Genomic DNA, 123,473 nt, shown 5'->3' with positions numbered 1-123,473 from the left:
TCGATAGCGTAGGCGGTTCATAAGTTATTCAAGAAAAACGGAGGGGGGTCGGATCCGACCCCCCCCAGGCGGTCGCGGGTTAACCCTCGTCACCGTTGTCACCGTTGGTCACCGTTGGGTCACCGCTGGATATCAAGTGCGCTGCAAATCAAATCATATACCGATAACGATGCCGTTTTCTGGTGCTAAGCCAGCTAGAACCTCTTTGTCACTCACACTACCCGACCAGATTTTTGCTGCTGAGGTCATTTCAGGTCAAGTTAGGTCAAAGTCAATGATAAGTGTTTGTATGTCTGTGTGTGTCTGTGTGTATACTGATGTGTGCACCGATTGTTTATGTGTCCATATTGCATGAAATCATGATCTGAGAAGCTTTTACAAAAAAAAATGCAGTAAAAAAAAATCACGAAAAGTAAATTCAGCTTGCCTCAAACGCAATTTTTTTAGATGAACTAGGTTGACCTTGACCCTGACCTTGACATCTGTACATCGTCGAACAACATGTTCCATGATAGGTGGGAGGTAAGACTGGCAAAAAAAGCCCGAAAGGAAGGTGACAAAAGCTCACATGGCCTATAGCCAACGCAAGTTGTTGAGAATTGGTCATTAGGGTCATGACATGACCTGAAAAACAAGGTCATATCTCCGAAACCAAAAATCACAGAAACCTCAAATTTTCAGTGGACATGAAGAGAGGATAGAGGAGCAGCTATACGAAAAATCAGGCTTCTAGCTCTAACAATGTGGAGTGCAGAGCAGAAAGACTACCTGGGGGGGGGGGGGGTTGGAGGGGGTTACCACCCCCATGTACGGGCGCGGGTTAATCTATCTCCCCCTCCCCAACCCCTGGCCGGGCGAGGGATGAGATGTAGGTCCAACCCCTCCAACTTGTCGAGATATCCACTGAGATCATAGATCCGCCTCTTCCATCCCTGCACATGTCTGCTGCTCACTATGGTTTATACTGCCGAGCTGCACGGGGTGTCCGGAGGGATTGGGGAGTTCCAGACGGCCGGGGAGGGGTGAGGGGGGGCTGCTGCACCGCCATCCGGCCCGTGTTATCACGAATCCATGGTGGCTTTCCGCTGACGTCATCAGTCTGGAACGCCGCGCCGCCGACTCACTGGACACGCTAGAGTCTCCTCGCTACGGGACAAGGCCCATTGAAACCCGGACATCCAAGTACTTGACGAATGTAGAGAGCTCCCATTTTATTTTGTTGTTGTTGCTGATTAGCCTTTACGAGGCAACTGTGCGCTTACATCAACAGTGTTCCATGGACGCCCCGGCTCCCCATTAGTTACAGTACGACGCCGGTGACCGGTAGGGGCGCTGCAGACTCAGGGGCGGATCTAGGATTTCGATAGGGTGGGGGCAGTCAAGCACAGGGGCGGCACATTTTCCGCCTAAGGGGGCGGCATTTATAGGGTCTGTTCCAGTCCAGTGGAAAAAAAAACGAGCTTGACGGCCGTCACGAGACGCAGCGATTGATATTCAAATTTAGGGTCTCAGGTCAACTGGTGACCTCTGGTCAGGTAAATTACCCTAAAGTCGGGTTTTTGTTTTTGGCAAATAATTTTGCAAACAAATGGCCATAGAGCAAAAGTTTAGGCATAATCGTATTCCTCTCAAGCTGCGTCGAATGTTGTGGGTACTTTTTGTTCGGTAAAGGTCACAATCAAAATTGACACAAAGGTCGTCAGGTCAAGCCCCTCAGGACACTGTTCGGACTAGGTCAGGTTGCATATCAATCGATTTGGAAGCTCATTGCAATCACAATGGTGCCTTTCCCGACTCTAGCTTAATTTGGTCGAAAGTTATTAACGAAAAACGATTATGACCCAAAAGAACGTCCTCTGTGACGTTCTCTGTGGCGTCATACAAGTAGGTACAAAATGCCAAAATAAGGCACGGAATCCTTAGACGAGCGTATGAAAACACATTTATTTGCGTCTTCGGGCGGATTATATAACAACTATATGTTCCAAAAAGAGCAAGTTCAGTAGTTCCCCCATAGGTTTATAATGGGGGAGGTCAGGTGACTGACCTGACCCAAGATGAATTGTACGAACAATCCAAGATATACGAAGTATGAGTACCCGGGAGCTTGTTACTTTCTGAAAGTGTCATCATCCTCGCCGACACTTTGCCTGGCGTTGGCGGCGTTGCGAAGTTGCAACATTTTTTTGACAGTGCAGACTGCAGAGTGCAGAGGTTTACTTATAACCTTTAGAGGTTTATGCATCGGTCAGTGACCTGACCATAGTTGGAGAATTGTACTGAACTGTGGGTGCACGAGCTCTCCCAATTCCACGCCGGCTTGGCTTTGGAGCCGCAACAGACTGTGGAGGTCAAGGTCACCGCTAGGGCGGCGGCGGATTTGCTGCGCCCGAGCACCCACCGTTCGGCACAATTATCCACCTATGGACCTGAACTAACCTGGAAATGAATCAGGTGTCATAAGGTCTGGTTTGGATGGGGGCTCACGTAGGCCAAGTTTCAGCTCTCTATCGAAAACGGCTCCGGAGCAGTCACGAAAAAAATCGTAAGGGGTGCCCCCCCCCCAGACATGTACTCTGATTCCGGGTTACCTCCGTTTTGTCCGGTAGCCCTCGTTCCGCGGTAGCCCTCGTTCCGAGCGCTGGCGTGTGGAGATGCTAGATTTCTAATACGGGAAACCCCCAGTCTTCCATCCCCGTCCGTCGGAAATGTCGCATCTCCAGTGACCCGACCCGCTATAAGGCACGTGGGGCTGCCCGACGAAGCGGAGTAAGGCGGAATCAGAGCACAAGCCTGCCCCCCCCCCCTCCTCCCTCGGCCCGCGAGGGTTAAAGGTAGTGTGCCACCTTTCAAAGATTTCCCATTTTATTTTTCCTAGGATAAGAAGCTTCTGTTTTTACCTAATATCGCAAAAAAAAAAGGGCCTGGAATAGTGCTTTTTTCGCCGAAAAGTTTATCGGTTTTTCGATATGTATAACAACTGTAGTGGGCTGACGTGCAAACAGGCGTCGGCAACAATCGCGAATGCGGCGCACATGTGACAATAAGCAAAGGTCATTATAGAGTTACGACGTACGGGAATGAGTTATCAGCTGTCTAATCGTAGACAACACAATGTCGAATTTAAACTGTAAGCCTGTATTGGTATTGTTTCTTTAATTTGGCTGTCGAACATTAATTTATGGTTTGAAATATTATTTTATGTAAAATAATTGATATGAAACAGCCCTCTCTAAAGTTATGACCCCATCTCACCACATGAAAATGGCAGAAATGACAATGATCAGCTGACGCATTTTTCTTGGCCGAAGTCAGAGCGCGCGGCCCGACGCACCACCACCGCACCACAAAGTATGAGCAGAAGCCATCTGCGGTAGACCGCGCCCAAAGCCAGGGCCCCGGTAACGTGAGGTAGCCGAGTCGAGGCAGCGTGCGCTGACCCAAGCTGGGGCCGCGGCTTTGGGCGCGGTCTACCGCATCCCCGGGCAGCCCCGGGCTATCACATGACACCGGGAGGACGCGCGGCCCCGGCTTGGGTCAGCGCACTCTGCCCCGACTCGGCTACCTCACGTTACCGGGGCCCTGGCTTTGGGCGCGGTCTACCGCACCACCTAACAGGCGTGTTCGAAACCGCAGGAGATGATGATGAACGGGTTTATCGAAACTTGATTGGATGAGCCTATCCGTAATAGCGATTTCAGTGTGTGCATTTATTGTTCATAGTGGTGTGAAATGTGGTTGGGGTACGACCGACAACCCGTCGGGGCGAATTTCGCACTGGGGTACTCAAAATTTGAAGAAGTTAAGACGCTTCCATGAGTTTTGAAGGTATGGATAAGTTCTAAAAATCCGGTTCTCTTTATCTGGGCCATTAACTCCATACGGTCCAGGAAAGCTGGCACACTACCTTTAAGAAGGGGGTAAACTGGCTTCAGGGACGTCGCTACGAGTTCAGAGGGAGCTACTTTCATTTCAGAGGGCGGCACTGTATCTCAGGGTCTTGGCTAATGAATTTCGACTAAGGGGCAAACCAGACCTCAGAAGCCAGAATGACACCACGTAACATACATATACCGTATACACCGCATGTAACATGCACAGGCTAGGATACAAAATTTCTGCCCAAACATAAGTATTCGTACACCTACTTCTACCGAGGGGTTAAGACTTAAGAGGCCAGCGTAAGGCGCTCGAAGGCCCAGGACGAGCCCTCGGAGGCTAGCATGGGGCACTCAGAGGCCGCTTTGGGGACCCTAAAAGGCCAAATGTGAGGGGGGCGTGTGGCGTTAAAAAGCCCGCACGTAGGCCTTGTAAGACCAACTGGGTAGGGCCTTCTGAGGCCATATAGGGCCCTATGATGACAATTTGGGCCCTCTTAGGCCATGGGCCTGGTGCCTTCTTTGGTCGGTGTGGGGGCCCTCTGTGGACAGCGTTGGACGTCCAACGACAGAGGGCCCCACGCTGGCCTCGGAGTGTACACTCTGAGGCCAGCGTGGGGCCCTCTGTCTTCTGAAAACTGAGATTGGTGCTGACTGCTGAGTCCTCAGAAGCCAGCGCGGGGTCTTCATAGACTGGTGCTGGGCCATCAGAGGCCACATTGAAGGCCTCGACAGGCAGAATTCAGCACTTATGCATGATTGGGCCTTAGAGGTCGGACTGAGGCCCTGGAGGGCGACATGGAGCCATCAGAGGAATTCATATCCCGAGTTGGACCCTCCTAAAGCTTAGGGTATCAGCCCTCAACCAGCGCAAGACTCTAGGCAGATCGATATATGCTCTTTGAGGCTGACGTGGGGCTCTCGGGGACCATCTTGAGCCCTAAAGGATCTAAGACCGGAGATAGGATCTACAGGGTCCGATGTGGAGCCTCCAAAGCCTGTGCAGGGTCCTCAGAGGTCGACGACATGGAGCTCTTAGAGACCGACCTATGACCAGCGTGACCTCTCAGTGACCAGCGTGGCCTCTACCGGTCTGTGCAGGAGCCTGTAGAAGTCACAAGAAAGGTCACCAAAGGCACCAAAAAATTCAACAATAACTTTAAAAGAAGACATAGTAGAGTGATGAAAGAGTGTATTATGTAGTGCCTTCAGCCCAACAACACAGATCAGTTCATGTACAGCATGACCTTTTTCGGTTAGAGTATGCAACTGACTATAGGTCATACTATAGATAATTTAACGCCTCTCGATACGAGAGACACAATTACGGTAAAAACTGTGCCTACCATACGTGGAGTGAGTAGATATATGTATAGTACGTAAAGAAATGGAACAAATGCTTCTGCAAGATCCGTCTATTTTGGCAGTTTTTGCTCTCAGTGTGGGCCAAATTGTCGAACTGAGCTCGAATCTAAGGACAACGCAGTGGAAGCTTCCAAGGATCTATCAAATGCATTGTTCCGTGACGCTGTAACATTTACGGTTCACGAGCTATGCGCCCGGATGCGAGGGGAAAAATTGGCAAAGTTGGCTAGGAACCGCACCCGGTCTCGGGTAAAGTAGGTGGTTACCACTGGGGCCCCTAAAGTTAACCCGCGCCGTGCTGGGGGGGGGGGGCGTTTTTACGCCCCCCCCCCTCAGGTTTTTCGCGAATATCTCAAAAACGGCGGCGCGCAGCGCCGCCGTTTTTGGTACACGTGTTCCTACATCATTTCCGCACATGTTGTTAAAATTTCAGACCTGGGCCGTTCAAGGTCAGGTCACCAGGTCACGTCAAGTGACCTTACCTCAGAAAAAGTTCAAAGGCTCGCTATAGCTACACCGACTGAACGATCACTTTGAAACTTTCAGCGATTGATATGAGTAACAGTATCTATAAAATGATTATCTCGGATTTTTTATATCTGTGACCTAAGGTCAGGTCAATTTTGCGACCTCTCCATTATAAGTCAATGGGAGAAAATTGAAATGCGCCTCTTTTGGACGAATGTCGTTCAAAACGCTCTCAAACATCGGTTCATAGGTAAACATGACACACTGAATCGGAAAAATGCACCTGTGACCCCTCTGTATGCCCCTGAGGTCATCTCAGGTCATGGAACGGTCGCCAGCAGTTTTTTGGCTATAACTTTTGATAGAGACGTGCTAGAGCGGTGAAAACACGTCAGATGTGTTCAGCTCGACGATACGGATCGACTGATATGCAACATGACCATTTTCGGTCAGGTCATGACCTTGACCTGAGGTCAAATTTTCAAAATGACCTTTCAAGGTCAACAAATAGTTCATTCGACGCGTCTCGACGAGAGGAACACGATGCTGGCAAAAGTAATGTCGTGGCTCTCTTGAGTTAAAAGTTATTGCCGAAAAACAGTTTTCGTGAAAACGGCTATTTTTACAGTTTTTGCCCTCTGGAGGCTAAACCGTTGACCTGAGGTCAAATCTGAGAACACTCTACATAAATGGCGGTAAAAGGGCTATCGAATGCGCTTTTCCGCGGCGCTGTAGCTCTATTGGTTCCCGAGTTGGCCGTTGGCAGTTTCCAAAATTATCGAAATGGACTAAATTTGACCTTCGATGACCTCTGGTGACCTGACCTTTGACCTGACCTTAAAAATGACCGAAGTGTTTTCTTCCTTATTTTTGACGCTCTTTCGATTGCCGCTTACCGCGTGTCGCTACGTGGCCCAGGAGCCGAGTTAGACGGGGGGCGTGAAAACGCCCCCCCCCCCCCCAGCACTCGGCGGAAAGTTCAGGCCACCAGCACGGCGCGGGTTAAGATAGGACCCCTTCTTAATTCCCATGTTTGGCCTCCTCCCCTTTCCAACATATTAACCCTCGCCCGCACATGGGGGGGGGGGGTGGTTGCCACCCCCCCCCCCCAGGTAGTCTTTCTGCTCTGCACTCAACATTTTTAAAGCTAGAAGGCTGATTTTTCGTATAGCTGCTCCTCTATCCTTTCTTGATGTCCAATGAAAATTTCAAGTTTCTGTGACTTTTGGTTTCGGAGATATGACCTTGTTTTTCAGGTCATGTCATGACCCAAATGGCCAATTCTCAACATCTTGCGCTTGCCATGTGCCTTGTAAGCTTTTGACACCCTGATTTCGGCCTTTTTTGCCAGTCTTACCTCCCACCTATCATGGAACATGTTGTTCGACGATGTACAGGGGTCAAGGTCAGGGTCAAGGTCAACCTAGGTCATCTAAGATAATGGCGTTTTAGGCAAGCTAAATTTACTTTTTGTGAAGTTTTTTGACTGCATTTTTGGTAAACGCTTCTCAGAAAATGATTTCATGTAATATGGACCCAAAAAACAATCGGTGCACGCATCAGTATACACACAGACACACACAGACATACAAACACATATAATTGAGCTTGACCTAACTTGACCTGAAATGACCTCAGAAGCAAAATTCTGGTCGGGTAGTGTGACAAAGAGGTTCTAGCTGGCTTGGCACCAGAAAACAGCATCGTCATCGGTATTTGATAAGCAGCGCACTTGATATCCAACGGTGACCCAAAACAGCAATATTTTTTAGTTTGACCTGACCTGGAAGGTCAATGACTGACCTGAGAAGGTAAAACTGGGTATCATTGGATTCGTCTCTTCCCAAAGAATCTTTTTGAATCTTATACATATTTGCGACGGGTTGATATTTGTTTTAGCACCATAATAATGCGCCGAATCAAAGGATTACAACGGGCTGTTGCTTAGCGCGCTCAAGCAGCTGAGCCTTATTTTCGTGATGGATGCGTGCAAACATGTCAGGAGACTTTGTGATCAGTAAATCATTATGTTGCTAATGTTTTCTCGGAGATCCAATACTCTGTTTCCTGGCTCGCTTCATGAAATAAGGCTCTGAAGCTGACCAGAAACGGGCATGGCGACACCGGTGTTTCGCAAACCGGGAGATCTTGGCGGCAGCGAAGAACGTGATCTCTCGTGCTCAATCTTGTGCGACTCACAACGGGGGCCACCTGACTTAAGTAGTGCTCTAGTCATGAAAATACAAAACTTCAGTTCATTCTCTTTCGTTTGAGGCGTCATTTGCCTTTATCAGTGGCATAGCACGGTCACACGACAAAAATAAAAAAGCTTCAAGACTTCTGGGACACCCTGTAATTTTATGCTGGATAATATTTGAAGCGCCTTATTTACTCCGACTGGGTGGGACATATCGTCACTTCGGGACAACCGGAGGGCGGCACTATAACTTCAGAGGCGGCACTTTGACTTTAGAGGGCGGCACTATGACTTCAGAGGGCGGCGTTATGACTTCAGAGGGCGGCGCAATGACTTCAAGGACCTTCACGAAGACTGGAGGGCGGCGCTATGACTTCAGAGGGCGGCACTATGACTTCAGAGGGCGGCGCTATGACTTCAGAGGGCGTCGCAATGACTTCAAGGAGCTTTACGAAGACTGCGGAGGGCGGCACTATGACTTCAGAGGGCGGCACTATGACTTCAGAGGGCAGCACTATGCTTCAGAGGGCGGCACTATGACTTCAGAGGGCGGCACTATGACTTCAGAGGGCGGCGCTATGACTTCAGAGGGTGGCACTATGACTTCAGAGAGCGGCGCTTTGACTTCAGAGGGCGGCGCAATGACTTCAAGGAGCTTCACGAAGACTGCGGAGGGCGGCACTATGACTTCAGAGGGCGGCACTACGAGTACAGAGGGCGGCACTACCACTTCCGAGGGCGGCATTTCGACTTCCGAGAGCGGCACTACTACTTCAAAGGGTAGCAATATGACTTTAAGTAGCGGTACTTCGAATTAAGGGGCGGCACTCTGACTTCAGGAAGAGAAGCGACATACTCTGAGGGTTAAATATAAATTCAGATAGTTACTACCAGAGAATATTATGAAATGAGATTCAAAGAAATGCGGGTCATTTCCGTAAAATGCACTTCATCACGTATGGAAAAAAGCCGCCCTCCGCCGCCTTCGGCGGCCGAGGGGCGGCATTTTTCGATAGGCTAGGGGCATCGGCCCCCAGATGCCCCCCCCCCTGGATCCGCCCTTGGCTGCAGTCGCCCAGCGGCCCGAGGTCGGCGCTAACCGGTACCATGACTCAGCGGCGCCCCGCCCCGGGGTAATTACATACTGCGCAGTTGCAGCGGTCCAGACCGGGACAAAGGCCGACGGAGGAGCACGAGCTGCACTGTGTCCATCGGCCGGGTCAGTCGACAGAGCGGGTGGTCCAACAGTGTGTGGACGGTATTGAGCTCTGTCCACCGGAGCCGACCACGGCGGAGGCGGCGAATATCAGGTGAGCCGGACCGACCTGTGTGTGAGGGGGGGGGGGTTCTGTGTGTCCCTGTGTCTGTTGTCTGTTGTCGAGTGTGTTTTGTGCGTCTGTGTCTATTGTCAGACTACATATGAAGCAAACTTTGGTGGATAAAATATGAACTAACAGAATCGTTTAATTGGCCGTGTTAGGGTAAATCTGGTTTAGGCTAACGTGCTCCAAAGTGAGTATAAACTCGGATCTGGGCTGTTCCTATCAAAATACACTTGTTTTAACCCACGAGCCGCTGGGGGGGGGCATAAAGTTGCCCCCCCCCCTTTACGTTTTGTGAAATATCTCGGAAACCTGATGAGCTACGAAGGTGAAACTTGGCATAGCTTCAAATGAATACCTAGGCAATGTTTGAGGAAAGGTTGGTGGTTGTAGCACCTAAGATGACGTCACAGTGACGTCATAAAGTTTTGTCGTTTTCCGATATGGACCGTTTCTGATGACGCTGAGCATGAAACTCAACTGTAAATGAACTAGACAGCACCTGATGTCATCCTAAAACATCTAACTACACTTCCATCTAGTTTCTGACCAATAATCGACCCTTTATATTCGGTCCCATATATCTGATGTATCGTGAGGAATATGAGAGTCGCAAATCTATAATTTCACTTATGACGTCACTGTGACGTCATTTCAAATGATATCGACACCACATTTGGACACAACCTCGGATAGGTATTCAGGAAGATGTGTGCAAAGTTTCGCTTCTCTATCTTTTCACGTTGCGACGATATCGTCGCAGAAGTAAAGGGGGGGGCAACTATATGCCCCCCCAGCGGCCGGCGGGTGGCGCGGAGGCCCAGCGGCCGCCGGGTTAATTTATGCTATCCAAAAAGTTAGGGTAAATTAAATTAATTGAAAATCGGGTTTAGGCTAACGAAAAGTTAGCCTAAACCCGTTTCACAAAAGCAATGATATGTGTTTGTATGTCTGTGTGTGTCTGTGTGTATACTGATGTGTGCACCGATTGTTTATGTGTCCATATTACATAAAATCATGATCTGAGTAGCTGTTACCAAAAATGCAGTAAAAAAACTTCACGAAAAGTAAATTCAACTTGCCTAAAACGCAATTACTTTAGATGACCTAGGTTGACCTTGATCCTGACCTTGACATCTGTACATCGTCGAACAACATGTTCCATGATAGGTGGGAGGTAAGACTGGCAAAAAAGGCCGAAAGCAAGGTGTCAAATGCTCACAAGGCCCATAGCCAACGCAAGATGTTGAGAATTGGTCATTTGGATCATGACATGGCCAAAAAAACAAGTTCATATCTCCGAAACCAAAAACCACAGAAACTTTAAATTTATAGTGGGTATCAAGAAAGTATAGAGGAGCAGCTATTCGAAAAAATCAGACTTCTAGCTCTAACAATGTTGAGTGCAGAGCAGAAAGAATACCTGGGGGGTGGGTGGGGGTGGCAACCACCACCACCCCCCCCCCCCCATGTGCGGGCGAGGGTTAATCAATCTCCCCCTCCCCAACCCCTGACCGGGCGAGGTGCGAGATGTAGGTCCAACCCCTCCAACTTGTCGAGATATCCACTGAGATCATAGATCTGCCTCTTCCATCCCCGCACATATCTGCTGCTCACTATGGTTTATACTGCCGAGCTGCACGGGGTGTCCGGAGGGATGGAGGAGTTCCAGACGGCCGGGGAGGGGGGAGGGGGGGGGCTGCTGCACCGCCATCCGGTCCGTGTTATCACGAAACCATGGTGGCTTTCCGCTGACGTCATCAGTCTGGAACGCCGCGCCGCCGGCTCACTGGGCACGCTAGAGTCTCCTCGCTACGGGACAAGGCCCATTGGAACCCGGACATCCAAGTACTTGACGAATGTAGAGAGCTCCCATTTTATTTTGTTGTTGTTGCTGATTAGCCTTTACGAGGCAGCTGTGCACTTACATCTCAAGTGTTCCATGAACGCCATTAGTTACAGTACGACGCCGGTGACCGGTAGGGGCGCTGCAGTCGCCCAGCGGCCCGAGGTCGGCGCTAACCGGTACCATGACTCAGCGGCGCCCCGCCCCGGGGTAATTACGTACTGCGCAGTTGCAGCGGTCCAGACCGGGACAAAGGCCGACGGAGGGGCACGAGCTGCACTGCGTCCACCGGCCGGGTCAGTGGACAGAGCGGGTGGTCCGACAGTGTGTGGACGGTACTGAGCTCTGTCCACCGGAGCCGACCACGGCGGAGGCGGCGAATATCAGGTGAGCCGGGCCGACCTGTGTGTGTGTGGGGGGGGGGGGGGGGGGGTTCTGTGTGTCCCTGTGTCTGTTGTTGAGTGTGTTTTGTGCGTCTGTGTCTATAGTCAGACAATATGTGTTTATGTAACGGTGTGTATGTGATTCTGTGAGTCTTTGTGTGTCTTCTCTGTGTGCTAGGTACCCGTCTGAGTGTTTGGATGTCTGTGCTTAGATGAAGTAACGGGGAAGAGGGCATAGGTGGCGGAACGGGGAGGGGGAGGGGGGGCACCGGGGAACCGTGCCAACTTGATTTCGGCATTTTAACATTAGCCCTATGGGCGTTGCATGGAAAGAATGGGACCAAACGTCGGCAATGCCCCTCCCCCCGCCCCCCACCTTAATTAAAGGTGTAGCCTTAATTAAAGGCGCTACTGGGGGAGGGGGCAAATGTCCCGCAGTGGCTGCCAGTTGCCCCTGCAGTGACGAGATTTTGCCCACCCTGTCGGAGTGAATATAATGCGCTTCAAATAAATATTCCCCAAGCTGTCAAACCCAATGTGAAAGTCAATCAATCCTATTTCCTTTTCATATTTTGTCGCCCGTGTTTACACTGATCTTAGTCTAATATCGTAGAGAACATCCAGCGGCGTATCCACAATCCTGAGGTTACCTTGACTTTAGAGGACCCAGTGGATTTTTTTTAACCCACGCCCTGGTTGGGGGTGTTTTATGCCCCCCGTTCCAGTCGTTTCGCACTATCTCCCAAATTAATGCGCCGATCGCCGCGAAAATTTCAGAACCCTCTTGTAAATCGGTTTTACACCTCGTTACATCTTCTTCCACAGTCTATGATAGGTTGGCCGCAAATGACGTCAGAGTGACGTCACGTTCAGGCATTTCCGACCCAAAAGAGGTTTGATGGGAGGAGCTGTCAAGCCCAAAGTTTTAAAAATAAAGGAAAATGTTGAAAAACAAAAAGATATAAAACGAGCAGCGCTACAAAACTGCTATCTTGTTTGTTATATATTTGCTTTGATTTTGAACCCCAAATTAACCCGCGCCCCGTTGGGCTCTGCCGAGCAACGCACCCCGTTGGGGGGGGGCAATTTGCCCCCCCCAAAAAAGATCTCGAGAACCACGCAACCTAGCGACAAGCGGCAAACGGTGTTGGATAGCCCTATCAGGGAACTACCTTATGACCCAATTTTGTTGACCTAGGTCAAACTGATGATGTCACAGGTCAGGTCAAAGGTCGAATTTTCAGGGTTTGGTGTTTGTATATTTGTTCATGAACAGTTCGTGAACAATGTTTGTTTGTTTGTTTATTTGACAGTTTACGAATTTTGGCATTCAAGGTCACATGTTCACTTACAATTATCTGTTCACGAACAGTTCGTGAACGTTCATGAACGTTCATGAACAAGTCATCATTTCTGATATATTTCGAGTAACTGTTAGCATACGGTGCAGACATGACTGCAGGCAGGTTTTACATGTGAAATATGCACAAGCCACAAGTCATATCTCAAGCACACTAAGGTTGTTTGGTGCAGTAGGAGCTTTCCGCTAATAACTTCCGATCAAATTGAGCTAGCGAGTCGGTTGAGCCATCAACTGACTCAGAAAGAACTGCCACATCGAATGATATGCAGCATGACATCCTCCATGCAGCTTTGTGACCCGAGTGGCTTTGACCTGACCTTGACCTTAGGTCAACATCCTAAAAAGACCTAATCTAAACAAAAAGTATATCATTCGACGCGCCTGGCCACGACGAGCACGATGGTGCCACAACCGTGGCTCTGCCACCATTTGAGGCGAAGTTATTTACCAAAAACCAGCCTCTACTTTATGACACTTGACCTGACCTCAGGGGTCACCGTTTGGTGTAAGACCTTGAAATTGGATACCAATCGCTGTGGTTTGTTAACCCGCGCCCTGGTGGGGTCTGTTTATAACGCGACCTGGTGGGAGGGGCTATTTTTTGCCCCCCCTCGTATCTCCGAAACTACTGGACGGATCCGAAAAATTCAAACGGCGTTCGAAAGACCTGTCAAATTTGTTGAGGGAAACCAAATTTTATTGACTTCGGGGTCACCGATGACGTCACAGGTCAGGTCAAAGATGAAATGTTTCACCGTTCACGGGTCTTCTAGAGAATGCGCTATAACACCGAGGAAAACGCATTTTGTCAGGAATCAGCGATAGGGCGTCAGTTGCCTAGTAGATATGTTGCTGTTAGAGGTCACTGGTCATACCAGGTCAGGTCACAGGTCAGGTCACCAAAGGTCACCAAGGGTCACCACATGAACCCAACTTTACTAAGGTTATGCGATGCATGTTTTATGGCCAGTTTTTCATTTCCAACTCAATGGTGTTGGTTATAAGACCATCAGGCACGGTTTAGGTCACTTTCTGGTGGAGGTCAGGTCAAGGTCAGGTCAAAAAAGGTCAAATTTCAAAGTTGATATTTTTGCATAAAATGGGTATTGATTCGATGCAGCTCGTCACGGGGAGTCTAATGGTGGTCTTTGTTTTGCGCTACGAGGTCTAGAATTGCTGAAAATTGAGTTTGAAAATTTGACGTCATCAATTTTGAACAGTTTTTTCGCTATAACTTGGCCAAAAAAAGAGGTATCGATCTCAAATTTGGTATGTAGATAGAAGGTGGTAAGGACTATCACATATATTCCGGTTTTTTCGAAATTCAAAAATTTTTTTGGATTTTTTGGCTATTATATTCAAAAAATCTATTTTTTGATTTTTGGGGGTCAAAATCCAAAAATTTCAAAAATCCGAGATAGCAGTTTTGTAGCCCTGTCCATTCTACAGCTTTTATGTCTGTATCATTTTTCTGTATTTGCAAAGCTATAGGCCTGACAGCTCTTCCCGCGAAACCCTTTTTTGGGTCGAAAACGGCAGAACATGACGTCACTCTGACGTCATTTCCGGCCAACCTATCATAGCCTTTGGAAAAATTTTTGGTCACAATGTGTAAAATTGATGTCCGGGAGGGTACTGAAAGTTTGGTGACGATCGGCGCAGTGGTTCTGGAGATATATCGAAAAGTCTGGAGGGGGGGCAAAAAATAGCCCCCCCCCCCCACCAGGTGGCGGGTTAACCCGCGCACCGACGGGGGTCTGCGCCAACTTCGCACCGACGGGGGGGGGCGGATGACCGCCCCCCCCTGAGATCTCGAGAACGAAGCAAGATAGCGACAAGCGGTAAACGGCATCGGATACGCACGGCCAAGATCTACAATTTTTACTAAGGTCATTTTCAGGTCAGGTCAAAGATGACGTCACAGGGGTCGAAAAAGTCAAAATGGCGGCGCTAGATATGGAGAGAGTTTTTCTCGAATAACTTTCGAATTAGTCAAGATAGGAACAAACTAAGGGCATCATCGTGATTCTCTCGTCAATCCGCATCGAATGATATATATGTTGACCTCGAAAGGTCAAGGTCAAAGGTTGACCTCAGGTCACGTGACCTCGAGGTCATCATGTATATCATTCGATGCGTCTTGACGAGCTGAACACAATGAGACCATCCACGCGTCTGTATCTTGTTCCTGTACGGAGTTATTGGCCAAAAACCTTTGGTGACCTTTGATGACGTCACATGACCTCACAGCTGCCCAACAGCAAAACAGACCTCAAGGTAGTGAAGGTTGATCGTATATGAAGTCATGTTTGGTATATGGGGCCATTCCGACCCGTTTTAGTGGTAAAAACAGGGAGTTGATTTTTCCCCCATTGACTTATAATGGGGAGGTCGCGAAATTGACCTGACCTTAGGTCACCTATATCAAAATTCCGAGATATACAAATTGTAGCTACTAATGACCTAATAATATCCTGCGACTTTCAAAGGCCTCCGACATCTACTGTAGCTCTGGCACGGTGACAAAGTTGCAAAAAAGTGACTTGAGGTTGGGTCATTCAAAGTGACCTGGTGACCTGACCTTAAAAGGTAGGAGGTTCAAACTTCCACACCATGTGTAAAATTGATGAGGTTATAGTCATACCAAATTTCGCGCCGCTACGCGCCGCGGTTTTTCCGCTATTCGCGAAAAACCTGAGGGGGGGGGGCGGATATCCGCCCCCCCCCGTCGGTGCGCGGGTTAAGACGCACACGCTGGCTTTTCCCGCAAGGTTCTATCTCAATTAGGAGCGAAATGGCTAAAGAGGGGGTCTTATCTACCCCCTCTTTACCGTGTTCGCGAACAGTTCATGAACGTTCGCGAACTGTTCGTTGTTTGTTTACCAAAATTTGACCGATGACGTCACTTGTTCACGAACACATTTGTTGGTGAACAGTTTGTTTATGTTTGTTTATTTGAAAAATTAAACAAACACCAAACCCTGACATACATATATTACATGTACTGCAGGTAATGCTGCCTCATCCTAAGGTAAGACGGAAGCCATAAGCCATGGTGAGCCGTAGGATGACAAGTCGTGTGGTGAATGGTGCTGGTCAATGATTTGGGCCTGTATTGGACATAATATTTACGCTACAAAATTTATAACGATACAAAATTAAAATAATTAGCTACACATAAGAGCTGAACAAAATATTTATGCGAAAAGTTTTCAAAAGCTGTCAGATTGATCAATTGACATCAATAAAATATGCCTAGTTCGGAATATAGGGGAAAGTGGGGTAAGACGGTCAGGCTAGGTAAGACGGGCATCCCTTCTGCAGACCAAACCAATAGCGCTACGAGCGAGAAAAATTAGGACCAGAATTGGCTTTCCCACTACACACCACCATTGAAGTCTGGTGAATTTGTGTCCAATCGACAATGTTTTATTTTGATTTCTTTAAAACACTCATTTCATTGAAAACATCCATGATGTATTGTGGAAGCTTTTGTGTGCAGCACTATATAGTTAAAAACTTGCAATCACTTGTGGTACACTCATATGCCACCGGTGTTCATTTACCGCGGATTTGCTTTGTCTGCATCAAATTGTCCACAGAGCAAAATTGTGCTGAACTTCTGACATTGAGTTTGGGGTAAGACGCGCAACTATGAATCCAATGGGTCTGTAATGGTGAAAATATTTTTGTTGCTGTAGGAAAAAAGAAACATTTCTTATAAGAATATGCTTGTTTCTGATACTCACATACATGCTAGCAATATTCCTTCGGTACAGTTTATTCTCGAATAATGAATGTGAAAAACGGCTCTTATACATGGCTTCTGAACTAGGGTCTATATACGAGCGTACGCCTTCTGCACGAATCTCGTATACTGCCATTTCCGAAGCACTTCAGACCAACGAGCGACTGTGTCAATGCAGCTAATATCGGGTATTTTTTTGCGAGCTGTGCTGGTCGGTGAAAGAAGCTGGCCGTCTTGCCTTACCCATGTGACCGTCTTACCGCATGGGGTGGGGTAAGACGTTTTTTTGCAAGGTTTTGCAAAAATAGCTGCAGTTTATTTTTTGAATCAGGTTTAAATCCCATCTTCTGGCAAATGGAAGTAAAATGTCTAAAAAAGGTTATCACTCAGTTTCCCGTTTCTAAGATGCTGCTAAATGGCCGAAAAATGGCTCCAAAGTTGGTGCCCGTCTTACCCCACTTTCCCCTAATGTACTAAATAATTGTGATTTTTGTTTTATATGTCAAAGATCCATTATCATTTTATTTGTTGAATATTCTGTTACGGAAAGTCGCCGTAATTTATGAAATTTACATCGTTTTGATAAAGTTCGAGTACATATTCACTCAAACAAGGAATTATCACAGCATTGTAGCCACAAACAGTTTTCACTCTGTGTTTTCTACATCTGTAGGTAAGTGTACTATGTTTGACCTAGACAAATGCCTGACATTGGTTCAATCACCTTTCCAGCACAAATGACTACTACTCCAAGTCAACTTCGTGGTGCCATCATCAGGGTGGACCCAATCACTGTGATCCTTCCGGCCGGAGTCGGTGACAGCGAGCTGACGGAGCTGCGGAGCTCACGGGAGACTGTGGAGCGGCTGTCAGTCTCCGCCGCCGACCTCCCGCGACTGAGGGAGCAGCTGCCAGAGGGCCTCAAGCGCCTCAATGTCAGAGGTGAGATACCACGGATCGATACATGTAATGCCGGTATAATGGACAATGCATATGGATAAACAAATGGACAGGGAGACGGCAAATGGACGAACCGATCGAATTCAGCCAACATCTTACAGCCTTGTTTGTGTTATATAGTATTGTTAGAGTGATGCAATGCATGCATTTGCATATAGTGGGAGCATCAAGTGCATGTATGAAATATTATTGTAGCAATTATTGTAATTTGAAATGGTTTCATTGCAACCACTGCGAACCATATATTTATGTAGTTTACCAGCCTGATCCGTTACTATACGATGGCTGGCTGCCCAGTGCCTAAGCCAATGTGCCTTGCAAAAATCGTAATAATTATGTTGCTCATATTTGAATATTTACGTATGTATGCTGTTGGTAAAAATATCGTTGTGCAGCCGCTCGGCTGTGTCAGTGCTGGCTGTGTCAGTGTCTGACACTCTGGTGTCAGTGGTGCACCGGGGAGCTGGCGGCAGCTCTGTCCGACTGCAGTCAGCTGACACAGCTCTGTCCGACAGGGCCGGAGGTGACGGAGCCGAGGTGGCCGGAACGGTCCCCGTGGTGTGGTGGTCTGTCGGTGTCGCTCCAGGGGGTGACTGCCGACACCATCAGTCACCTGGCTGACCTGGGACGGACGGTCAGACTACTGGAGATATACGGTGAGCAGCGGCAGCACGGACAGGCCGCTGATATATACGAGCTCAGCGAATGGCGGACACCGAGTAACGGTGTGCCGTTGTCGCACCTCATTGAGACAGGTGTGATACATAGCCAATGTGCTTTGTGAAATAATGAAGCAAATTGAGCTCAAAAATGGAGGAGGACTGTACAATCAGTGATATATTCGCTCATAGTTAGTTGAACTACATATTGCAATTGTAATGCAATGTTCAATGCACTTCAATGCATTGGCTGAACTGATCGCATATCCATAGATAACATGAACATTCATGTTATCATGTTCATTCATTCATGTTATCACATTCATTAATCATTCATGTTTGATGTTTATAGGGTAGGGTGGGGTAATTTGAACATGTGGGGCAATTTGAACATAGTGCGAATAACAGAAAATTACGGAAAATCCATAAGTGGCATGACAATAAGACCAATGAGAGAAATTATCGTAACTAAAAGGGCTATCATATGAACGGGGATTTAAGTTTCAGGGAATGAAGATGTTGACGCACAGTGTCAAAAATCAATTTCGCAAGGAAAAACGCCTAACAACACGTCATTGCAACTTCATTGCAGCGCAAAATCTTGCATTGCTAGCGCCTAATACGCAACGGCTTTTGTTGTATAATGACCTAATCAGCGCCGTCAATCCAAGAAATTTGCTTTTCAACCCTGTTTTTAAAAATGACAAAATAACTTTTAGCGTGGGGTAATTTGAACATAGTGTGAGAATTTGAATGAAGACAGGGATAGCTCCGAAAAAAACAACGCTCCCAGTTTTTCTTTGCCAATATTTTCGACCCAAGGCAGTAGCAGATAAGTGATGCCAGTTTTAGAAAATTTACGTCTAATATCCGTCTAATGTCCGGCATTTTTGTTGATTTTCCGTCAAAAAATGTTAAAGTCAACTATTTGTCCAAATATGTCCGAAAATTATGCAGCTATCAACACTCAAAACCGTCATTTATATTGCTTATCATGTAATTTTACCAACAGAAAAGTGTTCATTATATTGAGATCTTAAAAGCTGCAAGAGACCCGCAGAAGCCGGCGTGGGGCCCTTATGGAGATCTTTGTGTGGCTATTTATGGGCCCATGAGGTGCTCTAACGAGCCCCATGGAGCCCTTCTGAGTCGAAATATGGCCATCGTTAGCCCTCAGCGGTCAAATGGCACCGCAGGGCCCCTCGGACCCGAGGATCCCCTTGAACCCGGTGGGGGGGGGATACGTGTTACCTTAGAGCCATAGCTAGTAGCTACGCCACTGTTTCATATGCATCATGTCAGGTATTTTAGGCTCGCCCCCCCCCCTCCCCAACTTGAAAATCGTTCCCGGGCCCCTGGGTCCCAAGAACAATCAAAATGCAGCCTCTGAAGATACGCTTTTCCTTATAAGAGTCATATGAATAGATGGCATATCTGTGCATATCAGGGGTGGAGAATTAGGGGTTTTGGGGGAACTCGAGCACGCCCCTGAAATTAAAAGGTTACCACGTAATAATGCTCCAATGGTTGCTTGCATTTCATCTGAGACACAAGCTGTTTTGCGTTAGTCGCGAGGATAGTGATGCTGTCGAAAAGCGTGCTTATATGTATGTGCTTTACTGCGCAATGATTTGACTCTGCCACTCACCAGCTGCTGGAAAAGCACCCCTTGGTATTATGACAATGCTCCACCTAGATGGTGCATATATTTTTATTGGTGCTATGTCAATACTGAACAGCCATATGCATTTCATGAATGCCAATTTATTAGTTACGTATTCTTCTTAGCTCCTCGCAAAGAGCATAGCTATGAGAATATAAATAGAAAATAATACATTCATGGACTTTTCTCCTCGGCTACCTATCATCAGCGAAAATGAATGATGCGAAAATTACTCTTTATTGTTGTAGTAAAAAGTAATTCTTACAAACAAAGAAGTGTGATTTCCTAACAAAAACACGGATTGATGTCTCAAAACTATACGGACAGATGGGACCAGAAGCCGCCACTGGTCCTGCGGCTACGCTCGGCCGGCGCCGCGTCCACTGACCAGGAGGTGGAGCGTCCCGGCCAAGGCGGCAGAAGACGGCGCAGCCCAGGCAGCTGGCCAATCAGCAGACGCCTCTTCGGCACGCGCGCCGCGCACAGACCAATCACCAGACGCCTCTGCGGCACGTGCGCCACGCACAGACCAATCAGCAGACGCCTCTGCGGCACGCGCACCACGCACAGACCAATCAGCAGACGCTTCTGCGGCTCGCGCGTTACGCACGGACCAATCAGCAGCGCCTCCCGCGACTGGCTCCGGCCGGCCGCTGGAAAATGGCCGTAGAAAAGAGGCACACCCGCCGACACCTTAGGGCTGGTCAGTGGCGTTCGGTGGCGTGGTGGCAGCACGGCACGGGGTGGGGCCGTGATGACACGTCGTAGACGAGACGGTCTCCGAAACACCCGGGAAATCTGACGTCCCCAGCCGTCCCCAGCCGGTACGTCCCCAGTCGGTAAGTCCCCAGCCGGTACGTCCCCAGCCGGTACGTCCCCAGCCGGTACGTCCCCAGCCGGTACGTCCCCAGCCGGTACGTCCCCAGCCGTCCACAGCCGTCCCCAACCGGTACGTCCCCAGCCGGTACGTCCCCCATTGATACATCTGTAGTTTGAACAGCTACTTTTTTGCTCCGTTGGTTTTGATATGCAAGATGACATGATTCGGTGTAAAATGTCACGGTCCCTGCAATACACAGTATCACTTCGCTGTAAGTCTGACATAACGCTGTAGGTGTGTCAGATTGCGTTTTTCCTAACACGAGCGGCCAGGAGGCGGGGGTATGACCCCCTGGCGATTGACTTCTATGGCATCTAGAAACACGATATTTAAAGGGTAGGTACACTCGGGGGCAGATTGATGTTCCACCACTCCCTACCCATCGGGCTCCCATGGCTCAGCACTGGCTGCTGCCAGTGGCAGCACTGGCACTGGCAGGCAGTGCTGAGCAGTGCTGAGGGCAGGCAACACTGGCAGCAGCCACTTCAACTTCTGATCCATGGGAGCCCGATGGGTAGGGAGTGGTGGAACATCAATCTGCCCCCGAGTGTACCAGGTGGACCAATAAAATGTCCCTCCTGTACAACATTGGTAAACCTAGGTGTAAGCGAGCAAATACGTTGGTATTTTTAGGTACACTGAAAACATTTTTACACCTGTCCCCGAAAAATAACACCTATCTCAAGTGTGAAGAATCGAATGATCCCTGAATCAGGGATACTCAGCTGATTCTGCTCAACAACACAGGTGTCAAATGAAGTGTTTCGATAATACACCTCGCATCAGCACCTTGGTCCAAGAAAGATACGCGTTGCGGGTGTCATCTTCACACTTCGCACAATCATCAACACCAGTTTCGAGTCCCTCGCATGTTGATCCCCGGGACAGGCATCATTGTGAATGATAGACCCATGGGACGAGTGTTGATTCAGCGGATCATGCACACCCGGAACGCGCATCATTTTCCCGCGCGTCCGCCGGCGGCGGGTTGTTCGTCACTTGGCTCGGGTGTAAAAATTTGCAGCGCTTTTGGTGCGGTCGCCATTTTTGTTTACTTTATACGTTGCGAGACTGGCCTGCGTCGGCGGTCGGCACCAGTCGGCACCGTGTGGGAAAAGGACCGCTGCAAGGGACTGCTGTCTGCAAGGATTCCGTAAAAACGGAGGTGAGATGATTACCATACGTGAAAAATGTGTGAATTTCTATCTCCTCAGGATTTACATGTGCGTAAAGATTAAAGTCAGCAGAGTGTGTTGTAGGCAAATGTGGTGCATTCGTCATGGGATAAATATCTAGTGTTTTCGATGAAACTCAATTCTTTTCTTGCTACTTTAATTGAAATTTTTGCACAGTCGTATTGCAATATTACAATATAATTATCGTTAAGCTCCTCATCATATCAGCTTTGTGTGAGGTTAATGGCATGTAGATAAGTACCTGCCCCTCATTGTAATGAAAGTGAAACACTGCACGGTTAGGTATAGTGTTTGTAGGCAATACCTATTATGTATCACTTCTGAGTGAGTTTTATTTAGTTGACTTTCATGATCAATTCATCAGTGATGAGATGGCAAAGTACCTAGGTACGTGATTCCAGAGGGGTGTTCACGGGCACCGCACACTGCTGCGTGCGGTGTGTGCGGAGCGTCCAGCAGGCGTGGGGGTAGGGGATGGGTAGGCGGCTCTGACGTCACGGCTGCGTGCGGTGGACGGTCCGCTGTGGCCAGTCCCGGCCGGCCACAGCGCACACTGGTCGGAAACGCTCCAGCGAGAGGCCAGCGGCCTTTCCGCAAAAGTTTTTTGCTTGTTATTCCACAACTAGTGAAGCAAACTTCATAAAACTTTGCATAACTTCTCTGTCATATGTAAGCTATCATTTGGATGTCAAGCACTAAATATATGACGTGAATCTGTTAAGTTATGACGTCATAATTGAGTATAATACAGGATCTAGCACTACTTTAAGTCAACAAGGGAAATTGGGAGCTGCTTTTCGGGCACCGGGAATGGTTTCATGCACTCCTTGCAAGGTCCAGTGCTTCACTTTAGCATTGTTGACTTTGCGTGACGTCATTTATGACGTCACTAAGGCCATATAAGTTTTTCGTCAATAACTCCTGATCAGATGGAGCTAGAGAGTCGGGAAAGCCACCACTGGACTCAGGAAGACCTGCCGAATCGAATGCTATGCGATATGACCTCTTTCAACCATTTTCGTGACCTGAGGGGCTCCGACCTGACCTTGACCCGAGGTTAACACCTTAAAGGGACTATCCCACCTTCTAAAATGTTGTTAAAACCAGTTAAATTGTGCCCGACTTTATAGATTGGATGACCAGGAACACGGTTCTGGCATTTATTTTTCATTAAACATCTTAGGCTTCCCATATTCCAAACACAAACTTTCAAATATGTGACGTCACAGCCCAAAATTACCTCCTTCCCCAGGCCACATTACTGTCATAAAGCTGATTCTTTTTACTCTGTAGGCACCACAACAAAGTTCAGACCAAGTTTTAAGCGATTTTTCAACGAACAAACCCATTTACATCAGAATGACTAAACGAGGTGACGTCACACTAACGGTCGCTCCATGTTGAAGATAGGGCCTTGTACAAGGCCCATTTTCAAATGAAGGGAACGAATTTCTTCAACACCAAGAGGCCGCGGGGGTTGCAACCTAGATAGATAGTGGTTTCTGAACCTCGCCGCAAACTTGGCTATCTCAACTCAAACCCCATGTTAAAGGTGGGATAGTCCCTTTAAGTTGACTTCACCCGAACACCAAGTATAGCATTCAACGCGCCTGAGCTAGACAACCACGATGATGTCAAAATCGCGGCAGTGCGAGCATTTTTGGCATTTGGCAAAGTAATTAACCTGAAACCGAGCCCGTGCCTTGTGGCACTTATCTGACCTAAGAGGCCACTGGCTGACCTAAGACCTTAAAATCGGGTAGTACTTAATTGTTGCGTTTTATAACGGCACACAAGCGTTTTTTTTTCCGCGAGGCTCTAGCTCAATTAGAGGCGAAACGGCGAGGGAGTTGTACCAACCCTCCCCGGTCAATATAGAAAACCAATCGGTCCGGCCAGGGTTAAATACCAGAATTGTGATCTAATGTAAAAAGACGTCCCAAGGTAACCCGACGTCAGTGACAGGTGTCCTATATTTGCAGCGTCTTATATTCACGAAGGTTTCAATTTCCACTTTCTTCAGCCGAGTGATGGTTGTCAATAGCAAGGCTCTCTAGATGCAAGCCGTAATCGCCACGCAATATGTGGAAGGCTTTTGATGTCAATACATACATAAATGCATACATAAAACGCGCTTTTCACAAAATTCATAAACTCAAACGCATCTGTTTTTAATGACCAGTCAACTACGCATGGATGCGTGCAGGCCACACAGGTCAGCGTAAGCCGGGCGCGGCGGCCGAGCCGAAACTGGGGCGGGGCGGGCGGTAGTTGGGTAGGAATAGCGGCTCCTGCAAATTTTGCGCAAATATGCGCAGTTAGCTTTTATGTTGCCCTGGTGTAAATTTAAATCCTGCTTCATCTCACAAAAAATCAGAGTGGAACTAGATGGGACTACCTGTTGTTTCCTTACCTAAACTTTGCAGTTATATTCCAGAATCACAGTAGGAGAGCCTTCATAAAAAAGCTACAGCAAATCTTAGTTAGGGAAAAAGTATACAAAAAATTTTGCACTGACCAGTCGGCAACTTCATAAGGAACATTTTGATGCATAATATGTCGGAATTCAATTTGGTGTCTATCAGCAATAAGACTCTGAATATCCGGCTCAAGAAACCTCTTGCTCCGCGTCAGTTTCCGAGTTCTGGGATACCCCATCTTCGGGGGCTGATTACAGTTATTTTTGGTCACCCGGATTAGTTTTTTTGGCCGAAGTATAATAATTTGATCAATTTCAAATCGATCTATATAAAAAATAATCCGAAACTCCGGAATCGCCCGTGGCCTCTCGTGAGGGCGTTTCCGACCAGTGTGCAGCGGTCGCTGTGTGCGGTGACGGAAGGCTGACGTAGGGACGCAGTGGGCGGAGCTTGGAGGCTGTGTGCGGTCCGACCGCACACAGGGCCCGTGAACAGCCCTCAGGACAAATCTTTGTATTTCAAATACCTATTCATTTTTTCAGTTTTGAGGCAAAATAAATAGACAAAACATAACCAAACCTAACCTAACCCTACCTAAAACATTGTAATCAAATCTATCCAAGCCTTGACTTTCCCCAATTAAGCAAATAAAATCAATGGACAAAGATTTGTGCGGGTAGGTACCTACCAAAGTTCGGCGGTACCATAGATATTATTAACTCCCCTTTTTTCGTGTTTCTAGTGATTCCGCACTATTTTTCCATGACCATTTTGATAAAAACAGGCATCAAACATCGTGACACTTGCCAATTTACCAAAATACAACACGGAAAGTGGCGCCCTTACTCCCAACATGAATTCCCGCTCGCTCAGTGCTCACAACTGACCACATGAGGATAATTTTTTCCTACATATTTTCAGTTCATTTTGTACTAAAATGTGTTTGTTCAGTATTATTCTGAACCAGAGTATGAAACATTTCAGACTGATCCACCGGATTATCAGTCTGATCCAGTCCAGACAGATTTGGACTGGAGCGGATTAAATCATGACTTGTCATGTGGATTCTGGATTGGACCGGATTATTTGTTGAAGTCCAAACAAAATTTTCGCAAAACAATAAAAGAATTTGCAAAACAGATTGGCAAGTTTATCATAGCAAGACAACTTGTTTGGGTCATCTGGTCATCTGGAAGCTGAGTGGTTTCCAGAGCTCGCATTGGGAAGATGACCACGTGCGCTGCGCACGTGCACACCGTTTTTTCTTGTTTCTCATGAATGTCTGGCCAAATCATGTTGCAATTTGGTGTATGGCTAGAGACTCATCAATAGAGAGGTTTGCACAACTCAGGTAGCGTTCCGTCGCACGTGAGCACGTGCGAGCCCTTTTCGGTTCATCGCAGGCAGTCTCCGTGCTCCCGTTCGTGAATCGCCCAAAAGGCGTCTTACTGTGTTAACCCTAGAACGCCTAGGGGGGGGGGGGTTGTATCAACCCCCCCCCCCTAAGGTTTTTCGCAAATAACGTTAACCCTATTCCTGGCGGGGGGGGGGGGGGGCCTCAGGAGCCCCCCCCTGAGGTTTTTTGGTTATTTCTCCCAAACGCGTTGAGCTAGGAAGCTCAAATTTTCTGACTTTTCCTATAAGGCTTCTACGCAACATGTCTGAAAATTTTGAGTTGATCTGACCTCAGTTCAGGTCACCAGAGGCGGTTTGGTGACCCTACCTCAGAAAAGTTTGCAATCACGCCAGAGCTAGAGTTTTTGACCGATCAATTTCTTCTCTTCAGGCTTTAGTTAGGGTACCAGTATGTGCAATTTGTTTATCTCGGAATTTTGATATCGGTGACCTAAGGTCAGGTCAATTTCGCGACCTCCCCATTATAAGTCAATGGGGGAAAAATCAACTCCCTGTTTTTACCACTAAAACGGGTCGGAATGGCCCCATATACCATACATGACTTCATATACGATCAACCTTCACTACCTTGAGGTCTGTTTTGCTGTTGGGCAGCTGTGAGGTCATGTGACGTCATCAAAGGTCACCAAAGGTTTTTGGCCAATAACTCCGTACAGGAACAAGATACAGACGCGTGGATGGTCTCATTGTGTTCAGCTCGTCAAGACGCATCGAATGATATACATGATGACCTCGAGGTCACGTGACCTGAGGTCAACCTTTGACCTTGACCTTTCGAGGTCAACATATATATCAATCGATGCGGATTGACGAGAGGATCACGATGATGCCCTTAGTTTGTTCCTATCTTGACTAATTCGAAAGTTATTCGAGAAAAACTCTCTCCATATCTAGCGCCGCCATTTTGACTTTTTCGACCCCTGTGACGTCATCTTTGACCTGACCTGAAAATGACCTTAGTAAAAATTGTAGACCTTGTCCATGCGTATCCGATGCCGTTTACCGCTTGTCGCTATCTTGCTTCGTTCTCGAGATCTCAGGGGGGGGGCCGAATCGGCCCCCCCCCCGCCAGTTTCTTGTCCCGGCGGAGCCCGCCAGGAATAGGGTTAAAACGGCGGCGCGTAGCGCCGCCAAATTTGGTATACCCTCTGGGGCAACCTTTTGGCACCTTCCCTGAAAATTTCAGGTCTCTGCCGTTTCAGGTCAGGTCACCAGGTCAGAAAAACCGGTACAAGGTCATGGTCAAATTTCAATTTTCTTTATGCACCTGTCCAACTCACAGTTTTGGACTGATTTCCTTCAAACTTTCAGGATGTCCTAAGTTCACCGAGTTGTATAACATATATTCCGGTTTTTTTCATGTCACTGACCTGAGGTCAGTTAGAGGTCATTACGTCATAATGTTAAGCCTATGGGAAAATATTCAATTCGGAAAATACTGGCGATATCCGCTTCGTTCTATCACTTTGGTGCTTTCAAACAACAGTACTTAACATTATGTCACTTGGTGCTTCTTTGTTTGGTGTACTTATCCATGGGTCAGGTCAAATGAGGTCAACTGAGGTCAAATGACGTTTGTGCCAATAACTTGTCACACAATAAAGATACAGCTTTCAAAATGGCATCGTTCTGTTGCTCTTGAACAGCCGAGTCGAATGATATGCAACATTAAGCATTTCGACCACTCTTAAGACTTAAGATGTACTTAAGATATGCTTAACTTTTTAAGTACACTTAAGCAAGCAAACATGTATATCATTCGACGCGCCTTGACGTGCTGAGTTCACTGGTGCTTTTCTTTTTGCTCTATCTTAATTAGATCAAAAGTTATAAGCGAAAAACTTTTAGCCTGTTTTTGCAAAAATTTTACATTTATACCCCCCAAAACCCCCCTAAATATTGACCTAGAGCAACCAAATTTGCACAGGGACGAGATCTCCTATAGACTCATCTACCCTGTAAATTTGGTGTTTCTAAGTGCCATAGGAGCCAATCGCCAGGGGGGGGGGGGTCGTACCAACCCCCCCCCTGGCCGTCCGCGTTATGAAAAAGGCCCTGGCCTGGCGAGGGTTAAAACGTATTTTGAAACACCAGCCATTGAAATGCCAAAATACTTATTGTTCTCAGAACGCCACTCGTCAACTTGTTATCAACAAGTTCAAGAATAAAAGGCGCGGCGACTCTTCAAAAGAAGTTACCGACCGAAAGCGTCAGCGCCACGGTGTGTGTAATTATCTGCCGGAGGATAAGGAGGAGGACGGTTGTGGCGATCTGCGCTACAAGATGCGAAATGGCATGCTACACGGAACCGAGGTAAGACTAGTGCATACTATAACGCAACTTTACTCACATTATAAAAATGAATCGGACAGATCCACGTGGAATCATTTGTTGCATTAACTCTCGCAGGCACAGGGGGAGTGATGCAACCTCCCTAAGGATTATAAAAGTAGCCAAATAACGACCTTCTTCACAGGTACTGGTCCATCTTATGTCATACTTTTGATAAAAAAAATGTTGTTGGATCAGGTCAGGTCACCGAGCTATGAGGTCATTCCCTTGGTCATGTATGGTGCCCGGACCGATTGTTTAGCTGTTTTGTGTGTGTATGACTTACATTTTCTTGCCGAACCATTCAAATTGTATCTGCATCATCTTACACCAGCCCACTTGAGATGACCCAGGTGCGAGTTTGTTTCAGTGACCTCCAATTGTGTCATATCAGGTCATATAAAAGTCACATTCGTTTTTGTCTATACATTCTTATATAAAAGAGATTCGAGAGACGACGTAGGTATCACTCATCGAGACGCATCGATTGCTATATTTTAACCGCTTTTGGATAATGTTGACCTCTGAATATTCTTTTCCTACCTGGGGATGAGATTGGTCATCCCGATGAGATAGGCAAGGCCCTCTCTGAACCACATTTGGCCCTCTGAGGCCAAATGATAGCACGGAATGGGTTCACTGATAGCACGGAATGGGTTTTCTCTGACGTTGAATAGATCCCCAAGGACTTCATGAGGATCTCTCAGGCCTTGAATGGGTCACTGTGTTCGTCCTTGGATGTGTCTTCTCAGGCCCTTCGGTGCATTTATTTCAGTGCTGGCTATTTGTCATTATCCGCCATCCGGCCTATCCGGGTTCTGCATTGATAGCAAATTTCACTTTCCGGCCTAATCTATAGGCCCGGGCAGCGCTTGTCGAACAGCTCTGCGGATCCGAAGGTTGGGACTTTAATTGTGAAAAACCGCCCGCCCGCCACCAAACGCAAACACCGCAAAACGCACGCCCAAAACGCAAACGCAAACTTCGCAAAAAACAATCGCCCGCCCGCCGAAAACCGCAGAAAAAAACGCAAAAAACGCCGCAAAAAACGCCCGTCCGCCGCAAAACGCAAACACCGCAAAAAAAACGCTAACACCGCCGACACAAAAAAAACGCCCGCATCGCCCGCCGCCAACGGCGAAACGCCGCAAAAGCGGCCGCCCGCCGCAAACCGCAACAACGCAAATAGCGCCCGGCCGCCGGCAACCGCAAAACGCCGCAAAAAACGGCCGCCCGCCACAAACCACAAAAAAAACGCCGCAAAAACGGCCGCCCGCCGCAAACCACAAAAAAACGCCGCAAAAAACGGCCGCCCGCCGCAAACCGCAAAACGCCGCAAAAAACGGCCGCCCACCGCAAACCGCCGCTAAAACGGTCGCCCGCCGCCAAACGCAAACAGCAAAAACACCCGCATCGCCCGCCCGCCCGCCGCCAAACACAAAAACCGCAAGAAACGCAAACACCGCCGCAAAAAAACGCCCGCAACGCACGCACGCCCGCCGCCAACCGCAAAACGCCGCGGCCGCCAAACGCAAACACCGCCAAAAACGCAAAAACGGCCGCCCGCCGTCAAACGCAAATCCCGAAAAAAACGCAAACACCGCCGCAAAAAACGCCCGCCGTAGGCAAAACGCAAACACTGACGCATTAAGACAAATATGGCGCCCTGCGGCAAATGTGGTGCATTCATATCTGCCGTTTAAGCAGCCATCCCTTAATTACAGAGCATCCTAATCGTCCAATGTTCGACAAAGTTACGCACATTCTGCGCTTTGCGGCAAAAATGGCGTTTTGAGACAAACGTGGCGCACTGCAACAAACATGGCGCATTCGCTCATGTCGCTTAACAATTCATCCACCCACCAAATTCTAGTTCAATCGGACTTAAACTTACAAAGTTATGTACCTTTGAATATTCCACTATAAAATATCTCCGCAACGGAGGTGCCCAGATTTGCACGTGTGCCACGTGACCACCGGTGGTGCAAGCAGGACTTGTCCCCTCACTGATTGCACCATTTCAGTGTTCCTGGCTTGTGCTGTTTTCGTGCTATAAGGCCACAAGTCGGCAAACACACGATAATCTGGGAGGTACGCGACTCAAACACGTGGCCACGTGGCACGTGCCGGACCTTTGATAGCTTCACCGTTCACGCCACGTGATGACCCATCGACGTGGCCATCAGCATATAAAAGATGACCCCGGCCGGTGTCACCGTCCCTGAACAGTGGACGGCTAAAGTCGAAGAACGGGAAAATTTAGGGAAATTTCACCTTTCGAATATATAATTTCCCCAGAATTTTGAATTTTTCATTTTACAAAAAATCCGAGATAGCAGTTTTTTAGCCCCCTTCATTCTGTGCCTACACCCGTTTTCAGATCGACCCTATCATAAAAACTGACGGCCTGACGGCCAATTCCCCCATTCCTTGGATTTCACAATGCTAGTATATTTAAGCACCAAAATTGACACCGTGCCACGGCACGTGCAATAGCACGTGCGCCACGTGACCACTAGTGCGACAAGCTGGACTCATCTGCTCAACGGCTGCGTTGATTTGGTGTCGCTAGGTGGAGTGGTTTCCACGCCATAGGACCCCCAGTTGGCCAATGTCGGATTTTTCCGGAGGTTACCCCATCAAACACGTTTGCACGTGGCACGTGCTTTTCAATCGCCCCATATCTGACCCATACCTTGTGGTAGCCGACACCCCGGGGCATAACATATTGGAACATTTTCAAAATCTAACGTGGAAGTTTTTGGCAAAATCGATTTTAAAATAATTTTTCGAATTCGCCATAGGCTCAACATGGGGTAACTGTTTGTGACGATTACCCGAAATTTTGTCAATTATATTTTAAATAATTACCACCATGAGATGGGGTCCCGGCCCGAGATTCGACCCTAAAAATATAATTCATTTCTAACGTGGAGTTTTTGCGCAAATCGCATTTTAAATTCTTCCCCATGTTAACCCTATGGGAAAATGCACGTGCCGATTACCCCAAAACGGGTTAATTATATTTCAAGCGACCGATGCCAGCCGGTAGCTCCCCGATACGGGACCAAACGCTGAAAATGGCAAAAAATTCTACCGTGCCGTTTTCGAGGGTATCAAGATGACCAAAATCGCGGCAGAAACGCTAAACACCCCCCTAGAGAGGTAGCTCAGGTTGGGATTTTCAATAGAAAATCACAATTCTAAAGAATAGTGATTGTTCTTAATTGAAAAGTCCCAACCTTCGGATACATGGGATCCCAAGATCCATTTCTGGGATCTACGGACAAATGTCATACCACCATATGTTTCTACAAAACCACTCGCATTCTTGCAAAGGGCACTTCTCTTTACTACACTAAAGGCAACTTATAGCAATCACTGGTTTAGATTAGTAAAGCGAATCTTTGGCTTCCTCAGCTTGATGAAGCGATGTCAAAGACTTTCGCGGACAGGAGGGTCCAGGTGGTGTCCAAGAAAATCGCCATCCCCAAGTTGAAGAAGCTGTACCCTGCCCTCTTTCAGGAAATGGAGGTATGTCTTTAAGGAAATAGAGGTCTCTCTCTCTCTCTCTCTCTCTCTCTCTCTCTCTCTCTCTCTCTCTCTCTCTCTCTCTCTCTCTCTCTCTTTCTCTTTCTCTTTCTCTCTCCTCTCCTCTCCTCTCCTCTCCACATTCCCTCCCCTCCCCTCCCCCCTCCCATGCTCTCCCCTCCCCTCCCCCCTCCCATGCTCTCCCCTCCCCTTCCCTCCCATGCTCTCCCCTCCCCTCCCCTCAATCGATGTAATTACGATGTAATTAAGATGGATAGTTTTGCAGTGTTCATGAAATGATGTATTGTTTGAAAAGGCCAAATATATGTGTGCAACCGCGAGACCGATTGACAAGCGGTCTTCTTTGATGGATAGCCTTATCCTTCTACCAAGTATGCGACCAATACCAAACCATCCAAGTGACCACTGCAGCACGTGGCACTTGCAAAGTGAGGGTGTGTCAAAAACATTCCCCTTGCTATATCTCGAGAACGACTTGGCCGATCGTCCTCAAAATTGGTATGCACATTGACACTCTCCAGCTTATGTTTTTGCATGAGTCAACAGTGGTGTGAATTTGCACGTGCGCACGTGTCACGTACACCCCAAAAATGTGAAAATTGCCTTTGCTTTATCTCGGCAACGACTTGCCGATCGTGCCCATCTTTGGTATGCGCGGAGACACCCACTTGCGAGCCCTTTTCGATTCATCGCAGGCAGTCTCCGTGCTCCCGTTCGTGAATCGCCCAAAAGGCGTTTTGATTGTTTGTATCGCATGTAATGATATATTTCTGTACCGCAGATCTGGGCCGAGCTGGCACGTGTCAGGGGCGGCGGCTCGACCGCAGCCAGTGAGCTCGCCAAGGCGAGAGGGAACTTGACCAGGCTCCTCACCAAGTTTGACATCTGTGAAACCACCGGTGAGTAATTATGAATTTAGGCTTAGTAATTAAATGGATGTCGATTGCCAAGTGCATTTCAGGATAATTGACTTTAACGCCAACAACAAGTTTGTTAACACCATCGGAATCGCCTAACCACTATCGGCTGGGAGACGCTTGCTCTCTCACGGGCTGTCATAATACATGGCTGTGTTCAAGTGTCTACGGTCGCCGCGGCCAAAAGAGCGGGGCTTAACGGATGGCCAATCACGCGTGGGTTGCCATGGTGATGTGATGTCACACTTTTGCGGTCCTAGCGGTCGATCGGGAGCAACCGCAGAGAAACTTCGACACAAATGGCGCACCTCTGACAAATGTTGCGCTCGATGCTTTCGCTTAGACCAGTTGTAGTTCTACTTGTGGTGGGGAAATAGTTAGTGCTAATTCAGGAATAGATATGGTGTACTATTTTTTTTTAATACGATACAGTAGCAGTAGCAGTGGCAGTCTGCGACTGACCGCCGCCAGGTCAGGTCACGCGAGCGAGCGCTCCGCTGTACAGTGACCGGTCGCGAGTCGGCTGTGGCGTGTGGTCGGTTTGAGCCGCCAAAGAGTGAAGGTGATAGGTGTCTGAGTGATCACCGGCGGCAGCGAGTGACCAAACTCTTGATCAGCGATGGATGCTAGCACGCTGAAGAAAACAGTGCTGGAGTGTTTGAAGGACGGGGAACTGCGCGGAGAGTTCCAGTCGCTTATCCAGGAAATGGTGACCGGAGCTGTGGCTGAGGCGATGGCCGCTCGAGACACGGAGATCGCCGAGCTCAAGGACCAGCTGAAGCGCACCACGGACCAACTAAACGACCTGGAGCAGTACTCCCGACGCCTCTGCGTAAACATAACAGGAGTACCAGAGACGAACGGGGAATCGACGGATCAAATTGTCACGGACCTAGCCAAGATGGCCGGTGTTGCCGTCACTCCGAGCGACATTGATCGTTCACATCGCATCGGTAAGCTCAGTGATGGGAAGAGTAGACCAATCATTGTCCGGTTTACGAACTTCACCAAGCGACAGGAATTCTACAACGCCCGGAGAGAGCTGCGGAAGCCGCGACCTGTCCGCGGATCCACAGTGTCTGCAGAAACGGCCGGCAAAACCTTTGTCTCAGACAACCTCACGAAGCTAAACCAGCACACGATGTACGTTGCCCGTAACATGAAAAAGGAGGGCAAGATACACTCCGCCTGGACCGACGTGGGCAAGATGAAGGTTCGGGTGAAGGAGGGAGGCCAAACGAAGATAATCAGGTCGCTTGAGGATCTTTACGCAGTTGCCGACCCAGCTCGCCAGCCTGGGGCCGCCCCTGCCGAGTCCAGCAGCGGCGCCCGAGAGAGCTCCCGTGGCGCATCGGGTCGGGGCAGGAGCGTGCGCGGTGGTAGAGCCGCCCAGTAGCGCCCTCCGATAGCGCGGCCCGCCCCACGCCGAGACGCTTGGCGCCGCCCCTGCGCTGCGGTGCAGCTGTCCTGGTCAATTCCGCGGCGTCTCGGACATGGTCTCTGCTCGACCTGGCCACGCGTTATCTGTCTGCGGATCTTCCCACCCACTCGCCTCCGGCGGTGTGACTCAGTGAACTCTGTTGACCTGAGCTCTCCAGCTCGCCGTTTGGTCCAACCGGGACTGGGCTCAGTGCTGTCAGAGTGACTGTAATCAGCCATAGACATACTACAGCGATCGGCGCAGCAAATCAGTAGCACTGTCAGTGCTGTGCCGAGCTCGGCGTTCACTGCTGTCGCCCCCACTGACAGGAGCTACCTGTGCCCGGCGAGCCACCGTAGTCGCGCCCACAGACAGTAGCCCGACCGCGACTGCGCCGTCTCGGGAGGGAAAGAGGACTCGGGGATCGCGGCGGGTACCTGGGAGAGAGGGCCAAAACGAGGGCGGGTAGGGGGAGGGAGGGTGTGGAAGGGTGTTGTGGGCTGGGAACTGGGAGTGGGTGTGGGACGGTGGGCCGCTACTGGTGTTCTATACAGTTTGTTTGCTTTTGTTTGCCTATCATGTGATAGCCTGTCTTTCTCAGTTGCACAGGCATATTATTTTTCTTTATTTTAGATTTATTCCTTGTTTGCAATCATGTGTTTGCCTGTTTCTGTCTGAGGTTAAATTGTTGGAGTTTATTGAATTTTCATAAAGTAGAGTCGGCATATATTTATTTTTGTTTGTACATTGCCAAGTTGAATGAATTGAACCATTTGCACTTAGCTGATACATAACATACATGTTCGTTTTTCACCTGTCACTCGCTGTCGCCGCCCATCGTTTACCAGCATGTGCTGTGTTGCAGTAGCCGCCGCCGTTCGGCCCGGGGTGCCCGTCTGCCGCGCTGCCTTCCCGCCCGACTCGGCACCAGTGGTGGTGACCAGCAGCCGGCCGCTCTCATCGTCCAGACCAGACTCTCTCGGCTCTACTCCGGCGCAGGCTTGTGCACCTCCAGCCGCTCACAGTCCCAACATCCCTCTCATCATCCTTCGAGAACCTTACAGAATGCCCTTTGCACAATCACCCATAAGATTACAATTAATAACTTTAGCCCAGCCCGCCAGTCATGGCGTGTTCCCCACATTGACACTAACGAACTCGCAATGGTCACTAAACAACCTTTACAAGAACATTAGAATTATGCTAGTCATTGGTGGCGTTGAAACAAACCCTGGACCCGAATTGTTTGACCACCTCAACATTGCTCACATAAATATAAACAGTATCACTGCAGGGGATAAAAAACACGAGCTTATGCAATTTGTAAGCATGAATAGTATAATGTTATGCGCTCTTACCGAAACAAAACTTGATGATACGGTTTCTCCTTCGTTATACCAGCTCGATAATTACCATGCCCCTTTCGTTCGACACAGAGATAGAAATGGCGGAGGAGTTGCGTTATATGCTCACGCTTCGTTACCGATAAAGAGACTTAGAGAGCTAGAGATCGGAGACGAAGAATGGATCTGGGCCAAAGTCTCGGTGCATAAACTTAGCTTGGTAATATGTTGCATATACTTACCACCAAATCAAACAACAGCCAGGTTACAACTGTTTATTGAGCGAATGACTGAAAGCGTTTCACTTGCACAGACCCACTCACCCACAGCTATAATGATATTAGGGGATTTCAACGCTGGAAATATATATCTAAATAGTACTGAACACAAGCATAGCGGCATCACAAACTTTGATCGCCAGCTCAACGACACTTTCAACATGCTAGACATGAAGCAACTCATATCACAGCCAACACGCATAACTGACAACGTCAGTAACCTGAGAGACTTAATTTTTACAAATAATACTGACATTATTCTACACAGTGACACGCTCTCAGCATTCTCAACTTTGGACCACCTTCCTGTAACTACATCACTGCGTACAACACACAGTTCATCAAACACTGACGTTACGTTTAAGACAATCTGGGACTATACGAGACTTGATGCTGATCTTTTTACCAGACTTCTTATAGACACGGACTGGGATCATATTATCGACAATGACGTAGATATAGCAGCGGAACAATTCACATCTGCCATCTTAAAAGCCGCCGAGACATCAATACCACATAAGAAGATACCAGTGAACCAGCGTAAAAAACCATGGGTGACATCAGACTTGATTAAACAAATAAGAAAGCGTGACAGACTCTTCAGACGGGCTAAACAGACTCAGACCACTTACGACTGGGAAAGATGGAAATATCAGCGTAACATCGTAACGGCGGTAAACAAACGACTAAGACAAACCCACATACAAAGCCAAGTTCAGAAACTCTTACAGCACAAACAAGACCCGCACAAGTACCACCAAACACTTCGCAAATTAACAGGTAAGACAGTTGACAGCATCATTCCACCGCTAGAAACGACTGACGGAAAAGTACTGACAGACGACTACGAAAAGGCGACATTGTTAAACGACTACTTTGTCAGTCAGGCAAAGCTCGACATTCCAAATTCGCACACCGTACCAATGGACAACATAGGACACACGACGATTCCCACCCTCGGTACAATTGAGACAACTGAGAGAGAAGTCCTACGAATCTTAAACTCCCTTGACTCTAATAAATCCACTGGCCCGGACAAAATCCCAGTAAAAATATTAAAATTATGTGCACTCATCATAGCAGGCCCACTTTCGAAATTGTTTAATAAGTCTCTCGCGTCTGGAATTTATCCTTCAACGTTTAAACAGGCCAATGTGAAACCCATATATAAAAATAATGGATCACCATCTGATTATACCTGTTACCGACCCATCAGTCTTTTATCTTCCCTTTCAAAAGTTTTTGAAAAAATTGTCCACAAACGCATTTATGATCATTTAACAGAACACTTATTATTGACTGACAAACAGAGTGGATACCGGAAAAAGCACAGCACGGAACAACAATTACTTTATTTGACCCATAACATGCACAAATCACTCGACTCAGGACATGACTTCACAGTAATTTACCTGGACATATCAAAATATTTTGACAAGATCTGGCACCAAGGACTATTATACAAATGCAAACATGACTTTGGCATAACTGACTCACTGTTAAAATGGTTGACTTCCTACCTCAGTGACAGACGACAACGAGTGCAAATAAACAACACCTTTTCGAACCAACAAATTGTTAACGCTGGCTGTCCTCAAGGCTCTGTACTCGGACCTCTCTTAGCCTTAATGTATCTTAACGGAATTCAACAAAACATCGACAATGAAATTTTACTTTTCGCAGACGACACATCTCTTCACGCATCCCACTCAACGACAGACCTCCACGACGTAGAACTTTCACTTCAACGCGACCTTGACAAAATATATAAATATGGCAGAAAATGGGCAATTACATTCAACACAACAAAGACAGTCCAGCAAACATTTTCACGTAGAAATAATTTCACAGCACCACGTCTCACATTTGGTAGGAATCCCATACCCATTCATGAAAACCACACTCATCTGGGATTAACATTCTCCAATGACCTACATTTTCACCATCACATCAACAAGATTTGTAAAAAGGTCAACCAATCACTAAGCCCACTATATCCAATTGCACAGTACGTACCCAGGCCCATTCTCGACCAAATTTATAAGACGTATATCAGACCACACTTCGACTATTGCGACACAGTATACGACGGACATATCACGACACACGACGCCATGCGACTCGAGAGACTACAAAACAGAGCGGCAAGACTCGTGACAGCAACCTTATTTAGAACACCAACTGACAAGCTTTTACTCGACTTAGGGTGGGATAGACTATCGACGAGAAGACGCATGCATAGAATAACACTTTATCACACATTCAACAGCCACGAAGAGTACACACCACAATATATTAAAAACACAATGCCTCACACACGCGCTGAAAACACCGGACGAGTCTTAAGGAATGCCAGTACACATACAACGACACCTAGCCGGACCACTTCGTACCATAATTCATTTTTTCCATTAACGGCTAAACACTGGAATGATCTCCCCGAAACCATCCGATCCCTGCCACGAACATCCTTCAAAAAGACCATTTCTGAGCGGCTGGGGGTGACCAAGCCTCCAAAATTTTATGAAACTGGGTCTAAATTGGGAAATATTTTACACACAAGACTAAGAACCGGAATGAGTCACCTGAACTCTCATCTCTTCCAAATTCAAAAAAGTGAAACATCAATGTGTGCTTGTGGCTTTCCAAACGAGAACGTTCGGCATTATATCCTTGACTGTGCACTCTACGAACCACTAAGGCTAGAAATGTTTCAAACTATTTCTTATCAAATAGGTATTGAGCTAAATGAAATTTCTCCTAAGCAAAAACTTGACTTCCTTATTCACGGTGAAACTCTGGACGATGAGAGCGGCTGCGCGGTCGCACATCTCTTTCAAAAATTCATTTTATCATCAAACCGGTTTACAGAACACTAAATTCAACACCAAGATACCACCTTGATCTAGGTTGTCAGGCTGCGGTTGGACGTGGCGCTCCGGACTGACCGTGCGGTGGCTCGCGCACACTGCTTTACTGCTCGGTGTCTGTCGTGGCGGCGACAGCCAACTCGTATGCTTTGAGTTTTGCCTATCAAATGTTTTCTGTATCTTAAGTTTAGGATCTCATCTGGTATGTTTTTGTCTGTTTGTTTGTATTTTCTTCTTCCAGAGTGATGCTCAAACTCAAGCGCTTTGCGCTTTTGCATCCCTCTGCTGCATTCTTCCAGAATCTTTCTGTCTTTGATAATAAACATTGTGTGTGTGTGTGTGTGTGTGTGTGTGTGTGTGTGTGTGTGTGTGTGTGTGGCATTGTTTTTTTCTATTTTGCGCCATGCGCGCCATCTGTCGGCTGCGGTCGCCCCGCGGCCGATGCGTTCACGGACTCAAACGGCGTTCGAAAGCTCGGCAAAAATCATTACGAAAGTACTTCGGTCATTTTTTAGGTCAGGTCAAAGGTCAGGTCACCAGAGGTCACCAAAATGAAAATGTTGCCCATTTCCCCGGATTTCGATAATTTTCCGCTTCAGACGCGCTAACTCGAGAATGAGAAGAGCTAGAGCGGCGCGGAAAAAAAGCAAACGATAGCCGATTTACAGCTGTACCTATCTTGATTAAGTCGTCAGATTTGACCGCAGGTCAACGGTTTAGCCTCCAGGGACCAACAATTGTTAAATAGCAAATATTGACGAAATTAGTTTTTCGAGTAAAACTTCTGATCTAGCAAAGCTACGACAATATTTCAATCACCATTGCATTCTTCACATCAAGACGCGTCGAATGATATAGGTATAAGATGACCTCGAAAGGACATGTTACAATTTTGACCTCAGGTCAAGGTCATGACCTGTCCCAAATAGGACATGCTGCATTTCAATCGATCCGTCTTGATGAGACGAACACAATGAACTGGTCCTGGACTCTGCATCTTGTTTCAATCAAAAGTTATTGCCAAAAGACGCCTGGTGACCTCTGATGACGTCACGTGACCTATTACACACAGTGCACGGGTCATTGGGACACCAGTCAACGCATGACCTACTGACACTATCTTGTGCATATTTTAGTTGTTTGTGATCGTTTTGACGCAAATCCGGACGAGTTTATTTTTCCCCATTGCTTTATAATGGGGATGTCGCAAAATTCATCTGACCTTTGGTCACAAATATCAAAATTCCGAGATATACATTTTGTAGGTCCTGTTACCCTTATTACATACAGGAAGTTACAAAGTGATCGGTCAAAGGGTGTAGCTAGGGCGCGTGTTTGAATTTTTTGGAGGTTGGGTCACTGGACTTGACCTGGTGACCTGACCTTGGGGGACCTGGGTCTGAAATTTTCACACAATGTGCGGAAAATATACCAGAATAGCTGTGCCGAGAAAAACCTTAGGGGGGTGTCCAAACACCCCCCGGCCCGGCGCGGGTTAACTAAAAAGTAAATCAGCGTAAAAGTGATCAAATTATCGTTTGGTGTGTTATGCTTATTTTACGGTTTGACAATGATCAACTGGTAGCTGAAATGCGTGTCTGTGTGTGTGTGTGTTTGTGTTTTAGATGCTGCGCTGGAGCATCTGGCTTTCGAGGTGCGAGAAGAGGACAAGATATATTCGCCACCGACACTCGGAGGGCCTATGGTTCTCTGGGACGAGGCCCTCTGGGTGGAAGGGGAGAAAGTGACAGACCTCACTTTCAACAAGCAGGACCAATTCCTGACATGGGGGGCGGGGTTCACTGTGTTCGCACAGAAACCCACACGCAAGGCAACGCAATGCTTGGCCTACGTGGCCACAGTGATGCTGCTAAAGACGGACATGCTGAAGCCCCCTAAGGGGTTTGAGTATGCGCTGAAGCCCCCTAAGGGGCTTCAGCGCATACTCAAACACTTAGATGTGTAAGTTTCGTCCGCGTGAAGCGTACACGACGTGCAGCTGTGTCGAGTGTCGTGGTTACGTCGTATCGTGTCGTGGTTACGTCAAAATAAATGTCATGTGGCAAAAAATAATGGTGTGCAGCTACACTCAGCACTCAGGGTGGCGTGACGCGGGTGTTGAAAGTACCCGTGGGAGAAGTGTCAGGTCTGAAGTGCAACACCCCGTAAGAGGGTTCTTCTCAGGTGTCCACCCACAACGCAGGTGTAAACAGTGGGTGTTGAAACTCCATGCGGGTGTAAAAAGCGGGTGTTGAAACTCGATATTGGTGTAAACAGGGGGTGTTGATATATGATACTGGTGTAGACAGCGGGTGTTGACACTCAATGCGGGCATAAACACGAGGCGTTGATATTTGATACGGGTGTAGACAGGGGGCGTTGACACTCGATATGGGTATAAACAGTGGGTGTTGACACTCGATTCGGGTATAAACAGTGGGTGTTGATATTTGATACGGGTGTAGACAGCGGGTATTGACACTCGGTGCGGGTATGAACAGTGGGTGTTGACACTCTATGCGGGTGTAAAACGGTGGGTGTTGATATTTGATACGGGTGTAGACATCGGGTGTGTTGTTTGATACTGGCGTAGGCATCGGGTGTTGATATTGGATACGGGTGTAGACATCGGGTGTTGATACTCAACACAGGTGTTCGATGATGCCTTGATGGAGGGTTAGTTAACACCCGCTCAGATGCTTAAATATGGTACAAGATCAACGACACCCGTTCCGCGGGTTTACACTCGAGACGGGTGTAAAAAAGTTTTCAGTGTATTTTCGCAAAGACGGCCGGCGCTCGGAGCGCGGCGGTCGGTCCGCCGCGCCACGCCGCTCACATATATGTCATCTGGCCCCTGTCCTGGTTCTCAGGCCCACGTGTTGTGCTACCACGAGGGCTGAGACGGGACGGGGGCCCGACAGTCTTCGACGGGATCCACCGGTGCGCGACGGCCCGGTGTCATACAACGTGGCCGACGTGGCCTTACGTACAACGCGGCCGACGTGGCCCTACGAGAACGATTCAGTGAACCGCATTTGTGGCCCACGTATTTTGTGCATTTTAACCGATTCCATTTCATTCAAGAATAGACTTTTACTTATTTATGTATAAAAGCTTTTCATTCCCCCTCCCTCCCGCTTACCGCTCGTCACCGTTGTCACCGTTGGGTCACCGTTGGATATCACGTGCGCTGCAAATCATATACCCAGGGGCGTCGCCGACGGGGGGGGGGGTCGGTGGGGTCGTGACCCCCCACTCTTGAAAACTGGGGGTGTCGACCCCCCCCCACTTTTTGCGATGCTGAGTATGCTTTTTTAGCTTTTATGTCAGTGAAGCAGGCGTCAGCAACACCAACAAATACATCAGATTCAGAATCGCTTCAAGAGCTCGCTGAAGCCAATTAGCCAATTAGGCCTAAAGTTCAATTAGCTGTGGGCGGGGAACACCAGCACAACAATGTTTTTAAGTAGCCACCATTCTAGTACCTTTTTATCCCTCAAAGGATTGGACTCGCCAAAACTGCCCCGAGCGTTCGTCTGATCGTTTAAAAAAAAAAATGGTCGCAGTCGATTCGTCGGATCAGTACCTAACTACAAAAATACAAACTAGCCTCAGCCCCATGGCTACCGTCACAACTAGCTGTACGTACAGTGCACATGTAGGGGAAAGGGAGTCAGATGAAACCGTCTCGGGCTTTCGCAAAGAAGTCGCGCAAAAAGAAGCCGATTGCAACGAAACTTCCGGTGCGCTCGAGTTAATCACCTACTTAAAAATAAATCGATATCCTTGATTCAAATAAAGATGACCTTGGTTCACTTTTTCATAAAATGCTTTTAATTTAGGTATAGGATAGTTTTTGGAGCTGATTTTGAACTTAGCGCCCATCTGAACATTTACGAAGTAGTTGTGTTGCTTATCATACATATAACATGTTAGGAAGCAATCGGTGGTGGTCATCCACTGTTAGGTAGGGGAGAGCGGGGAGAGTTGTATCATGTCCAAGTTGTATCAGGGCGAATTGTGCCAAACTTATCCAATAGATGGCGCTCGTGACACGACCAGCCGACGAGGTTTTCCGGGCGCCATCTTTCCCTGTTCTGTCGTGTGGCTGGGTGGACGCGTCTCGAAGTGAGAGCCGATTTTATGTTTTTTTAATGTCATTCTAAAAAAATAAGTTGCAAGAAAATGTGTGTTTTGGGCATTTAGATGTGCACGAATTTGAAAGATCTCCGTAGCGGTGGTGAGGGTAGGTTCTAAGGCTGCGTGAGTGAAAATGGATTTCTCCAGCTGTCCGCTGTTTTTGAGCACGAGGATGTTTTTTCCAAGATGGCGGCGAGGTACATGTTGTATCAGAGCCGGGTGGGGTATGTTGTAACATGTATGTATGTATGTATGTATGTATGTATGTATGTATGGGTATGTTGCTTTTGATCGCGAAAGCTAAGCCCTGGCTCGCGTTTGTAGGTAGCTAGTCAATACTCGTTCCATTTCGGCACAATGTGTTGGCTTCTTTGCTCTTAACGGGCCACTTTTGCGTCTAGTCTGTTGATGTTTCGTTCGTTTCGATGTTTCGTTCGGATTGCATTGACCTAAGTTTGGTCTAATAAAAGTGATGCCTTTGAGCATATACATTGTATTAACCCCATTTAATGTTGTTGTTATGTTCAAAACCAGTAGCAAGCACACTCCCTGAAACGTGAAATACCTAGTGATACAAATTACCCCACCATGTGATACAACTCACCCAAGCCATGGGGCAAGTTGTATCAAAAACATTGCTCTATTCGGCAGACCGTAGAAGAAAAACTGGTAGAGGTAGCGGAAAAGTTACTTTGCACAAAAAAGCAGAAGAATCAAGGAAGGAGATAGTATGGAAATAATGAGTTTATCACGGATAGTTACGAGGTTATGGGTCTCGGAGTAAAAACTGATACAACCCACCCCACTCTCCCCTACTGGTCGATCTGACCTCACCTGATCTACCCCAAATGCATGGAGTCATCATCTTCGTTCAAAACTAAGATAACAAATTCGTAATCAGAACCTCGAAAAACCATCACAACTTACATTCGCAAAGTTCTAGCAGGTCCCGAGTTTCCCTACTTATTGGCGATGACCTGAGTCCTGAGATGACCCGAAACCTTCAGTAAATGGGTATCATCGGCTTTCTCTCGTCACGGGCAGCATGCTCTTTCTTTCCGCAAACCTCTAGATCGATCAGGGGTCGAAAGCATACCTCAGCGTTACTTTAGTATACGTTATACGTTAGCGACTGGGAACCCACCAATAGAAGGGCTACAGTGAAGCAGAAAACATATTCGATAGCTCTTTCAACGCTCTTTCGCTAGCTTCGCGTCAGGTCTATGTTTTGCCCATAGAAGGCAAACAGCTAACTGGACAGATTCTGCCGAAACATTTGCTTTGCAATAACTTTAGATTCCGTGAATTTGTATGGTATTTACATACATGTTGTCTTGTCACTACCGTGTTTATCTCTTTGAGACGCGTCACATGAGTTAAAATTTGACCATTCAGAATTAACGTTAAAACGACCTCAGGTCAACGTTATGTCCTGATCGAAAAAGGACCTCCTGCTACATATGAATGGATCCGTGTTGTTGAGCTGAACAGTGAACACCTTCCAGGTGCTGTCATCGCTCATACCGCATCTTCGTCAAAAGTTGTAGAAAGAAAAATGTTGGTGGCCATCGATGGACATTTCCACTAATCACCTTTCGAGTCATCACTTGCCATAAGTTGCACCCTGTCCCTGGCAATGATGAGCTGATTTGTCATGGCTCCAAAGATATTTTGCGTTTCTGACGAACTTTTTCAAAGCAGGAGGCATTCGTGCATTTTCTAATTTCTCATTATTTTCTAATGATGAGGTCACGTATTTGACCTGCCTCCAGATCATAGATGTAAATCCTCAGAATCATGAATTGCTGACACGTATAACCCCATACATTAGGTATACAGTGTACCAAATTTCGAAGTTATGGGAGAAAAGCTACAAGAATGGCGAGGGGGGAAAGTTTGATAGAGGTATACCGTATAACTGAACTTGACATGGCGACCTGACCTTAAGTGACCAGTGCTAATTTTTACGCAAGTGATGTAGGTAGGTATACCTACCTAATAGGTTATACCAAATTTCGCGGCGCTGCGCGCCGATTTGTTACACGCGCACACACACACATACGCACGCACAAAACTGGGAAGTGTGGCAAAAAAAAAAACTACCCATCGGGTGAAGACTAGAAACCCGACCCCCCCCCCCCCCCACTCAAAAATCCGTGGCGACGCCCCTGCATATACCGATAACGATGCCGTTTTCTGGTGCTAAGCCAGCTAGAACCTCTTTGTCACACTACCGGACCAGATCTTTGCTGCTAAGGTCGTTTCAGGTCAAGTTAGGTCAAGGTCAATTATATGTGTTTGTATGTCTGTGTGTGTCTGTGTGTATACTGATGTGTGCACCGATTGTTTATGTGTCCATATTACATGAAATCATGATGTGAGAAGCTTTTACCAAAAATGCAGTCAAAAAACTTCACGGAAAGTAAATTCAGCCTGCCTAAAACGCAATTATTTTAGATGGCCTAGGCTGACCTTGACCTTGACCTTGACATCTGTACATCGTCGAACAACATGTTCCATGATAGGTGGGAGGCAAGACTGTCAAAAAAGGCCGAAAGCAAGGTGTTAAAAGCTCACAAGGCCCATAGCCAACGCAAGATGTTGAGAATTTATCATATGGGTCATGACATGACCTGAAAAACAAGGTCATATCTCCGAAACCAAGAACCACAGAAACTTCAAGAAAGGATAGAGGAGCAGCTGTACGACAAAAATCAGGCTTCTAGCTCTAACAATGTGGAGTGCAGAGCAGAAAGACTACCTGGGGGGGGGGGGGGGAGGTGGTTACCACCCCCCCATGTGCGGGCGCGGGTTAATCAATCTCCCCCTCCCCAACCCTGACCAGGCGAGGGATGAGATGTAGGTCCGAACCCTCCATTTTGTCGAGATATCCGCTGAAATCATAGACCCGCCTCTTCCATCCCTGCACAGTGCACATGTCTGTTCGTCACTATGTTTTGTTTTGCCGAGTTGCAGAGTTGTCCCGGGTACTGGGGAAGGGAAGGGAAGGAAAGGGGTAGGGGGGACTGCACATCGACCGGCGGCCCGTGTTATCCCTGTAACCCTGGTGACCCCCCACTGACGTCATCAGGCCAGGACACCGCGCCGCCGATTCACTGAACACGATCGATTCTGCCGACACACCGACTCGGGGTGTTGATGTTCGGCGCAGTTCCAGACGGGAACAAAGGCCGACGGAGGAGCCGGAGCCGCACGAGCTGCACTGCGTCCACCGGCCGGGTCAGTGGACAGAGCGGGCGGTCCAACAGTGTGTGGACGGTACTGAGCCCTGTCCACCGGAGCCGACTGCTAGGTACCCGTCTGAGTGTTTGGATGTCTGTGCTTCATTTGCCTGTGGACTGTATGTTGGCGTGTCTGGCCTCTGCTAACATGCATTAACCCGCACGGGGCTGGGGTCTCCAGCCGAACGCGCGTGGCTGGGGGGGGGGGGGTAAATTTTACCCCCCCCCCCTGTCATCTCCCGAACTAATGGTCCGATTTGGAAAATTCGAACGCCAATCGAAAGATCTCATCACGAACAACTAAAAACATGTACTTAATTTAAAGTTTGAGGTCAACGTCAAGGTCAGGTCAAGGGTACAAATTGCAAGTTCCTACAGTATCGGCCTTGCACCGTAGTTGCCGAAGAATGGAGTCATGGACTGAGACTGATTGCCCAAAACGTGTTCTTAGGCTACCAAGACAATATTCGTTGCATACAATATCATTCAGAGGTCAAGGTCAGGTCAGGTCAGGTCAGGTCACCAAAAACAAAATATAGAAAAGGGCATGTGCGACACATGTTTTATGGGTCATTTTACTCATAGAATTCAATAGGCACACTCAATAAGTGATATGGACCACCTTTGGATGAATTTCAGGTCGAGGTCAGGTCAAGGTCAGGTCAAGTGAGGTCAAATTTTTAAGTTGGTTGTTAAGGCCTAAAAAGATGTCTATCTGATGCAGTTTTTCACGGCGAATCGAATGAAGCTATTTTTGCTTCCGTACGAGGTCTAGAACTTAAAAAAATCATTTTTCAAAATTTGTGTGTGTCGTGACGTCATAAAATTTTGAATAACTCCCACATTTTTTAACCGACTCTTCTAAAAATTGGTATGTACATAGGTGCACATAGACCACTTATTTGACATATATTCCGGTTTTTACGATACACTCAGATTTTTGGATTTTATAACCATTTTCCCAAAAAAGTCAGTTTTTTGAAAAAATGGGTCAAAATCCAAAATTGTCAAAAAACTGAGATAGCCATTTGATAGACAAAGTAGAATTACGTATATTTTTTTTGTTACGTCTTGATTCCTTTAACACGTGCACTGCAGGGGGGGTTGTTTTCAACCCCCCCTGTGTTTTTTCGCAAATCGCGAGAAAACGGCGGCGCGTAGCGCCGCCAAATTTTGCATACCTGTTCTCCCAACTTTTGCACACCTTGAGTAAAAATTTTGACCCCAGGTGACCTATGGTCAGGTCACCAGGTCAGGTCAAGTGACCCTACCTCGAAACGTAAATTTCGAAGTTTGCAATCCCACCAAGCCCACAGTTGTTGAGATATGATCTTGAAACCCACAGGAAATAGTAAAGTCATCACGAGCTACAACTTGTATATCTCGGAATTTTTATATCGATGACCTAAGGTCAGGTCATTTTTGCGACCGGCCCATTATAAGTCAATGGGAGAAATTTCAACTTACTCTGAATGCCATCCTATGACTTCAATACGCTCAGGATCATAGTATTACAGGTCCCTGTTGGTGATTTCACCGAAACATATCACTTATGACCTTTGGAAGGTGATCTCCAGGTCATCTTAGGTCACCTGAGGTCACCAACGGTTTTTCTTCAATAACTTGAGATTGAATAGAGATAGAGACTCCGTTCGACGTTTATCGTGTTTTTCTCGTCAATGCGGATCGAATGATATGCAACATGACCTATTTCGGTCAGGTCATGACCTTGACCTGAGGTCAAATTTTCAACTTGACCTTTCGAGGTCATATTATATATCATTCGATGCGCCTTGACGAGCTAAGAACGATGGCGTTCGAATCGATCCTCTGTCTTGTGTGCAAGACAAGTTATTCAAGAAAAACTACCGCGAAATTCCTGTTGTGAAAATCGTAACATTTTGTCTTCGGTGACCTCTGGTGACCTCGTTTTTGACCTGACCCAAAAATGATCTTTGTATTTCTTGTAGATCTCATCTCAACCTATCCAACGCCGTTTACCGCTTGTCGCTACGTTGCGCCGTTTTCGAGATCTCAGGGGGGGGGGTTGTTTTCAACCCCCCCTGCAGTTCGTGTTCGGCTCAGACCCGCTGCAGTGCGCGTGTTAAAAATGAAGATGTTAGCGGCGTTTGAAATTTTGCCGTTTTTGAGGCGAAAATGGCGAACATGACGTCACTAAAACGTCAATTTCTCAAAAAGTTTCCGACGGATTTCGCTCAAATTTTCAGGGAACGTGTCAAATTGATGTAAAAAAAGGTACTGAATTACCCCCCCAGCCCCGCGCGGGTTAACTGGGGGGAGGGCATAAGGGGCGGAACGGGGGGGGGGGCACTGGGGAACCGTGTCCCCTTGATTTCGGCATTTTAACATAAGCCCTATTGGCTTTGCATGGAAAGAATGGAGCTCAAAGTCAGAAATGCCCCTTTAATTGAAGGTGTCCCGCGCTATTGCAAGGGGGCAAATGTCCCGCAGTGGCTGCCAGTTGCCCGAACAGTGACGAGATTTTGCCCACCCTGTAGGAGTAAATATGAGGCACTTCAAATATTCTTCAAGCAGTCAAACCTGATGCGAAAATCAATCAATTTCCTGTTTCATTTTCATATTTTGTCGCCCGTGTTTACACTGTTCTTAGTATAATATCGTAGAGAACATCCAGCATCGTATCCACAATCTTGTGATTACCTTTACCTTAGGATACCGAGTGGAAACTTTTTAGCCCGCGCCCTGGTGGGGGGTATTTTTGCCACCTCCCTCTTCTAGTCGTTTCGCATTATCTCTCAAACTAATGCGTCGATCGTCGCGAACATTTCAGTACCCTCTTGTAAATCGATTTTACACCTTGTGCCCTTTTTCCACAGCCTATGATAGGTTGGCCGTAAATGACGTCAGAGTCACGTCATGTTCAGGCATTTCCGACCCAAAAGAGGTTTGGTGGGTAGAGCTGTCCAGCCCAAAGTTTTGAAGATAGATAAAAATGTTGAAAAAAACAAAAAGATACAAAACAAGCAGCGCTACAAAACCACTATCTTCTTTTTTATATATTTGTTTTTATTTTGAACCACAAAATAAAAAAGTGTTTTTCGAAATAATCCCCTGAAATAAAAACGGATCTTTTTGTTAGCCCGCGCCCCGTTGGCGCGCACAAATTGCTTGTGAAACACATATTTTGCTATTTAAGGTCACTGATACCAGGTCAGGTAACAGAGGTCAGGTCACTGAGGATCACAATATGAAGGTGTCGCGTAATACATGTTTAATGGTCCATTTTACATGACAAATGTGCTTATGTGGGTAATGCAACCTTTTAGGCCAGTTTTAGGCTACGTTCTGGTGAAGGTCAGGTCAAGTTCAGGTCAAACTAGGTGAAAGTTTAAAGTTAATATTTTATAAAAATAAGTATTGATTCGATGCAGCTCGTCACGGGAAGTCTCATCGTGGTCTTTGTTTTGCGCTACGTGGTCAGAATTCCTAAAAATGTATTTGGGAAATTATGCGTCATCATTTAACCCTCGCCCCGTTTGGGGCCATTTTGCCCCCCCCTGTGGTTTTTCCTGAATAGCAAGAAAACGGCGGCGCGCAGCGCTGCCAAATTATCAGTACCTTTACGGGCATCAATTTGACACCTTCACACCAAATTTCAAGTCTTAGGTCACCTTAGGTCAGGAGTTATTGAGGTCAAACTGAGGTCATGTTCGAGCAAAAATGAGCAAAAAACATGCAATCTTGAAACGCTCACCAAATCTACAGTTATCAAGCAATTTCAAAGTTCTTTATATGGTCTAATAGACAAAAAGCGGCGCTACAAAACTGCTATCTCGGACTTTCAAAATTGTGGGATTTTGACCCAAAAAATTTCAAAAAATTGATTTTTTTTAGAAAAACTAAAAAAAAAATCCAAAATTTTTCCGAATTTCAAAAAAACCGGAATATATGTGATAGTCCCTGCGCTCTTCTATATACATACCAAATTTCAGATCGATATCTCGTTTTTTGGCCAAGTTATAGCGAAAAAACTGTTCCAAAATGATGACGTCAAATTTTTGAACTCCATTTTTAGCGATTCTAGACCTCGTACGGCAAAACAAAGACCACCATTGAACTCCCCGTGACGAGCTGCATCGATTCAATACCCATTTTATGCAAAAATATCAACTTTGAAATTTGACCTTATTTGACCTGACCTTGACCTGACCTTGACCTGACCTTGACCTGACCTTGACCAAAACGTGAACTAAGCTGGCCCCAAAGGCTGCCTGACCCACATAATCGCATTTGTCATGTAAAATGGACCATAAAACATGTATCACACGACACTTTCATATTGTGACCCCCCAGTGACCTGACCTCAGTGACCTGACCTGGTATCAGTGACCTCAAATAGCAAAATATGTGTTTGAAGAACATTTCCCCATTGATGATTTTCAATGAAATGCATTTTACTCGATTTTAAAACGCATTTCTTGAAATGCCTGTAAACGTCGAAAATTGGACCTTTGACCTGACCTGTGACGTCATCGGTTTTACCTAGGTCAATAAAATTCGGTCACAAGGTAGTTCCCTGATAGGGCTATCCAGGGGCGTCGTTTTGTATAGGCCTGGGAGTGCCCGAGCACTACCAATGTTCAGCTGAGCACTACCAATGTGTTGTTGAGCACTACCAACATTTTTCTTCACTTATTGAGAAAATTGCATTCAAACATGTCATACAAATAAAATGAATGAGGTTCTTATGTATAAAATCAACATGATAGCAAGTAACTTCAATGGTAGGTAAGTGGTAACTATTGATGAAAATCTATAGACTTACTCCACAAGTAGATTGAATTTGAATTGGTTGACCAATTCAATCTTCTTGTAGCGTACCTAAGTCCATAAATTTCCATCAATACCTAGGTATCATTTTCACTTTCCACATCATGTCATTACGTCAAGTAATTTCAAGTTATGTGGTACCTACCTACACCAAGTTTCACAATAGTCAGGGTCGTCGTTTTGTGTAGGCCTGGTAGGGCCCGAGCCTTACCAATGTTTATTTGGGCCCTACCAATGTTCGCTGAGCCCTACCAACCAATCTTTTGTCACTTATCAGTTGATAAAAAAAATCAAAATAAACAGATAAGCAAATATTAAATAAGCACATATGCAAGTACATAAATAAGGTTCTAGCCACAGTATGTGCATGTAAATAGCTGACAATGAGGTTTCACGTGTCTAGGACTCCGGTCCTTAACCCTCGCCCCGTTGGGGGGGCCATTTTGGCCCCCCCCTGTGGTTTTTCCTGAATAGCAAGAAAACGGCGGCGTGCAGCGCCGCCAAATTTTCAGTACCTTCCCGGGCATCAATTTGACACCTTCACAAAAAATTTCAAGTCTTAGGTCACCTTAGGTCAGGAGTTATTGAGGTCAAACTGAGGTCATGTTCGAGCAAAAATGAGCAAAAAACATGCAATCTTGAAACGCTCACCAAATCTACAGTTATCAAGCAATTTCAAAGTTCTTTATATGGTCTAGTAGACAAAAAGCGGCGCTACAAAACTGCTATCTCAGATTTTCAAAATTTTTGGTTTTTGACCAGAAAAAAAACAAAAAATTGATTTTTTTTAGAAAAACTTTGAAAAAATCCAAAAATTTTCCGAATTTCGAAAAAACCGGAATATATGTGATAGTCCCAGCGCTCTTCTATATACATCCCAAATTTCAGATCGATATCTGGTTTTTTAGCCAAGTTATAGCGAAAAAACTGTTCAAAAATGATGACGTCAAACTTTTTAACTCAATTTTTAGCGATTCTAGACCACGTACGGCAAAACAAAGACCAGCAGTGAACTCCCCGTGACGAGCTGCATCGATTCGATACCCATTTTATGCAAAATTATTAACTTTGAAATTTGACCTAATTTGACCTGACCTTGACCTGACCTTGACCTGACCTTGACCAAAACGTGATCTAAGCTGGCCCCAAAGGCTGCCTGACCCATATAATCGCATTTGTCATGTAAAATGGACCATAAAACATGTATCACACGACACTTTCATATTGTGACCCCCCCGTGACCTGACCTCTGTGACCTGACCTGGTATCAGTGACCTCAAATAGCAAAATATGTGTTTGAAGAACATTTCCCCATCGATGATTTTCAATGAAATGCATTTTACTCGATTTTACAACGCATTTCTTGAAGTGCCTGTAAACGGTGAAAATTGGACCTTTGACCTGACCTGTGACGTCATCGGTTTGACCTAGGTCAATAAAATTAGGTCACAAGGTAGTTCCCCGTTGGGGCTATCCAACGCCGTTTACCGCTTGTCGCTATGTTGCGTGGTTCTCGAGATCTTAGGGGGGGCCAAAATGCCCCCCCCCCAACCGGGCGCGTTGCTCGGCAGAGCCCAACGGGGCGCGGGTTAATGGATTTTAAGAGGCTCGAAAACGCAATTGGTTATAGAGGTCCATAACTGCCTCTGAGTCCCGCATACCACGCGACCGCCCCTAATAGACCCCGATCCGTCTCCACACCAGCCGCTGGAGGCCCTACACCGACTTCGGAAGGTGCCGCGGTGCTCCAGAATAGGCCATAGGTATATTGATTTGAGTGGGTGATGCAGCCTGATTCCCCAGGGTTCAACGCCAGGTCATTACCGCATCAGACCCCGAAAACTGAAGCTCGTAACTACGAGGGGCGTTCAAAAAGTTTTGGGCCGAACAATGAAGGAGTTGGAATTTTGGCCTGCAAGGCGGTGTGTTAAATGATGTGTTATTGGGATGTCCACTTACGCAAATTAAGTAAGTGGCCATTAATTAAGTCTCTTCTGTGATTGATTCGGGCTTCTATTCGTAGCATAGTTCGCCATTTCGGATAGGATGGGCGACGCCCAGAAGAGAGCAGTAATTCGTTTCATAGTAGTTAGTGCAGAAAAGGCACCAAGCGTTAACCCTCGCCCTGGGCATTTTTCATAACACGGCCTGGCAGGGGAGAGGGGTCGATGCGACCCCCCTCCGCTCGTCAACTTTCCAAAACAGGGGCACACAATTGATGATGTGCGTCCATTCGATAAACATCGAGGAGAGGCTATAGGGAAGCTGACGTAAAGTGTGCACCTGATCCGCGACCACGCACCTGCGTACATGGGCGGGATGACGAACAGTGGAGCGATGAGCTTCGAGTTGTTGTCGCATCCACTTTATTCTCTCCGAACCTTGCACTTTCTGGTTAGTGGTTGCCACCTCTTCCCCAACATAAGAAAATTAGCAGCGGCAACCTCGCTAACAGCAGGGAGACGAAATCAGCCGTCTTGGACGTGCAGGATGGGTCCAAAACCCACTTGGTTATGGAGGCCTTGAGGGCTCTCGCGAAGCGCTGCGCGAAATGTGTTTGTCTTAACGGTGTTTATTTGAATAAATGAACTTTTTGGTCTAATGAGTCGATGCTGTATCTCTCTGCTCCTTCATGGTCGGGCCCGTAGCTTTCTGAACGCCCCTCGTACTGTCATCCTTTTATTTTGGCAAGCAGGTCTTTCTAACTATCGTTGTGTTTCCAGTCCTCGTTAGTTGTCGAACCCTTCAATTGGCGTGGGTCTTCAAAACCGTTCCTGGCCCCGCAGCCGTCTTTTTTAGTCGGCTTGGGCCCTCAAAGCTGTTCCTGTCCCCTTTCAGCACAGCCGTCCTTTTAAGTCGATGTGGGCCTCTTTCAGAATGGCGTGCATTCCTCCGACACTATTGCCTATATAACTGCACGTTTTGTGCATGGCGTCCGGTGTGGACCCAGATTTCCAAAGTTTTTTTTGTGTTTTTTTTTAGATTTCGGTTAGTCTTGTCAATGACCAGGGCGAAAAATAAGTGGCCGAAATCCGATGAGAAAGGCAGATTTGGGGGTACCCTACCTTGTAAGCCCCGTCATATATGGCCAGCCGCCGCCTTTGGGCACTACCAATCATTTTCGGAAAACGACACCCCTGGGGCTATCCAACACCGTTTGCCGCTTGTCGCTACGTTGCGTGGTTCTCGAGATCTTAGGGGGGGGCCACCCCCAACGGGGCGCGTTGCTCGGCAGAGCCCAACGGGGCGCGGGTTAAGAACAGTTTTTTTTTCCGCTATAACTTAGCTAAAAAGAGAGGTATGTATATCAAATTTGGTACGTGGATAGAAGACGATAGGGCCAAAATATTTATTTCGTTTTTTATTCGAACTTCGAAAACCTTGTGGAATACTTTTTTGCTATTTTATCCATCCTTTATTCTAAGGGGTCAAAATCCAAAATTTTCAAAAGTATGAGATAGCAGGTTTATAGTTCTATTAAGTTTGCACCTTTTATTGATAGAAAAGAAACTTTGTGTCTTCAAAGCTGTAGGCCTGTCAATTGACATCTCTTGTCACGAAACCTTTTTTGTAAAAAATGCAGGACATGACGTCTTTCTGACGTCATTTGTGGCCAGGCTATCATAGCTTTTGGGAACTGTTTGAGCACAATGTGTAAAATGAATGCCCGGAAGACAGTAGCGGTATTTTTAGACATCGCAGCAACCTTCAAAGATAGGCATGTCTTGGGGCCTACAAGCCCTAGACCCACTTGTGAAAGTGGGACATGCGCATGCTCTGGGGCAGCACAGAGAGGAGGACCGAGAGCGTGTCACACGTCGCTCCTCACAAACTGTCTGTCCATAACTGTCAGCTCTGCCATCGCCCTGTTGACCAATGGGACACCACGGTCTCTCCTGTGCCAAGAGTGCTGGCCGCCACGCACGTCACGCTAACCTTAACCCTCGCCGGACCTATTGGTTTTCTACATACGCGCCGGCCGAGGGGGGGGGGGATGGGTACGACCCCCCCTCGCCGTTTCGCCCCTGGTGGAGCTAGCGCGTCGCGGAAAAAAACGAGCGTGTGCGCCGTTACGAGACGCAGAGATTGGTACCCGATTTTAAGGTCCTAGGTCAACCGGTGACCTCTGAGGTCAGGTCAAGTGCCCCAAGGTACGGTTCAGTTTTTGGTGAATAACTTCGCAAAAAACGGCCGCAGAGGGCCGATTTTGGCAGCATCGTGTTCGTCTCGCTCAGGCGCGTCGAATGATATACTTTTTGTCCGGGTCAGGTCAACTTGGGGTGTTGACCTCAGGTCAAGGTCAGGTCAGCACCCCCAGGTCACGAAGTTGGTCGAAAGAGGTCATGTCGCATATCATTCGATTCGGCATGTCTTCCTGAGTCCATTGGTGGCTTTCCCGACTCGCTAGCTCAATTTGATCAAGAGTTATTGACGAAAAACTAATATGACCTTGATGACGTCATAAATGACGTCACGCAAGGTCAACATTGCAAAAGCGACGCATCTAACCTTGCAAGGAGTGCATCAAATCACGATGATTCTGTGTGCTTGAGATAGTTGGAGATCGTTCCCGGCGCCAGAATAGCAGTTTTCATTTTCCCCCTTTGACTTATAATGGTGAGGTCACGAAAATGACCTGACCTCATATGACCTTTAGGAAAAATACGAGATATACAAGTTGTGGGACTCATAATGGATACTAGATCCTGCAAGTTTCATTTCCCTGTGACATCTCCTCTGGCAGTGAGGGCGTTGCGAAGTTGCGACATCTGAAGACCGTGCAGAGGTTCACTTATGACGTCATAGGTCAGTGACCTGACCTGACCCAAAAATGCGGTTGGTGTCAAAAGATCCGGCTTGGATCAAAGGTCAGGGATGCCACGTTTCAGCTCTTTATCGCCAGCGTGTTCGGAGCTATCGCGAAAAAAACCCTATGGGGGGGGGGGGCGGCACCCGCCCCCCCTCGGCCGGCGAGGGTTAACCCGCGCCCTGCTGGGGGGTGTTTGAACACCCCCCTTGTGGCTTTTCGCGAATATCTCAAAAACGGCGGCGCTCCGCGCCGCCGTTTTTGGTACACCTTATCATACATCAATTCTACACATGTTGTGAAAATTTTAGACCAAGGTCATTCAAGGTCAGGTCACCAGGTCACTTGAAGTGACCTCACCTCATAAAAAGTTTCAATGTCTGTCCTAGCTATACCGAGTGACCGATCGCTTTGAAACTTTCAGCGATTGCTAAGAGCAATAGCGTGTACAAAATGTATATCTCAGAATTTTGATATCGATGACGTAAGGTCAGGTCAATTTTGCGACCTCCCCATTATGTCAATGGGAGAAAATTGAAATGCGCCTCTTTTGGACGAAAGACATTACAAACACTCCCAAACACCGAATTACAAGTGGTATAGACACACTGTACATGAAAATGGTGTCCGTGACCCTTGTTTATGCCCTGAGGTCATCTTAGGTCTCGAATGGTATCTAACAGTTTTTCGCAAATGACTTTTGATAGAGGCATGCTAGAGCGATGAAAACGTCTTAGATGTGTTCAGCTCGACGATACGGATCAACTGTTATGCAACATGACCCTTTCCGGTCAGGTCATGACCTTGACCCTAGGTCAAATTTTCCAGTCGACCTTTCAAGATCAAGTTATAGTTCATTCAATGCGTCTTGACGAGAGGAACACGATGCCGGTAAAAGTAAGCTCGTACAAGGCTTGGGTCAAAAGTTATTGCAGAAAAACTGTTTCCGAAAAAAATCGGCTATTTTTGCAGTTTTTGCCCCCTGCAGGCAAAACCGTTGACGTTAGGTCAAATCTGAGAGAATTACTCAGAAAGGGCGTTAATAGGGCTATCGAATGCGTTTTCCGCGGCGCTGTAGCTCTATTGGTTCCCGAGTTATGCGTTGGCTTCTTGGAAATTTTAGACATTCGACCCGGAAATCGGCGAAATTTTGCCTTCAATGACCTCTGGTGACCTGACCTTTGACCGACCAAAAAATTGACCGAAGTGATTTCGTCATTATTTTTGACGCTCTTTCGAACGCCGCCTTCCGCGTATCGCTACGTGGCCCAGGAGCCGAGTTACAAGCGGGGGGGGGGGGTGTTCAAACACCCCCCCCCAGCAGGGCGTGGAAATCCAGGACCCCCAGCCGGGCGCGGGTTAACACGCGCACTGACGGGCGGGCGGATATCCGCCCACCCTGAGGTTTTTCGCGAATAGCGGGAAAACCGCGGCGCGTAGCGCCGCGAAATTTGGTACGACTATTCTCTCATCAATTTTACACATGGTGTGCAAGTTTGAACCTCCTAACTTTTAAGGTCAGGGGTCACCAGGCCACTTTGAATGACCCAGCCTCAAGTCACTTTTTTGCAACTTTGTAACCGTGCCAGAGCTACAGTAGATGTCTGAGGCCTTTGAAAGTCGCAGGATGTTATAAGATCATTAGTAGCTACAATTTGTTTATCTCGGAAATTTGATATCGATGACCTAAGGTCAGGTCAATTTCTCGACCTCCCCATTATAAGTCAATGGGGGAAAAATCAACTCCCTGTTTTTACCACTAAAACGGGTCGGAATGGCCCCATAAACCATACATGACCTCATATACGAACAACCTTCACTACCTTGAGCTCTGTTTTGCTGTTGGGCAGCTGTAAGGTCATGTGACGTCATCAAAGGTCACCAGCGGTTTTTTTTTACAATAACTCCGTACAGGAACAAGATACAGGCGCGCGGATGGTCTCATTGTGTTCAGCTCGTCAAGGCGCATCGAATGATATACATGATGACCTCGAGGTCACGTGACCTGAGGTCAACCTTTGACCTTGACCTTTTGAGGTCAACATATATATCATTCGATGCGGATTGACGAGAGGATCACGTTGCTGCCATTTGTTTGTTCCTATATTGACTAGGTCGAAAGTTATTCGAGAAAAACTCTCCATACCTAGCGCCGCCATTTTGACTTTTTTGACCCCAGTGACGTCATCTTTGATCTGACCTGAAAATGACCTAAGTAAAAATTGTAGAACTTGTCCGTGGGTATTCCTTGCCGTTTACCGCTTGTCGCTATCTTGCTTCGTTCTCGAGATCTCAGGGGGGGGGCGGTCATCCGCCCCCCCCCCGTCGGTACGAAGTTGGCGCAGACCCCCGTCGGTGCGCGGGTTAATGACGTGCTACGGCGAGCACTCAGCAGCGCAGGACTTGAGAGTGTGCTGGAGCCCACCGGCCTTGACAGAGGAGATGGCCGACGTCCCGATGGGATTACACTCTTCCCTTTCAGCCGGAGAATGAGCCTCGTATGGGACGCTACCTGCTGCGACACTTACTCATCAACGGCCATCATCAGCTCTGCCTTGAATCCTGGGAGCGCCGCCCGCTGTGCGGAAGAGCGCAAGCGCACCCGATATGCAGCTCTCTGTGAGTGATACGTCTTCGTCCCTTTTGCGGTCGAAACGTCTGGTGTCCTGGGTCCGGCTGCAGCCGGTCTCATGAAGGAGCTTGGCCGTCGGCTGACAGCCCGCACCGGCGACAAGCGCGAAACAGTCTGGCTCTGACAAAGAGTCTCCATCGCTGTGGCCAGAGGTAACGCTGCCTCTGTGTTGGCCACAGCCAGGCCAGCAGTGGGCACCAGACCGGGGGTAACCGGACAAAAAGTCAACAGGAATAAAGTCAAAAGACAAATAGTCAAAAGACAAAAAGTCAAATGCAAAAAGTCAAACGGGATAAAAGTCAAAAAGATAAAAGTCAAAACGGATAAAAGTCAAAAGACAAAAAGTCAAAAGCAAAAAGTCAAAATGTGCAAAAGTCAAAAACGCAAAAAGTAAAATGACAAAAAGTCAAAAATGCAAAAAGTCAAAAGCAAAAAGTCAAAACGTGTAAAAGTCAAAAGACAAAAAGTCAAAAGGATAAAAGTCAAAACGGAAAAAAGTCAAAAGACAAAAAGTCAAAAATGCAAAAAGTCAAAAGGATAAAAGTCAAAACGGAAAAAAAGTCAAAACACAAAAATTCAAAACGTGTAAAAGTCAAAAGACAAAAAAGTCAAATGGAAAAAAAGTCAAAAGACAAAAAGTCAAAAGCAAAAAGTCAAAACAGGTAAAAGTCAAAAGACAAAAGGTCAAAAAATGAAAAAAGTATAAAATAGAAAAGTCGAAGTCAAAGTCTGAAATAAAAAGTCAAAAGGATAAAAATCGAAGCATCGATCTTTTCATCTTTTGAAAAATATTATACAGCGCAACGTACCCTACCCACTGAAGTTGTAAGGAACATGTGAGTACGCGAGGGATTCTGACAGGTACCGGGGTCCGCAGCAGCGGGGCAGGGACGCTGGCTGCGGTGGTGGGGCCCACGCTCACATAATACGCGTTGAGCGCTTCCGGCGTGCACGCTGGCGCAGCAGCAGTGGCACTCTTCCCCGCCCCGATCACCGGCCGCAGCACTGTCCACATCCTCGCCGGTCCTGCCTCACGCAGCTGGTCAGCATAGTATGCCGCGTGGTCACGTCTGATGGCCGCTCGACACTGCCGGTTCACCACCGTATACTCGGCGCGCGGGCCGAGCAGTGCGCGCCGCCGCGCCAGCAGCGCTCGCGTGGCGTCCGTGGTGCGCGGAGCACCGGGCGGCGGCAGCCCCTCCCCCATGGGAGCGAGTGAAAAGCAGTGCCTTCTCTAAGCAGTTTTGAGTGGGGGGCCCGATCACGGGCAATGACTAAGGCAACCCCTATCAAAAACGTCTAAGACTAAAAAATGACTAAGGTACCCCTCAATGACCAGTTTGGAGGATGACTGCGGGGGCTGCAGCTCCCGCAGTTAACATGTTAGAGGAGCCAGGAGGCCCTGGTGAAAAGCCAAAACCTCAAAATAAAAAAATACCATGTGATTAACGCTTATATGACGTCAATGGACTTAAAGTAAAAATACAAAAGACGAGATAATTTCAAAATTTTGAGTTGCAATTTTTGTCCCCTCAACTTTCAACCTACCCCATCAACTTTTCAAACGTTCCCGGGTCACCACTGCCCCATCGTGCAATTCCAGTGCTATGGCAAAGTTTTATCTGAAAGTTTAAACGTGCCCGATAGACTGGACGCGGTCCCCTCCGTCCACTCACGCTCTCTGGTCTCTGTACGGTCATCGCTGACTGGTCCAGCATCCAACGCGCTGGGTTTATAGAAATTTGGTTAAAAGAAATGAACATATTTTAATTAACCCTCGCGGGCCCGGGGGGGGGCGTTTTTCGCCCCCCCCCCCTGGCGAATATTTGCGATAGCTCCCGAACGCTTAGGGATAGGAAGGCGAACTTTCAGTACCTTTTCTCCCATCAATTTGACATCTTCTGAAGTAAAAAATTTGGACCTAGCCACCTTGATGACGTCACAAGGTCCATTTTTCTAGACCCCTGCACGGCAAACTTCGGCGTCACAGACGCAAACTTCAAATAGCTGCTAAAAATAGAGTTTTAGAGATAAAGACAAATTACGAGCACGGTTGTGTAGCGTTTGACCTAGAGAAAAATAGAAAAATAGTTTTGGTGACCTGAGGTCAGAGGTCAGGTCAACGACCCCGAAATGTGGTTTTAGTTTTTCGCAAATAACTTCGACAAAAATGGTCCTAGAGCTACGGCAGTGGTACCATCGCATTCGCCTTGTCAAGCCGCGTCGAATGATATATATTTTGTTCGGAAAAGGTCAAATTTTATGTTGACCTCATTTGACCTCGAATGACCTCTGGTTGACCTTGACACATGAAAGGTCGTTTATGATGGATTTGTACCCGCTGATCACGAATCTGGCATCTATTTTCCTCTAAGCCTTCATTTAGAGCTTCCGGATTGCAAAATTGTCTTATTTATTATTACTAACTTGAATCAGTGAAATAGCCTCTAGCAGGGATACTCTTCTGTGACCTTGACCTTTGAGCAGCCTTGTATCGTAATATGAACCACAAATAGGGAACTGATAAGCCTCAAAACATTTCAAAACATCTTGGAAGTTAGCACGCAAGATATGCGAAAAAGTGCCAAGTTTGAGGTCAATTTTGAGCGTGACCTTGACCTTGACCTTTCACTTTGAGCACATTTTCAGAATCCTCAGATTCTCTTCTCTCGTTTGACAGCCAATTTTGCCGGTTTGGTGCAGCCTGCCGTCCTCTAGAAGGCTTACTTTGAGATCACTACACATGTGGCGGTTTTTGCCTTTGACCTTGACCTCTGACCTTGAAAATTGACCTGAGGTCAAAAATTTTAGGTGCATTAGAATCGTCTCGTAAGGACCTTTCGTTTGGTATCGCTTTTGTTTCCGTAGTTCCCTTATTTACGGAGTTAGACAGGGGGGCGAAAAACGCCCCCCCCCCCGGGCTGCGGTGGTTGGGATTACCCCCCGGGCCCGGCCGGGTTAACGAATCCATTAAGTAATAAAATGAAAATGATTCACAGGTTATTATTACATGTGGGAGCACTGGCGCTGGAACTTTCTCAATGTTGGAGCCGGGCTCGAGGCAGTTTGAACTCATTTCTTCCATGCAACGCCATAGGGTTAAATACGAGCGAGTGGCGTCTTATGGTTTTTTAGATGCCTATATGACTTTTTACTTTTGACTTTTTCTTATTTGACTTTTTCCATTTGATTTTTATCATTTTGACTTTTTTGCCATTTTTTCACTTTTTGTCTTTTGACTTTTCGCGTTTTTTGACTTTTTGCCATTTGACTTTTTGCTATTGACTTTTTGCGTTTTTGACTTTTTGCCATTTTGACTTTTCGCCATTTGACTTTTTGCTTTTGACTTTTTGCGTTTTTGACTTTTCGCCATTTTGACTTTTTGCCATTTGACTTTTTGCATTTTTGACTTTTGGACGTTTTGACTTTTTGCCATTTGACTTTTTGTCTTTTGACTTTTATCCGTTTTGACTTTTATCCATTTGACTTTTTTCCATTTGACTTTTATCCATTTTGACTTTTTGCATTTGACTTTTTGTCTTTTGACATTTTGTCTTTTGACTTTTTGTCCTGGAATCCAGACCGGGACCGTCACCGACGCCATCGTCCGGACTGACCCCGACCAGGATCCCTCAGTCACTCCAGGCACCGGAAGAAGAGCCAGTTGCGGGGCCGCCACTCGGCTCAGAGGCTGATCCGCCGACACACCCACCACCACCGACCCCTGCGGACGGCTTTCGTGAGGAGCGACGCGTGACACGCTCTCGGTCCTCCTCTCTGTGCTGCCCGGAAGTGTCCTGAAAAATTGGTGACGATATCTGACAAAACTGGTGTCTGGGCTGTATCAACTGGCGTCCGCGCTGTCTGCACTGCGGCCAGTGTCGCCCCGCCCTACTGTGATCACGTGATGTTGTGACCGCCGACCGGGTCAGTTCCCAGGCCGGCCGAGTCAGTTGGTGCTTGGCAGGCAGCCAATACATGTCTCTGGTGGACACGGACTCTACACCCACAATGGCCTCACTGAAGACCTATGCTGACCTCACAGGGCCCACGATGGCTCATGAGAGCCCTTGAGTAAGCCTCTAAAGACCCCCTCCGCTCTCAGGGAACCCATGCCGGTTTTGGTAAGCCTGTGCAGGTCTCTGAGAGGTCATGCCGGCATCTAGGGGTCCGTCTCGACCTCAGAGGGCTTAAACATGCATAAGGGCTACAGTCTGACCGTCGAGGCCCTCGAGGTGGCCTCTGATGTCCCAACGCCTGCCTCTGAGGGCCTAGCGCCAGCCTTAGAATTCAGAGGACAGAGGGCTACACGTTGCCTAAGAAGGCCCACATTGTGCTCAGATAGCCCCAAGCTGTTTTCAGAGGGCCTCGATCTGACCTCAGAAGACCCCACGCCACTGGTCTTAGAGGACCCCACACTGGCCTTATATTGCCCCACGCTGGTCTAAAAGGGCTACGCACTGGCTTCTTTGGGCCCCACGTCCATATTTGGCCATTTAGGGTCCCAAAGCGGACTCTAAATGACCATGCTAGCCTCCGACGGCTCGAACTCGGCTTCTGAGGGCCCTACGCTGGCCTCGAAACCTTTGGTAGAAGTTTGTTTAGACATGTTTACGGATGCTTAACCCGGCACCGCCTGGGCTATTTCCGTACCCACATCAGCCTGGGGGGGGGGTCGGATCCGACCCCCCCCCCTGTTATCTCGAGAACCAATGGTCGTATCGAGCCCCGCAAGGCGGCGTTCGAAAGGTCTCTACGAGACCTTCCCAAAGCACTCTTAAGATTTTAAGATTGAGGTCAACTTTCGGGTCAAGGTCAGGTCAAAGGTCAAATTCAGGGGTTTTGCATGATTAGGCTTACGGACAGCGGAATCGATAGCTGCTGCTCGAAACTCACCACAAATGACCTCAAGGACCTAGTGAAGGTACCATGTGCGTATAGGGGTCATACTAAGTATGGGTCAAGGTCAGGTCAGGTCACGAAAGGTCACGGTTTTCACTTTCTGCTACATAGGCGTGCGACACATGTTTTATGGCTTATTTTTCACGCCAAATCCGATGGTAATGGTTATATGTGACCCCAAGTCACTTTGCTGGTGATAAGTGTGCATTGAAAGCATACAAAATCGTTTATACCATACATAACTAAACGAGGGCTAAGAAAAAAGTCAATTTTTCAACTTTTTATTTTTGACATAAAAATGCACTTTTCTAGACGAGCTTTGTCCCAGGAATCTAGTGGTGCCATTTGTTTTTACATGCGATGTTCAGAAGTGCCTCTAATTCGCGAAAATGCTTATGACGTCACCATGCCCTATGCATGTTGGAGCTATTTTTTACAATTTGGGGGTCAAAAATCAAGATAGAAAGTTGAAATTTGGGACATCTAATGTTCTAATAGAGCTCTATAACATATATTCCGGTTTTTTGGAAATTCTCAAAATTTTGGATTTTATTAGCTGTTTTCCAAAAAATATAGTTTTTTGAATTTTTAGGGGTGAAAAACGCATTTTATGGAAAATCCGAGATAGCCATTTTAACCCGCGCCCGGCTGGGGGTCCTGGATTTCCACGCCCTGCTGGGGGGGGGGGGTGTTTGAACACCCCCCCTTCTAACTCGGCTCCTGGGCCACGTAGCGATACGCGGAAGGCGGCGTTCGAAAGAGCGTAAAAAATAATGAGGAAATCACTTCGGTCAATTTTTTGCTCAGGTCAAAGGTCAGGTCACCAGAGGTCATTGAAGGCAAAATTTCGCCGATTTCCAGGTCGAATGTCGACAATTTCCAAGAAGCCAACGCATAACTCGGGAACCAAAAGAGCTACAGCGCCGCGGAAAAGCGCATTCGATAGCCCTATTAACGCCCTTTCTGAGTAATTCTCTCAGATTTGACCTAACGTCAACGGTTTTGCCTGCACGGGGCAAAAACTGCAAAAATAGCCTATTTTTTCGGAAACAGTTTTTCTGCAATAACTTTTGACCCAAGCCTTGTACGAGCTTACTTTTACCGGCATCGTGTTCCTCTCGTCAAGACGCATCGAATGAACTATAACTTGACCTTGAAAGGTCAACTTGAAAATTTGACCTCAGGTCAAGGTCATGACCTGACCGGAAAGGGTCATGTTGCATATCAGTCGATCCGTATCGTCGACCTGAACACATCTAAGGCGTTTTCATCGCTCTAGCACGCCTCTATCAAAAGTTATTTGCGAAAAACTGTTAGATACCATTCGTGACCTAAGATGACCTCAGGGCATAAACAGGGGTCACGGACACCATTTTCATGTTCAGTGTGTCTAAACTACTTGTAATTCAGTGTTTGGGAGTGTTTATAATGTCTTTCGTCCAAAAGAAGCGCATTTCAATTTTCTCCCATTGACTTATAATGGGGAGGTCGCAAAATTGACCTGACCCTAGGTCATCGATATCAAAATTCTGAGATATACATTTTGTACATGCTATTGCTCTTAGCAATCGCTGAAAGTTTCAAAGCAATCGGTCAGTCGGTGTAGCTATGACAGACATTGAAACTTTTTATGAGGTGAGGTCACTTCAAGTGACTTGGTGACCTGACCTTGAATGACCTTGGTCTGAAATTTTTACAACATGTGTAGAATTGATGTATGATAAGGTGTACCAAAAACGGCGGCGCTCCGCGCCGCCGTTTTTGAGATATTCGCGAAAAACCACAAGGGGGGGTGTTCAAACACCCCCCCAGCAGGGCGCGGGTTAAAGAACTCGTTGAGCTGCGTCTTTTCATGTCCTTAATTTGCAATTTGCTTAAAACCTCGATTTTTGGCGATTTTTTAAACATTTACCATTTTTTGACTGAAAACGCCATGTAGTTACATCACTAAAATGGATATATCTCAGAAATTTTTGAAAAATTTTCTAAAAAATTGCACAGGAGACGTCAAATTGATGGGGGAGAAGGTATGCCAAGTTTCAAGTTGATAGCGCAAGCGGTTCATGAGTTATTCAAGAAAAACGGAGGGGGGGGGGGGGGTCGGATCCGACCCCCCCCCCAGGCGGTCGCGGGTTAACTGATTAGGCAGGATTTTGGTATACCTTTACCTACGGTATATATGGTATGTATGTTAGGTGTGGTGTAAAGGTCCGCATATACGGTGTATATTAGGTGGTATATGACATTCTGGAGTCGGGTTTGTCCCCATCTGCCCAGTCGAAATTCCTTAGCCGAGGTCCTGCTGTGTGACTGTGTGTGTGACTGTCTGTGTGACTGTCTGTGTGACTGTCTGTGTGACTGTCTGTGTGACTGTCTGTGTTACTGCTGTGTAACTGTCTGTGTGAATGTCTGTGTGACTGTGTGACTGTCTGTGTGTCTGTGTCAGTCCTGCAGTGTGACTGTCTGTGTGACTGCTGTGTAACTGCTGTGTAACTGTCTGTGTGACTGTCTGTGTGACTGTCTGTGTCAGTCCTGCAGTGTGACTGTCTGTGTGACTGTTTGTGTGACTGTCTGTGTGACTGTCTGTGTGACTGTCTGTGTGACTGTCTGTGTGGCTATCGGTTTGATTGTCTGTGTGACTGTCTGTGTGACTGTCTGTGTGACTGTCTGTGTGACTGTCTGTGTGACTGTCTGTGTGACTATCTGTGTGACTGTCTGTGTGACTGTCTGTGTGACTATATGTGTGACTGTCTGTGTGACTGTCTGTGTAACTGTGTTGTGACTGTCTGTGTGACTATCTGTGTGACTGTCTGTGTGACTGTGTGTGTGACTGTCTGTGTGACTATCTGTGTGACTGTCTGTGTGACTGTGTGTGTGACTGTCTGTGTGACTGTATGTGTGACTGTGTGACTATCTGTGTGTCTGTGTCAGTCCTGTAGTGTGACTGTCTGTATGACTGTCTATGTGACTGTCTGTGTGACTGTTTGTGTGACTGTCTGTGTAACTGTGTGACTGTCTGTGTGACTATCTGTGTGACTGTGTGACTGTTTGTGTGACTGTCTGTGTGACTGTCTGTGTGACTGTGTGTATTGTATTGTATTGTATTACACATCATGAAGCACTTCCACACAGTTATGTGGCTATTCCGTGCCCCGTTGTCAATATGATTAAACGAATGATCATTGTGGTCATCACAAGCACGCACACGAGCACACACAATCACACACACGCATAGGTACATGCACGCTTTGCAGTCATACACAGGTAAGATATGCAAGCTCAAATGACCAGCCAGATTCTCTACATTTCTAGCCTATTCCACTCCGTTGCCTCCCTAGCAGATGTAGCCGCAGCTCCTTTTTAAACTGGGCTCCTGTTCGACATCGTATCGCGGCTGGCAAATCGTTGTATGCGACTACAATATGGTACAGGAAGCGGCGCCTGCCCGACTCGGACCGAATCGCCGGCGTGATAAGGTGGTCGGCGTTACGGGTGATACGCTGGTGGACGTCCCTGCGTGTGACCAGGCCACCAGCAATACATTCGGGTTGCGATGATAGCAGCATCCGTTTCAGCAGGGCGAGGCCGTGATAAAGGTACTTACATGTTCTCGGCAGTAAGCCAGTCCAGTTGATAAAGTACATCGCTAATGTGCGCAGATTTCCTCCGTCCCGATAAAACGCGTGCGGCAAAGTTTAGCACTTTTTGAATACGCTTCATCTGACTGCTGCCGCACACACCATAAACCACCAGACAGTATAAAAGGCGTGAGATGACGAGGCCCTGAATGAGTGTCAGCAGGGTGGACTGAGGCAGACTGTGCCTGCTGTGGCTCAGTCCGCACAACATTCCGGTACATCGCTGCACTACATTGTCCACATGAGGGGTAAAAGTCATGTGCTGGTCAAATGTGACACCCAGGTTGAGGACAGTGGCGGAAGCGGCGACATCGGCATCCATGAATTTAATGTTGACTGGTCCGAGGAGACGTTGAATATTTTGACGCGAGCCAAGAATGATAAACTGTGTTTTCTGTGCATTGATTTTGATGCCATTTTTGCTGAACCACCGAGAGAGCAAAGCCAGGTTGTGTTCCATTTGCTGCACCAGGGAGCCGATGTCGCCGATCCCACCAGAGACCGCCACCTGAGTGTCGTCCGCATATTGTACCACGTGCGCGCCGTCCGTGTACAGAGGTAAATCGTTCGCGTAAATCGAGAATAGCAGAGGCCCGAGCGCGGAACCCTGATACGTACCAATGTGGTTCGGAAGCACAGCTGACGTCACGCTTCCACCCAAGTTATCCTGTGTTTGAACTTGCTGGTAGTGTCCGTCGAGATAACTAGTGAACCAGCGTGTATCTACCCCATAGAGTTCAAGTTTTCGGAGCAAAGAGTCATGCGGTATTACATCAAAGCACTTCGAACAGTCAAGGAGGCACAAAAGCGTGATTTTGCTGCGGTCCATGGCAGTAAACACATGGTCGGTAACAGATAAAAGTGCTGTGTCAGTCGAATGGTAGGACCTGAAACCATGCTGATTTGACGAGAACAGGTGATGAGCCGTGAAGAAGTAAAAAAGTTGCTCGTAGACAACACGTTCGACTATCTTTGCTATTGTGGGTAAGATAGAGATGGGCCGGTAGTTAGTTGTGTCTGTGGACTTGGACGACTTTTGAATCGGATGAACGAGAGCTAGTTTCCATGAGCCTGGAACATGTTGTGACACGAGGCTACTGTTGACTAGATGTGTAAGAACATGACAAAGTGATGGCAGACCTATCTTGATAAAACGTATGCAAAGTCCGTCGGCGCCACACGCAGCAGAGTTACGCATCCGGGAGATAACACGGCACAGGTCGTCTGGCGAGATGGGCGCCACCTGGAACCGGCCGGTGGCCACCCGAGGTAGGCGGACCGGCAGCTCTGGCCCGGACGTGTCCACCTGACGGGCGGTATCGGGACCAACACTCACAAAATAGCGGTTGAGCGCGTCTGCGTCCGCGCTGGGGGTGGATCGTGTCGGCCGTTTCGACCCGATGACAGGCCGGACCACGCGCCACATACCGCTCGGTCCCGCCTCACGCAGCCGCCGGTCCAGCTCCTCACGGGTGTCCCGCCGAATCGCCGACCGTACCTGTCGGTTTAGGCACTTGTAGCTGTCATCGCGTGCTCGGAGAGCCGCACGTCGTCTCGCCATTAGGTCTCTGGTGTCACTGGTAGTAAAAGGCGCTGTCGGGTTAAACACTTTGCGCCGCTTGATAGGTGCTACAGTGTCAAGTAAGGGTCGTGTCACAGCTAAAAAGTAGTCCCACTGCACCTCTGGGTTATCACTGGTGAACACCGGGCTCCAGTCCACCGCAGCCAACAGCCGGTTCACCTCGTCCCTGTCCAACCGCGACCAGCAGCGCGCCGTCACTGCACTCTCCCGTGGCCTGTAGTTGGGTAGAGGCAGGAGCGCGCGGGTCCAGTTGTGCGGGCTGTAGGTACAGTCCAATGTGCCGGCCCGGGCCGCGCCGTGAGTGGTGCAGATCAGGTCTATTGTTGAGCCGGACGATGGATAGGTGGGGCCGGTCACGTGCTGCTTGAAGGAGTAGGCGGTCAGCAGCTGACGCAGTCTGGTGCTAGCGGTCGTGTCACCGCTGATGTTAATGTTGAGGTCCCCGGCTATCACGATCGGCCCGCTGTGACGGGTCAGCACGTGCTGGATCTGCTCCTCCAGCTCGTCCAGGTCAGCCGACACCTGGGTCTGGGTCTGTACCGGCGGCCGGTACGCCGCGCAGACCATCACTCGGTGGGAGCCGGATCGGAGCTGCACCCAGAGCGACTCCAGTTTAGAGCCGGCCACAGGTGGGCCGGGCCGCTCCATGGTAGTCAGCTCGAGCGACTCCCTGGCTGCTATGGCTACGCCGCCGTATCCTCTGTTGTCGGGTCGGTCTCGCCGGACAAGCTGGTAGCCAGGGATGGGCACAAGTCGGTTGGGTGTTGTAGGTCGCATCCATGTCTCGTTGAGTACAATGACGTCATACCCGTGCTCCTCGATGTCATGTCGAAGTTCGAGTAGCTTCGGTTTCAGGCTCTGGATGTTGATCTGGCTGATGTATAGCTCCCCCGGCCGCGGCGCGGTCCGCCAGATGCGGCCGCCCCGGGAGCCCCGCCGCCTGCTCCTCGCCCCCCTCCGCCGCGGCCGGCCAGCCGCACCCCTGTCGGGGTCGGTCACAGGCACAGCCGCAGGCGGGGTCGCGACCTCCGGTGGCGCGGGAACGCGGGCAGACTCAGCTGGGGCGGCCCGGACCCGGGCAGGTCGGGTGGTTATCACGCGGTTTCTCAGCTGATCAGTGACCGGGCCGCTCAGGGCGCCGCCGGGTCGCCTACACCGAGCATAAGGCGGGGCCGGGGCCGGAGCAGCGGCTAGCACCAGCAGACGGGCGACGGCCAGCACGGCCAGGCACCGGAGCAGCTCCGCATGCATCTCGACAGGTGAGCTGATCCGGAAGGGCTTGTCTAGGCCGCAAACGTCTCGTCGGCAGCAGGAATCGGCGAGCCGACAGGCCGCACTGAAAATAAATTAACACTCGCGTGCCGGTGACACGAAAATAAGCACCAATGAGAGGCGTTTTGGTAGGGTGTAACACAACTCAACTGTGTAACTGTGGAGTGTAACGCCGAAGAATGGTGCAATTACTCGGTGTTCAAAATCAACACCGACAATTAACACCAATGCCACCTCAGACCAACCGACGCTACGGATAAATAACACCACCATTTGGTGTCAACACCCCGTGACAGAGACGTTATATCGCATACGCCACACAATGGTGTAGCTCCCAGTTCATTGGTCTCTAAACGGTGTTACTAGCACCGTTACCATGGATCGGATATGGCCTTGGATTCCAGGTCAGCCGGCCGCCGTCCAGCGCGAGCGGCTGCACGTGCACATGCGTAAATTCAAATGAACGGCGGTGTGTTGATTCGCGCTTCAGTTTGAGTCGAGTGATGCGGCCGCGGGGCTGTGTGGAGACTGGAGGTGGTGTGAGATAAAGATGGAGCCTGCCGCGGGATCATCACAGGTATGATTTTGTGATATTAAGTTAGGGTCTGATTACTTCGTTAATTGCTGTGTTGAATTGATGTTATATTGTTTTGAGTAAGAATTTTGGAATCGCTGTCTGGTATGCTGAAGCCTCGATACTAAGTACGTGCAATGCGATTTTTGCGGAGCCAGGGCCTCGGCTAACATGCTAACTACTGGGGCAAATGCCCCAGTAGAGTCGAGGACAGGGTTGTATACCAATCAAGTCGATTGAATTGATTGATTTGATTCAACGCGTATTTTGAGTTGATTGGATTGAGTCGATTGACTTTTCGAGATGACTGGTTGACTGACTCGTTTGACTTTAGCGACTGGTTGACTGATTTGATTCCCGAAAATTAGAGTGACTCGTATGATTGAGTCGATTGAATGGAAAGTTCAAATAAGTTTTAGTTGACGAAAAATAATGACACCAATTGATGACATCAAAGATCACAAAACTACACTGAAAACTGCTTGTCATCACAACTGCAATATGGGGTAGATGGCCAAATAAAGAACAGGGCCTAAACATGAACAGCCAACTTTGACTTTCAACTGCAATAACTGCTCCAATCCTGGTGATAGAACATGGCGATGCACCTACCTACCTTTCTGCACTCAGCAGGGAACGTTTTTTTTTTTAATCCAGATAATAAAGTGCAAGGCCCTATATACTAATAAAGTGTGATTAATTAATAATCCACATCTCCACATCTCATCAGAAACAACCAGGGCCTTGAAAAACAACCCAATGAACTCTATAAATATATGAAACCCCTACAAAAATAACTGAAACAAAAGCGCCGTTTTCGTCTCGCTAAATTTGCTGCATTGTTTAATTTGCAGCAGAACGTTTGTTGATCCTTTTCTCCATGGCCTAAGCATAACATATTTAATATATTTCATTTTCCTTAAAATATTTTACCGAATATTATAAAGTGGTTTTATTTCAAATGAAATAATAATTAAAACGAAATTGGTGTTGTACAACCGATTTATTTTATGCTAATCTACCATACTACATGATTATCAATGACGTCATCTTACCAAAAAAATCAAAGACGTAGAATAAGCATTTATAAAAGCTTAGCATACTTGTTGGCAAAACGGGCAAAACCAAGGCAAAACGTTTTCTTTGTTTTTTCGCAGTCGCACCGTGCCGTTTTCGCCTACTTCCTTTGTCCTCAACTTATCCTGTGGTTCCAGAGTCCCTGCCCTCTCCATTTCCTTTTAAAGATATTTTTAATCCTCATCCCTATCCCCCAGTCCTAACAGTTTCAAATTGTATTGCAATAAAATGTTTTGAATTCTTCACATATAACCTATCTACCTTCTTTGGTACTGTTGGTAGCCAGTGACACATCTATGCAGGTAAGTAGGTACCTACCTGCTTTCCTGCTGTCTTCATAAAGCATACCTAATGAAGTTGTCAAATTTGTAGCACATTTTCAACACTTTCATATGGTGTCAGTGTGGCATGAAACCTAGCTAGGTTCATTATGTTGTTTTAAAGTCATTTTTTCCCAGGAAATTAGTTATGTATGGTCACTTTTCGGATTATTCTCTGGGATAATAATATCTAACTCACAAGTCCATATATTTCGGATGATATTGCTCACCCTTGGTCACTGGACAAAAATAAAAACAATTACATGTATGAACCAGTAAAACGCCTTTTGGGCGACCAACGGAGCGAGCGAGAGGATGGGCCTTGCACGTGCGAAATTGCGAGGGGGTACCTCCAACTAACTTGTGCACTGCACCCTACTAACCGGTCTTTAGCGATGTGCCAAATTTCAGCGCAATCGGCCTAGCCGTTCTCGAGATCTGGAAGCGGCACACTGCACGTGCGCACGTGCAAGCGGGGTCCAAACTGACTTTTGCACGGCACCCTACTAACTGGTCCCCAACCGTGTACCAAATTTGAGCGCAATCGGCCCAGCCATTCTCGAGATCTGGGAGCGCCCCCTGCACGTGCGCACGTGCTGTAGCACCCCAACCTTAACACATGCAGATGAATTATCTGATGGAGACCTAACTGTGTACCGAGTTTCAATTCAATCGGCCCAACCGTTGTGCCGTTATTGAGGTTGCAATTTTGGGGGTTCTTAAAAAATGTCCAACTTTACCACGCGCCACGTGCGGTGGTTGGCAAGAACGCATGGTGGCCATCACACCACAGAACTTTTACGTCCAAGTGACATTCAGTAAAGAAGACCGCTTGTCAATCGGATGTCCCGTTCCTAAGATATTAGCTTTTGAAGATCGTCCCCACGGCCGGCCGGCCGGCCGGCCGCTCATACTCAGGATTTTCCCTTAATTCAGTATGAGACTCCGCTCGCTTCGCCCGCTCCGTAAAAACCACACACCAAAATTATTCCCTAGACGGGTTACATTTTTCAAAAATATATCACTTGCCAAAAAACTGACACGGTCTTTTAGTTTGCATGTTCCTCTACATAACAAGTAGTGCAACCAATCTTCTAAGTTCTACATATACCTATGGATACCTACTACCTATACTTGTGTCTACAGAGATACATCGGACACAATAGATCAATTTGCACAACCGGGTGTATGTTTAGTTCCTATGGATGACATCTTATGCTCATGTCGACCTATTTCTAAGGGTGAAATCCCATATTGGACTAAGGCCAAATTTTCCTACATCTCGGTTCATGTATGGATCTTTTTCTTTTATTTCTATTGCTTCGCGCACGATTCTCTTTTTCCAGTTACTCTCACATGCCAAAGTTTTGCCTTCCATGGGGTGCATGTTTCTACCGCACTGCCTAGTGTGCCGAGCGGGTGCCGACTTTTGTACCCGCCCGTGCTCGATGTCTCTAGCATGCTCGTTGAGCCTGACATCTTTTGGGCGCCCTGTTTCTCCAATGTAAATTTCGCCACATTCACATTGCATTTCATATATCGTACCCTTTTGCTTGGCCTTGGGAATCCTATCTTTCACGTTAACTAGTGACTTTTTTAGAGTTTTTGACGAATGCCCTACAATTACGTTGTGAGCGCGTAGAAAGCGGGAGATGGGCTCGCTTACTCCTTTCACATAAGGCATGGAGACATAACGAGGGCGGTTCGCTGGTCGCGGACGGCTGATCGGACCGGACGGCTGGTCCGACCCCGGCGGCGCTGGCTGACTGGTCCCGGGCGGCTGGTTCGATCCCGGCGGCGCTGGCTGACCGTTCCCGGATGGCTGGTCCGGCCCCGGCGGCGCTGGCTGACCGGTCCTGGACGGCTGGTCCGACCCCGGCGGCGCTGGCTGACCGGTTCTGGACGGCTGGTCCGACCCCGGCGGCGCTGGCTGACCGGTCCCGGACGGCTGGTCCGACCCCGGCGGCGCTGGCTGACCGGTCCTGGACGGCTGGTCCGACCCCGGCGGCGCTGGCTGACCGGTCCCAGACGGCTGGTCCGACCCCGGCGGCGCTGGCTGACCGGTCTCGGAATGAAATGTGTATATGTTACAGGCAAAGTGAAAACTCGGGCATTTTGCAAAATGCCTAGGCAATTTGCAAAATGCCTGACCGGCCAGGCATTTTGCAAAATGCCCAGGCAGTTTGCAAATTGCCTGACCTACCAGGCATTTTGCAAACTGCCTAGGCATTTTACAAAATGCCTGACCCGCCAGGCATTTTGCAAAATGCCTGGGTTTCCATATATTCCACCGTTTTTGTTGACTATAGGCGTTGATCATAAACGTTCCACTGTGACTGACCCCACAACACATTTCACATGTGTTGTCACGAAATTTCACATGGGTGTCACGAAATTGTTGCGGGATATTGTACTGGTGTCCCGAAATGTATTGCATCGTAGTTGCGTCAGTGTTCTCCAGCACCTCGCTGACAAGTTATCAGCGGCCACATGGTCTGTCCCCGCGGCACCTGGTGAAGCTCAAATAGGCCTCTGTAGCCCAGCATGCCCCAAACGAGAATCCCCAGTGCCCAGTGGGTGCTTCAAGGCCGCCCCACACTGGACCTCGCATGCGGGTTGCGAGTTTTTGGGTTTTCGGGTTTCTTCAAAATCAAATAATACAATCTAAGCTGAGTGACCCACACTACAATCTAACAAGCGAGTCTGCATGTTTTTAGCTTGCGAGCGACCTTGCATCGCATTCCAAAAGTTGATTTTGAGTCAACTTTCGATTTTCCTCGCTGCGAGGTCTGCGAGTTCTGCGAGGTTTGCGGGTTTTTCGTTGTAGTCGAATTTTGGTTCGTTGCGCTGGTATTGCAACTATATGTAAGTTTCTGAAGGTGAACCGGCTTCACTGCATTCATGAAGTTACCATAAGGGAACGGTCTAATCACTCTATGAATTAGTATTATGCCCACAAACTCAAAACCCGCAAACTCGCAACCCGCATGCGAGTTCCAGTGTGGGGCGGCCCTCACCGCCAACCGCGCATCAAGTTCGTGACACTCTGTATCCTACGTCTTGCGTCAATTCTGTCGATATAGAGCCAACGCTGAATGGACTTGAGCCACCGTCTCCGTATCTTTCGTATATGTTACAGGCAAAGTGAAAACTCGGGCATTTTGCAAAATGCCTAGGCAATTTGCAAAATGCCTGACCGGCCAGGCATTTTGTAAAATGCCCAGGCAGTTTGCAAATTGCCTGACCTACCAGGCATTTTGCAAACTGCCTAGGCATTTTACAAAATGCCTGACCCGCCAGGCATTTTGCAAAATGCCTGGGTTTCCATATATTCCACCGTTTTTGTTGACTATAGGCGTTGATCATAAACGTTCCACTGTGACTGACCCCACAACACATTTCACATGTGTTGTCACGAAATTTCACATGGGTGTCACGAAATTGTTGCGGGATATTGTACTGGTGTCCCGAAATGTATTGCATCGTAGTTGCGTCAGTGTTCTCCAGCACCTCGCTGACAAGTTATCAGCGGCCACATGGTCTGTCCCCGCGGCACCTGGTGAAGCTCAAATAGGCCTCTGTAGCCCAGCATGCCCCAAACGAGAATCCCCAGTGCCCAGTGGGTGCTTCAAGGCCGCCCCACACTGGACCTCGCATGCGGGTTGCGAGTTTTTGGGTTTTCGGGTTTCTTCAAAATCAAATAATACAATCTAAGCTGAGTGACCCACACTACAATCTAACAAGCGAGTCTGCATGTTTTTAGCTTGCGAGCGACCTTGCATCGCATTCCAAAAGTTGATTTTGAGTCAACTTTCGATTTTCCTCGCTGCGAGGTCTGCGAGTTCTGCGAGGTTTGCGGGTTTTTCGTTGTAGTCGAATTTTGGTTCGTTGCGCTGGTATTGCAACTATATGTAAGTTTCTGAAGGTGAACCGGCTTCACTGCATTCATGAAGTTACCATAAGGGAACGGTCTAATCACTCTATGAATTAGTATTATGCCCACAAACTCAAAACCCGCAAACTCGCAACCCGCATGCGAGTTCCAGTGTGGGGCGGCCCTCACCGCCAACCGCGCATCAAGTTCGTGACACTCTGTATCCTACGTCTTGCGTCAATTCTGTCGATATAGAGCCAACGCTGAATGGACTTGAGCCACCGTCTCCGTATCTTTCGTATATACCGAGTTGTAGCCGTGTGTATAAAAGCTGCGATGTCCAGTATACTGCCCTGGTGGGCAACTGTTCCGGCAGAGACGATTGATAATGTACCTAAACGTGTAACAATCAAATTTTCGTAAATTGGAAGAGTATTCTTTTCTGATCAATATCCACCCATAGTATTTTCAAAAAGCCACCAAGAGCTCTTGGAAACAGTACAATCATTGTACCGAGCGCATGTTTACCAACAAAGCCACGCCTGGTGCTCGGCACCCGACGGCCGCTGGGGCTCAGTGACCTGAACTCGGCGGCGCTACCCGGAGAACGCAGCGTCCCCTCACTTGGTGCGCATTGACAGCGATTAACTTTTGTAAGCGGCAGTTACAAATGATGCTTACCCATACATCGTCGCTAGTGCAAGTTTGATGTCAGGCATTTTGCAAAATGCCTGGGAAAATATTTCAGGCAGTTTGCAAAATGCCTGGTGGGTCAGGCAGTTTGCAAACTGCCTGGGCATTTTGCAAAATGCCTGGCCGGTCAGGCATTTTGCAAATTGCCTAGGCATTTTGCAAAATGCCCGAGTTTTCACTTTGCCTGTAACATATACATTGCACTACATATGAAGTCAGCGATGGACCAAGGGTGAGCAATATCATCCGAAATATATGGACTTGTGAGTTAGATATTATTATCCCAGAGAATAATCCGAAAAGTGACCATACATAGGTTCATTATGTCTAGGGTTCATTTCAGAAGAGCTCAGCATAACTCACATAAGAGACAGACAGGGGCTTTACATGGGGTAGATGGCCTGATGACTTAGCTGGAATATGGCCAAAATTAAATTGACAACTTTTAGGTGAAAGGTGGTATTTGGGTTAAGGGGCGAGTCAACTACTGGGACTGGGTTATTTTGCATCCATTAAATGAAACTTCTGCTCCAATTCTACCCATTGAACCTCAATATCATGATCCACCTGTCCATCACTAGGTATCCTTCCTTATAACATAGAATCTTTGAATGGCATGGCAATTTATAATTTTAAAGACAATATTTTCATGTTTCTTCTGTAAGTAGGTAGGTAGGTAGGTAGGTAGGTACACCAGACTGCTATGGACACTTTTCCAAGTTGGTGGGGCAAAAAACCTAATGTATGTCTTGGTTTGAGTCGTTTGATTGAGTTGATTGATTCCTTTCATGGTCGCGTTCGAGTCGATTGAATCAATTCCCGAAAACTGCTCTGACTTGATTGATTTGATTGGTTTCCCAAATTTGTCGTGATTGAATTGATTGCTATTGATTGAGTCGTATACAACCCTGGTCGAGGAATGCCCCAGTAGTGGTCAGGCTTTGCCCAACCTCCACAAAATGAGGATATATCAATATTAACGTACATTCTTTCATTCGGGATCGGTTGAAGACCTTTGTGGCAAGAAATCAGGGGCGGCGGAAGAGGGAGTGCACGGTGTGCAGCTGCACCCTGAATTTCCATCCAAAAACATAGGCGTGCATTGGCAAACATATCTTTTTGCACCCGATAATCCATCTTCGTTCAAAAGAGCGTCAAAAATAATGACGAAATTACTTCGGCCACTTTTTTGGTCAGGTCAATGGCCAGGTCATTGTGAAGGCCAAATTTCGCCGATTTTCAGGTCGAATATCGACAGCTTACAAGATGCCGACGCATAACGGGAACCGATGAAAGCTACAGCACCGCGGAAAAGCGCATTTGATAGCCATATTAGCATGCTTTCTGGTTATTTCTCTTAGATTTGACCTAACGTCAACGGTTTTGCCTGCAGGGGGCAAAAACTACCAAAATATACGATTTTTTTCAGGAACAGGTTTTCTGCAATAACTTTTGACTCATGCCTTGCACGAGCTTTCTTTTACCGACATCGTGTTCCTCTCGTCAAGACGCATCAAATTAACTACAATTTGACCTTGAAGGTCAACTTGAAAATTCGACCTCAGGTCATGGTCATGATCTGACCGGAAATTGCCATGTTGCATATCAGTCGATCTGCATCGTCAAGCCAAACACAACTAAGGCATTTGCATCGCTCTAGCATGCCTCTTTCCATAGGCGGCGGAACGGGGAGGGCACCGGGGCACCGTGCCCCCCTTTGATTTTGGCATTTTAACATTAGCCCTATGGGCGTTGCATGGAAAGAATGGGACTACAAGTCGGCAGTGCCCCCCTTAATTGAAGGTGTTCCGCCGCTACTGCCTCTTTCAAAAGTTATTCGCGGAAAACTGTTAGATACCATCCGTGAACTGAGGTGACCTCAGGGGCATAAACAAGGGTCACCGGTGCTATTTTCATGTTCAGTGTCACACTGAACATGAAAATAGCACCGGTGACCCTTGTTTATGCCCCTGAGGTCACCTCAGAGTGTGTCAAAGTCACGTACAGTGTTTTATAGTGTTTAGAATGACTTTCGTCCAAGAGAGGTGGTTTTGAATTTTCTCCCATTGACTTATAATAGAGGTCGCAAAATTGAGCTGACCTTAGGTCACCGATATGAAAATTCCGAGACATAAATTTTGTAGGTACATGCTGTTGCCATTATCAATCGCTGAAAGTTTCAAAGCGATCGGTCACTCGGTGTAGCTACGGCATACATTGAAACATTTTATGAGGTGAGGCCACTTGAAGTGACCTGGTGACCTGATGTTGAATGACTTTGGTCTGAAATTTTTACAACACGTGTAGAATTGATGGATGATGGAGCGCCGCCGTTTTTAGATATCCGCGAAAAACCGCAGGAAAAACCGCAGGAAAAACCGCAGGACAAACCGCAGGTGTTCAAACACCCCCCCCCCCCCCCCAGCAGGGCGCCAACACACTGACGATTTGCCCCAGTAGTCAAACTTCCTTAGCCGAGGCCCTGTGCGGAGCGCAAGCTAAGTCAGTGCATTTCCCTTGCAGATGATACTGTGTCAGCTCTGCTGTCGCTGCTGGGTGAGGACGACGCAGTGTTCCCAGCAAACATGGAGGCGTGGCCTTGTATTGTGGGCGAGAACCTGTGTGTGGAAAAAACGGAGGTCGTGAAGACGAACGGGCTAAGCAGCCAGGACAAACTGCTCCTGTGGGGAATCGTTTTCTCCGTCCTGTCACAGAAAATGACATTCACGGCATGCCAGTGTACGGCCACCCTCATGAACGTTCATGTGCTGAGGGCGGATGAGATAGGCTCCATGCCAAAGAAGCTCCGAGCTGCCTGGAGTAGGCTGACTGCTCCAAATAAGTAGGTGTAAAAAGATGACGTTCAGTTGAGTTCATGAGCCTGCTTTCCTGTTCACTGTGACTTGTGAGTTAGGGCTCCAGGCGGCGCGGAGTCTCTTTACCATAGTGCCTTGGTTATCATACCAAGATTGTTTAGAAAAGAACATTTCCTGTCTGGTCTGGTATGTTGTCAGCAGAGTCCGGTGACCACCTGTGCACTTGAGAAAGCGTCACTCACAGTTGCCGGAATTTTTGTTAATAACATTTGTTTATTGCTCGTCTCGGACGTTACAAAATAAATTGTCTTTATTTAAGGAATGCTTTGCTTTGTATGGGGTCTAGGCAAGCCACAGTATACGCATATGGATTTGTCACATGTTCACACAGACGCATGTACACGTATATATATATATATATATATATATATATATATATATATATATATATATATATATATATATATATATATATATATATATTAGTATATATTGGCAGCGTATTTTCCAGTATGCATTGTTCATTGAACTTGACAGCAGATTCTGCTTTAATAAGCTTCTTGTTCAAGTGTTCGATAGATCGAATGGTTTTCTTGACTTGACACGATACTTGTTTAACGATCTCATTAAAAGTTGTCATATATTGAGTTTATTCAAGACTTAAGCTTTCGAAATTATCACAATTTCATGATCACAAGGTTTCAGGGTTTATGTTTTTATCAACAATGAGATGCAGAGTACATTGCAAGTTAAAATTCTAAGTAAAAGAAAATCGTGACATGGTGAGTAGCCATCTCCGTTGAAGCAATTTCTTCACCGTTGAAGAAATTGCTTCAACGGAGATGGCTACTCACCATGTCACGATTTTCTTTTACTTAGAATTTTAACTTGCAATGTACTCTGCATCTCATTGTTGATAAAAACAAAAACCCTGAAACCTTGTGATCATGAAATTGTGATAATTTCGAAAGCTTAAGTCTTGAATAAACTCAATATATGACAACTTTTAATGAGATCGTTAAACAAGTATCGTGTCAAGTCAAGAAAACCATTCGATCTATTTGAACATCACTTGAACAAGAAGCTTATTAAAGCAGAATCTGCTGTCAAGTTCAATGAACAATGCATATATATATATAATTCGATGAATATACTAATTCATCGAGCTGCAGCTACACACCAAACACCGGTGTATCTCCTTCACAACACCGGAAGGGGGTGTACCCAATTGGCTGCTAACACCACACATTGGTGCAAAGGTATTTGTTTTGTACCCGTAAAGAAGGTGCAAATTAATGGTGTAGCACCTTTTTATGGTGTAAAGACGTCGTGTAGCACCACAAGGTGGTGTACTTACAGTGATTTAACGCCATACGCCGGTGTATGTGCCTGGTGTTACACCAGGATGCAGTGTATGCTTACACCAAAGCTTGGTGTTGAAACTACACCGGTGCAGGTGCTCAAAAACGGTGGGGTGTAAACATTTCCTAAAAAGGTGTAAACACCAGGAGCGGGTGTGAATTTATTTTCAGTGCGACAGCGCACCCCAACCGCCACGCCACGATCCGTCACCGAGACACCGTCCAAACGCGACCCGTCCTAGGTCACCCACCGATGCACGTTCACGGTCCACGCACGCAGTCGCTCATGCACTCACGCAATCAATCAGGGGTGTCGTTTTCCGAAAATGATTGGTAGTGCCCAAAGGCGGCGGCTGGCCATATATGACGGGGCTTACAAGGTAGGGTACCCCCAAATCTGCCTTTCTCATCGGATTTCGGCCACTTATTTTTCGCCCTGGTCATTGACAAGACTAACCGAAATCTAAAAAAAAAAACACAAAAAAAAACTTTGGAAATCTGGGTCCACACCGGACGCCATGCACAAAACGTGCAGTTATATAGGCAATAGTGTCGGAGGAATGCACGCCATTCTGAAAGAGGCCCACATCGACTTAAAAGGACGGCTGTGCTGAAAGGGGACAGGAACAGCTTTGAGGGCCCAAGCCGACTAAAAAAGACGGCTGCGGGGCCAGGAACGGTTTTGAAGACCCACGCCAATTGAAGGGTTCGACAACTAACGAGGACTGGAAACACAACGATAGTTAGAAAGACCTGCTTGCCAAAATAAAAGGATGACAGTACGAGGGGCGTTCAGAAAGCTACGGGCCCGACCATGAAGGAGCAGAGAGATACAGCATCGACTCATTAGACCAAAAAGTTCATTTATTCAAATAAACACCGTTAAGACAAACACATTTCGCGCAGCGCTTCGCGAGAGCCCTCAAGGCCTCCATAACCAAGTGGGTTTTGGACCCATCCTGCACGTCCAAGACGGCTGATTTCGTCTCCCTGCTGTTAGCGAGGTTGCCGCTGCTAATTTTCTTATGTTGGGGAAGAGGTGGCAACCACTAACCAGAAAGTGCAAGGTTCGGAGAGAAAAAAGTGGATGCGACAACAACTCGAAGCTCATCGCTCCACTGTTCGTCATCCCGCCCATGTACGCAGGTGCGTGGTCGCGGATCAGGTGCACACTTTACGTCAGCTTCCCTATAGCCTCTCCTCGATGTTTATCGAATGGACGCACATCATCAATTGTGTGCCCCTGTTTTGGAAAGTTGACGAGCGGAGGGGGGTCGCATCGACCCCTCTCCCCTGCCAGGCCGTGTTATGAAAAATGCCCAGGGCGAGGGTTAACGCTTGGTGCCTTTTCTGCACTAACTACTATGAAACGAATTACTGCTCTCTTCTGGGCGTCGCCCATCCTATCCGAAATGGCGAACTATGCTACGAATAGAAGCCCGAATCAATCACAGAAGAGACTTAATTAATGGCCACTTACTTAATTTGCGTAAGTGGACATCCCAATAACACATCATTTAACACACCGCCTTGCAGGCCAAAATTCCAACTCCTTCATTGTTCGGCCCAAAACTTTTTGAACGCCCCTCGTAGTTACGAGCTTCAGTTTTCGGGGTCTGATGCGGTAATGACCTGGCGTTGAACCCTGGGGAATCAGGCTGCATCACCCACTCAAATCAATATACCTATGGCCTATTCTGGAGCACCGCGGCACCTTCCGAAGTCGGTGTAGGGCCTCCAGCGGCTGGTGTGGAGACGGATCGGGGTCTATTAGGGGCGGTCGCGTGGTATGCGGGACTCAGAGGCAGTTATGGACCTCTATAACCAATTGCGTTTTCGAGCCTCTTAAAATCCATTAACCCGCGCCCCGTTGGGCTCTGCCGAGCAACGCGCCCGGTTGGGGGGGGGGGCATTTTGGCCCCCCCCCTAAGATCTCGAGAACCACGCAACATAGCGACAAGCGGTAAACGGCGTTGGATAGCCCCAACGGGGAACTACCTTGTGACCTAATTTTATTGACCTAGGTCAAACCGATGACGTCACAGGTCAGGTCAAAGGTCCAATTTTCACCGTTTACAGGCACTTCAAGAAATGCGTTGTAAAATCGAGTAAAATGCATTTCATTGAAAATCATCGATGGGGAAATGTTCTTCAAACACATATTTTGCTATTTGAGGTCACTGATACCAGGTCAGGTCACAGAGGTCAGGTCACGGGGGGGTCACAATATGAAAGTGTCGTGTGATACATGTTTTATGGTCCATTTTACATGACAAATGCGATTATATGGGTCAGGCAGCCTTTGGGGCCAGCTTAGATCACGTTTTGGTCAAGGTCAGGTCAAGGTCAGGTCAAGGTCAGGTCAAATTAGGTCAAATTTCAAAGTTAATAATTTTGCATAAAATGGGTATCGAATCGATGCAGCTCGTCACGGGGAGTTCACTGCTGGTCTTTGTTTTGCCGTACGTGGTCTAGAATCGCTAAAAATTGAGTTAAAAAGTTTGACGTCATCATTTTTGAACAGTTTTTTCGCTATAACTTGGCCAAAAAACGAGATATCGATCTGAAATTTGGGATGTATATAGAAGAGCGCTGGGACTATCACATATATTCTGTTTTTTTTCGAAATTCGGAAAATTTTTGGATTTTTTCAAAGTTTTTCTAAAAAAAATCAATTTTTTGTTTTTTTTCTGGTCAAAAACCAAAAATTTTGAAAATCTGAGATAGCAGTTTTGTAGCGCCGCTTTTTGTCTACTAGACCATACAAAGAACTTTGAAATTGCTTGATAACTGTAGATTTGGTGAGCGTTTCAAGATTGCATGTTTTTTGCTCATTTTTGCTCGAACATGACCTCAGTTTGACCTCAATAACTCCTGACCTAAGGTGACCTAAGACTTGAAATTTTTTGTGAAGGTGTCAAATTGATGCCCGGGAAGGTACTGAAAATTTGGCGGCGCTGCACGCCGCCGTTTTCTTGCTATTCAGGAAAAACCAGAGAGGGGGGGCCAAAATGGCCCCCCCCAACGGGGCGAGGGTTAAGGACCGGAGTCCTAGACACGTGAAACCTCATTGTCAGCTATGTACATGCACATACTGTGGCTAGAACCTTATTTATGTACTTGCATATGTGCTTATTTAATATTTGCTTATCTGTTTATTTTGATTTTTTTTTATCAACTGATAAGTGACAAAAGATTGGCTGGTAGGGCTCAGCGAACATTGGTAGGGCCCAAATAAACATTGGTAAGGCTCGGGCCCTACCAGGCCTACACAAAACGACGACCCTGACTATTGTGAAACTTGGTAGGTAGGTAGGTAGGTAGGTACCACATAACTTGAAATTACTTGACGTAATGACATGATATGGAAAGTGAAAATGATACCTAGGTATTGATGGAAATTTATGGACTTAGGTACGCTACAAGAAGATTGAATTGGTCAACCAATTCAAATTCAATCTACTTGTGGAGTAAGTCTATAGATTTTCATCAATAGTTACCACTTACCTACCATTGAAGTTACTTGCTATCTTGTTGATTTTATACATAAGAACCTCATTCATTTTATTTGTATGACATGTTTGAATGCAATTTTCTCAATAAGTGAAGAAAAATGTTGGTAGTGCTCAACAACACATTGGTAGTGCTCAGCTGAACATTGGTAGTGCTCGGGCACTCCCAGGCCTATACAAAACGACGCCCCTGCAATCAATCATGCAATCACTCAGAGCAATCGTTCGGAGAAAGGCACTCTGTCACACTACGGCCCCACGCGGAACGTAGGTGCTGTGGAGGTAGGCGGGAGAGCCGCCCGGCGCGTCCGGCCGCTGGCGCCGCGCCAGGTCAACTGGCGCGGCGCCAGCGGCCGGACGCGCCGGGCGCTGTGTGACTGTGTGTGACTGTGTGTGTGACTGTCTGTGTGACTGTGTGACTGTCTGTGTGACTGTCTGTGTAACTGCTGTGTGACTGTGTCAGTCACTAAATTTGAACAGGGGCGAGATGTCGTATGAGTTCACCTACCCTATACATCTGGTGTTTTTAAGTGCATCAGGTCAGGAGCTAATCGCCAAAGGTCGAACCGGCCCCTCACCGTCCGCGTTATGAAAAAGGCCTGGCCAAGGGTAAACATTCGTATTGATAAACGTTTCTTTATTATCTCGCTTTTTTGCGAAAAACTAGTCACGATAGTTAATTTTGATATTGGTTACCTAAGACCCGTCTGCCTGCCTGCGAAGCTTGTTTGCCTGGTATGCAACAATACGGGTTGCATGACAAAACATGTCGTAATACGTAATGACATGTCGTTTTGTGACGTGATTAGACACGACGCTGCACGACATGTCGTAATGCGTACAACGAAACACTACGTACTAGGCCACTGATTTATGATGAGTAGAAACGTAACAAAATCTATAATTCTGCGTTCCAGATGGAGATGACAGATGTGCGTGAAGACCTGGCCGCCCTTCGCCGGGAGGTGGCCTCACTGAGCAAAGTGGTGGCCGGTGCGGTGGTCCGCCTGGAGCAGGCAGTTATCGAGGAGCGGACCACTCGCCAGACCGTGGTGGAGGATCGCTACGGTTTGGCATGGGTGAAACTTTGACATTACCATTGGGGTCCCAAACGTCCAAGGGGGCCTCCATTTAGTGGGGGGCCTCCAAGCAATTAGGGGCCTCCAATCGTGGAAGCGGTAATTTACGAACCACGCCAGGGCCTCCTCTAAGAAATTTTCACTGGGGGACCAGAGGCTCAGAAGCCAAACTCAGGGTACCCCCAAATCCAGTTTTCTCTTCGGATTTAGGCCACTTATTTTTCGTCACAGCTCGGATGCCATGATTTAATTTTTTAATATTAATTAAGAAATGGTAGGTCACCTGACCCTACTGGTGGTCCCAGGCCAGCAGGGTGACATTGTATGTAAATTTCCCCTGCGGCGTCCGAAATCGACGAAAATTTCTGGCTTTTTCACTTTCGACAATAAAACAAAATGCCTTTATTATAAAAAAAAAATTAACGGCACGGAATTGCGCAAGGAATCTAACCGACCCCAGAAAGTGTGAGGGTTAACTCTCGCCCGCACCTGGGGTGAGGGTTGCCACCCCCGAAGTTAGTTTTTCTGCTCTACACTTAACATTTTAAAAGCTAGAGACCTGATTTTTTGTATAGCTGCTTTTCTATCTTTTCTCAGCGTCCATTAAAAAAGTCAAGTTTCTGTGGCTTTTGGGTTTGGAGATATGACCTTGTTCTTCAGGTCTTGTCATGCCCTAAATGACGAATACCCAATATCTTGCGTTGGCTATGGGCCTTGTGAGCTTTTGACACCCTAATTTCGTTTTTTTTTTTGCCAGTCTTACCTCCCACCTATCATTGAACATGTTGTTCTGCGATGTAGGTACAGATGTTAGGGTCAGGGTCAAGGTCAACCTAGGTCATCTAAAATTGTTGCGTTTTAGGCAAGTTGAATTTACTTTCCGTGAAGTTTCTTTGAATGCATGTTTAGTAAAAGCTTCTCAGTTCATGATCTCATGTAGGAATAGGCAGGGACACACAAACCGATCTGTGCACACATCAGTACATACACAGACATACACAGACATACAAACACATATCATTGACCTTGACCTAGCTTGACGTGAAATGACCACAGCCAGCAAATTAGTCGGATAGTGTGACAAAGAGCTGTTCTCTGGCTTGGCACTAATACGGCAGCGTCATCGGTATATGATGAGTTGGCCCGCTGCTTGTGTAGGTATTTTATACGACATCACCACACCACAATTTTTTCTTACAAGATTTTAAGCTTCGCGGTCAAGAGCAACAGATTCTTTGGGAAGAGACGAATCCAATGATACCAAATTTTACCTCATCAGGTCAGTCATTGACCTTTCAGGTCAGGTCAAACTAAAGAATGTTGCTGTTTGGGGTCACCGTTGCCCGTTGGAATATCACGTGCGCTGCTCATCATATACCGATGACGCTGCCGTATTGTGGTGCCAAGCCAGCTAGAACCTCTTTGTCACACTATCCGACTAGGTTTTTGCTGGCTGTGGTCATTTCAGGTCAAGTTAGGTCAAGGTCAATGATATGTGCTTGTATGTCTGTGTGTGTCTGTGTGTATACTGATGTGTGCACCGATTGTGAATGTGTCCCTATAGAAAAGCTTTTACCAAAAATACAGTCAAAGAAACTTCGCGAAGTAAATTCAGCTTGCCTAAAACGCAATATTTTTAGATGACCTAGGTTGACCTTGACCCTGACCCTGGCATCTCTACATCGTCGAACAACATGATCCATGATAGGTGGGGTAAGACTGGCAAAAAAGGCCGAAATCAAGGTGTCAAAAGCTCACAAGACCCATAGGCCATAGCCAACGCAAGATATTGGGTATTTGTCATTTGGGTTATGACATCACCTGAAGAATAAGGTCACATCTCCGAAATCAAAAACCACAGAAACTTGAAATTTTCAGTGGACACTAAGAAAGGAATTAGAGAAGCAGCTATACAAAACATCCGGCTTCTAGCAATCAAAATTTTGAGTGCAGAGCAGAAAAACTACCTGGGAGGTGGGGGTGGCAATCACTGCCCCCTAGTGATGGCAATTACGGAAAGTCGGAATACCGATACCAAACCAAATACCAACCAAAACCACGGGAAAATACCGAAACCAAACAAACTTGGGAAAGTGAGGGAAATACCAACTTTTTACCGATTTCTTAGCCTCTTATACATTAGTGAGGGCTTATGATACCAACAAAATGCCAAACACATTACGATTGAAATACCAAATACCAAGTTGGTATCGGTTTGGTATCGGTATACCAAAAAGTTGGTATCCGATTGACATCTCTACTGCCCCCCCCCCCCCCTATGTGCGGGCGAGGATTAAATAACTTAAATATTAGGAAAACAATTTATTCAAACAGGTATTCCAACAGAGTCCCGCTTTTTTATAGGTGACCTCCGATTTATGTAGCATCTAAGTTGCCCAGGGCGCCTCTTATTTGTAGGTACAGTACAGAGAGCCTCCTACTTCGACTACATACTTGCACAGAGAGCCTCCTTTTTGTAACAGCTTAGCTTCTGCAGGTCGAGCGCCGGTCTTCTATTTGCACGTACAGAGAGCCTCCTACTGTTACAGAGGGCCTCCTATTTGTCTAGGGGGCCTCCTATTGGTTAATGGCGCCTCCTATTTGTCCAAAGGGCCTCCTATTCGTCTAGGGGGCCTCCTATTTGTTCAGGAGGCCTCCTGTTTGTCCAGAAGGTCCCCTCTTTTTCCAGCGGGCTTCTATTTTCCAGGGGCCTTCCTCTTTATCCAGGGGGCCTCCTACGTGTTCAGGGGCCTCTTATTTGTCCAGGGGCCTCCTATTTATCCAGGGTCTTCTATTCGACCAGGGGTCTCATATTTGTGCAGGGGTCTCCTACTTGTCCAGGGGCCTCCTTTTTGGAAGGACCTCCTTTTTATTAAGGGAGCCTTCTATTTGTCCAGGGGGCCTCCTATTCGTACAGAGGGCCTCTAGCTCCTACTTGTCCATGGGGCCTCCTATTTGTTCAAGAGGCCCCTATTTGTACAGGGGTCTCCTATTTGTCCCGGGGGCCTCCTATTTGTCCAGGGGGCCTCCTATTTGTCCAAGGGGCCTGTTATTTTTCTAGGGGGCCTCCTATTTGCCCAAGAGGCCTCCTATTTGTCCAGCGGGCCTCCTACTTGTTCAGGGGGCCTCGTTTTTGTCCAGAGGGCCTCCTATTGGTTAAAGTAGCCTCTTATTTTCCAAGCGGCCTCCTATTTATCCAGAGTGCTCCTATTTTAAGGGGGCCTCCTCTTTATCCAGGGGGCCTCCTTCTTGTTCAGAGGGCCTCCTATTTATCCAGGGGCCTCCTATTTGTCCAGGGGGCCTCTTATTGCCCAGGGGGCCTCCTTTTGTGAAAGGGGCCTCCTATTTGTCCAGGGGGCTCCTAACTGTCCAGGGAGGCTCCTTTTGTGAAAGTGGCCTCCTGGGTCTATGGCCTCCTATTTGTCCAGGGGGCCTCCTATTTTTCCAGGGGGCCTCCTATTTGTACAGAGGGCCTCCTACTTGTCCATGGGGCCTCCTATTTGTTCAGGGGGCTTCTTATTTGTACAGAGGGCCTCCTATTTGTCCATGGAGCCTCCTATTTGTCTAGGGGCCTCTTATTTGTCTAGGGCCTCCTATTTGTCCAGAAGGCCTCCTGCTTGTCCAAAGAGCCTCCTATTTCTCCAGGCGTCCTCCTGTTTTTCGGGGGACCTCCTACTTGCTCAAGGGGCCTCCTACTTGTTCAGGGGGCCTCCTATTTGTCCAGGGGGCCTCCCATTTGTCCAACAGGGCCTCCGATTTGTCCAAGGGGCCTCCTATTTATACAGAGATCCTTCTATATGAACATCGGACCTCCGTTTGTAAAGTAGCTGGTGCGTCTCGGGGGCCTCCACTATTGGGGTCCCAAAATGACAATTGGGGTCCCAAATGATCGTATTGGGGTCCCACATGGGACCTCAAAAGTATACAAAGTTACACCCATGCGGTTTGGCGTGTGGCGTGTTTCTACTCGGTTTGGCGTGTTTCTACTGCGTCCGCCGGCGAGCGGCGCCATCCGGCCGTCCCCAGGGGTGAGACTGGGAGGCAGCAGGGGTGGCTGTGGGGGGCTGATATATTTCGGAGAGCTGTCATGGTGAGATGTAAACTCTCTTTGTAGGTAGAAGGCGTAAGAAATAAAACACCAGTAAACGTGATATCCCGCGAGTTGCTGGGGGGCTTTAAACGCCCCCACTTTTTTCGCCGGGCCATAGCATAAAAACGGCGCGCCGCTGTCGCGCCAAATTTCGGGTACCTGTAGGGAATTAATTGAAGTTTATTGTAACAAAGTTAAAAAGAAAATCGGTCGGAATATTCTTGAGATATCGATGTTTTAGTGACGTCATAATTTCTGAGTTTTCGACCAAAAACGGCATATGTTCAAAAAATCATATAAAATCACAACATAGACATACAGACATGCCGTAAACGCCATTAGACTGCCACTACATTAAACAATCAAATGGCTATCTTCGATTATTGATTATCGTCCCCCATTTTCCAAAATCTTGAACTGAACCATGGCAATTTTTCGTGACTTCTTCACGACCATGATACATTGATACATGCATTTCTTTAATTGAACTTTTTGAGCCAAACACGTAGACATATGACAAAATGAATGTCACCATCGTGTTCTACGCCCCAAATTACCCTTAACCCGCGCACCGACGGGGGTCTGCGCCAACTTAGTACCGACGGGGGGGGGCGGATGACCGCCCCCCCTGAGATCTCAAGAACGAAGCAAGATAGCGACAAGCGGTAAACGGCATCGGATACGCACGGCCAAGATCTACAATTTTTACATAGGTCATTTTCAGGTCAGGTCAAAGATGACGTCACAGGGGTCGAAAAAGTCAAAATGGCGGCGCTAGATATGGAGAGAGTTTTTCTCGAATAACTTTCGAATTAGTCAGGATAGGAACAAACTAAGGGCATCATCGTGATCCTCTCGTCAATCCGCATCGAATGATATATATGTTGACCTCGAAAGGTCAAGGTCAAAGGTTGACCTCAGGTCACGTGACCTCGAGGTCATCATGTATATCATTCGATGCGTCTTGACGAGCTGAACACAATGAGACCATCCACGCGTCTGTATCTTGTTCCTGTACGGAGTTATTGGCCAAAAACCTTTGGTGACCTTTGATGACGTCACATGACCTCACAGCTGCCCAACAGCAAAACAGACCTCAAGGTAGTGAAGGTTGATCGTATATGAAGTCATGTATGGTATATGGGGCCATTCCGACCCGTTTTAGTGGTAAAACAGGGAGTTGATTTTTCCCCCATTGACTTATAATGGGGAGGTCGCGAAATTGACCTGACCTTAGGTCACCGATATCAAAATTCCGAGATATACAAATTGTAGCTACTAATGACCTAATAACATCCTGCGACTTTCAAAGGCCTCCGACATCTACTGTAGCTCTGGCACGGTGACAAAGTTGCAAAAAAGTGACTTGAGGTTGGGTCATTCAAAGTGACCTGGTGACCTGACCTTGAAAGGTAGGAGGTTCAAACTTGCACAGCATGTGTAAAATTGATAAGGAAATAGTCGTACCAAATTTCGCGGCGCTACGCGCCGCGGTTTTCCCGCTATTCGCGAAAAACCTCAGGGGGGGGGGGCGGATATCCGCCCCCCCCGTCGGTGCGCGGGTTAAACATGTGTCACAGGCTGCGAATATCAGTTTTGATTTTCGGGGATATGCGCCTACCCAGTTGACCTGACCTTGACCCTGACCTATGCTTGACTGACCCCTACATGGAGCTGACACTCTTGTAGACCTTATATGATGGATTGTGCAACGTTTTGACAGAGTTTATGACGAGAGGCGCCCATTGCGAAGTCCTGAAGTCCATGCTACTGAAAGCCTGATTTCAGGTGTTTGACCTGACCTTGACCCGACCTGTGACCTCAAAACTCAACTTTAACCCTCGCATGTGTAGGGGGGGGATCGGATGGACCCTCCCATGGTTTTTCGCGAATAACTCGCGTAAAAAGTGGCCGATCGCGACGAAACTTTCAGTACCCTCGCATTGGTCAATTTTACACCTACCCTAAAAATTTCATGACCCTGACCCAAATGACCTTTGACCTGTGACCTCTATTCCGTGACCATGTTTGGCCGGAAGCGCGATTCCGCGTATGTCGGCTCGCATTAGCCGCGCGTTTGCAACATTTTCGTGGTTTCAAACGTTCAAACATGTGATTTGATGTTGCTTCCATGAATTAGGGTGGGTGTCAAGGTCGCCTGAAGGTCAGGTCAGGTCATTAACCTTTGGTGACCTCGGTTCACTTTTTCGAGTTTTACATGTTTCTCGGCTAGTTTTTGGAGCTGAATTCGAATTTAGCAACCATTTCAACATTTGCGAAGTAGTTTTTTGGTGACTTCGTAACATGTTACGAAGCTGTCAGAGGCGGTGGACACGTACTACGAATACCCGTCACGACGCCTACTGGTTGACCTGACCTGACCTGACCCGACCTGGTCTAAATGCTTGAAGACATCATCTGTGATCAAAACTAACACGATATTCGTGATCAGCGTCCTGAAACCCCCTTAGCAGCCACACTTTACGACTTTCTAACAGGTCCCGATTTTCCCGACCTTGGGTCATTGACCTGACCTGGAAGGTCAACCAATGACCTAGGACCTTAAAATTGGGTACCATCGGCTTCCTCTCGTGACGGGCAAGACGCCCGTTTTTTCCGCGAAGCTCTAGCTCGATCAGGGGCAAAACGGCAAGGGGTTCCAACCGACCCCCCCCCCCTACACATTAGAAGCTGGCAAACGCAGCACACATGCGAGGGTTAAAGTACTCATCTGAAGCGTCTCGTCGCGTTCTTTCGTTTGCCGCCTCCTGCGTTTCGCTGCGCTTATTGGTTCTCGAGTTATCGGCTGGGGGCGTTTAACGCCCCCCCCCCCCCAGCAAACGGTGGATGGCGAACTACCCCAGCAACTGCCGGATATGAAGAAATAAAACAGTAACTTGTAATTGCAGTTTCCACCCAATTAAAGAAACATGCCTTAAATTCTTACTATCTTTTGCAAGTCAGCCGTCTAGTCTTGTTCGTCTTGTTCCATTTTTCGGAAGCCGTCCTGCATAAAGTTGGCCAGTTCGGGGCATCATATCCCGCACTTATTTACATGTCTTCATCAGCAATCGTGTCACAAAATCTAATCGGTCGTTTCAAATCGTTCACAGTCGTATCAAATCAAATCTGAACGATTTAATACAGCCGAATAGATTTGACGACATACCATTACTGACGACAATTTTATGGAAATGAAGGTATATCGAAATATCAGATGAGCCGACAATAAATGCGGAATTGTTATGCCTGTTTAGTAGATTTATAGACTTTTTCTTTTCAGTAGAGCTAGAAAAATGGCCAATGACGTCATGATACAGACGGAGCCCCAGCCATCGGCAGTCAGTGACGTCATAGTACAGACGGAGCCCCAGTCATCGGCACACAGTGACGTCACAGTACAGACGGAGCCCCAGCCATCGGCAACTTGTGACGTCACGGTACAGACGGAGCCCCAGCCATCGGTCGCCAGTCTATTCAACACGCTTGAGGAGGCGCTCGGCCTTGTAACCATGACGACGTTTGACGCTCCGTCGGCCCTTGGCGAGGATCAGCTGACGGCGCTCCTGCAGAGTCTTCCCCAATTGGAGGAGCTGACCGTCAGGGTCCCGTCCTTCGGAACGGGGCGGTGGCTGCGGCTGCTGCCGACGTCACTGAGGACGCTATACGTTGCCGGTGAGAAATAGTTGAGGAAACGCGTACTATTACTTCTGAATGGTGGTAGGTACTTACATAGTATGTACATAAAGTAACAGTTTCAGTGATAAACGTTCAGCGGACATATGTGTGCCATGCTACCTACATGCTACACAGACATTAGCCACTGTATTGTACATACCTACCTACTTTATACTCTTGCAAACGAATATGACCTGTATGTACTGAACCTGTATGACCTGTATGGACTAAACTGTATTAATTAACTGACGCATGTATAAGCGTAGTGCATGCTTTGTGCACTATGTTCAATTACTGTCCAACAGAGAGGCTCGAACCTTACGTTGTCAGTGTCGTCTGTGTCAGGGTTTGACACCACAGTGTCAGCCGCCTCCCGACCCGGCAGCAGCTCCGTCCGACTGCTGTCAGCTGACACAGCTCTGTCCGACAGGGCCGGAGGTGACGAAGTCGAGGTGGCCGGGACGGTACGGGAGTGGTCTGTCGGTATCTCTCCAGGGGGTGGCTGCCGATACCATCAGTCACCTGGCCACGGAGCTGGGGTCACGGATTACCCTACTAGACACAGATGGTGAGCAGCGGTTGAAGTTACTCATATATGAATGGCTAGGAAGGGATAAACAACAGTAGCTGTTCCGGCGCTCAGCGTTCGCTGGGTGTGACGTCACGGCCACCCGGCGGGCCGCGGCCCGGCTGACCTCCAGTGACCTTGAGACGCGCTGCCGGCCGCGTCAGCTGATTGTCGGCGGTGCGCGGCGACCCCAAACGCTGCCGGACTGGTCAGGTGCAGGTGTCGCTGCCGGGCGCTCCTGAACGGGGCAGGGGGCGACACAGGGACACGAAGAACAGGAAAACTGGCCGGCGGCAACGCTCCTTGCTTGTTATTTTTGCTCTAAGGAACTGCTTTTTTTCTAGCAAATGTTCATAAATAACGTGGAGAAGCAGTTTATCCCTGAAAATCTGAAGCCTAAATCAAACCAAGAATAACTGGATACAACACATATTACATGTACTGCAGGTAATGCTGCCTCATCCTAAGGTGGGACGGAAGCCATAAGCCATGGCAAGCTGTAGGATGACAAGTCGTGTGCCGTGTGGTGAATGGTGATGGTCAATGATTTGGGCCTCTATTGGACGTAATATTTACGCTACAAATTTTATAACGATACAAAATTGTTATAATCAGCTACACATAAGTGCTGAACAAAATACTTATGTGAAAAGGTTTCAAAAACTCATCATGATGTCATATTGATCAATTGACATCATGAAAATATGCCTAGTTCGGAATATAATGGACTAATTAGTGGTGATTTTGTTTTATATGTCAAAGACCCATTATCATTTTATTTGTTGAATATTATGTTACGGAAAGTCGCCGTAACTTATGAAATTCACATCGTTTTGATAAAGTACATACATATTTACTCAGACACGGAATTATCACAGCATTGTAGCCACAAACAGTTTTCACTTTGTGTTTTCTACACCTGTAGGTAAGTGTACAATGTTTGACCTAGACAAATGCCTGACATTGGTTCAATCACCTTTCCAGCACAAGTTACTACTATTCCAAGTCAACTTCGTGGTGCCATCATCAGGGTGGGCCCAAACACTATCATCCTTCCGGCCGGAGTCGGTGACAGCGAGCTGACGGAGCTGCGGAGCTCACGGGAGACTGTGGAGCGGCTGTCAGTCTCCGCCGCCGACCTCCCGCGACTGAGGGGGCAGCTGCCGGAGGGCCTCAGGCGCTTCAATGTCAGAGGTGAGATACCACGGATCATGCATGCAATGCCGGTATAATGGACAATGCACATGGATATACAAATGAACAGGGAGACAGACGGCAATTGGACGAACCGTTCGAATTCAGCCAACATCTTACAGCCTTGTTTGTGTTATATGGTATTGTTAGAGTGATGCAATGCATGCATTTGCATATAGTGTGAGCATCAAGTGCATGCATGAAATATTATTGTAGCAATTATGGTAATTTGAAATGGTTTCATTGCAACCACTGCGAACAATATATTTATGTTGTCTACCAACCTGATCCGTTACTATACCATGACTGGCTGCCCAGTGCCTAGGCCAATGTGCCTTGCAAAAATCGTAATACTTATGTTGCTCATATTTGCATATTTACGTATGTATGCTGTTGCTAAAAATATCGTTGTGCAGCCGCTCGGATGTGTTAGTGCTGGCTGTGTCTGTGTCTGACACTCTGGTGTCAGTGGTGCAGCGGGGAGCTGGCGGCAGCCCTGTCCGACTGCAGTCAGCTGACACAGCTCTGTCCGACAGGGCCGGAGGTGACGGAGCCGAGGTGGCCGGGACGGTACGGGGATGGTGTTCTGTCAGTTTCGCTCCAGGGGGTGGCTGCCGACACCATCAGTCACCTGCCTGACCTGGGACGGACGGTCAACCGACTGGAGATATACGGTGAGCAGCGGCAGCACGGACAGGCCGCTGATATACGGGCTCAGCGAATGGCGGACACCGAGTAACGGTGTGCCATTGTCGGACCTTATGGAGACAGAAGTGATACATAGCCATTAGCCAATGTGCTTTGCGAAATAATGAAGCCAATTGAGCTCCAAAATGGAGGACTGTTCACTCAGTGACATATTCGTTCAGAGTTAGTTGATCATACTCATAACAATTGTGTTGCACTGTTCAATGAAGTTCATTGCATTTGCTTAACATTGCATATATCAGATAGCACTATTTTTCCATTTTCTACTGTGTCCATAAAACCATGTGAATTATTAGGTGTTTTTTTCGTTTTGTCATATATCGACATGTATTACAGCTAACTGATCCTGTCTGTATGTGTGTCTGTGTGTTTTCCAGATTGTACTGATCTCACGGCCGGCAGCCTGGAGCCCTTCACCAGGTGCCCTGAGCTGCGATGCCTATCAGTCTCCGCCGCCGACCTTCCGCGACTGAGGGGGCAGCTGCCGGAGGGCCTCATACTCCTCAATGTCAGAGGTGAGATACCTCGGATCACACATGTAATGCCGGTATATGCAAATGAACAGGGAAGACGGCAAATGGACGAACCAATCAGCCTCAACTAGCAAGTTTCATCGTTAATCGTGTATATTACTCGTCTCGTATTGTGGTGAGAGGGGGAAGGGGTTCAATGCACGCCCTTCGATAGTGTCCATGGCCATGCTTGTGGCATATGCGTGGAATATTAGTGTAACGTCACGGGGTGATTTACCTAAAAGTTGAGGTACTAGCAATAGTTGCATTGTCACAAGCAGCAAATTTCCGAACAAACGTATTGAGTATTAACCCTATTAGTGGCAGGGGGGGGTTGTTTTTATCCACCCCTCAGGTTTTTCGGGAATATCTCCGAAACCGCTGAAGCTACGATGCTGAAATTTTCTGACTTTTCCTAAAACTAAATTGGGCACATTCCCTGAAAATTTCAAGTTCATAACTTTACCAGGGGCGGCTCCAGAGCACTGAGAATTGGGGGGTCCTATTCGTGAGGCGAGCTATTTGGGCGAAGATCACGATGCTGCACCAGTTTTACGAACAGTGAATGAAAGGTATCATGTGATAACATATACAGTTATTGTGCATCCTCTTTTGACACGTTTTTGCTATAATAGGCGGATCCAGGCGTCCAAAAAGGGGGGTTATGTTTTACCTCCCAACATAGGTGCCCTGACACCGCCTATGCATGACCAATACAATTGTAGTCGTTCTCTCATAAGAAAATTGTCACATAACAAGACCTTTACCACCCTTTTTAGAAACAGTACCAACAAAAACCTTATTTACTATACTTTTTGTGTACCCCCAATCTCAATGATCTGTATCCGCCTATGATTTTTGAAAATGCATATTTTTAGGATCCATGTGAATTCCTGGTTCATTCTCTATCGATCGGCAAAAGTTGCGTTAAGATTGGTTCAGAAACCTGGCCGTGATAAACAGTCTAAAATGTATCTGCAATTTGCCCGTTTCTACCCCCCTCTACCCCCCCTTTTGACATTTTTTAATTTTTATTTTTTAGAAATGTAGATCACGTTGAGCGAAATCGAATGCCGTTTGAATTTTGAAAATCGGCCCGTTAGATCTCGAGATATCAAGGGGGGGTCGTAAACAGCCCCCCCCCTGCCACTAATAGGGGTAGCCAGGAGCCTGCCACTAATAGGGTTAATCGACGACTGACACTGACTGACTACATAGATAGCTCGCTGACGACGAGTCTGAGCAGACTGACGAGACTGACTGGCCGCGGCCCTGGCGCGGCGGTTATACAGAGTATAGGTGGCGCCACGATCGAAGGCGGCCAGCACGGGAAGGCAGGCATTGCTACAATTAGTGAGCACGTATTCCAATGAGGAATAATTATAGACATAGTGCAACCAATGAGAGTAGTAGTACTAGGGCTGTTCCAAAAGTAATGCCTCCTATTTTCTAACTCCGCCCTAAACATGGTGTGTCAAAAGTGGAAATAGCCGCCCGGCTTTAGTTCGCCAGCCTTGTCAATAGATGGCAGTACCACAATATGGGCAGCGGATCGTGCAATTGACGTCAAATTTTCGTTATCTGCTAAGAATTGAATGGCGGATCTTTTCATGCAAGAATCATGTAAATCGGTCCACAACTTTTCTAGCAACAGAGATATGAAGTCAAACACCCTGCCAGAGCGGCGGCGCGCGGCCGGCGGCGGCCGTTACGCGCCGCCTGGGAGACTGGCGGCGCTGAACGGTTCCGACTTGGCACTGCACTAAAACCTGTTAACTGCTTGGAATGGTTATTATAGCAAAATTTTCACTCAAGTGAGGGATAACCAAGGGCAGGAAGTATGTATGCTTGTGTGCGTACTGTGTAACCCAAGAAACTGCATTAGCAGATACTCGCTAATATTAGATCCAGCCAAGTCCAAACGCATTCAAGGGGATGTGTTCCTGATGGGTCAACAATATTTATCGTTCGAGGGCGGATACAGTTTTAACAATACAAAAAATATTTTTGCACAACTCTATTCCTTGAATAATTCTCTTCAACGCCTCATTCCTAGTTAAGCGAATTAGCCCACCCTGGTTGAATAAGTAAGGCGATTTCGCCACAAGGTCGCGGAAAACCGACCGAAAACGGCCGCGCTCAGCGTTAATTTGGGCATGCAGACTCTTAAATACTCGCATTGGGCGGGTAGAGTTTCCCAGGTATTGGCTCCAAAACACCGTATTCGGCTCCCGAATACGTCCAAGTGACCCGCCTCGTTCCTAGTTAAGCTCTAATTAGATCAAGTGACTCATAAGGAGCTAAAAAGCGACAAAAAGCATGAATTTCCCTATGGCGGCGGGCTGACGGGTTGCCAGACGGCGCACCGGCTATTTCCACTTTTGACACACCATGATGATCAGAGGAGGTTGAAATTTGCACCATATCAGGACGTAACCTTTACTCGCATCCCTTAAAATTTTCATTGTTCTATTACATAAATTTACAGTGTGACGCCTTGGTAAACAAGGCTCGTCATGGAGACTCGTCAGAAGCAGAGATGCGTCATTGAATTCCTTCACGGGGAAGGGAATGCACCCATCGACATTCACCGTCGCCTGCAGAAGGTCTATGGAGCAGACGCAGTGGATGCGAGCACAGTAGGTAAGGAGATGGGTCCGTCGTTTTGAGAGCGGTTAAAGTGATGTCAAAGACAGAGCTCGCTCCGGACGTCCGCTCATCGCCACCACCCCGGAGAACGAAGCGCGCCTCGATGGATTGATCCGTGCCGACCGGCGGATAACTCTAAATGAAATGCGAGAAGAGTTGGTGTGAAATGCGATCCGTAACTCCTACACCTACACCCAACTCTTCTCGCATTTCATTGAGAGTTATCCGCCGGTCGGCACGGATCAATCCATCGAGGCGCGCTTCGTTCTCCGGGGTGGTGGCGATGAGCGGACGTCCGGAGCGAGCTCTGTCTTTGACATCACTTTAACCGCTCTCAAAACGGACCCATCTCCTAACTGTGCTCGCATCCACCGCGTCTGTTCCATAGACCTTCTGCAGGCGACGGTGAATGTCGATGGGTGCATTCCCTTCCCTGTGAAGGAATTCAATGACGCATCTCTGCTTCTGACGAGTCTCCATGACGAGCCTTGTTTACCAAGGCGTCTTACTGTAAATATATGTAAAAGAACAATGGAAATTTTAAGGCATGCGGGTAAAGGTTACGTCCTGATACGGTGCAAATTTCAAACCCCTCCGAACATTTGGGCCGGAGTTAAAAAATAGGAGGCATTACCTTTGGAACAACCCTCGTAGTTTCATAGGCTATTGTATTACGCATATACTTATCGCATATACGTATTATGTTCATATTCACATTCTACATATGACTGCTGGTGCTAAAAATTGGCTATTTCTGTGCGGCCACTCGGCTATGTCAGTGCTGGTTGTGTCAGTGTCTGACACTCTGGTGTCAGTGGTGCAGCAGGGAGCTGGCGGCAGCTCTGTCCGACTGCAGCCAGCTGACACAGCTCTGTCCGACAGCACTGAAAGAAAAAAATACCACCCTAGTTAGTTTTTGGGTGGTGGTCATATTTTGAACAGCCTTTTACTTATGGTAAACCAGTTTACGATCCAAATACTAGGCCCAATATCAAAGGAATACTATGCAACTACCAATGCTCATCAAAATACCATGGTCTTAGTACGGTAATATTTTTTCATCATACTACCTTGAAACTAAAGCATAACTAATAAGAAACCAAAGCTCTACTAACGCTAGTATTATCCTGGTACCGCCTACTAAGAAAAATACCACCCTAGTTAGTTTTCGAGTGGTGGTCATATTTTGAACAGCCTCTTACCTATGGTAAACTAACTTACGACCCAAATACTAGGCCTAATATGAATGTAAAACCATGTGAATACCAATGCCAGTAAAAATTACCATGGTATTAACACGGTAACTATATGTCGTCATACCATGCCCAAAAACCCACGTGATACTAGCACGAAACTAGGACTTTACTATCGTTAGCTACTCCCTGGTAATGCTTACTAATGACTTATCATGGTAAAACCATCCTTTTGTCATCTGGATACCAGCTTTGCTTTGCTGGCCAACCATCGTAAAACAATAGTTTACTATGTGACATTTATTGTGATATTACCAGTCGGTTAACAGGATCTTACTAGTCATCAACCAGCATGCTTCATATGCTGTGCTTTAGCCTATCCATGCCAAATTTGTTTATCATTACGACAGCCACTTACTGATGCACAACAGCATGCATGACAGTATCTACCTAGCAGTCGACAAAGCAGCTCTTCACTTTTCCAAAGCATCTACCTAGTAACCTACATGAAATATTTCACACATAAAAAGCATTTGGCCACAAACAAAGTTACGTCTGCACATAACCAAACAACGCGCATGAACAACAATTATTACAGTTCACTTTATCATCACAATGCAATCGGTCTCTTTTCACACAATCGTTGAATGTCGCCCTTCCAGCGATTTATCACGCAACACCTTCTCCAAGGGCATTGGTAGCCATATACCGAAGGTTCGAACTTCGAAAGCCAGCTCTGGAAAAGAGCAGGCATTGATATAAGATAAACCAATGGAAAGATTGATTGTGTGTGCTGCAGTGACACTCTATCTCCTACCCCTCCCACCTTGACTCGCAGTGTCCCGTGACCTAGCTCCCAGTTTGATGAAACAAGGATTTAAGATAAGTTGTTTTAAAAAAATGGCAGCATCTAATAGAACAGGGGATTTGTAGGGTGAGGAATTTAGCAAATTTGGGACATTAGGCCAGAGGCTGGTTCAGGTAAAATGCCCTATAATGAATTAATTGCCATGAGGTGCAGTGTTGAGTGTTGGCAATAATTCAAAAATTCTACTCTTAACCAGCGCCCCACTGGGGTATGTTCTGTAACGCACTCCACTGGGGGAGGCGGGGGCTATTTATAGAACCCCCCCCCCCCGCTCCAACTCCGAAACTACTGGGCCGATTGTCAAAACTGAAACGGCGTCTGATAGCCCTGGAAAAACTGTCGAGCAAAACCTAATTTTATTGACCTCGAGATCACCGTTGACGTCACAGGTCAGATCAAAATAAAAATTAGCAACGTTTTGGCTTGTTAACCCTCCCCCGTATAGGGGGGGGGGGTCGAACGGACTCCCCCTCGGTTTTTCGCGAATACCTCGCGTAAAAAGCGGCCGACCGCAACGAAGCTTTCAGTACCCTCGAGTTATAATCAATTTTACACCTACCCTAAAAAATGTAATGGCCCTGACTAATGACCTTTGACCTGTGACCTACTTTTCGAGACCATGTTTGGCCGGAATCGCGATTCGGCGTATGTCGGCTCGCATTTGCCGCGCGTTTGCAGTCCTTTCGTGGTTTCAAGCGTTCAAACATGGGATATGATGCTGCTCCCATGCATTAGGGTGGATGTCAAGGTCACCAGAAGGTCAGGTCAGTTCATTGACCTTTGATGACCTCGGTTTACTTTTTCGAGTTTTATCAGCATCTTTCTAGGCTAGTTTTTTTAGCTGATTTCGAATTTAACAACCATATATGAACATTTACGAAGTAGTTTTGGTGCCTTCGTAACATGTTACGAAGCTGTCAGAGGCGGTTGCCACCTAGTGCACCTACTACGAATACCCGGCAAAACCCTTACTGGTTGACCTGACCTGACCTGACCCGACCTGGCCTAAATGCATGAAGACATCATCTATGATCATAGCTAACATGATATTCGTGATCAGTTCCCTAAAAAACCCAATAGCAGCCACGTTTTACGACGTTCTAACAGGTCCCAGTTTTCCCCACTTTTGGGTCATTGACCTGACCTGGAAGGTCAACCGATGACCTAGGACCGACGACCTAGGATAAAATTGGGTACCATCGGCTTTCTCTCGTCACGGGCAGCACGCTCGTTTTTTTCCGCGAAGCTCTAGCTCAATCAGGGGCGAAACGGCAAGGAGGGGGTTCAACGGACCCCCCCTTAAACGTTCGTGGCTGAAAAACACCAATACGGGCGAGGGTTAACCCCCACCCTACTGTGGGGAGGGCTATTCATAGCCCCTCTCGTGTTTACGCAATATCTTTAAAACCGCTGGACGTATCAAAACAAAGCTTTTAGGACCTTCGGCTGCATCAATTTATTTGACACCTTGTGCACTAATAAAATTTTCGTAGCTACTATAGATCGGCCGGAAATGACGCCAGAGTGACATCATGTTCGGCCGATTTTGATGCAAAGCATTGAACAACGGTAATCGCTCTCAAGATCTGAGTTTTAACCCGGCAAGCGGTGGGCCTCCCGGCTACCTTCCGCGCGGTGGGAGGGGGGGGATTTTTGACCCCCCCCCCCCCGAATCTCCGAAGCTACTATGACGGATCGGTAAAATTTAAATGGCGTTCGATAGCCTTGTTAAATTTGTCGAGGGAACTTCAATTTCATTGACCTCGGGGTCACCGATGACATCACAGGCCAAGTCAAAGATAAAATGTTTCACCGTTCACGGGTCTTTTAAGGAATGCGCTGCAACATCGAGTAAAGGGCATTTTGTCAAAAATCAGCGATAGGGCGTGAGTTGCCTATTATACGAGCATATGTTGCTATTGGAGGTCACTGATAATACCAGGTCCGATCACCAAGGGTCAGCACATGAACCTATCTTTACTAAGTAGGGTTGTGCGATGCATGTTTTATGGCCAATTTTTCATATTCGCCTCAATGGTGTTGGTTATAAGACCATCAGGGACGGTTTTTTTGGTCACTTTCTGGTGGAGGTCAGGTCAATGTCAGGTCAAAAAGGTCAAATTTCAGGTCAAAGTTGATAGTTTCGCATAAAATTGGTATTGATTCGATGCCACTCGTCACGGCGAGTCTAATGGTGGTCTTTGTTTTGCGCTTTGTGGTCTAGAATTGCCAAAATCGAGTTTGAAAATTTGACGTCATTAATTTTGAACAGTTTTTTTTGTTATAACTTGGCAAAAAGGAGTTATCGATCTAATACTTGGAATGTGAATAGAAGTCCATAGTGGCTATTACATATATTCCGTTTGTTTCGAAAATCGAAAAACTTTTGGGATTTTTTGGCTATTATATCTATTTCTTTTTATTTTTGGGGTCAACTTCAAAAACAAAATCGAGAGAACAGTATAGTAGCCCTGGTAATTCTACACATTTCATGTCTTGAACATTTTTATGCATAATCAAATTTATAGACCTGACAGCTCTTCCCGCGAAGCTTTTTTTTTTGGTCGACAATGGCAGAAATGACGTCACTCCGACGTAGCGGCCAACTTATCATAGCCTTTGGAAAAAAAATTTGGTCACAATGTGCAAAAGGGTACTGAAAGTTTGGTGAAGATCGGCGCAGCGGTTCTGGAGATATATCGAAAAAAAACTAAAGATGGATGCAAAAAATGCCCCCCCCCCCCACCGCCTTGAGGGTTAAGCTAGATCCTTTTTTTTGCATGGGTGGACTCTACAGGGCTACCAAACTGATTTCGGACTTTCGAAATGTTGAATATTTTGAAAATTATAAATATAAAAACTCAGAAATTGTATTTTTTATTTTTTTACATATACGTTTCTGAATGAAAAAAAGCAGAATATGACCACGTTTCCATGGGCATCACTGATCCGGATCAGTAAAAATGGATTAGCTAATCCAGTATAGTTAGACAATATATGAAAATGAAAATAAGGGATTAACTGATTATATAAGCCTAATCCACTTGGAATTATATCATGTAACGAAGAGTTCGAGAAATATAATACGATTTAAGTTTGCTGATCCGGATCAGTGATGCCCATGGAAACGGGGTCTATATGTGTTTGAACACATATGCGTTGAATATATGTGAACTTCATCTGACAAACACCTTTTTTGTTGAAAAATGTCAACTTCAAAATTTGACCATTTTTGACCTAAAGTGACCTGACCTGACCTCAGCTATATTCAGCTAAAATGGCCTAAACTGACACATACAACACTGATTTCGATATATATGGCCTACATGAACCATAAAACATGTCTCACGTCACCGATGCACGATATAAAGCTTTCGTGACCTGGGATGAGATGGCCTTGACCTGAAAAATTCGAAGTACAAGTTCGGTACCCTCAGGTTATGTTACGCATATATTCACGAGTGTGCAAACAAAAAATGAGCCTGATCTGATTTGTTGGCCGGCGCCCAGAGTGCCAAGACGCTGATATTTTTACTTTGACCTGACCTGTGAAGTCATCGATGACCTCGAGGTCAATGACATTAGGCTTCGCTCAACAATATTTCCAGGGCTACCAGGGGCCGTTTGAATTTTGACAATCGGCCCAGTAGTTTCGGAGTTAGGAGCCCCCCCCCCCACTGTAACGTGCTGTAACGTGCTGTGGGGCGCGTTAGAGCACATACCCCAGTGAGGCGTGGGTTAACAAATAAAAAAACACGTTGATTTCCGACGCTGGGAAATGCCCGCAATGATACCCACCCCACCACCCTCCCCCTACCCGGTCCAACAGGGTCTCAAGGAAATTCAACAACATGAACCGAAACAAAGGCTGCGATCTTTGCTGGAAATGGCACTCGTGAGATAAGTATTATTATGCTGAAGATACAACGACTTACTTGTTATTTCCGAGTATCCTCCACCGTCAGCTACGCTAACCACCCACACAATCACCGTTCAAATATTTAAAACCACGGAGCACCTTCACAACGCCGGCGCGCGGCCGGAACTGACATGGCGGCGCCGCTGCAGCAGAGTCAGACGCACGTGGATTGTTAGTAAGGGTGTAGTGTTGTCATGGTGTTGCCATGGTATACCTTACCATAGCAGCAGAAGCACACCCAGGGAACTGTTGCAAGAAATTTCTGGCCTTTCGTCCATAAAACTATTAATTGCTCAGGGTCTCAGCTAGTCCTTGGATGACGCTCCTTCCAACATATCAAAAATTGGCAAACACCTCTATGGAAAGGAGGAGACTTGATCGCCGAATTCACCTGCTGGATCCGCCCGTGGAAAGGTTGATTTTACTATGGTAGGGAATATTAGCTTACGAGGGTATCTACTAGCCTCAGGTGGTTACCACCTTGTAAACTGGGGTACAAAACCACCCCTGATAAACGTAACCATGGTAATATCAACATGTCAAGGCAGGATAGTATTCAGCACCATAGTAGGCTGGTAGTAATATGATGGTAGGCTGATGGTAAAATTTACCAAAGCTAGTAACTTAGTAAATTGATGGTAAAAACTTTTTTCAGTGAGGGCCGGAGGTGACGGAGCTGAGGTGGCTGGGAGGGTACCCGTGGGGCGGTCTGTCAGTGTCGCTCCAGGGGGTGGCTGCCGACACCATCAGTCACCTGGCTGACCTGGGACGGACGGTCAAACTACTGTATATATACGGTGAGCAGCGGCAGCACGGACAGGCCGCTGATATACGAGATCAGCGAATGGCGGACACCGAGTAACGGTGTGCCGTTGTCTCACCTCATAGAGACAGGTGTGATACATAGCCAATGTGCTTTGTGAAATAATGAAGCTAATTGAGCTCCAAAATGGAGGAGGACTGTTCAATCAGTGACATATTCCCTCATAGTTAGTTGAACAACATATTGCGATTGTAATGCAATGTTCAATGCACTTCAATGCATTGGCTGAAGTGATTGCATATCCATAGATAACATGAACATTCATGTTATCAGACAGGATCAGCGGACTGCAATACATGTCGATATATGGAAAAAAAAAACGAAACAGCTATGAATTCGCATGGTTTTATGGACACCGTAAGCCATGGTATAACAGTGGTACTATATGATATGCCATATAAACATGAATGAATGTGATAACATGAATGAATGAACATGTATGTGTGTCTCTGTGTTTTCCAGACTGTCATGATCTCACGGCCGGCAGCCTGGAGCCCCTCACCAGGTGCCCTGAGCTGCAGTATCTCACCCTGTCCGGCGGCGTCCCTGACACCGTGAGCCTGGAGACCCTCACCAGGTGCCCTAGGCTGTATATTCTCACCCTGTCCGGCGGCGTCCCTGACGCCGTGCTGGACATTCTCAGCGGCTGCCCCGGGCTGTTGAGCCTTACACTGGGGGACCGCCAGCGGCCGGCAGAGACGGCCTTCACAGCAGCAGCGTACACCAGGTCAGTCAGCAGGCACTGGCGAGGGGTGTCCTGTCAGACACTGACACTGACACAGTGACACTGACACATACACACTGACACACTGACACTGACACACTGACACTGACACACTGACACTGACACACTGACACACTGGCATTGACACACTGACACTGACACGCTGGCACTGACACTGACACTGACACACTGACACTGACACACTGACACTGACACACTGACACTGACACACTGACACTGACACACTGACACTGACACTGGCACTGGCACTGACACACTGACACACTGACACACCGACACACTGACACACTGACACACTGACACTGACACACTGACACACTGATAGTGACACACTGGCACTGACACATTGTCACTGACACCAACACACCGACACTGAACTACTGACACTGACACTGACTCGTACGTCCGGCCGGCTGGTGCCGCTGTGTTTGTGTGTGACGGCTCTGCTGCTCTGCTCTGTTACAGACTGGTGAAGTCGTGTCGGAAGCTGATTGGGCTGTACCTTCACTGCACGGCAGACACCGGCCGGGCCGTGCTGACCGCCCTGAAGGAGGCGGACCTGGGCCGGCGCAGTGATGGCCGGCCCCGTACCATCCATCTCGGTGTCCCCGGTAGGTGAGAGGGCGCCGCGCGCCGCGCCTCTGACCAGTCAGTCCCTCACAACAGACGCTGCACGGCGCAACCGGCCTCTCAGACACACACACTCGACCACCGCCGCAGGCCGCGTCACGGACGGCGACGTGACGCGTCACGGCCACCACGGCCGACGGTGACGTCACGTCAGACGTCTGTCCTGTGTGTGACGTCACTGTCCGGCGGTGTGTGGACATGGCTGTACCGCTGTCTGTGTGTCTGTCTGTGTGTGACGTGTCCACCTCAGACGTGTCTCTGCTCTGTCCACAGGGGAGCTGTTCCGTCAGCTGAAGAGCCAGGAAGGCGATGGGGTCACAGTGTGGAAGTGGTGGGATTGATGCGCTGCACTACCGACCGTGCAGTGATGAGCGGACTGCAGAGAGGCCGAGCCAGTCGGCCGGGGCCGCCAGCTGACTGCTGCCGTGTGTGCTGCACCAGCCGGCACTGAGAGCGGCGCCGGTCAGCCGGCACACGGCCCCCGTGTCCGCTGTAGTGTAGTCATGTAGTTGTAGTGGTTGTAGTGTAGATGTAGTAGTAGCACACGGATGTGATGTACTGGGTAATTACCCGGCGGGTATTGTGGGTAATTGGACAGTGAAAAGTGATGTGATTGAGTGTAGAAACTGATCACGACATTGCGATATTTTGTATATAGAACCCACATCTTAGCTTAGCTGTATAAATGGGGGCACTCCCGGACCGTCCAACTCGGTTCTCCGCGCCTGGTCCCGGCGGCACGGCCTCAGTCACGTGACCGCCGTGCCGGGTCGGCCGGCTCGGTCACGTGACCGCCGTGCCGGCTCGGCCGGCTCGGTCACGTGACCGCCGTGCCGGCTCGGCTCGGCGGACAGTCGGACGGGGACGCTGTCTCACCGGCACCGAGGTGCACAGTAGTGATGTCAATTACAGAAAATCAGAATACCGATACCTAACCAAATACCAACCGAAAATCCCGGGAAAATACCGAAACCAAACCAACTTGGGAAAATGAGGGAAATACCAACTTTTTACTGATTTATTAGCCTCTTATACATTAGCGAGGGTTTATGATACCGTAAAGTGGGGCTATTTGAGACAGTAAAGTAGTGGTTTAGTAAAATCGCTGTAAAATGAAAACCGTTCGATATTTTTTCGTCATTTTTGCTTAGGCTGATGTGGAATTGAACAGTGAATGACCTGAATAACCTTTTTGAAAAATTTCGAAAAGTTTTGAAAGAAATTTGGTCTAAAATACGAAATACAGAAAAACGCACAATTTAAGTTGCTCGAAAAGGACCCCCACCTGCCGCTTAACATAGTTCAAATTTTAACAGCTTCGGCACTGCATCTATCGTTACTACCGTTTTACTTATAGGCTAAGCATATTTTTCATGAAAATATTATACATTGTTAACGTTACTGCCGATTGCGTAACCCATTGTCTCAGAATCCCGATGATGCCCACCTGGTCAAACCTCAACCGATATGCCAAATAGCTACTGATAATGGTGATGCGATTGCACCCGAGAAGACTTACCACCATCTACTTGAAGTGCATCGAACGTTCGACATGAGTAACACCGATGGATTGGTCGTGGTCATAAACATGCAGTGGGTTCATGGTATTTAGCAGGAAGCAATATTTACATGTTCGTAGTGTAACATAATGACCCTTTAGCTGGTGACCAAACTAGTTATTCTGATGAATATGTGCTTAAAATGTGCTTCATCAGTCACTTACTTAGTCGACAATAACACATGTCTACCTTGGTTGACCAAAAAACACCATTGAAGATTACTTAACACATGAACGTACTGTTAGGTGAGCCTATGCAAGTAGGCGATGTGGTAGGGTTACCGGCCAATTGATACAGCATGCAGCGATCGAGGAAAATCGTCATAAAATCAAAACCGCTTAACATTTTTATGTTATTTCTTCGCATGAAGATGTGCAATGGAACAAGGAATCATGCAGACTATTCACTTAAATGTTTTGGGAAACCTTTTAGCTCGTTTGATTCATTACGGTGTGCTTCATTAGGTAGCGAGCCTGTCTCAAATAGCCCCACCGACTTTCAGTATGTCTGTTTTCACGCCACCAGGGCTATATACAAAAACTTTCTTTCAAAATTTTACTGTTGTTGTCTTTAGAATAGTCCTTGATGATCATTCTGCAAATTGGAAAGTTTAGGGTCACATCATATTATGACAGCCTTAGCATATAGTGATGCAATTTTATAACCTACCGAAATGAAGCATCCTACGAAAAAGGAAAAGATTGAATATAAAGGAAATGTAACTGTCTTTGCAAAAACAATTTTTGCTAGAATGATCAAAATTTAATTTCCAATCACATGGCATTTAAAAAATTATCTCTAGTGTGACCGATTTTCTTCAATTTCTTCGTAACTAAAACTGTCTCAAATAGCCCCACCCTATGGGGCTATTTGAGACAGGATCTAACTAAAAAAATATCCTTAACCATTATTACTAGCTGAACCAAAATGCACCTATATGAAAGAGCTTACGGAGAACTACATTTTTGCAATTTACATGCTATAAGAAATATGAACCGTCTTAAAGGGAGAGGCCAAAAACTGTAAAATCCGTTTCAAATAGCCCCACTTTACGGTACCAACAAAATACCAAACACATTAGGATTGAAATACCAAGTACCAAGTTGGTATCGGTTTGGTATCGGTATACCAAACGTTGGTATCCGATTGACATCTCTAGTGCACAGCGCGCCATGTTGAGTGCTCTGGATGCGTGTTGTGACACTCACACGGACAGGTATATATCAATACACTACTGGATAGGCCGTCCGAGCTGTATAGGCGGTGTCAGCTGAGACGGCGGCTCACAGCCGCGCCCGCCCGCCCGCTCCGGCAAGTGGGTGTCTGTTCTACTCTCTGTCTTCTATACATACACGAGAGGAGTTGCTTGAGCTGTATCATATATGTAGCCTTCAATAAACCAATGAGCAGTGTGCCGAGTGTTTGTCCGGCTGCACCGTCCGCCCCGCTCCGCTGTGAACCGTCATTTTCCGCCCCGCCCCGCTGTGAACCGTCATTTTCCGCCCCGCTCCGCTGTGAGCCGTCATTTTCCGCCCCGCCCCGCTGTGAACCGTCATTTTCCGCCCCGCCCCGCGCGGTCACAGACGGTCCGCCCCGGCGGAGCGGAGCGGCAGTCTCCGTACACCGTCTCCGTACCCGTCATATACGGACCGTACAGCAGCCGTACACACTGCAGTGACACTGCAGTGACACACACACGGACAGACACGGAAACGCCTTGACACGGGAGACACCTCATCACGGAGACACGGAGACAAGGAGACACGGACACACGGCGACACAAGGAGACACACGGAGAGACACATCGATACGGACATACACGGAGACACGGAGACACCTCGACACGGACACACAAGGTCCCCGGCTTCTGCCCGGCCATATCCACTCGAGCTACAGCGAAACAGGTGATGAGTGAAAGTCAGAACTACTCGACTGATGTGGTATTATAATCAGCACCAAGTCCCCCCGTCCCTCCCATACAGCGGTGCGGCGCGGCTGCCGAGCTGTCTGCCGACTGGTGCGGTGCCGCCGGCCGTGGCCGCTCGTCTGTCGGCGGCCCGGACTGCAGCCGGTGGCCGAGCTGCCGGTCCCGGCGACTCGCTGCCGGCTGGGCTGACCGCCGTCAGTCACCTGAGCGGTGCTGGCCGGCCGGAGCCGGGACTGCGGCGCGCCGCGGCACCTCAGCGACGCACCCTCTGGGACACTGAGCGGCGCGCACCGGTGGGACCGTCTCTGCCGACTGTCCCTACCCCATGAGTGGGACCGGTGGGACTGTCTCTGCCGACTGTCCCTACCCCATGAGTGGGACCGGTGGGACTGTCTCTGCCGACTGTCCCTACCCCATGAGTGGGACCGGTGGGACTGTCTCTGCCGACTGTCCCTACCCCATGAGTGGGACCGGTGGGACTGTCTCTGCCGACTGTCCCTACCCCATGAGTGGGACCGGTGGGACTGTCTCTGCCGACTGTCCCTACCCCATGAGTGGGACCGGTGGGACTGTCTCTGCCGACTGTCCCTACCCCATGAGTGGGACCGGTGGGACTGTCTCTGCCGACTGTCCCTACCCTATATGTGGTGGTCCGTTTCTGCGGCGGCCGCTGAGCCCCCAACCCTGTCCTTCTCCTCTCCCAGTCCGCTGTGCAGGGTCGCTCGAGGTCACGTGGTCAACTGGGCTGTCTTCTCCAATGCACCTTGTATTCGTCGATCGACCTTACACACCACCGTGCAGTCACATGACTACGACCCGACTCCCCTCCGTGCCGTCCGACGCGCCGGCATGGCCCCACAACTGGGACAAACGGCCGCCGGGGACGCTCCTATGTCCGATGTTCGTCTCCGTCCACACCGGAGAGGACAGGGCAGGCGGCGGCCGGCCGACGCTGCCCGCGGCGCCGAGGTGACAGCCTCAGACCTCGCTGCTCCCAGTACGGTACACTGGTCAGGCCGGGCCGGCGGCGGCGTGCCATCGGCCGCCGGCCAGCCGGCCTCCCCGTACTGACCACTCACTCACATACAACACACACCCCTGTTTATCGAGAAACATACACAACATACGCTCTGAACTATGTAATCAGCAGTCACGAACGAATAACGATGGTCTTCCATAACTCAATAGTCTCAAATGTCCCGCCCGCCCCCTGATCATCCACCGGTGCCGTCCCAGTGGTCGGTCGGGGCTCGACCGGTGGTCGGTCGGCAGACAGACCGACCGGTCACCGCCAGGTCACGGCCGGCCCACTGACAAGCACGCCGTGCCGCCGCCGGGGCCGTGGCCGTGCTCCGGCCGTGCCCTGAGCGGGCTCACCGGCTCTGACCCACCGGCCTCAGAGATCTGACACCAACTACCGGCTGGACGAGCCGCCGAGCGGCCTGCCGACCGACCGCTCCCGTATGGCAGCGGGCCGCCGCCAGCTGCACCACCCGACACCGACAACAAGCACCGACACACTGTCACAGCACATCCAGCAGCGGGCTTGTCTCGCTGTCAACCACGGGCCCTCGCCTGTCCATCAACGCACTCACAAAACCAACTAATCACCCTCGCCTGCCCATAAACGCACTCACAAAACCAACTAATCACCCTCGCATGTCCATAAACGCACTCACAAAATCAACTCATCACCCTCACCAGGCCATCAACGCACACACACAATCAACTTATCACCCTCGCCTGCCCATCAACGCACTCACAAAATCAACCGGTCACCTCTCGTCAAATACACCCAAAATAATACCTAACTCACAACCATTTCCGTATTTATCGGAAAATCCCACCACAGCAGTCACCCCCGTTGCCGTCGTGTGGCCTTTCCGTTGCCGTGCGGGACGATTGTCGGCACCCGTCGCTGCTGTGGCCAGCGGGCGGCTCCAGCACAGCGGCGAGCGTTACTGGCTGCAGCCGGTGTGTCCGTGCCCACAGCCGGGTGCAGCTGTTGGAGGCCGTGTTGGAGGCCAGTGTGACGTCACACCGTCGTGCCGTCCCAGTCCGTGTCAGTGTCCGAGTGACAGTGGTCTATATATATATGTTACGGGTCATATGCTAACTTGGGCAGTATGCAAACTGCCCGGGCAGTATGCAAACTACCCAACAGCTTATGCATACCGCCCGGGTAGTATGCATACTACCCGACCCCTTGGGCAGTATGCATACCGCCCAAAAGCTTGGGCAGTTTGCATACTGCCCGCCTCTCGTCTTGAAGTTGTGTATTCCATGTCCATTTTAAAAATAAAAATGGATCTCTGAGTAAAATAGCTTAACTACGAAGTCTGTTTTGCCGTCAAGCGCGTTTTATCGATTGAAGGATGGAAAAAGAATTATAATATACAGACTTAAGTTTTTTTCCCAGAATTTCATTGTTTATAGCCAGCGGCCAACAAGTCATTTTCATCTGAAATGACGACAGATCTAATCACTCGATGGCTTTGGTTTGGCATCTGGACCTGCAGAGGGCGTAAGTACAGTTTCAATAGCTAATGCTGCATGAAATCATTTGCATGTAAGGCGTAAGTTCTTATGGTCAGGTAACTGCAGGGCAGATCAAATGACCTTACCTCAGAAAAGGCTAGAACTTGTTCGTCATAGCTACCCCGACTGAACGATCGCTTTGAAACTTTCAGCGATCAATAGCAGTAAAAGCATGTATAAAATACATGCATTGGAACTTTGATGTCCAGCCGATGACCTAAGGTCAGGCCAATTTTGCAGTCTCTTAGAAGTTGACAGGAGAAAGTTGAAAGACGCCTTTTTGGATAAAAGTCCTTCTAAACGCTCTCAAATATCGGGTTCCATGTAAACACAACACATTGAATCAGCAAATTGCACTTGTGGTGACCCCTCTTTATGACCATGAGGTCATGTCAGGTCATAACAGATCTTACCTATTAATTAGACCTTAGGTCAAATTTTAAAGTGGTCTTAAAAGCCAAATTATAGTTATGTCGACGCGTCTCGACGAGAGGAACACGATGCCGGCAAACGCAATGTCGTGCTTATCTAAAGTAAACTAATTTTGCCGTAAAATATATAAATCGTCAAAACAGCTATTTTAGGCGTTATTGCCCTCTGGAGGCTACACCGTTGAGCTTAGGTCTACTTTGAGGGCTTATTCCAGAAAGCGTTAGAAGAGCTACTGCATGCGTATCTCTGCGGCGCTTTAGCTCTATTAGTTTCCGAGCTTGTGGGCCGATTTGTAAAAAAGTTAAAAAGGTGAAAATTGACCTTTGATGACCTCTGGTGACCTGATCTTTGGTCTGACCTAAAACATGACTGGAGTTTTTTCCATGATTTTTTATGCTATGTTGAATGCCGCTTACGGCATCTTACATGCAGCTTACTCCTGTGCCGCTAAGTGGCACAGGAGTCGAGTTAGGGTGTTCAATCCCCCTTCCAAAAAAAAACGGCACGGCTGGTACCGAGCGCGGCCCCGCGCGGGTTAAAGTGTCTGCCATTGACATTGTATGCGAGCTATTGCATTAAGTAGCCTCACGAGCCACGGTCAGCATACTGCCCGAGTAAACATCCTGCCCGTGAGATGAAAGGTGGGTAGTATGCATATTACCCGGGCAGTATGCAAACTACCCGGGTGGTATGCATACTGCCCAAGCGGTCGGGTAGTATGCATACTACCCGGGCGGTATGCATACTGCCCGGGCTGTTGGGTAGTTTGCATACTGCCCGGGAAGTTTGCATACTACCCGAGTTAGCATATGGCCCGTAACATATATACAGACTTGTAAGCGATTCAACTCTGATTGAATCGATTCTCATGAATCGCTTGAAAATGCCGACTCACTGTGATTGAGTCGGTTGAATCACCTCTTGTCACCATATGAATCCTGATTGAATCGGTCACACATGGCAACTGCAAGTGATTGAATCGGCAACTCATCGATTCAAGTTGATTGAATTAACAAAATGATTCAATCACCATGTGCTGAAAATTGAAGTTATGACCATATTTAGTACTATATTATGTACAAATATATGTGGCATTTGCGTCATAGTCACACACAATGCACTGCAAAATTTTTAGGTATTTTGTCAGTATTATAAATGCGCACAGCTATCATTATTGAAAAAAACATAAAAATTTTGTTTTAAGTTTTTAATCAAACTGTAAACACAAATTATACATAAATGTCAGTGCATGTAGATGAAAAAATGAAAGTAATGTTTCTTTCCATTGCCCTAAAATCAGTATAGTAATCAAGTTAACAGTAGCAGTAAGCAGCAGGCGCACATTGCTGAACACACATGTTTTAGATATCATGTTAATCTTTATATTTTCAATACCCTGTTTCATCAGGACATTTGTGAGTAAGCAAAACATATTGATGAATACACAATGCATGTTAACATTATAATTTGGTAACCTTAGTTACTGATTTGATTTTGGGCTAAGGGTCATAAATTGCTTGATCTAACCCATGGTCTTCTCACTCACTTTACATTTCCCAGCAGAATCAGCCTTTACCTATCACCGTAAATAATTGGAATACCTTGGCTTATGAGCGTTGACGGATCTGTCACATATTGCCGTGGTGGCTCCCAATTACACAAAAGTAGATACATACCCTACTAGGTATTAAAAAACAACCACCTTCCCATCACGTTCACCATCACCCAAAAACTATTGTTTTCATAGATCAACAAACAATCTTTATCCGTTTGGTGTTCTTCACCTTCTAGTTTTGAGGACCGCTAACAGTTTTGCATTCGATGCTAAATTCGGATTAGAGATTTGCCAGACTGCTCGCAATATTTGCCACATGCAAACCACGCAAAATACGCTTTCATGTCGCAGCTGCGTCAATATACGCTGCAACTACCTAGTGCTGGGCTAAATACATATTGCCAAACCAATTTAGATTTCTACTGTTGGATATTTTTTCTTTAATGAATTGGACAGGATAAAAAACTGTTTTACACGCATGCATAAATATGTTTTATTGAATCTAAAAATATAAACTATGTATTTTATCCATGGTTCTGCTGCTAAATTAAAGATGGCTGCCCACTTAGCGCATGCGTACTTCAGTACTAAAGGCCTGGCTACACTATGCGTGTTCTGCGTGCGTTTTTTGCGAGCTTGCATGTTTTGCGCACGGTGACTATGTTTTGCGTATATTATATAAACGTTAATAAAGCCTTTTATGATAATTTAATAATTAATTTTTTGTTATAAAAATATAACAAAAACAAAACATAATATTGTTCCTTTCTAGAACCGTATCATGCAAATCACGCAAACTCGCAAAAGCAAAAAACGCACGCAGAAAACGCGTCCTGGTAGCCAGGCCTTTACGTGGGGCGGGCTTGGAATTGTTGTTTTGTCCAAGGCCTTTGTCATTGAAAATATGGATGGTTGAGGTAGTTTTATCATGAGAGCATTCAGTTTATATTATGTAACTATTGAATAACTTCGTATGTGTCGATATTCCGTATTCTTGATACTAGTAAAGAAAACTTGTAGCACGCCGAAAATGTCTAGTCCTATGTAATGCTTTACTGGCTTTACCACTGCTTCATAAAGTATCAATCAATATTTTTTTTTTTTTTGAATGGCTGATCACCAGCTACTTAAGTTTGGTATCACAATTGATTTGCAAATTTTGTTCCTTTTCGATGATGCTGATAATATGTGGTAGTGTCCTGTGCAATTTTGCATGTTTCCTTTTGCAAGCGCCAAGCAGATAAATGAATTTTTATAAGTCTCTGGTAGCTTCATTTGTAACAGAGCTTGTCTTTTCTGTACTTAAATTATCATCTTTACACCGTATTTATATGAATATCTACAACTTTGTTGAGTTCAGTATAGATTTAGTAGGTACTTTTCTATGATTTTTGGTATTTTCTTAGTGTATTTGGTTGGTATCTGTTTGGTATCAGTTTCCAAAAATGACTTAAATTGATATCACATATGTATAAATTTTACATAACATCTTGATTGAATCGCGTTGAGTTAAATCATGAGTTGAGTCATTCCCTGAATCGCTGATAATGGGATGAGTCGTGATTGAGTTGAATCACAGGGTCCATGAGTCGTGATTGAATCGCTTGGAAAATCAGACTGTTTGATTGAGTTATGATTGAATCGGTCATTTCATCAAGTGAGTCGTGATTGAATTGATTGAATTTTTTTGAATCGTTTACAAGTCTGCATATATACAGTGTCAGCTGTGTCCAGCTGCTGGTCCTCCGACTGTCAGCTGAACTGACACACTGACACTGCAGCCCCTGACAGTGTCAGACCGGCCCCCGGTCAGTGTCAGCTGCCGGCACGGAGAGCGGTCCGGTGACACTCCCAGCTGCAGCCCCCTCCCCGTGGCTGGTGCCGCTGCAGTCTTATTGTGCCGGTGGTCAGCTCCGTCAGAATCCACCACAAACAGCTGCCGTCACTCCTCTGCCGCCGCTCCGACACTCTATTCCGGCAGCCGGACACCAGATAGCTGCAGTGGCTAGCAGTGCATTCACTCCACATGGACACACGGCTCGGAACGTCTCGCCAGACGGACCCGTCTCGGCCGGAGGGGTCGGTGAGGGGGACGCGGCCGATCGGACAGACGGCCACAGCGAGACGCGCCACGGCCGGCCCGGCCCGGCCGAGGGACTCAGCCCGCCGGAAACGGAACACACCGTGCACGGCTGGACGATAGCCAGACGCTCCACTGGTCAGGCCGGGCCGGCGGCGGCGTGCCATCGGCCTCCCCGTACTGACCACTCACTCACATACAACAGGCTTAGCGAGCGGTAGATGGACTCACGGGCTACGTCTGATCGAAGATGACATGAGCCCTGTATTGCCTGTAGCATAACGCTATACATCGCAGTTGTGGTATGACACTGCAATTTGAAGGACGTCTATGCTCATGTAAAAATCGATTTGTTTTCATATGGATGGGTCCCAAGAACAATAAAATGCAGCCTCTAAAGATACGCCTTTCCTTAGAAGAGTCATATGAATAAATGCCATATCTGTGCATACCAGGGGTGGAGAAATAGGGGCTTTGGGGGTGCTCGAGCACGCCCCTGAAATTCAAAAGTTACCACGTAATAATGCTCCAATAGTTGCTTGCATTTCATCTGAGACACAAGCTGATTTGCGTTAGTCGCGAGAATAGTGATGCTGTCGAAAAGCGTGCTTATATGTGCTTTACTGCGCAATGATTTGACTCTGCCACTCGCCAGGTGCTGGAAAAGCACCCCCTGCGTATTATAACAATTATCCACCTAGATGGTGCAAATATTTTTATTGGTGCTATCTCAATACTGAACAGCCGTATGCATTTCATGAACGCCAATTTATTAGTTAGGCATTCTTCTTATCGTCCTCGCAAAGAGCATAGCTACGAGAATATAAATAAAAAGTAATAAATTCATGAACTTTTCTACCCGACTACCTATCATCAGCGAAAGTGAATGATGCGAAAATTACTCTTTATTGTTGTAGTAAAAAAGTAATTCTTACAAACAAAGAAGTGTGATTTTCTAACAAAATCACGGATTGGTGTCTCAAAACTATACGGACAGATGGGACCAGAAGCCGCCACTGGTCCTGCGGCTACGCTCGGCCGGCGCCACGTCCACTGAACAGGAGGTGGAGCGTCCCGGCCAAGGCGGCCAGAAGACGGCGCGGCCCAGGCAGCTGGCCAATCAGCAGACGCCTCTGCGGCACGCGCACCACGCACAGACCAATCAGCAGACGCCTCTGCGGCTCGCGCGTTACGCACAGACCAATCAGCAGAAGACTCCGCGGCAAGCGCACCACGCACAGACCAATCAGCAGACGCCACTGCGGCTCGCGCGTTACGCACGGACCAATCAGTAGACGCCTCTGTGGCTCGCGCGTTACGCACAGACCAATCAGCAGCGCCTCCAGCGACTGGCTCCGGCCGGCCGCTGGAAAATGGCCGTAGAAAAGAGGCACACCCGCCGACACCTTGGGCTGGTCAGTGGCGTTCGGTGGTGTGGTGGCAGCACGGCACGGGGTGGGGCCGGGATGACATGTCGTAGACGAGATGGTCCCGCTATTCGCGAAAAACCTCAGGGGGGGGGGCGGATATCCGCCCCCCCCGTCGGTGCGCGTGTTAAGTGCTTTTAAGACAGGCTGACGAAGAAAGACGAACGTCTTTCGAAAGCTCCCGTAACTAATAAACGAAGCTGGTGTTTTGAATATTTGTATGCTAGAATGTCTCTGTACTAGCTAAACAATAACATTTATAACTATATGAAGTACCAAGAGAATACGAACGGTGTTAGTCATCCCCGAGACACTGCCACTAAAAAAAAGATTTTGTTTCGGAATCTTTCCATGCACCTTCCAGATACCCGTAAATTTTGTGGATAGTGCGGACAAGTTACATAGGTGTCATTCATCAAACCGGAATATTCATGGGGAGTCTTACACCCCGAATATCCTCGATACATTATCCTGGGGAACTCTTAACCCTATTAGTGGCAGGGGGTTGTTTTAATCCACCCCTAAGGTTTTTCGGGAATATCTCCGAAACCCCTGAAGCTGCGATGCTGAAATTTTCTGACTTTTCCTAAAACTAAATTGGGCACATTCCCTGAAAATTTCAAGTTCATACTAGGGTTGACTATTAAGTAATGGAAGTGCCTTAAGCAATTAAACGTTTTTGCACGTGCACATGCTTTCTTGGTGTCATTTCATGCGCCGATGTTTTTTCTATCCAATGGTGAAGACCACATGTCCTTAGCTACTTCTTGCTCCAAGTTAACGTCGTTTTCCCAAGAGACCACCCGAACCTGCGGCGCACCATGACAAAGGAGTCTGGCAATGGCCAAAATCGCGCACCAAGCGCCAGCGCGAGGTCATCAGAGCTTATTGGCTTATTGTTATGGCTACACAATGGACAATTTCTATATTTTCATCAAAATAATACACATTGGCACGATAAATGGCAGCATACACTACTCCACATAATCGCCTTCAAGTATCACACACCACTCCAGCCTCGTCTTGACCCACTCCTGGAACGCCGACAGAAGAGTGATCGGCGCTTTCTTTCTCAAACCGATGAAACCACCGACATATCGTCTGTGGGGAGGCTGCGTCGCTCCATACACTTAGAAAATAAATTTTCTGATATTGGTAGGCCTTTTCCCTACGACAAACTGAGCTCTAATGACCTTGCAATCGGCGCTGGCGCGCGGCTTTGGCCATTGCCAGGTGGTGCGCCACAGGTTCGGGAGGTCTCTTGGGAAAACGACGATAGCTTATAGCAAAAAGTAGCTAGGGACATGTGGTCTTCACCATTGGATAGAAAAAAGATCGGCGCATGAAATGACACCTAAATAATGTGTGCACGTGCAAACCCGTTTAAAAGCTTAAGGCACTTCCATTACTTAATAGTCAACCCTAGTAACTTTACCAGGGGCGGCTCCAGAGCACTGGGAATTGGGGGGTCCTATTCGTGAAGCGAGTCATTTGGGCGAAGATCACGATGCTGCACCAGTTTTACGAACAGTGAATGAAAGGTATCATGTGATAACATATACAAAGTTATTGTGCATCCTCTTTTGACACGTGTTTGCTATAATAGGCGGATCCAGGCGTCCAAAAAGGGGGGTTATTTTTTACCTCCCAACATAGGTGCCCTGACACCGCCTATGCATGACCAATACAATTGTAGTCGTTCTCTCATAAGGAAATTGTAACATAACAAGACCATTGCCACCCTTTTTAGAAACAGTACCAACAAAAACCTTATTTACTATACTTTTTGTGTACCCCCAATCTCAATGATCTGTATCCGCCTATGATTTTTGAAAATGCATATTTTTAGGATCCATGTGAATTCCTGGTTCATTCTCTATCGATCGGCAAAAGTTGCGTTAAGATTGGTTCAGAAACCTGGACGTGATAAACAGTCTAAAATGTATCTGCAATTTGCCCGTTTTTACCCCCCTCTACCCCCTATTGACATTTTTTAGTTTTTATTTTTTAGAAATGTAGATCACGTTGAGCGAAATCGAATGCCGTTTGAATTTTGAAAATCGGCCCGTTAGATCTCGAGATATCAAAGGGGGGTCGTAAACAGCCCCCCTGCCACTAATAGGGGTAGCCAGGAGCCTGCCACTAATAGGGTTAACCCTCGCCCGCACATGCCATTTTCCCATCCTAGAACGCACATGGGGGGGGGGGGTGGTTGCCACCCCCCCGCGCCATTTCGTTCCTTTTGGAGATAGAGCTTAGCAGTACAGACCAAAAAGATTCTTTGGGAAGAGACGAATCCAATGATACCCAGTTTTACCTTCTCAGTTCAGTCATTGACCTTCCAGGTCAGGTCAAACTAAAAAATGTTGCTGTTTTGGGTCACCGTTGGATATCAAGTGTGCTGCTTATCAAATACCGATGACGATGCTGTTTTCTGGTGCCAAGCGAGCTAGAACCTCTTTGTCACACTACCCGACCAAAATTTTGCTGCTGAGGTCATTTCAGGTCAAGTTAGGTCAAGGTCAATTATATGTGTTTGTATGTCTGTGTGTGTCTGTGTGTATACTGATGTGTGCACCGATTGTTTTTGGGTCCATATTACATGAAATCATGATCTGAAAAGCTTTTACCAAAAATGCAGTCAAAAAAACCTCAAAAAAGTAAATTCAGCTTGCCTAAAACGCAATTATCTTAGATGACCTAGGTTGACCTTGACCCTGACCTTGACCCCTGTACATCGTTGAACAACATGTTCCATGATAGGTGGGAGTTAAGACTGACAAAAAAGGCCGAAATCAGGGTGTCAAACGCTCATAAGGCCCATGGCAAACGCAAGATGTTGAGAATTGGCCATTTGGGTCATGACATGACCTGAAAAACAAGGTCATATCTCCGAAACCAAAAATAACAAAAACGTGAAATTTTCAGGGGACATCAAGAAAGGATAGAGGAGCAACTATACGAAAAATCAGCCTTCTAGCTCTAAAAATGTTGAGTGCAGAGCAGAAGGACTACCTGGGGGGGGGAGGGGGGTGGCAACCACCCCCCATGTGCGGGCGAGGGTTAAGGTGTCGGTATCAGTAGAACGGACACTATTTGAGGTGTTTCAGGGGTGTCTGACACTGCAGATGTTCACAACAAGTGTTTTACCATCATCTTTTGACACCCTTCATGGGTGTTATCAAGCGATTTACACCTAGCGTCCTCAAAAAGTCGTCAAGGGAGTACGATGGTAATATGAACGGTGTTTATCACCCCTAAAACACTGTTGAAATCTTTAAATTGGATTTTTCTACACCTTCCAGAAACCTGTAAAATTATTGTGGGGAGTAATGCTGGCATTATGTAGGTGTCAAATATCAAACTGACACTCTTAAATGTGGTGGCTTAGTTTTGTACACCTCACAAACTCCCTTTAATAATGAAGTTGACACTTTGTATGGGTGTTTTTGGGGTATCTAACACTCCAAATACACCCTAACCCTCGCCCTGGCAGGGGGGGGGGGGTCGATGCGACCCCCCCTAAGGTTTTTCGAAGATAGCGTAAAAACGGCGGCGCGCAGCGCCGCCAAATTTGGCACAGCCTATGGGGCAACCTTTTTACATATGACCTGAAAATTTCAGGTCCGGGTGACCTTGGGTCAGGTCACCAGGTCAGAAAAACCGGTACAAGGTCATGGTCAAATTTCAATTTTCTTTTTGCACCTGTCCAACTCACAGTTTTGGACTGATTTCCTTCAAACTTTCAGGATGTGCTAAGTTCACCGAGTTGTATAACATATAGTTCGGGTTTTTTGAGGTCACTGACCTGAGGTCAGTTAGAGGTCATTACGTCGTAATGTTAAGCCTATGGGAAAATACTAAATTCGGAAAATAATGGAGATATCCGCTTCTTTCTATCACTTTTGTCCTTTGAAACCACAGTACTTAGCAGCAGGTCACTTGGTGCTTCTTTGCTCGGTGTACTTATCCATGGGTCAGGTCAAATGAGGTCAACTGAGGTCAAATGACGTTTTTGCCAATAACTTGGCACATAATGACGCTAGAGCTTAAAAAATGGTATCATTGTGTTCCTGGTGATCAGCCGAATCGAATGATATGCGATATGATGCAATTTGGTTAACTAGAACTTAATTTATTAAGTTAAGTTTACTTAAAATTTAAGAAAAACTTTAAGTACACTTAAGCAAGCTAAAAAGTATATCATTCGACGCGCCTTGACGTGCTGAGTTCACTGGTGCTTTTCTTTTTGCTCTATCTTAATTAGATCAAAAGTTATAAGCGAAAAACTTTTGACCTGTTTTTAGCGAAATTTTTACATTTATACCCCCCAAAACCCCCCTAAATATTGACCTAGAGCAACCAAATTTGCACAGGGGCGAGAACTCCAGGGGGCCCACCTACCTACCAAATTTGGTGTTTCTAGGTGCCATAGGAGCCACATAGGAGTCACTGTCTTTCACAATGGACTCGATCACTGCGGTGTCTAACAGGCAGTATTCCGCTGATCTGGACATTGTCCAACTGCGTAAGGAGACAGCCCACCTCAGACGGCGAGTTCAGGAGCTGGAGCTGGTGGAGGATAAGCGACAGCAGGAGCAGAGGCTGGCGTGCCTGTTTTTCTCCGGGCCGGCGGTTCAGACGCACACCCAGCGGGACCAGGCAGTGAGACAGATTCGGTCCGTGGTGCAACAGTATCTGAACCACACTCTGGACGACAGGCAGGTCAAGACCGTCATAAGACTGCAGAATGGAAAGATACTGCTGGAGTTTACCTCCTTTGCAACAGGTTCCGACAGAGACATCCTTTACCGGTCGAAGACAAGGCTGAAGGGTTCCGGCCTCTTTATCGCCGAATCACTGACGCCACGCAGGCAAGCCATGTTTTTGGAGCTGCTGCGAATGAAGAAGGAGGGAAGGATCCATTCGGTTTTTACCCGTTCCGGAGATATCCTCGTGTGCCGGTCACGTGGATCGGCACCGATACGCATCGCTGACCCGGAGGCGGTACGCCAGCTCGCCGGCGGTGACCCACCGGAGCGCCCCGACCAGAGGCGCGCCCAGGGAGAGCGCGGAGCAGCACCGCCGTGCCCCGCCCCTAGCGGGGAGCGGAGAAGTTCGGGGCGGGCAGCGACCTCGCCTCGAAGCACCGACAACAACATGGCGGTGGAGACGCATGATCCCGTGGATACTAACAGTCCCGGTCGTCGGGGTTCGTACTCCGGGCCGTCACGTGTGGGGGCTGCTGACGGACTGGAATCAGCAGATTCCATCGGAGTGCAACGTCAGAGGACCACATCGTCGCTTCTGGAGTGCGCCCAGACACCATCAGTTCGACTGGTGCAGCTGTCTCCGCCGCTCCGTGAGGTGCCGTCTCCGGGCGCACCTGCTGAGCTGCTGACCGACGCGGCTGATGGCGGCCGCGCGCCGCGGCGGCCCCCCGCTGCCGCCGTATCGGACGCGCCCTTGGCTGTGACGTCAGAGACTGGTGGACCTGCTGGGGTGGCGCGGGATTCTGATGGGGATGGGGACCATCGAGGGGCGGCGAGTGCGAGCTCTCGGCCGGC

At 47.5% G+C, this 123,473-nt stretch overlaps 2 protein-coding genes and 1 long non-coding RNA gene across 3 annotated transcripts; all 3 read left to right on the top strand.

Moving 5' to 3' along the window:
* Nucleotides 1–11,230: 11,230 nt before the first annotated feature.
* On the top strand, nucleotides 11,231–105,090 carry LOC122387028. Its single transcript, XM_043376835.1, has 10 exons — nucleotides 11,231–11,463; nucleotides 84,650–84,798; nucleotides 88,753–88,839; nucleotides 92,188–92,576; nucleotides 93,010–93,147; nucleotides 94,132–94,341; nucleotides 94,878–95,015; nucleotides 95,427–95,564; nucleotides 104,850–104,965; nucleotides 105,079–105,090. Exons 2-10 carry the CDS (start codon nucleotides 84,650–84,652, stop codon nucleotides 105,088–105,090), a joined length of 1,377 nt encoding a protein of 458 aa, XP_043232770.1. The 5' UTR covers nucleotides 11,231–11,463.
* Nucleotides 27,027–40,548, top strand: LOC122387039. The gene is made up of 4 exons (XM_043376840.1): nucleotides 27,027–28,077; nucleotides 31,516–31,629; nucleotides 32,429–32,546; nucleotides 40,101–40,548. The coding sequence occupies exons 1-4, from the start codon at nucleotides 27,808–27,810 to the stop codon at nucleotides 40,439–40,441; spliced, it is 843 nt and encodes a 280-aa protein (XP_043232775.1). The 5' UTR covers nucleotides 27,027–27,807; the 3' UTR covers nucleotides 40,442–40,548.
* Nucleotides 105,091–105,475: 385 nt separating the features above from the next.
* Nucleotides 105,476–109,356, top strand: LOC122387037. Its single transcript, XR_006257485.1, has 3 exons — nucleotides 105,476–105,740; nucleotides 106,224–106,369; nucleotides 106,662–109,356. It is a non-coding gene; the product is annotated as an uncharacterized LOC122387037 (long non-coding RNA).
* The last annotated feature ends 14,117 nt before the right edge of the window (nucleotides 109,357–123,473 follow it).

Source organism: Amphibalanus amphitrite, unplaced genomic scaffold, assembly GCF_019059575.1.
Source record: "Amphibalanus amphitrite isolate SeventyFive unplaced genomic scaffold, NRLGWU_Aamphi_draft 000271F_arrow, whole genome shotgun sequence".
Lineage (NCBI taxonomy): Eukaryota > Metazoa > Arthropoda > Thecostraca > Balanomorpha > Balanidae > Amphibalanus > Amphibalanus amphitrite.
The sequence above is the reverse complement of the archived record's forward strand: the minus strand, read 5'-3'. Positions and strand labels throughout refer to the sequence as shown.

What these genes read in the sequence shown, in the direction of transcription:
- LOC122387039 (XM_043376840.1), top strand. Translation starts at nt 27,808, where the DNA reads ATGAAAAAGGCCCTGGCCTGGCGAGGGTTAAAACGTATTTTGAAACAC. An exon ending in CCCTCTTTCAGGAAATGGAG is followed by an intron (nt 31,630 to 32,428) that starts GTATGTCTTTAA and finishes TCTGTACCGCAG; the next exon opens with ATCTGGGCCGAGCTGGCACG. An exon ending in TGACATCTGTGAAACCACCG is followed by an intron (nt 32,547 to 40,100) that starts GTGAGTAATTAT and finishes TTTGTGTTTTAG; the next exon opens with ATGCTGCGCTGGAGCATCTG.
- LOC122387028 (XM_043376835.1), top strand. Translation starts at nt 84,650, where the DNA reads ATGGAGATGACAGATGTGCGTGAAGACCTGGCCGCCCTTCGCCGGGAG. An exon ending in CAGGCGCTTCAATGTCAGAG is followed by an intron (nt 94,342 to 94,877) that starts GTGAGATACCAC and finishes TCTGTCCGACAG; the next exon opens with GGCCGGAGGTGACGGAGCCG. An exon ending in CATACTCCTCAATGTCAGAG is followed by an intron (nt 95,565 to 104,849) that starts GTGAGATACCTC and finishes TTTTTCAGTGAG; the next exon opens with GGCCGGAGGTGACGGAGCTG.